Source organism: Argiope bruennichi, chromosome 2, assembly GCF_947563725.1.
Source record: "Argiope bruennichi chromosome 2, qqArgBrue1.1, whole genome shotgun sequence".
Classification (NCBI taxonomy): Eukaryota; Metazoa; Arthropoda; class Arachnida; order Araneae; family Araneidae; genus Argiope; species Argiope bruennichi.
In genome coordinates, this window is record NC_079152.1 from 65,126,499 (window position 1) to 65,241,460 (window position 114,962).

The 114,962-nt window shown below is 28.2% G+C and overlaps 2 protein-coding genes across 3 annotated transcripts; one reads left to right on the forward strand and one right to left on the reverse strand.

The window, feature by feature from the left end:
• Nucleotides 1-4,151: 4,151 nt before the first annotated feature.
• Nucleotides 4,152-28,523, forward strand: LOC129962074 (neuropilin and tolloid-like protein 1). The gene is made up of 5 exons (XM_056075786.1): nucleotides 4,152-4,340; nucleotides 21,781-21,980; nucleotides 22,846-23,017; nucleotides 25,020-25,133; nucleotides 27,829-28,523. Exons 1-5 carry the CDS (start codon nucleotides 4,247-4,249, stop codon nucleotides 28,323-28,325), a joined length of 1,077 nt encoding a protein of 358 aa, XP_055931761.1. The 5' UTR covers nucleotides 4,152-4,246; the 3' UTR covers nucleotides 28,326-28,523.
• An 8,201-nt stretch (nucleotides 28,524-36,724) lies between these two features.
• LOC129962047 (early growth response protein 1-like) lies at nucleotides 36,725-75,662 on the reverse strand. Of its 2 annotated transcripts, none has more exons than XM_056075739.1 (2): nucleotides 75,126-75,662; nucleotides 36,725-40,692 (listed from the first exon to the last, which is right to left on the reverse strand). In XM_056075739.1, the coding sequence occupies exons 1-2, from the start codon at nucleotides 75,328-75,330 to the stop codon at nucleotides 39,461-39,463; spliced, it is 1,437 nt and encodes a 478-aa protein (XP_055931714.1). In that variant the 5' UTR covers nucleotides 75,331-75,662; the 3' UTR covers nucleotides 36,725-39,460. The 2 variants fall into 2 exon arrangements, with proteins under 2 accessions (XP_055931714.1, XP_055931716.1); XM_056075741.1 differs by lacking the exon at nucleotides 75,126-75,662 and adding an exon at nucleotides 58,968-59,164.
• Nucleotides 75,663-114,962: the final 39,300 nt, after the last annotated feature.

The following is a 114,962-nucleotide window of genomic DNA, read 5'->3' on the forward strand; positions in this document are numbered from 1 at the left end:
TGAAAATATAATTACAAATACTTTTATACATTTTAACTATACTTTTGTTAATAATTGCCTGTATAACAGTGTAGCCAACCGACCAAAAATCAACGGGGAATTCCGGGAGGTCGGAAAAAGTCAGGGAAATTTTTTTATGAATCGATAATATTTATAGAACATGATAATTCGCTGGTATTTTTTCTTAAGTAGAATGAAACTTCTTTGCCAACTAACGAAAACCAAACTTTTACTGATAGTCTAAAACTATGGAAAAGAAAAATTAACCACCATATCTAATTTATTGCATATGTGTTGTTGTTTCTGATCCCAACCAAAGATCTCTAAAAAGTCCAAAAACAATAGCGGATCCCTGAGAATCTCAAAAATCGTAAAATTTAAACATTTAAGAATATGATTGGTGGAGGCCTGATCTGCCATGCACCAAGGACATTCAGCAAAGATCTGATAAAGGGAAGTGGGCAGCTTCCATAGGTCCGTGGACCTGGGGCACCGAAGTTGGAAGGTTGACTTAGCCCCGAATGCCTGCAGACCTTAGCTGAGCAAAATGGAACGTCCTTCACGCCTTGGGTGACCCTGCCAGGAGGAATACTCTCCCGACGTGCTTCGCCCGTTCCGCCCAGGAACACCCCCTCGCCGGCTACAATAGCACACAATGAGGCGGCTGCAGGACTTGAGGAAGAAATATTGTATAAATATATAGTATTTTCGCCAAAATTTTTTGTTTGGTCACCCCCCCCCCCCCTCCAGAACAAGTTATCGGCATAATGAGCGAAAATAGTTTTGAATACTTTAGGAAAAAGCAGCCTAACTAAAGCCCAACTCCTGTTATTGTTATAATTTTAAACTTTAATATGTCTCTTTTATTTGAAAAGATATATACGGAGCTATTCTCATCCCTCCCCCCCCCCCCTCCCCTTTTCTTCCTTCGAACGTCAAATCGGTCGTACTACGTGTTACGAGTATGAATTTTGGGTATTAATACTTAAAACTGTTTGTAAAATATTGATGCATTATTATAATTCCAAAACAATTTATTTTAAATAAGTATTTATTTTTCCCTCTTGGAGATCTTTTCGTTGAATTGGATATTATTGCTATTACTTTCGTAAAGCTTTTTTTTTGTTGTTTATTTTTAAACATTATGAATACGGATTACTAATTTCTTCATATGAATGGATGCTATGGACGTTATTTTTATTATTTTTTTTATTGTGTGTTTGTGTACCTTGAAATTTTCCCGGTACATTCATCAAAATGCTCTATAATTAAAAAAAATAAATTGAACACAAGAAATTAATTTGTTCGATACATTATAGGTACACGTACCTCTTGTAATTCTTTTTAAAGAGAAGGGCAGCATTTTTTTTATACGGTTTGATGTATATGAAACTGTTAGCTACAAAAACAAATTCATTCATACTATCTTCTTCAAAATTTATACCCCTAAAACATTTTTCTTTTTGTGCAATAAAGAAAAAAAAAATGATAAGAATTAATTTTCTACTTTTTTCTCTATTTTATGAGTTAAGCATTAAGCTAGCGTGCAAGCATTTTTTTATTTATAGTTCGTCAGCTAAGAATTAGTGTTATTCTGATGCAAAGATTTCATTTGTAAATGTTTTTTGTTGTTGTTGTTGTTTTTCTGTTAGTAAAATTGTTCAATTCTGGTTGGCGTGTGGATGAAAAGTATAGATAGGGGAGTCCCCACTGGAAGGAAATAATTCATTTTTAAGCACTCCGCCAATGTGCACTTTTGTGAGTAAATTTCAGAAACAGTTCGGATTGGTTGGATAAAAGTCGGTCTAGAAGGGCATATATCTTGCAATGTTGGTTAACCCTTTGCATTCTGAAAAGAAATCCAATGCATAATTATTCACTTAATTAGAAGGCTACGTTCATTGCTCCAAATATATATATATATATATATATATATATATATATATATATATATATATATATATATATAATTGTTTTAAGTCGAATTTCCCCGAAAAATTAATCTACGTCTTTTTACCATCCTATAAGCATTTTTAACTATTAAAATTGAAAAATATATAAATAAAGCGTCGAAATGATGCACCATCTTGAATGGTGCCTGAGAGGAGTCACCAGATTGCTAAGGATTAATAGAGTGGGGAAAAAGGGGAAAAGTTTTACATAATTGAAGCTTATTTGAAATTCAATAAGTGAAAGAGATGGGTTTTTTTCTGAGAATTAAATTTTATTTTACATTGATTTTAGTTTAAAAAGTAGAGCAATTTTTCAAATAAAGTTGGACATATTGTGCAGTAATTAAAGAGAGGAAAATAAAGCGACATCGTTCTAAAGATATTAGAAAAATCTCGGGAAAATTTCTTTAGAAACTTGGAAATGTCAGAGACATTCAAACAACAGAAATGCTGATCAACCAGTATAACTTATGTACTATTTAATTTTTATAAATAGTTTAATTAATTTCTTTGAATTTGTTCAGATGTATTGGCCAGTTAGGGGTAATAGTTCAAAAGTATTTTTTATATAATTATGTTGGCTTAACTTCAACTCCTTAACATAACATTTGAGAAGGGATATGAGGATTGTAGTTATAAAAGGAGAGGATAGATGGAGTGCTGCTCTGTTTTGGAGTTTGCTCAGAGCGCCATTTTATGTTGGTATGCATTTGATCATAATAAATATTCCCCAAATTAATTATATGATATTAATTAATCTGAAGTAAATTATTAATACATTAAATTTGTACTGAAATGTGAAATTGAATTGGCTGTCATATTAAAAGCTGGGTCTCACAAAGTGCACTGTCTAGAATCACAAAATGCTTAAATCTACCATTACCATTCGCATGTACAATTGTATATCATAATAAAACTCATTTTTCTCTAGCAGACTATTGCTTTCCTTCGATTGTCACTATCCCTATATATTTGAGGAGTGTATATGAAAGCTTTATAATGATCTTCAAGGTGCTAATTGTTAATAAATTGGTGAAGAATCCCCCCCCCTTCAACGACAACAAAAAAATTCCAATACTTCCAAGTGTGTTCAGAATAAATTTCAAGTCGTCGTGAAGATTGGTTCATAATTTACAACGTTACTGAATTGCTGCTTCAATTATAATAGTCCTTTATTTCTCTTTATTTTTTTTCAGTATTATTTTTAACTGCAGTACACTCCCGAGTATCCGGTTCGCCACTATCCGGCCTAGTTTTCTTTCATCGTAATTAAATGAGGAATGTAAGGTGTTGCATTGGCAGCATTGCCAAGGCATTAGAAGCGGACGTCTGCTATGATTCTCCTATGTGTCGTGTGCAAAATGCAAGTTGCGCCTGGCAAAGAGTAGCGTTCTATTCTCTATTCATTGTTTTGTCAGTGTATAACTAAAAACTGTAATTTTTTTATTCATATCTTAGGGTTACCTATCCATATCTGTATAATCATTTATCAGTGAAAAATAAAATCAGTTTGAGTCAATTTTCTTAAGAATTAGGCCTACGATTTATGTTAAGGTTTAGTTTATGTTTCCTACATTTAAGTTAGACATTACAGAATTTCAGTTAAAATGTTGAACAGTTTATATCCTTTAACTTACTTTTTATCTGATAAATTCTTGAAACGAGTAATACAGTATATTAACTACAAGTAGAGGGCCTTCTAATTTAACTCACTCGACACGTTTACCGGCTACTGCTTCTATAATGCACCAGACCACGGTCGCTCTCACATTCTACGTAGATAAAGGAAGCTTGAGAAAAAGTAGGCTTAGTACTCAATAAGTAGCGAGAAAATACGCATTTTTACACTAAGTTTTGGCATAAAAACTTTGTCTTCTAGTATTGGTGGGCAAAGAAATGAGGTAAAAGAACTCCGGCCTGATCTTCTGCCACTTTAGGCTGGGTATTCGGGATGTACTGTATTTTTACTTTTCTTAAAGAATATATCTTTTAATACCGTTATGCCTTCAGTCTGAAAAAGATATAACTTTTCTTGTTTCGATTTTCATGGGATTATACACAGCCTTTTATCATTTTTGGCGCGCTTCGGCAAACATTAATGGATCGAAATAAAAGATAAGTTCGAGGCCTTCGATTTGTTGGGAGGAGAGAGGGGGGGGGTCTTGGACTTCGGTCATGATAAAAAGAAAGATGTTGTTCACCTGTTTAAAACAGTTGTTTCGTCGTCTTTAAAAAGGAAGGATATTTTTAACATATATTAAATTAATTTTTTTTGGTTTAAGAAAAAGGGTAAAATGGTAAACGGGAAAACTAATCCGATTTTTGCATCGGTTTGTATGGTTCTAATGATGATGGTTCTTCATGATGTCAAGGCTGCACTACAAACAAGTGAGTAGTAAAGATTTGTTTGGTACTAAGACAGGTTTTAAAGTGATCAGTCGAAACTGAAGATATTATTCGATATAATTTATTTGCCGGAAAGTTGTGACGTTTTATGAAGAAACTTAATATCTACAATTTTGAAATGGAACTGCTATATTGCTAACATATTGTAATATGATTTAGAGTTATTACTTTCTCATTTAACATATTTATGTAACATATTCCAGATTATATTAATTAATAACTTCAGTTATTATCTTTTATAGGTTCATCATTATATAAAGGGATGTTAGCAGTCTTATAATGATGTAAAAAATTTCACGACTGTATATTCATTTATGTGCTATTTTTCGATCTTAAAAATAGTTATAAGTTTTTAAAAAAACCGAAATGAGATATTTGCTGTATAATTATCGTAAGATCGTTAAAATTTGATTACTGGTTTTTAAATAATGCACTAATTTTGTTGAAAATAAATGTTTTAAAAAATAAACGTCAAGACTGCTTTTAGCCTTTTAAAAGGTTTACATGTATTATAACTTTTTTCCAAAACAATTGATTCTCTTTACTGAATTTACCGTTGTATTAAGCTAAATCAGTTTTGGTTCTTACTGATCGGTTGACAGGGATATGGATAATGCTTACAAATTCAGCAAATAGATTTAATTAATTTGAATCTGGTATTTTTTTTAAATTCGTCTTTACTTCAAAGAAAGTGCCAAGAAAATTTAAAAATTAAATAGCATAATCAGCATTCATAAATTTACAGTAAATAATATTTTATATGATAGAATAAAAATATTTGTCTTTTACGGGGGGGGGGGGTATATTCAAAGAAGCAGCTTCCAGCAAACATTTAAAGATAGCACCTTCAACCTTTTCAGTCCCTCGAAACATAATTCCAAGAGATTATCTAGAATGATTAGTGATATAGGTTATGGAGTTATAAAATAGAAAATTCCAAAACAATTGGAAGAAATACAGCGAAAAATAATTAAAAAAAATATCTTGAATATATTTACTAAATATTTTTCTTGAGATTAATTCATTTGGAAGGATCATATTAGAGTGACCGTATTCTAGTAGTGAAAATTAACAAAGATATGTAGAAAAAAGGTAAAAAGTCTTCAAAATCTATTGCTTTAAAATTTAGTAACTTTTTCAAAAAATTAGTGTTAGCTATTTATATACAAATAAAAACCAATCCATTTTGTTCGAAATCATGATAAATTGTGAATATTTCTCAAGTTGGGAAATGCTATTGAAAATCCGGGCTGGTCCATTTAATCGAACACATTTGATTATTTAAGTATAATGGGTATTAAATTTAACACATTATCGACCAATTCACATCGTTTTCCCGTTCATGCAGATGTTTTGTAAAATATGTAGGGTTTGAGAGCATATGGTTTTAACGATATAACATATCATTGTTTTAATTGCAGGGTTTTTAACAAATGTTAATTTTTTTATTCTCAGCTTCTTAACATAAATAGCAAATTTTATTATCTTTATATTATAGCAACTTATATGCTCTGACATCAGCTCATGCTTCACTAATTGTTTAAAAATTATTTCCGACGGTGCAAAGTATAACAGTAACGAAATCTCTATAAATATGTTTCTTCTAGAATCAACATATTCTTATAGATCTTTTAATAAAAAAATATTTAAAAAAAAAACTTTATGGTTATATAGTTTTGTCCCTTTGTTCAAGAGAAAGACTCATTTTGCAGAGATGTATTTAGGAGAGAAAAGCTTTCGACAGGGCAGATAACGTTGAATTTACTTAGATGGATTTAAGAATTGATTAAATGATTCCAAGAAACTATTAAATGATGAACATAAAGAGAGGGAAAAAAACTGAAATATTTTTGCTGTTTTGTAGAAATTTCTTGCAAAGCAAAAATCTTGCATCTAGCGAATCGATAAATATAAAATTTAAAATTGCACAGGAACAGAATTACCATTATGTGTACATACAGAATCACCATTACGAAAAACTTATAAAGTATCTGTAGTGTACTTTCGCTGATTTGACCGTCGTAAAGAACATTTATTGTTCCTAATCTGACTAAACAACGATAGGCTGAAAGAGGCCAAAAAAATATTATATGTTACTTCATCTCATTCGCTCATTAAATACTGTACAGTTCACTGGAAAGTTTCCGGTTCGCGACTATCCGGCCTAGTTTTCTTTTATTGTAATTAAATGAGGAAGACAAAGTGTTGCATTGCCAAGACATTGAGAGCAGTCATCCTCCTATGTGTCGTGAGTAAATTACAAATAGTGATAGGAAAGGAGTAGCGTTCTGCTCGTTGTTCATTGGGTCGTCAGTGTGTTACAGATCTCAGTTGTTGCCACTGTTTCTGATTATAACTGCACAGTACATACAGTACAAGGAATTTTTAAGTGTATCTCAGTGAAGATTTCAAAATGGGTGATAAAGGGGAAAAAAGTTGCATATTGCATTTAAGTTAGACATTACGGATTTTATATTAAATGTGAACAGTTTATATCCTTTAACTTACATTTTCTCTAATAAATTCTTGAAACATACAGTTCAGTATATAAGCATTTATAAACTACCAGTACACAACTTTCTATTTTAATTCGACACATTATGGGCAACTGCTTCTATGATTCACCGGTCCGTGACCGCGTTCACATTCTATGTGGCTCGAGATAAATGGAGGGCTTAGTACTCAATAAGAAGTGAGGGGGAAAAAGTATTGTAACAATAAGTTTTAGTATAAAAACTTTGTCTTCTGGCAAAGAAATGAGTTCATAAAGCTCCAGGTTATTTGGCTTTTTTGTTATCCGGCTGCCCTTCTGCCACATTAGGGTACTGTAATTTTTTAAGTACTGTAATTTTCGAGTACTATCATGAAAATATATCAGCTTGAAGAATAATTAACGTAACAACTCTATCCAATCATTTGCTTTTATTTGGCATCATTCTTTTAATAATCGAACTTCCTTTTTCTTAATCAACAAATGGTCATCATTTGATATCATATTAAATTTTTTGTTCCTAAAAAGTAACATGATCTGGATACAAATGAATAATGAGTGAATAATTTTAACCAATAAAATCTGATGAAATGAATAATTTTAAACATGAAGTATTTCTGAATGGTTTTCGAATATTAAAAATAGTCATTCTGAAGTAAATGGAATGGAATAGTTAAGTAATAGTAATAAAGAACAAAACTCATTGTTTAATCATTTAAAACACTGCAATTTTATATAAAAATTATTTAAAAAATGAGCGCTGATGTGCAAAAACTAGCAGAGTATACTTTCTTTTATGCCATAAAAAGAAAAATTATGATTTTCAGCTCGAATTACAAAATAATGAAAATATTCTCCTTTTTCTTTTAGACAGTTAAAATCCTTTTTTGGAATATTCTAATATACGAAGGCTTGATATTTTAAAGGGAATTTTATTTTTCGAAATTTTCAACATAAGAAAACTACTATTTAAAAAAATCATTTTCCATCAAGATTTAATAGAGAAGAATAAGAACACACAGAAATTTCTCTTTTTTATATAATACTGCTTAAATTACACAAAAATCCAGAACATTAAATCAGTTCTTAAAATGAATGAAATTAATTTTTTGTAAAAAATTAATATTAAACTAGCAGTTTACTAACAATCAGTAAAATTTAAATTAATATTTTATAATATAATTTGATAGATATTAATTGATAATTGAAAAATATAGAATAAAGTACGTTTATAAAAATACTAATATCCGATATGACGGACTCATGAGCATTTTCTAATATTTAAAGAAATGAGTTTGACCAAATTTGAAAAAATATTTATAAATATGAAAATTTCTTCTATTAGTATTTTTTTTTCTGAAGGAAAGGGGGGGGGGGGGAGAGCAATGCAAAATTCTGTATCTATAAAAAAGAAAAATGAAAATTTCAAAGCGTCTTTTGTTATTACTTTTAACAAATGCTGAACGTTATGTAAAATACAAATTTTCATTTCACTGCCGCTACGTAATGCAATTAAACATTTATTTAAAAACAGATATTTTTTTAAACAGTTGTGAGATTTATTAATATTACATGTTTCATATGAAATTTTAATTCAATGAATAAAATTGAATTTGTAGATTTTTTCATGATCATAACAAAGAAAGAAATAACTTTCCCAAGTATTGTTTTGAAATGAAATAATTAATTAAATTAATTTAGGGAAATGAATTATTCTGAAACTGGATTATTTCTTCTACAGAATTATTTTTGCAATAATTTTAAGGGATAATAAAATAAAAAGACAGAATTTAAATAAGTTGCATTAATTCCCAGAATCTGCAAACGCATTAAATTCTAATGTTGGAAAGAAATTCTAGTGGAATGGATGCTAATAGAATGAATTTTATTTATCTAGACATTACTATTTGATCTAAACATATTTTCATATTTATAACTTAAAAGTTGAAATGATTTTATAATATCTTTAGTGAGTCTTTTCGTACCAATCATAGTAGTAGTTGTTAAGTATACAAGACTATCAATCCACATTGTAAAAAGATGAATGCAATTTCAAGAATAAAAACATCAAATAGGATATTCGCTTAAAATTCAGCCAGTTTTTTTTTTCCCTCCTATAAATTTACTAATATGCATGTCTCGATTGTGAAAAAATTCTGCAGAAGACAATATTACCACATGAGAACTTTTAATGCTGCTGTTAAAATAATATAAGTGAAATGATGATAATAGAATAAATTAAAAATTCTATTATAAATTTCTATTAAAAAACATTTAACAATGATATATTCTCAAACTATTTTTCTGAATGAAAGGTAATCATTTATAAAATAGACTGAAGCTGAGATTCCACTTCTTTGTACTTTTTTTTAGCAATTAGCATTAATGTATCTAACATGAAGATAAGAAAAATTCAAAGCTAATTGAAAATGAAGTTGTTACTAAGAGTGCCACCAATTTGCAATCCATCCTGCTAATTGAAAAAATATGTAACAATTTCTGCTTTACCTGATATCTTTAGTCTTATCATCCCATACAACTTTTGGCTAATGATTTCAAAACGCATATGTCAACCAAAAAGTTCAATTAGTGCTGTAAGGGTTACGAGGAAAATAAATTTAAATAGAGATAAATTTAAAGTAAAGTTTGCTGTTAAACATCAGACCTATATTCAGTCTAATTAAGTGTAATCTTTTCACTCAATCGTTAAATTATAATTTTTATTTTAGAAACTTGCTTATGTGAACCGTGATGTAAATTATAGAAAAACAATAATTGATGAAGGAATGTAATTACTGTGTAGTTTTTATCACCTCATAAGGGATAACTTATCCAAAATCTCATTATGGTAAGTTTTGAAAGATCAACTTATTTTTACATGCGTATGATGATGATGATGTCGTGTCCGCGTTACCACGGAAAGGGCTTGCAGTAGCTTCTGAGGGTAAAGACCCCTGAGTACCCGAGGGTAGAAGTCTGACTTCTAGCTCATGAAACTGACACACATTCGCTTGCACAAATCCGTTTTACAGGGGGGCACATTCACACACCTCACAGATGAAGAACAACCATGCCCGAACCGGGACTCGAACCCAGGACGCCCAGATCACGGGGAAGACGCGTTACTCCTATGCCAAGACGCCGACTTATATGCTTACACAACCACCTATTGTGACGAGTTTGTTCACTCATACCATTGACTTTAATGATTGTTATACTATTAATTTGGAATACATTAATTTAAAATTTCTTCTTGCTAAATAAGATTGAAAAAGGCACTTATACCAAATTTCTCCAAAGTAGGATCAAAACTGTAGATTTGAATAAGGACATACAATCATTCTTCTTTATATATATAAAGAAGAATGTATAATATAAGTAAGATATAATATTTATATACAGTCGAGTCATAATATTATGACTCCCACGCAAGTTGACGTAAACAAGATTGTGCCCAATCACGAATATAACTGAAAAACCCGTTTGGAGGACATATTAAAGTGGTTTCAGTGGAGTGGCATGTAAAAGTGTTCGCATAACAATAATTTTTATAATGGGTAAACCACAATCAATGTATGTCACAATTAGAAGAATAAAGAAGGTGTGTTAGGCGTGCAGACTGTAGGGTATCACGGGCCGTTAAAGACAGGTGAATGTCGCTTGCAACGCCTTTTTAAGAGTGATCGACGTGCTACCGTCGACACATTGACCGCCCAAATGAATCAACAGTGCACCAGAAAGCTGTACAGGACAATTGCTCAACGCACCTTATTGCATATTGGCCTTTTCAGCAGAGTCTGATTTTAGCACTCATCTTGACAAGTCTGCATTGCAAGAAACATCGTGCCTTTGCATTACAGTGGGAAAAGATTGTTTTCTCTTGTTCTACTACATTGTACCGATGGGTGCTTGCGTATTCGCCGCGAGACATCAGAAAACAACCTGCAAGAAATCATTGTTGGACACCTGCGAGATAGCGGAGACAATGTTGATGATGTGGAGGATATTTCCTTGGTATGCTTCATGCCTATACATTCTGTAAAAGGTACCTTCAATAGCTGTGAGACTCATTCATCGTTATCAAGCAAGTACATTCTTACATAGCAACTGTGTATCTTGCGAATGATGGCATGTTTCAACAGGATAATATTGTATGCCATGTATCCAAAATTATCGAGGTTCCAAATGATTCGACGAGCATGAGGAAGAGTTACAGTTACTACCCTGGATTCCTAATTTCCCATATCTTAATCGTTCTGAAAATCTGTGGAACACCTCGATTAACACATCAGACAAAAAAATCCTTCACCTTGGAATCTCCAGAGTTACATAATGCTCTACTGCTCTCATGGTCACAGATGCCTGTCACCACTGCCAAGCACCCATTGGGTAATTGTCCCGCTGCTTAATTGTTATTTTGGCTTCAAGAGAAGCCTATTCTGGATATTAGATAGGTGGTCATAATAATGGCTGATAAGACTGAATAATGTTAATTTAATAGGCAATGTGCTACAAATATGCCCGTGCAAATTAGAAAGTGCATGCCGTACGAAATGAAAATCCAAATTTGTAATTAATGTACTAAGAAAGCAAGTTTTTAATCGTAATTTTAATACCGGCAATAACAATCTAATTTTTATCTTTCTTTTAACAACGTAATTGAATAGTTTGATGAAGCAATGAAGTTAATTTGTTCATCATAACAATAAAAACATTGTACAGATTGTGTACCAAATTAAATTTTGGCATCGTTAAAAAGGTAATATTTTAAGTTATAAGACTATCACTTTGTGTGATAATATTTTCGTAAGGTAAAGCAGAAGTACGCCAAAAATGTATGTAATTTTTAATTAACATATTTAAATTAACTTTTGAATTTAAATCGTTCAAAAATTTGACAGTGGCGCATCTTGAAGTGCACACACAGCAGATTTCACTAAGACAGGAAAAAATCTAGATTTATATAACAGACGTATTGACAAACATTCATCTTTATGTACATATATATATATATATATATATATATATATATATATATATATATATATATATAACAAGCAGAAGCGACGAGGCACATCAACACAGAAAGCACAAAGAGAGAAAAGAGCGAATGAAATATTTATCCTCATGATTATACACGTGTCGATTTAGGTAAGGGAATAATAGGGATCTTTTAAAAGAGTGTGTTAGATCGACAAATTTTTATCCCTTCACTCGGAGTGTGGGAATTTGTCGATCTCAGCAATTTTACAGAGCTTCTGTTGCATTAATTAAACAGAAAAGGTGGAATTGGATCAGGAATTAAGAGAACATTTTAGAATGAAGTTAATATGGGCTGAATTAGGAAAAAAAGTTGGAAATTAATTAGAATTAATTTAAATGTTAATATACATGTGTGTGTGTGTGAGAGAGAGAGAGAGTGAGTGAGTTTTAATAAGCCTAAAAAAATATGACTCTTTAGAATGTGCTAGATGATCCTTTGACTAACTGCGTCTATATTAAATTGACGATAGCTTTTGTAATAAGTCATATTTTTCGATGTATTATCATGGAATGTAATGCATGTAAAGAATAAATTTGATGCCGTCAGTTTCATTGAATTGATCCCCCCCCCCCTTCCCTGAAAGCAGAGAATTCACCATATATCTCTAATGGTTTCTTTTATATTTGAGAACATTTAGCGAGGCTCTCTCTCTTCAAGTTTTAGTTATTGCAAAGACATATATCTTACCAACTGATAACCTTCATTTCTGTTTGTTTGAATAAAGATAAATGTTTGTACATCGAGTAATGTTTTACCAAACACGAAAGGATTGCAAGCCTTTATCTTTTGTAAGTGAATGGCTTTCGAAGTTCAGACCTCTTGCACTCCGTGCGGTTCATTCGACTATCAAATCGACTGATAAATGTCAAGTGGTCGACGAGAGTTTTCGTTGATTTCCATTTAAAATAGTTTTTAAATTAAGTATAGTTCTTAAATTGAAATTCTATACCGGATTTTGAAGAGTGTTGATTCAATGGACTCTGCTTCAACAAAAATATTGAATTTTATAAAATCTGTGAAGGTATTTATGATTATGGCATAAACTTTAATTTGATGGCAGTGAAAATTTTATGGAAAATAGGCTATAAAAAAAAAAAGGAAAGGTATGATTTTTAACAATGCAATTCATTTTTTCCCCTTTACACAACCCCCGGGGGGGCACCTCGAAATGAGGATGAGATACTTCCGGCATGGTGGTTGGATCTAGCCACCCTGGAGGGTACACTAATAGGTGGGGGGATCTGACTCCTCCCATCGATGACGGGACGTACTTCCTTCGGGGAGGGTTCTACCGTTGCCGGTGACGGCCCTTAGGACTCAACCACAGTTACCGCCAATGTTGCTGTTGCGGTGGTCCGGTCATTCAGTTTTATGGTTTAAATCCGTGTGCCTTCGTGGCGGGTCGGTTGACTTTAGATGGTTGACTTTTCCCTTTACACATTGATGCACATTTTTGACTCTTGTACATATTTTTCTATAGAGAAATTAACTGTTATTAATATGATTATTAGTTACACTTTTAGAATAATTTTTTTCGGTCAGTGAATTCAGACTGTGTTTTCAAAAAATAATCCTGATATGTATATGAAAATTTTATATTTTATTTCCCTCTGCTGAACTTAAACTAAAAAGGAATTGTAAACTGTTCGTAAAAGAAGAAAAAGAAAAATATTTTTCCAAATTTGCACTTAAAAAAAAATTTCCCCTTAATTAAAGTTTCTATCATAACTTTCTACAGAGTTCATTTTATAGGTCTTCTTAATATTTATAATTTTTTAATTTATGTTTTCCCTCTTAGATTAATAGCTTTTGGGTAAACGCGAGAAACCAGCGTTTCAGCTTTTTTATCTCTTTATTAGTAAATTTAGAGCTACTTTTTGGATAGCCAATTAAACAACTTGTTGCTGCGTTCAATAAAATTGCCGTTATATATATATTTTTTCCATGTTGAAGGGGATTTATTAGTCCGTTAAGTTAAATTTAAATGGACTAATAACGTAACAGCTTATTCAGAGAACATTTATTATTAATCATAAAATATATAAAAAAGTGAACAAATAAATAAAAAGCCAGGAGAAAAGTTACCATAAACATTGTGGCAATATCTATTAGTTTACCTATACAGGAGTTTACATTAGTTTACCTATATGCTTTAAAATTATTTTTTATAATTTAACTTGCTTATAAGTTATTTTACCAAAATGCTTGAAAAACATATTTTTCTGGTTTGCGCAAATACCGATTAAATTTTATTTTATATATCCGATATAAACCGAGCGAGTTATACAGACATAATGTTTTACCTATAATTTTTCTCTATTCTTAATTCAAAATATTTCTAAAATTTCTGCTCTTTCGATTTTACTGAACATCACATCTAATAGGTTTGTTGCCAGTCTGAAAGTTCCGTTGCACCGTTTTTGCTGATTTCTACTCAGCTAATTACGCGAAACAAAATTTATTTATAGTTTGCACACACACACGCACGCACGCACGCAAACACCACACACATACTTATGAAAATTGTCTTTTAAAATCAAACTGAATAACACTCCTAACTTGCTATAACAAATCCAGCTTGTTAATTTATCCTATCAAAAAAATCATGAATGGTCCATTACATTTGCAAAGGGTTATTAAATCAGTTCAATCGTTTATGGAACACATTTCGAAACCAGGTTTTAGTTTAGTTATATTAACGTTCCGTTTGAAGCAACACTAGGGCTATTTTGGGACAGACCTCGTAATTTTGAACCGCGGTCAGATGACGAGGACGACACCTGAAATGTCACCCTCTCTCAACACCACACCACACTACATCACCGGGCGGGCGTTTGGTCAGGACGGATTTAACGTGCAACTGACCCCTTTACATGACCGTTCTTCGGTGGCATCGGGTCTCGAACCTGAAACCCTCCGGTTCCAAGGCCGAGACCTTACCACCAGGCCACCGCGGCCCTTCCAAACCAGGAGAAATACAGGGTGTTTATTTAGTCCCGGACCCATTTTGATGTTTAATAACTCATAAAATAATAAAGATAGATTAAAATTAATAACATAAATGGTTAAATAGACTCAAAAAGTTTCATGACCCTTGTCAATGAACTTCCACGTGTGCCCCCTTCATCACACGGAGAATATCAAGTCGATAGTCAATTTCACGTCAGGTCGTGCATGTCGGCATCCACAAAGCCTATTGCGGTTGTAATTCTGGCTTTTAGATCATCAATGTTCGACACTCTCCTCCTGAAAACGTTGTCTTTTACAAACCCCCAAAGGAAAAAGTCCAGCGGCGTTATGTCAGGTGATCTGGGTGGCCAAGGAATTGGACCTCCTCGCCCAATCCATCTTCCTGGAAAATGGTCTCTTGTGGTGTATGCATTCTCCTTAATATCCGCTCGAATAAAACATCACATACAAAAGTACTACATAGAACAGACACATCAAAAGTAAACATAACATTGCAATTGTTGCCAAAAACAAAAGAGAGAAAAATGCAATTAATAAGCAGACGATATTTAGAAAAGTACAGATATTTAGACTGGAAAATGAAATTATCTGAAATTAACCACACGTGCAGACGATATTTACAAAAGTAAAAATATTCAAACCTGAAAAGGAAAATATATGAGTTATTCCATCAATAAATGCCATATGTTTGTTTATATCTTCATTATTTTATGAGTTATTAAACATCAAAATGGGTCCGGGACTTTATAAACACCCTGTATTTTGGGATACCTTGTATGATACTGCATAAGACATACTCAGTGCCTTGTAGCCTGACATCTCATCGGTATCACCTTTAAATGATCATTGTTTACTGCATTGTAGTTATTCAGTTCCTTTACTTTAATGATTTTACATGAATGCATCGAAGTCCTTTACTTCAATGCGAATTTTGTTTCCATTTAAAATTGAAGAATATATTTTACAGAAAATATCTATTTATATTAAAAAAGAATATTTCAGTATTCTAGATGTCTTAAGTCATATAAAAAAATAAATTTATAGTGAAACATAAGTGTATATAACGACTTAATTTGGGGGAAAAAATATATATAGCAAATTTTTTTTATTTTTATTTTAGGTTTCGAATAATTTATAAACATTAATTTAAATATTTTATGATGATACAGATACACATTTAAACACTTTATTTAAAAGTATTATTCTAATATATGGAACAGACTAAATAACATTAAAAAAGATATCGAATAAAAATATTATGAGCATCATCTTTGATATATATTCACTTATAATTGTATTTACCTGGACGTTGCATCAATTTAATGATACATCCAATAAATAGATCTGCTTATGTGCTATTACATTTGTTTATTTGTTCGTTAATTGAAAATAAAAAAAAAATGATCATTATTTAAAATTTAAAATGGTTAAAAAAACCTTTTCCCTTGAATAATATGTCCCTAAGTTGGGTCTAAAAGGGAAATTGTAACATTAGAAAGTGAAAGTGGCAAGCAATAAAAGCTTGTTTGGATGCTTTAAGATTATTTTATTAAAGAAGAGAATATCTATTATCTGCCCAATATTTCTTTAATCTGAATTGGAAATTCAGAAAAATATTCAAGTGAAGGGCAGATTGCACATTTATTATCATTTAAGGAGATAAATGCACTGGCAGTTTAAGAATCACTTTAATATTGGTGATAAGACTGTTTTTTTCACATCTTGAACATCCTTATATCAGTTGAAAGAAACAGGAGCCAGTGGAACACGCGTAATGTCCGAAGTCCAATTTTTTTCAATAAATTTTGCTCTTAATCTATAGTTGACAAATCTTTATAAAATCTACTACAATGCTTTGTATAATGATTTGAAAACGAATTCTTACTCATTGGAATAGATACAACTTTAACAAACATGTTAATTTTAAAATGTTTTTATTGAAAATAAGGTATGTTTTATTCAAAATTTCACTCTAACACTGCATAAATTTCTATAGCAAATATTTCATCACTCTAAAGTGATGAAATTTTGCTATAGAAATATTTGATATAATAAAGTGATGAAAAAAAACCAATTTTCCAATTTCATAATCTCAATGAGGTTCCAAAAATCAAAGAGAGAAAGAGACTAAATCGTGTAAATTTCATAAAAATTCTATACATTTCCATGCGTTTTAATAAAGCATTCATATTTTTACCAAACATGCAGAACAGGATGAAACAATCTAATCTTATTGTCTTAATTTTAACTTAAAATTTTTATTTTATATTTTATTTTTTTAAATTTATATTTTCAATTATTAGTAATTAATTTATATTTACCATAATTTATATTGATTAAGTTTTTAACTTATATTTACCAGAACAGAATGAAACAATCTCATCACATTGTCTTAATTCTAACTTAAAATTTTTATTTATTTTTATTTTTTTTAAATTTATATTTACCATGATTAGTAAAAGGCAGGACAGGATTATGAGATAGGAAAAGTAGATAACTGCCTTGACGTCTGCCCAGAGAGAAAAAATTGTGGGACAAGGACATTTTTATTTATTAATTTATTTTGAATTACAAGTGTACTAGAATATATTCTGATTCAAATCAGCATTTTTCTAAATTTCGGTATATCTTTTTGGGATTTATTTCAAGTTTCAAATTACCTGGTAGATCAGATTGTTGTTGACAGACTCAACAATTTTTTTTATATATATAAAATGAAGAAAAAAGACCTTTCCCTGCTGTCATAAACTAAGATGGAACAAATTTCTTAAACAGTTCGGGAACATAGAATTTACTACATTTGCAAAAAATGTATCAAGGTGAAAAGGGAGTGTCATTGACCTCCCTTGAACCCTATACAGAGTGATTGATATTGTGTTGAAGGGATCCCTGCGTATTATTCTCTGTCTTCATTTATTAAATCAATAGCTTGTATATCCAGTATTGCACGGAATTACAATACTTTCTCATTTAATATATTTGATGTACTTCAAAACTATTCCTTTCTAAGTATTCACAATACACAAAATCCCTTTATCATCTGAGGCGTTTTTAATTAAAATGAGAATGTTAACCGAATCAGATGATTTTAAAAATTACCAATAAAACACAGAAAAGGAGTGTAATAAAATTAATACCATATTTAAATTTTTGGTTGAATTTCAAAAAAAAAATAATAATAATAATAACACAGCGAAATTAAAGAAGCTACTCATAAAATTAAAAAAATTATTCAGAAGATATTTAATCTGAATTTGGCTATGACGTGTGCATTTTAAACATTTTTGCCACAATTTCTCAAAATAAATGAAGAAAAAATAATCCAAGTAATGGAATCTTATAAACTGATGCATGATAATATTTAAAATTAATTTTTTCAAATGTGATAAATGTGGTGAAAATTTACAGATACCTTATCTATACATAGTATAAAATAAAGTCTCCTGAAATCGTCTGTATGTTAAAACCCTAAAAACCCGAGAAATACTTAATTAATTTTAGAGATATTTGTACCATTTTGTAGGGCATTTATTGGGGAAGGTTTTAGTATATTGAAGTCATATCAAAATAAAAAAAGGAATTTTATAATTGCGATTTTAATTATTTTCCTACTACTATTCGCGCTTGCGTAAAGCAGCGGTAGCTGTGCTTTGAACTTATCCGCGCGTGAGCGGAAATATCAAACTTCGCACGTGTAAATAGCAAGAGCTGGGATATTCATATGCGATACATTTCTTTCTTTGCGTCTGATTTTAAATAGCGATTCAAATCTCATTATCCCCAAAAGAAGGAAATTCAACCTTGGCCGGAGCACATGAAATGCCAAAAGGCTTCGTTTGTTGCGCGATAAGGAAAATGTAGAGGAAAGAAATGTTAGGTTAGCGAATATCAGAGAAAGAATACCCACACTTTCTTCAAAGCAGAGTCTTCAGCTGAGAGAAGTAACCGTCTCTCTTTAAATCGCACTGCAATTGAATTGCAGAGACAAAATGAATTACGCCTGTCTACTGACAGAGAAAGACATTTAAATTTGAGACACATTAGAAGAAATGAAAGAACAAGCGTTTCTGATATTTGTACCGAAAAGGAGTTGAATTTCGGTCATTCTGAATTTCGATCCATGTGTGGATTACAGAAATGATGCCTCGGTTTCAATAAGAACAATATCTATAGTTTGTCCATATTATTCAGCTTTAGGAACAGCTTTGATATACAGTCATTTTCGCCAAAAAATAATTTATTGCCATATTTTAGCGAAATGGCCGAATGTGGCGAGAACGGCAGCAATAGGGTAACGGTAACAAAAGTGACACCGAAAAATTGCCAACCTCGCAAGTCACAAAATGACTGTATAGCAAAGCTTAGCCCAGCTTTAAAATGGAAAGATGAATCAAAAGGCATGTGTTGTTTACAAGGGAAAATTGGAGCCATTTTAACAGTCTAAATATGGAACAGCATTGAAATACAATCATTTTCACCCAAAAAGTTTATTGCCAAATTTTAGAGAAATGGCTGAATGTGGCGCGAACGGCAGCAATAGCGTTTCCAATCTAAAGGTTCCGAGGAACGCTGCAGCAAATTAACGGAAATATAGAATAAATAAAAGTTCATAAATGCAGTAAAATGAAATGCATGCAAAAAATTTAATCGAAAATAATGAAAGTAAGCAGAAGGAGTATGTGCAGCAGGAAAAAAATCAAGGGAAATGAACAGGAAAGATTCGAAATTCAGTAGCATACAGTAACATAAAAAAAATGGCGGCCCTGTAACTCCAAACAAAGCGCCACCGAAAAAATTGCCAACTTCGCAAGGCGCCAAATGACTGTATATCAAAGCTTAGCCCTAAATATTTCTAAATATGTGCTATAAAAAAATTGTTTTGTAGTTATTTTTTGATTTCTAAATATCTTTTTGATCCCGCATGACATTCCCATGCCATATCGGGTGGAGGCTAGACTTAAGTTTAAAGCCAATTTTTCCTCTTGGATGTTATGCCACGGGCAACGCTGTGCGGATACTGCTATTTCCTAATATAAGTGGTTAATGAAATTTTTCCGAAATTGAAGCTACAGAAAAATTGTTATGGATCGTTAACAAATCAAGAAAACTGTAATTCTCTAACTATTATGGACAATTAACAAGATTCTGATAAAATGGATTTTTAAGATATTTGATCAGAATTTGTATTAAAAGAAATAGAGGAAGGTAGGAGTATGAAATAGTGCATTAAATAATATAAACTTAAATATAAAATATGAATTGTTTTATAAATTAATACTGTTTTCTTTTTATTTTAAAAAGTACGTTAATTAAAGAGTACTTAGAATTTGTTAAAAGAGTTTTGATATTTTTTACTATTTAGCTTAAAAATAAATATTTTTTATTTAGATTTGATACAAAAAAGTTTTTATTGAACTCTTTGAAAAACTCTTTTATTAAAAAATAATTGATTAAATCAATAATTTTAAGTAATTGATTGAGTTAATCAAAAAATAAAATTTAAATTATTAATTATTAACTAATTTAAGTAGGATGATAATAGTTATTTAATTATTTATAACATACATTTTTATTAAAAAAAATATCATTTAAATATGAAATAAAATTTTAAAAAATCTATCTGTTTTTGAGAGTTAAGAAAGGGGGCCCCCGAAGATTTATTTACTCGTTGGCTCCTACAGGGCTTAATCGGTTCGTAATCAAAAAATTTTATTCAGTGTTCTATTATTTGTTTTCTTTGCGATTCTCTGTTACTGGATTAATACCATTTAATTCTATAAAAATAAAGTATATCTATGAAATAACAGCGCGTCTGAAAAGTGGTTATAAAATCATATTCCAGTTAATATCTCCAAATAATGTTCAAGTAAAAATAATATAAAAGTCAACAATAATTTTAAATATCTATATTACCGCCATTGATTCGGTAGACAGACGACAGTATGGTACAAAACTAAATACAATTAGAGCTTGATACTTAGCTTGTAAATAATTATAATTGCTTTTTTTAAGTCGTGTGAATGAACATATAATGCAAAACAGAAGATACATGCATAAATTTGTACGCTCAACGCAAGAACTCTTTCTATAAGGTAGACAGTGCCAACATGAAATTTGTCTTTAGTATTTTGGGGTATTTATTTTAATCAATTATACTATAATTAATTTTCAAAATTAATTATTTCCTAAGATATTTAATTAAATAATAAAAATTAAGCAACGAAGTATTTAAAATAATTTATGTACCATTTTAAAGGGCAAATAATAATTTTTTTAAATGATACCAAGTGTTTATTTCAAAGTCTTTGATTTTCAGAAAGTTAAAAGTTAACAGTGTGAAAAAAAAAGGGGGGGGGGAATGTTCGAAATTTTTACCAGTGAAAAAATCATACATTAAACACTTATAATATACCACTTATAACAGGATAAATTTTTTCTCACTTAAAAGGTTCTTGTGACTCTTTCTTTTAATAATTATGCTATCTGACGTTGTATAATTTGCGCTTTTTGAATAACAGAAGCGGATTTTCTTTACATATCAAGATTAATTGATAAGCATTTGAGGTAAGCTATGAAGTCAACTTTTATATTTTCTCCTCTTTTTGGAGGGGGGTGACAAAGAAAAGAACATTTAAACCTTTATACTCTTTGCAAGTTAAAGATTATAATATTTACTTCTCTACAAGATTTTTATCGTTTAATTATAAATATTAAAATAAAGATTCCTGTTTAAGTAATCTTCTTGACTCGTCCTAAAATCTAAATTCACTCAAAGTTGAGTTCTATTATTAGTAATTGAATTGATTTCTGATTAGTTTCTACCTAATAATAATCTTTTTTCCTTAATATTTGTAGGATATAATGATTAATGTTTATGAAGTAATGATATCTTCTAAAGATGAATTTTTGCCTTTCAGCCTTTATGGAAGACATCTGTTACAGCAAGAAAAGTGTTATCGTTGATCTTCGATATCAGCCCACTGGGATACTGATGTCCTTACCCCAGACAGAATCAGTGTATCCTTTCGAATGTGAAGTGATTCTGTCTGCACCAAGAGAGAGTTCAATTGTCGTGAGCATTTTCAGATATGATGTCAGTCCCTCTGATTTGCTGACCGTGAGTATTATAAGGTCATTCTACTTTATTAGCAAGTACATATAGACTGTTGATTTCAGAATCGAACCTAGTTGGAATAATTGTTGTATGCTGAAAGTAAAAATCAGTGAAATTTATTCCTAGTTCCATTGCAAATTAACAAATCTATTCTTTAACTACTAACACAAGAGACTTTAAATTAAGCTAAAAACTGCCTTAATTCTTAATAGATTCGTTGGTGAAAAAAACATTTTGGTACGCATATTTTTGAACTAATTGTGTTGTGCTGGATTGTCAACATAAATGACAGATCATTTTGGAGTTTCTCATAAAAAATTTGAAATATTTACAACACCATTTAACATAAAATATTACAGCGCAGCAAATTTTTTCAAAAAATCTAATGAAATACCTCTGAAAATAACAACAAATTGTTTTCAGTCTTACTTTAATTCTGATCAAAATGTCTTTTTTTATGGATTTTATAGGTTAAGTTTCAGTTTTAAAATATTTCTTTACTTTCATGCCACTTATTTTTATAATGTGAGTCATTATCATCTTTATTTACTGTAAATAAAAATATTTTTTAATATCGCCTCCTTAAATCAAAATTACTAGATTAATTAACATTCTGCACATAATTAGTACAGTATCTTTAAGCGATTTGTGTAAAAAGCTAAATGCACTTATAATGCTTTTTATAATTCTACCTAAATTTCTTGTAAATAGAAGAAAATATTTTGGTGTCATTAAAAAACACATAAAGAAAATAGCGTAAGTTAAAATTGCAGAGCTGATATTTCTATCTAAGTTTACTCAAACCTTTTCCTTTTAAGATACATATGTTTGAGATACAATTTTCTTTTCTCTCATTTCTTTTTTTTAGATCGAAGACTCCGATCGTTTTAAGATCTCTTTGACAGGCTACGGTAACTTTAAAGACGAGAAGAAGGCAATAATCTCCGAAGGGAGGACAGCCATCCATTATCGAAGGAATGTCAGCGAATTGTCCCATCCGAGACAAGGTTTCCAATTTACATTCACTGCTGTCAAAAAAAGTAAGTATTTGCTGCTGGCTCGTAAGTATTTGTAGTTTTTTCTGAAGATTTTTGTTGCTTATAGCACACACACACACATTAAGAGTATTTTAATTTGTTTAAAATTTTATGTCTAAATGCCTTTTTCTTTAATTATGATACGTGATTAACAAGGAAGATTTTCTAATTGTTATACAAAAAGGAAAAAAAAATTAAATATTATTTCATAAGTTTTCTTGTCCCTTATTTTCAGAGACGAATTATAATTATAATATTTGGTATATTTTATCTCTGTAATTTCTAACATTGTCTCGAATTTGATTTAACATGTTTTCTATTCTTAATCAAAACCATAGTACTGTTTAAAAGTTAGAATAATCAAATAATTCTAATAACAAAATTAATTTCAGTAATTAGTTATTCAACTAAGGGAGAAAAAAATGAAAATACAAAAAGAAAAAAAAAGAAAATACAAAAAGAAAAAAAAATGAAAATACAAAAAGAAAAAAAAGAAAAATACAAAAAGAAAAAAATGAAAATACAAAAAGAAAAAAAATGAAAATACAAAAAGAAAAAATTAAATCATGAAATTATCAGCATAATTTTACACTAGCAAAATGGCATCTAAATCGAAAAAAAATTCTTCTATTTGTAGTAATAAAAAATTATGAATAAAGAATATAATTTATAAAATCTGAATAAAGAATTATGTAATTAAAATGCCATCTACAATGAAATCAGTAAATATTCGATTTGCCTTTTTTAAAAAAAAAAATATTCTTCCAAATTTTTGCATTTCTTTCCAAAAACTTTATGCAATTATGAAATTTAATTCTTTTTGTTTAGTTTCAAGTATATGCTATTCATTTGAAAACATTCCTTTTAAATATATACTTCTTAACATTTCAAACAAAACATTTTTTTATTTCTGTCTTACATTTAATGGGTAATTAAATAGACAGATATTGAGTTAATTCTAAACTATTGCATTGATATAGCAATCATCTTTAGTCGAAAGGTATTTGACGAAGGAAATTTATCTTCAAATTAAAATGTTGCTTTTGTATATATATATAAATAATAGGAATTCTTTTTTATTGTCATAAACTTGTTTGAGTATATGATGTTAAAATCTCTTATTTAACATTTCTGAGTGAATTTCTGCATATAATACTATCAAGTAGAGAAAAAAAAAGAATGGTTTCTCTGTTTGTTCTATTTGTTTATATTTTTGCATGCATCAGTGAAATTTGGAATTCCTGTATTTATTACTGTCTTAATTACTCTATTGTTAAGTGTTTAGAACTAATATACCATCGAAAAACCTGCAAAAATTAAGTCTATCATTTTTTTTTCGAAGCATAAATTGCGTTGAACTTTTAGGAGAGCATTTTGTTAATGTTATTATTCAAAAAAATTCCTTTTTTTTTTTTTTTCTTTTTGAAACCTCTTCTTCCAAGACACTCTATTTTTATTTAATTACATTTGAGTAGAATGATTTTAAAGAAGCGGATTTTTTGAATATTTATCAGAAACAGTTTTTTCAAAAATAAAATCTTATTAAATGTTAGAGAGAATTGCTGGATAAAATAACTGACAAGACTTCTTAAAATTTTTCACAATTTTATGATTAAATCATTCAAATTTTAAGAAATATTACGAATTTTTATTTTAATTATCTGAGTAAGAGTTTTGTTTGGCATCAGCTTAAATTTTTTTAGACAATCCAAAAGAATATGAAATTAAAAAAATTAATTAATGATTTTAACATTCGTAACTAGAAAATTTACATAGAGTAATGAAATTTGATAACTACAAGATTAACCGAAGAAACTATGATAACGAAGAAAATATGTAATAAATTCAACTGTATTAATAATTTTCTGTAATAAATTCAGTTGCATTAATAATTTTCTGTAATAGATTCTAATGTGTAAGAACACATGAAGGAGACAAAGTAAATAATAATGATTTATATTTTAAATGGATTTATAATATTATAGTATTGTTTATTTCATCTTAGATGGCCCATGTTATGACAACGAATTTAAATGCAATAATGGCCTGTGCATATTGAAACAATACGTCTGCGATGGACATAATCATTGTGGTGATCGAAGCGATCAGAACTCATGCGGTAAGTCTGGATATTTCATAAAAATAATTACCTTGGTGATTCAATAATTTTTAAGGAATCTAGCAATATGAAAATGAATAAGTTTCTTTGACATGAAGAAAAGATGAGGGCCCGCAAGGTTGGGAAGTTTATTCAACTTACTGGATTAACATCCTATCTTGAAATAACATAGAGATTATTTGGAAAAATTGTAATTGTAACATTTTTTAGATTGCCGAGTCGATGTCCAACTTGATACTTTCTTTTGTTATCTAAAAAATTTCTTTTGGAAAAAAAAACAACTCTTAAACAATATTTAGAAGATTTTGGTTTGAGATGATTAAAAGGTATTTGTAAATATGTGCAATCATTTCAGAGAAAAATAGATCTGGACTCTCTAGCTTCAGAGATGTAATTCTATTATTAGGCCATGAAAATTTCCCCCTTTAGTGTTATATATTTAAAGAAAAAAAAGTAGTTCTGGCATTTTTGCTGTTATATTTACAACGATCTTTTACATAATAGAATTAACTCGGTAGTTCCTACTATCTGCATGTTGGAAATTTAATTAATTTCTATTCATTTGGGCATTCAAAACAAATTTCATTTAAAAGGAGAGGGGAAAAATTCCCTTTTTTATTAGATTGATTATTATACGTGCTTTTTTTCAATTTAAATCATTAGTATGGTAGAAAATATACATAATAACATCTCTGAAAATAACTGTAGAATTATGATATTGTGAAAAAAAATTGATTATAAATTTTCAGATCGCACTTTCCTCGGTTAATCAACAATTTTTTTATTGTTGCACATAACTCAATGGGAGACATTCAAGGTTATGCAAAAGATACTGCGCCTGATTCATGTTACTCATTTAGCTACGATTTACAGCATTGAGAAAGAGTACAATCTACCATCAACAGTTAAGATTTTATCATGTACAATCAATCGTGTACATCAAAATTTCATTAATTCATACAGTAGATGCAGAATTTTAATATTTATCGGAAGAGTATGAATCTTTGATATTTATTTTCCAGTTGCTGCTGATAAAATACACAAATGAAACCACATATTACGCTAGGTATGCCATTCAATATTTGGGGGCGTTGTCCTTCAATGAATACTCTCATCTCTTTGATTGTAACTACTGTTGACGTATAAATATCATGTTGCCTATATCTCCATAAAAAAACTCATTGAGATGTGACTAAAATAGCGTGTAATTTCGATATTCCGTCTCTGTTCTGCTTATATGCCCATCAGAATTTCTCAAAGATAGGTATTCGAAAGGCAGTGCTCATATGAAGGAGCTTCATCCAGCTGAAAGAACAATTTTTCATTCACAAGCGTCTCTTAAATACATGACACAACGCATTCCCATAGTACGTACAGATAAACGGCACCATTCTCTGTATTCTCAAAGATTAGGATACAGTTCAATCAATTGTGCAATTTATCTTGAAGTAATCAAACTACTTTACACAGTTAATACCTGATATATATACTTGGTATTGCAGATGATTTATCTTGATTAAATGTTTTCAGTCAACAAAGTTGCTCAATTAGATATAAATGAATGCAAATGAATGTTTCTTAGAATAAGTTACTTGTAGTGAAGAACTGTGATATTTCAATTTTTGAAACTGATGGAAAAAATATTCATAACATTAGCAGATAATAAATATTCAACATTTTTATTAATGACAATTTTTTAAGAAGCCGGGAATTCCAGTAAATTTGTTAGTACCTCAAATTGAATGGACAAAATTTAAAACTTTAAACGTCATTTATTTCATGATCTTATTTCATCGTCATGTATATATATATATATATATATATATATATATCATATTTCATTACATACCCTATTAAACGTTAAGATTTGAATTAAAAAGTGTAATGAATTAAGCATTATTTCATTGCCTTTTATTTCTTTCATATCAGTCCTCTACTGAATTTAGACTTGATTATTTATTACTGATCAATAACTTGAGTTAACAAACTTTTGATATAAAAATGAATTGCATTATTTTTTAATTTGTTGTACAGATTAAGGAATAGTTTGTTGTCCATTTGACGAATAAAAAATTGCGTGATTTTTATTGAAACACAGATTTTCATAGCTTGTTTATTTTCATCCGAATATTGTTGAATATTTATAAATGCTTATTTAAGGTATTTTTTTTGTCCTAATGATAATTAGAACCATATTGTTTGATACCCAAACTGTTAAGCAAAACAACAGTTTCATAATACAAACTCTCTAGGTACAATGTAAAAAATGCATCAATTTTCTCACAATTGAACATTTTGCAATGTTATAAAATTTTGCATGTATAAGTTTATGATCAAAGAGCTTTAAGGCATTAATAAAAAGTTAAAATAATCATTCTTATATCAACATGTCGTATGTCAAATTTGCCAAAAAATTTTACTGGCATAAAACACTTGAAAAGGTTGTAAGAAATATTAAACATCTGCTTATATATGGTTTTTGTATTATAGCGTCATAATTGCAGCGTCACTAATTGTTTCAGATCTTATATAAAAATTTTGTATGTTACGAGTGTGGCGTTTTATGTGCAACATTTTGATATAAAGCGTTGATCTATAAAATCGCGTATGTACAATATTTTCAATTTATAGTTTATTTAAAATTGTTATTTAAAATTTTTTATATGTTTATATTATTATTCTTACTGTTATTTAGTTCCGAAAAAGGAGACTGCCTCTAACACTTATCGGGATTCTTACCTAATTTATCCAAACTCAAACATCATTTGGATTTCTATTATTGGAGCAGCTGGCGTTGTTGTATTCATCATAGTTATAGTCTTCATTGTGGTCGTGGTTCGTATGAGAAAGGCAAAAGCAAGACCTGCTGAAAATAGCAATAACCAAAACAGCGGAGGGAATGCTACACTTCACTCTGTCTCATCTACAGTACCACAACAATCACCACCTGCTCCTACTACTGGTGCAGTGCCCTCTGCCCCACCTGCCCCAGAACATGAAAGTTTTTCATTCTACAACCGAGTTCGCCGATCCTTGCGAGGTATGAAGAATCCCAAAACTGAAGAACTATCAAAAAATATGGTCACTTCAGAAGTTTACCAAGTCCCGTCCATGTATCCCAATCTTGAGCAGACCGAACAAGCGGTCTCAGGAGGTGGAATTGAAAATCCAGAATTCAAAAGCGAGGAATGATGAATGAATTCACTTGTCTGTCTTTGTTCTAAATAAGAATGCATTTGTATACTTTCTTATATATTTTATCAGTCCAAATAGAATATGATAATTGAGCATGAATGTAATAACTGTGTAAAATATGACTGAGGGCCTATCTAGGGACCATCTAGATAAATGCAAGAAGTTTACTTTGAAATAAAATTTTATCAGTTTTTATTACATGTGTTCGTTTTATATATTTAAAAAAATGTTTTTTAATTTTATTGATTTTTGGTGTGAAGTACGTTTCTTGCAGCCAACTTATTAAAATTATTTTGTTTTGTTTAACAATGTAAAAAGGTTTAAAATTATTTGAAAATACATAAATATATCTTAATCAACTCAGAATTGTAACTATTACTGTTTTTAACCTTGGAATATTTTACTCCATCAGATAGGGTACTTTAACTCATCCGCAGAATATTAAAATTACAAATTGTTTATACGAAAAGAAAAACTCGATCAAATCAATAATAAAAGCGATTGCATTATTTATTAGTACCGTAGGTAAAAAGGCTATCATATCAAGGAAAAAAATAACCTTCCATTTGACATAACGTGATTTTCTTTTAAAATTTTAATTATATAAAAATTCAGTAGGATGTTTGCTTTTTTTAGCTATAACTCTTGAAAACATCATAATACAATAAATTTTTATGCCATCTTAGAATTAAACAAATGGCATTTTTATTTATTCTAATTTAGTTGCCCTGTAAAATTTTCTCTAGTTTTAATAACTTTTTAAAGTAGTCTTTAAGGATATTTTACAATAATAATTCTATATTTAAAAGTACCAAGTACCAAATTTCATTCATTTAACCCTCTGATTTTTGAAATTACCGTTCTATTTACAAAGCACAAGAACATATATACTTCATGTTGATGGTTTTGTCCAAAATTTGAAGGAAAACGCTACAATTTCAATGTTAAGACTGCATATCAAATTTAATTTTTTTGACATGTTTCATTTTTTAGATGTCGCATTCAGAGATGGACAAATATATATATAGACATAATTTCAAAATTAGTAATTTTTGACTTATAAAAATCTAAAATGTTGAAATTCACCAAAAACTCAAGCTCATTTTTTTTTTCTTTTTTTTAATTATTGTAATACTTTCTCTTTCTGTAGATTTATCTTTTTAGATATGCAAGCAATTATATATGCATCTATCCATTATGTATCTGAATTAGTTGCATCTTTTAAACAGTGAACTTCAATAATATTATTAATTAGTCTATTCCCCTTGACGCATATAAATCAGTATTTCACATATTTTTTTAAATATGTCAAGAACTGACAGGAACACTACCATACCGCTGGCATTGCAATCATTTGTTATTTTTTCTACTAATGTGACCGTTATTTCCCCCCAATAATTTGTTGATATTTCTCTTCCATTCTTTGTAACTCATGAGACAGACATTATTAGACTATTCCCATTTTTTTTAATCATATATTCCATTCAACAATTTGTCTTAACGTTATTTGTCGTCCAGATAGATTTTCTTCCTATTATTTTTTAATTTTAAACAGCATCTTACAAGAAAAAAAAATCATTATAATTTCACAAAATAAAAAAAAATGAATTAAACAAATTGCTTCTATGCGAAAAATGAGAAATAATACACAAGAATAAATTGAAAAGTTACAATTATTTTTCCCTTATACGCTCAAGAATCTCCAAATACTTATCTATTATTATACATGATAATGCTTATAGATTGACATGCTGTGTGTCTATCATGATGAAAAAGAAAAATCGTTCAAAGCTATTTATAAAGCAGGTCAATGGACAGAAAAAAAATGTCGAATTTGGTAAGTAGTTACATCTTTTGGAAGCAAGTGTTCACTAAGAAAGCATTTTTCAAAACATTAAATAGATTTTTAATTCAAAATTTTAAATTCTTGCGACAATATCTTCAGAACTTATTGAACAAAATCATTTTTACAAAATAAAAACTTAAAAATTTTTTTTCGCAATATTAATTTTCTTTCTTCGCAATTATTTTATTCGCTTATTTTTCTTTCCGCGCAAATTTTCTCCGTTTTAAAAAATCAAATTTAAAAATATTTTTAAAAATATATTTAAATTATTTTTAGTTATTGAATTTGAGTTGACTTTTTGTTATATATCTATACTACCGCCTTTGGCGGCCAGCTGGTTCGCCAATCTTAGTGTTGTTTAAATTTTAATAATTAAATATTTTACGCAATTCCTACTTTAATAGACTCTTCATCAAAATATTTTAAAACTTCAAACTTTGATAGTCATATAATTCACCCATAACATTATAAATATATTATAACATTATTACAAAATTTTCTCAGATTTATCATGAACAGATCGATTCATTAACAATGTTTAATTTTAAATGCATCAAACACTGAGAAAATAAAATGAATCGTTTAAAATAATCGGTCGAAAACAGGTTTAAAAAAACTACTTAAAAACGATGTACTTAAAACTATAAGCGTATACAAAAAAATATATAACTAACATAAATACAATTTAATTACAAAAGCATGCAATTAACCTAAAAATAATATAAATCAAGAATCATCCGTTGATAATATTGTCAACAATGAGAACATAATGCGCATGCGTGAATTTTCAACGTCAGTTACGGTAACGCAAATGCGTGACTTTTTCTATGCCAATTGGGGTAACGCTATGCAGATTAGAAATTTTTATTTTCCTTTATTAGGTGTTATTTTAATTCAAAAGTACTTCAGAATGAACCTGAAAGATCGATTGATTAACAATGTTTAATTTTAAATGCATAAAACATTTAAAAAAAAAAAAAAACGGAATCGTTTGAAATAATCGGCCGAGAAATGTTAACCTTAGCCTCATTACTGTTGGGGGAAAAAAACTGAAGCCTTATTCATTTGGCGTTGGGGAAAATGAAAATAATTTTTGGCGGGAAAGTTAGTTTTTAATTAATAATTAAAATTCTAATTAAAAATTCAAAAAAAGAGACCCCAGGTGCACATTCCCGACCTCTAAGATATACATGTACCAAATTTGGTAGCTGTTGGTCAAATGGTCTTTTCAGTAGAGCGCCAACACACACACACACACATTGAACTTTATATATATATATATTTTTAAAATTTGCTTTTAGTTTTAGTTATATAGAAGTGATAATATCTACACACACAGTGATATATCTGTGTGTGTAGATATTATCACTTCTATATAACTAAAACTAAAAGCAAATTTTAAAAATAAAATTTAAAAAAAAAGACGAAAATCAAGCCTGAAATCTTATCCTGCTATAATATTTCAGAATAAAGAATTGAATTTCTGTAAATTTTTTTCAAAATCCTGTATTAATTTTCCCTTGTACGATACATCATTATTTCTAGGAGCATAAGGGATGGGAATTGTTTTCTAATAAACATGACTAGAATCATCTTAATAATTCCTTTCTTTGTAAACTTTTTCGGTTATTTCCAAAAAATGATAAATTTTCAGATTCATGCAACTTTTATGAATACATAATAAAGAGTAACTCATTTGTGACAAATTGTTAACATTGAATATAACGTTCTTTTAAATTTATATTTGAAAAAAAGTACATTGCTAGGTATTATAACTCACTTAACTCAAACTAGTCAGATGAACATCTTTAGAAAGAATGAACTTTTCTTAGAATTTTGTGTAAATTGCTTGGAGAATCAATTTTGTTTTATAAAGAACATTTTTAAATTCTAGAAATAAATATTAGAATGTTCGGTATCTGTCGAGAGCGAATCAGAACATTGTACTTTTGTGGAATTTAACAAATAAAAAAAAATAGATGCACTGAATAATAATGTTTTAGTCTTCTATTTCTGTTTATAAATGTGTACTAATAACTTAATCCGTCGGTGAAAAAAAATCAGTAATACGAAAAATAATGAAAATGTTTTATTCATTACTGTTTTACCCTCAAGGAATTTTAAAATAGCGACACTTTTAATCCCTTTATCGATAATCGATTGCCCTTTTCATGTTCCCCACTTATATTGAGGTAGTAATACTTTATTCTAATATCATACTGATATGTTTTACCATACTGAAGATTCAACTGATTCACAAGAGATTCAATAATCTCCCTTTTTCTACAAAATCAGAGGATGTTAAGCATACTTTTCATCAAAGACAGTGCCAACTATAAGGAAACTATGCTGAATGTATTTTTTATTCCATCTACCTGCGGCTATTCTTTTGTACCCTCTATGAATTATTTCAAGTTTTTTAGAATTTGAAAGATTTATTAAAATGTTATTCTTAAATAGTAAACGTTATATACATTATTAAAAAAAAAAAAACAATTTTTTTTTCTTTTGCAGTATAATTTATCTTTTAAATTGAAATTTGTTAGTTATTATTTAAAAAAGGAACAGTGCTATTTAAAAATTATTATTATCTTAAACAACAGCTAAGACTGAATTAAATTTTACTGTACATTGTCTGAATTTGCTATTTTGGGAATAACAATTAGTTTGTCTCATAGTCACTAGATGGCAGCTTAAGATTATGCTTTTGTAACAGACTCGAGGTTCTCTCCAAGATACGTCATCCCACGAATTTTCGGATCGTGACGTACTTCTTCTACGTCATTTCAGCTACTGTTTGCGCTGGCTTTGTACCAACCTAAATCATCTCTCTTTTGTATTCTTGGTGATGCACAAATTTTCTTTCAGGAGCCTGAAAATAGAATTTGCTTGATCATACTGCATGTGTGCGGTACTGAGGAAATATAGCTGAACAAGCGTAGGTTAGATATATGGTAGGAATTCATAGCTCTGAATGACGTCAAAGCTTACTTTATTCACAATTGTAGATGTATAATAATTCTATAAAAACGCAAATTCTATATAGTACGCATAAAGTCATCAGCTGTATCTGTATTTTTTTACAGTATTACGCAAACCTGACTGTAGACGTAGAATACAATTAATAAAGAATTAGAAGAAAAAGAACAAAGATCGACAAATCGATTTGGAGTGGGCGAAAGAGAAAGTGAGGAGGGGGTTGGAGCTCAACAAGTAATTGACTGTTTAATCATGTTATTTTCAGCTTGATGAGGCATCGATATTTTAAGAAAAGAAATCAATAATTTAAGTATTTACTGTAATGCCTAATATCATTACAGATTAAACTATAATTCAGTATTTGCTGTTATCACATTGTACGATATCTCTATTACATGTAATTCGATATTTTAAATGCTGGAATATCGTAAATATATCGAAACAGTGTTGTTGGGCATTACAATAACAATGTACAATAATCATATGTTAATAAGAATGGTTAGTAGCATATTTTCCCTTGGAAGTTAGCTGGCTAGAAAATTGATTCTCGCAAAAAGAATGAAAATCTGATATGTTTTAGATTTTTCTCAATACTCGGAATGTATGCTATATCATTAAACCATTAAGAATTCATCTAACTCGAAGAATTAACCTATCTCTTCTAATCACTGTATTGATAGTTTTAATCCTTTGTTCTATCTACATCTATGATGTCTATGCAATGTTAAAGGGGGGGGGGATGAATAGGTATCTTCATAGCAGATTGCAATATACCACAGATCTTTAGGCATAAAAAGAAGCAAATTACTTTCTGTTTTGTTCCTTTACCGTTATTCCTATTCCAAATAATTTCAGATTTGTCTTTATAATCGAAAGATAAAATACGTTGCTGGTTAAACAGTTTGGCGCAGTGAATGGCAAGGAAGTTCAGGAGTGCGAGATTCAGCTCAAGTACGATCAGTAACATATTTCCGACTAACAGCCTACTGCTGCTGAGAAAGGCCATTAGAAGATCATTTAAAAAGTGCTGTTAGCCTTTTGCCAGATAATTAAATATATAAAAGATACAAATTATATAAATTATAATGTATTAGGATTACAAAAATATGCTTGCATTGAATAATTCAAATCATGATTAAATAAATTAAATAATAATTGAGTTCTTATTTGTAATACACTGGGCTATTAGTTATTCATTTAATTGGTTACTTCATATTCCTATTGATAGGTCTTGCAAAATCATAATTTTTAATGCTATATTTGTTTAAAGATTACTATTTACTAATAATCTATATTAATAGTTTAAGCCTTTATTTGGAAGTAAGGAAATTATTAATTGTTGATTATAGTTAATTTTTCAAAAGCTTTTTTTACAGTAGGCCTTTTTTTCATGATATGCATTTTTCATGATATGCAATTAATGAATGAAAAGAGTGTTTATTTTTACTAAGCTTCTCAAGTAAAAAAAAAAAAAACCATGATAAATTAGTAATATGCTAATTAATTAAAATTATTTTGAAATGCGAAATTAAATTCGCTAGTTTTTAAAAATAGGACCTCATGATATGAACAGCTTAGGGCTACAAAATGTTCTAAATCCACCAATGGTTATCATTCTCATCTTATTAATAGGTTTAAAATTATAAAATAACCCTTCTTATGATTTTGGAATCTGAGTTCATCAAATTAAGAGAAATTCTGAATTTTCGTTCGATGAATGAAAATTGTCGAATGTTATACTTGCAGTAAGGAGCAAGTTAGAATGTGCAATTAATATTACAGAAATTACGGGAAAACATGCAGTTTTTATGGTTAATAAAGTATAAATTTCAGATTAATAAAGTAATTTTATCTTTAAATTGAAAAAAAGGAAAATTTATACAAAAATTTGAGGATTTTTAAATTAGAAAGAAATTTAAAAAAAATATTTTCTTTAATATAATTTGTACATACATGTGTGTACGTGTTTGGAAAACACAACACAAAGACAAACAACATATTTATGAAATTAATTTTATTATTTTTAACATATTATTTACTCATTTTATACAGTTGGATTATACTTTGTTAAAATTTTATATTATATCTTACAATAGTTAATTATTTTCATGGGTAAGTCAAATATACATACAAGATAAAAATAATGCGTGGTTATAAGCTCAAAAATTCTTAATGTTAAGATTCCATTCTTTTTTCTCGATTCTTCCTAAAAAAGATGACAAGTAAACAATGTTGGAAAATACGTTGAACACTAAAATTATTTCATACAGAACTGATTAAATCTAAGAATATTCGAAGAAATTTTTATATATATAAACAGGTAAAAAAATGTCTAATTTTATTCCATATTTTTATAAAATTTGCTATAATTTATCAAAGATTTCAGAAGATTTATATTTAAAAGATATATCTTATTTTCCTCATTATCTCTACTTAATTTCTATCAAATGATATTGCACTTTTTGTTTAACTTAAGAGAGAAATGGATTTAATTTAAAAGTCTCTCCAATAACATGCAAATAACATTAACATTAAACAACATTAAACAATATTAAAGAAAAAATACATATAAACTAGTTAAAACTAAATCTAACAAAAGTTGACTAAGAAAATTAAAATCACAGAATAAAGTGTAAAAACCATGAATCACAAAAATAGCAGGTATTTGTAAAAATTCACAATATTAAAATAGCTTTTTAATGCACATTTCTTAATGCATTTAAGCTGCCAACATGCACTAATGCATATAAAATAAAAGTTTACAGTATCAAAAACAAATGCGGTTGTCAAAATTTCTGCTCTCTTTACAATTTACCATTGTTCTCAAATTTCAATGTAGATAATTTTTAAGAGTAAGATTTTATATTTTTGTTCAGAATGGATTCTTATATAAATTCTATAACTTTCATGCATTAAGCAATTCTACATACAGGTAAATAGGATCACAATAGTGCAATATATATTATATTAATATATACAATTTATATGTAAATATTTTCAAAAAAATTTATAAATTTTCTTCAAGTATAAAAGGAATTCAGTTTCTTAAGAAATGAGAAGTTAAAATCTCGATATTTCAATATGTCATATTATAGATTTTCTCAAAATTTATTTCCTATATTGACAGCAAAAAACATCTCTACCGTCAATACCTCTAATATAATAAATGCAAATAAAAAATAAAACACGGAATTTGTAAATTACTAATTTCAGTAGATATTACTTTTATCAATTTAAGCACTTTATAATAATTTTTAAAAAGTCAGGTATATTAAAACTTTTCTAATTCTAGCATCTTGTAAAAATTTTCAAAATGTTTTCGCAATTTCGTAGAAGCCTCATAATTAATTATTTAAACACAGCTCTCTTCCTTAGATATTGACAAATGGTCAATTTATTTCATCATTCAAGTAAATTCTTTTTATAATAAAAAAAAACTTGAAAATAATTCTCATATTTGGTTTTATTTCTAATTTTCTAATAAAAAGTATTTACACTTCTATTGAATATATCGAAGTGAAAATTGTATTTTGAAATTTTCTAGAAACAAATCATAAAAAGTCATAAGAAAGAATTTATTTTGTTTATATTTAAAGAGTTTGAAAATAATGTTCCGGAACAATGTTCTTATTTTTCTTTAAAACAATGTGCAGGAACAATTTTTATTTTGTTCTAATTCCAAGCGTTTGAATTATAGCAATTTATTGATTTCAAGACATTTTTTCAATAACTTTTCATTCAAGAGAATAAAATTCCTTTTTCATTCATACGTTACTTGAAATCAACATATACACTGTCATTGTTAAACTTAAATAACAAAAGCAAGAAAGAGTATCCAGTTTAAAAAAATTTCTGATTTGAAGAGAGATCTACAAAATTAATTTGACTAGTCGTTCTTAACCAAAGTCTACTAATCAGTGTTCATCTATTAATAGTTTGAACTCGTCGGTGTTGTTCTTTTGAGAGAACATGTTTTCTTTTTCAAAAATGAAAATTCCAAAATTGAAATGCATTGCATAAAAGTCAAATAGCGTTGTATTAAGGACTTAAAAACATTAGACATATAAATATTTGTAACATATGACTGACTATCAAGAAGTAAATATCGATTTTCAAATTTTTGGCAAGTATTATTTTTACGTATTACATCAAAGCACGGTTAGACAAGCAACAAATACAACTAGACTTCTAAACACATTCAGATTAAAATTATGACTTAGTTATGACATGTGAAATGGAAAATATCAGTAAGCATAAAATGTACATCTAGCACTGGACTACAGCTATTTCTGAAAACATCAATAAAAATGAAATGATTCTTATACACACATAAAGCATTATGCCATCAAGAGGAAATCAAAAACACTACATGACTTGTGCTTCGCTCACAGATGGGTTAAAACGATTAAGATGAAGAAGCCAGAAACGAGCCTTACCGATGTTTTTAAGTGTAAATAACATGTTAAATAAAACAACATAGTATATATATATATATATATTTAGCGAACAACAAATAACAGTTAAAACATCCATAGTTCAACAAAAAGAGATAAAACATTTGTTAACGATTTGTTACACACTTCAACGATTATATATCTTTGCATTTTATGGCACAGTTATGAACAAAATACGAAGAAAAAAATATATATCCATGGCACAACATTTACATTGACACAATTTTCGTTTCAGACGTATTTTCAAAAAATAGTCTCAATATATACATTCATATTATTTCTATAATATAATAGTAATCTGTAACTAGTGACGCCAGATCATCTGTTACTATATAAACATGCATATATGCGCATGCATGTATATACATATCCAAGTATACATGTGTGCGTATACACATGTAAACGCACATATGTATATATTCTTAAATGATAAAATAGGAATTTATAAAAATATCATTCCAAGTTATAGAGTTACGTAGTTTATGAAAAACACTTAATTAATAGATGGAACATTTAAATGCTGAAAGAATATATTTAAATTCGATAAAATCATCTTACTGCATGTTGAATTTCTTAATTTTCGATAATCTAATAGCTCCTTTACAAAAATGTAGATATACTTTGCTGAAGTGAGCTAAAGTACGAAACAAAATTTTGCTTTCAATAGTTCATAAGCCTTAGTTAAGGCAATTTATACATCATTATATTATTTTTAGAAATTATATTAATTCCTGCAAACCGAACTACAGCGCTGTGGTAAGTGATTATTCTTTTGTCTATTGTATTTCAACTATCTTCAACTAAGAAAATTTTAGGGTAAAATAATTTTTTTATATATGAAGTTCTATAGTATATTTCTAGAGTACTATTCATGCTCTATCGAATAATTTACCATTCAAGAAAATCCTGTTACAATTAATATATTTATTTATACTAACATGGAAGTGTGCTACAGACTAGTTTTAGATATAATTATAGTGTAATGAAAATATACATTTTAAAATTTCTTATTAAGTAATCAAAAATGTACTAAACAAAACAGAAGAAAAGATTTGGAATAATATATCTTGCAGGATTTCATATAAGTCCTATTTCACTACTTTAGATCCACAAAACGTTATCCTTCTTTAAGAAAAGAAGTAATTCATTTCTAAGCAAAGCCTTTATCACAGGTTTTATCACCGGTTTAATTACTATAAATGTATGAGCAATCGTGAAATGATTATTATCTGCCATCTGCAAAACCCATTATGACTTTCAGTGATATTTCTATTAATATGTTCAACCATTAAAATTCTCATTCTGTAGTAAGTGCTTTATCATTAGAGTGCAATTACGCACCAGATATATTATCAGTAAATTTTTGCTTGAAATATACTTCTTTTTCACGGTTACTCCCTGAATTAAAAGCAAAAATTAAGATAGATTATCTGATACTGCCCCCCCCCCCTCCAAAAAAAAAGAAGAAGAAGAAGGAATTATAAATAGAAAGCAAATTAAAGGGAAAGGGATTTATTCTAAACTATTTCAGCACGAAAATAGTAAAATTATTTTTCTAAAGTTTTATGAACTGTACTGAATTATAAATGTGCATCAGGTTTCGTATGCATCTAGAAATTCGGATGATTTAATTATTGAAAAGAATATATCACCAATTAGTGCCAAATATTGCCCAAAGTTGTATAATAATATACAGCAAATTTGCACTGCTTGGGTTAGGAATGAATATAGTATTGGCGCAAGGAAATTTTTTTTTTTCAAAATTTTTCTTTTGAAACAAATACATTGCCATGTTAAGCAACATTTGCAACTTAATAGTAATGCTATTCATTATAATCAACAATATGTACAAATCACTGGCAACTGGGTCCTTGTAGAGCAGCACAGCCGCCGGATCCGTCTAAGTTGCCATCATTGCCTGCAGAATTTCCAGATCTTCCATACTTCTTTGTCTTCTGTTTCAAATGAACTTTGGCATGCCGTTTCTTCTCATCACTCCTGGCGAATTTTCGACCGCATGTATCACAGGAAAATGGTTTTTCTCCAGTATGCGTTCGTATATGCGTAGTGAGATGGTCAGATCGACTGAAGGACCGCATGCAGACTCGGCATTGGAAAGGTTTCTGTCCAGTATGAATTCGAATGTGCCTTGTAAGCTCATCGCTGCGGGAAAACCTTCTATCACAGGGATCGATTGGGCAAGCGTAAGGTCTCTCATGGACTGGCGTTTTGCTGGGGCGGTTGGGGTACTTGCGAGGTTTTACAGGTAAGAGTTTGAGAGGTACAGGACTGTTTTGGAAAGTCTGGTTTAAGATTTCATGGCCCTTGCTTGTCGATTGATTGTACTCAGCGAGAGTAGCAGTAGCTTCAACGACGATCCCAAGCTCATTCTCTAACCTAGAGGACAGGGCCGATGTCGAGGGACCACCACTGTCCAATTGAGTGGTAGCACCGGCACCGGGTGGGCAGAACTCTGTGAGGGAACTCTGGAAATTTGTCCAGGGATATTTGGAGAAAGAATGTGTTTGGGATCTGTCGAAGAAATCATCGGCGGTGGGATTCAACATGGACTGAGCGGTTAAGCCGCCAGCGGCGAGCAATGCGTCAGGTGAGGTGATGGTATGACTGGAACAGGAACTATACACAGGTGGTTGTTTTACAATGAAAGAAGATGGGTCGAATTGCGATGCAACGCTCAAATGCAAGAGAAGCTCTTGTTGTGCGGGATCTGTAGTGCAGCCAAGGGCGAAGGCTGACTCGCTACCCGAGGGTTCGCCAGCCTCAAAAGAGGGACCAGCCTGAGAGACTGCATATTGTGAGGTAGATGGTGATTGTCCGAGGCTGGGAAGGGGGGAGCCAAGATCTGCAAGCCCTGGTACAGGCTGCTGGGGAAGGATGTTGAGGGAGAAGGCTTTCTCGGGATTGAACCAGGCATTCACCATGGAGGGGCTATCTGCCGAAGTCACGGGTCTTGTTGTTGTGGTGAAGGATCCTCTATAAGTGACACTTTGACTGGTATTTGACTGCTGAGGAATAGTGTTTGGAAACATTACTATCTCCGATTTATCTTCATCCAAGTCGTCGCCTGTAAAAAGAAAAGAAAAGGTGAGTACAGTCAGTTGGAAAAAATTAAACAACAATTATTAAACATTTTAAGCAATTGTGATTCACCTTTTAAATTTTTTTTAAAACTATTGCTTTAATTCGGCGATATCAAAGATTTGGTTGAACAAAGCATTTAGTTAAAGATTTCAAATATATAATTTAACCACAAGCATCTTATGATATTTCTGAAATGAATGTTTTACAATTATCAATAATATACGTAAAAAATCTTTTGATAATGTAGCATCTTGTAGCAAATTATGTGAGAAAGGGGGTGGATGGTCTATTTCAATTATTAGATTTTAATTTCTGTGAAAAAATGATCCTTTTCGTTGTTCGGAATATCTAACAGCTATGCATGAAATTTGTTTTGCTGAATTAGTTGCTTTAAATGCAGTACAACTCTAAGTTTTCTTGTGATCAGTCCCATTTATATTCTCATTGGGACTAATCTCTATAGTTATAAAGGAAATCAGTTAACGGAAAATTGAATCCTAACCCGAAACATCTGGCATGATGATGCTCGAATTCATTTTCCTTTATATTATTTTTAAAACTTTATTCTTAATTATAACAATATAACACGAACAATATATGCAATTAATATCATAAAAGCGCCCCTATGTAGAAAGGCAATAATTAAACTAAAGCTTAAAATTATTTGGAAAAAATTATTTCAATGAAAGAAAAAAAAATTGTACAAAAATAAAAATGATATTACTGAAAACCAATTAATTTTTTTTAACTGGTGTAAAAATAACTTTAATGCAGTAATATGCTTCAAAGTTGTTGGAAAATATATTAACATTCTGTTAATTCTTAGATTAAAATTTTGAAAACATTTTCTAATAAGCATCTGCTGCCCATGAGCCAACCCCATACTACATTTGATAGCTCTATGTCCTAAGATCTATCTGCCTTTTAAAGTGTTTTGAATGATTTTTATTTTGTCAGTTGATGAATATAGAATTTGAATGGAAGTGTTTATTAAGTTCTATTGGAAATAATAATTAAAAATTTTATAAGTTCATATTATCAACTTCATTTTTTGCATAGATCTAAATGGAAAAGAAAAAAGGTTTCGAATTTATTAATTATTTCATAACTTTTAAAAACAAATTTTCTATAAATGTGTGATAATCGTGTAATAAAAATAAAATAATCTTTATTGGTAAGACTTAGTAATAATCTATTGGTAATAATCTTTAATGGAATTTTTTTAATTAACATGAAACTGTCAACAATTTAATTTAGAATGATTGCTTCATTTTTTATAATCTAGTGTTAGTTTATAACTATCATCATTAAGGTTCTTCGTGTTATTTTACTACAGAAATGTAGAACGATAGACAAAAAAAAAGAATATAAAATCGAACTTAGCAAATTAAAATCGAATGCCTTAGCAAATTGGTAAGAGATTGATGTAGAGGCCACTTCAGTCTTACTTGTGTGGTTGGTGGTCATTTAATTGTATGTCCGTGATAAATTTCTTTCTGAACTATAGAAAAAAATCATTCAAATGGATTGAACTTGAATAAAAACCTGTACAGTAATTAACAGCTTTTTTTTTTCGCCTCGCAATTTATAGCGAAAGCATGCAAATAGGCCCTTTGGCCTCGTCCTTTGAGATCAATGAACTGAACCTCACCACGCAATACGAGTTCGCCTACAAAGCTATCTCCAAGTCTTGCTGATGACGTCCTTCGGAACCTTGAACTTCACAACAAATTTATGAAATGGTGCAGATGGTATAAGTTTCCGAGATAACCAATCACTCAATGATGTAACACAAACAATACTTTCATAAAAAAAGAAGAGACCAAAAGAAGAAATGACCGGAGACCTGAAAGGTGGTCTAAAATGCTTTGAAAGAAGCGCAAAAGACATAATAACATACGACGTATTATGATCCGTCTGTGGTTTTTAATTGCTTGATGATGTAACATAAAAAACATCTTGATGGAAAAATAGACATTAAACAAGAATTATCCATAGATCTAATTGTAGAATCAAAATACTTGTTAAGATAGGATATAACCAGATTTCACATATCATGATATTTTAAGGTGGAAGAAACCATTAGAAAAAGTTAAAAAATTAAAGATATTTATATAATAAATTGACGATAACAATTTAAGTTCACACATTTGATAAATGTTTAATGCAAGTTTAACATATAAATGGGTCCAAAATCATCAATTTGATATTATGAGCCAACAAATTCCAGTTTTTCTAATGAGTAATTAGCTTAAGTTTTGAAAATTCTTATTTTTGCACAATTTTACAATTATTGAATCATTTATTGTACCATCTGATATATAACTATCTTTAAATATTTGTCGTATGTAAGAGATATAAAAGTTATAGATTTTATTTTTATCTTTTTGGAAATTCGTAGATGAATCCGAAATTTGCTAAAATATTGATTATATTATTTGGAAATGAAGGATCTATGAATAACTATCCATCCTTCGCTAGTCATATCTAATCAGCTCTAAAAGATATAAGAGATGAATTTTCTTTGAAATTACGAAGATCGGCAATCATCAAGTAATCATTGTGCAAAAGCCAAGTTTTTTTGAAAAAAGAAATTTATTGAGGGAAGAGACAACAAATAGTCTTCAACCTAGTGCCTAAAATTAATTATCAAAAAGATTTACGATATTTAATTTTTGGATCTCTAATTGTGCAAGTCAAAATATTAAATATATCAGAGTGTTTTTTTTTAAAGATCCTAATAGAGTTGTAGTGGCTGAATTTGACTTACTTTTTTGAACATTTTTTTATTTTTATAATTTATTTTTCATGTTAATTTTGTTGGCAATATCTCTTCTTAAAAGGGAATTATAGAATCCTGTTCTTACTTGTGTTCTGATAATATTCCGTTGCGCAGTTAAGTTTTAAAATAAATATGATTTAAATTTTAGAGCATTAATAACAAGATAAACAATTTTTTATAAGATAAACAACTTTTTAATTGTTTCTATAAAGATCATGAAAAAGAATCCAACAAAGTTAATATATAATTACGCATCAAAACCATTGCATCAATTTAATTTTGAATTTATTGTCCATTTTTCACGTAGAAAAAGGTTTTGACGTTACAGCTTGGTTAAAGATACGTAATATCGTCTTTCACGGGACTGATAAGAATTGACTTTAATATATTTATTTTATTTACTAGATTGTATAACAGTTAATATAGATTAAGTATATACCATTGACATTTTAGAGGCATTATTGGCTACGGTATAGAAAATAGAAATACATTTTATTGGTTATGCTTGTAATTTAAAAGTCCAATAAAAAATTAATGCCCACAGGTGGTTTAATACAATAAAGGAGTAATTTAAACTTTGGTCATTAGAAATATTTGTTTCAATTAGAATCAATAAAAGGAATGATTTTAAACGCAAATGTATATAGTCAGAATGTTTTTATACTTTTGAGAACTTTTAAAGTAATTGGGTAATGAAAGTTATAAGTCTAATTCACGCATTAGTGCTAAAAGTTTATTCTAAAATATTTAAATAAATTATAGAGTAATATATTAAATGTCTTAATTAAAATATATAAACAAAATCCCGATCACACAACTGAGAATATTTTTTTTAAATTAAAAAATATAAAGATGTTTTAAAATTTCAATTCTTTTAAAGTGTTTCTATCAGAGTATCATGTACGTACGATTTGTTTTGATCTCCAAATTTTTGATAAAAAATATTTTAAATATATATTAACAAAAATATACTTAAAAATCTTTTAAAAACTTCTTTAAATCTCCTCTTTTTTTATTTTTATTAGTTATGTTCCATTTTCACAGATGGAACGTGAAAACGATGTCGAAGTATTTTTAAATGGTTGGTACTTGTACATATTACTAGTAATCAAATGAATTTGATACTAGTAACCAAATGCATTTGATACTAGTAACCATTAATACATTTGAAGCAAAATCAAAACATACAAATCAAATAAAAAGCACAAAAAATAATTCCTATGCTAATGATTTTTTAAAAATAATTACTTGGCTTAATATAGCTTATAGCTATGAGTTTCGAGTGAATTAAAGTCTTGATTCTAATTAAATATTGAATATTTGTAAAGCATAGTTAATAACTTATTGTGATAGTAAATAAAGAAAAAAAAGGCTGATCAAGGTTATTGTTTTCCATCCCTTAATTAATGACAACTGAAATCTAAATAATTATTTGGGTTGCATAAGATAAATAGCTAATTTAAGTTCAAAAGGCAAATTTCTGCATTTTTTTTCACCGATAACTATATCCAAAAGTATTTGATAAAATCTGTTGTGCTCCTTTATATAATTAAATACAATTTGGATATTGTATAACATACAAAAGTGATATATTCCCATGTACTTCAATTGTATGTTTTAGTAGGATTTCTTCCCATTGTACAGAAAATCCTTCTTCTCATTGTATCTTTACGTAAGTAAGTAATTACTAATGATTACTCTGGGAAAAAACTGAATAACTTTAACGTCTCGAAAGCATAGGCATAACTATGATTGAGCCCTAAAGTGCATTACCGATCACGACACAGCCCCACCCGTAAGACTCACGTCTCTTCGTCAGTAGAGGTAATCGGCAGCACATCATTTCTGTACCCATCATTGCAGTGAAAGCTAGCCACTATACTGGAAATTCTCATCCCTATATCTGAGATGACCACCCCCTGGTGGGAGAGTGGTCAGTAAGTAAATGACGAAAATGTTAAAAGCACAAAATTATTTGACAAATTATTGTAAGATAGTTTTCGTTCCAATATGATTTTATTCTAAGCTAGATGAAGCAAATGGATATTGCAATGAAACATTGAGGTTTAAGATGTGTTGTATAAACTAGTCATTTATATGCAGAGTTGAATTAATAGATTTAGGATCATGAAAAGTACAAATTTTCAAATCTTGAAAAGTACAAGTATTTACAAATTTTCATAAAGTCTATTAAATTTTTATTATGTTCTTTTTGTTTATTATACTTTAATTCTTCATTGCGTATTCCTTTTCTTCAACTGTATATTTGTGGTTGAACTATTTCAAGAAAAATAAATACAAAACAGTTTTGATCTTCTTAATTTTAAATGAGTTCATAAAAATTCATATTTTATATTCCTTCTTTTTACTGCTGTTATTGATATATTTTTGCGAACTGAAAGATGAAAATCTAACAGTAAATCAAATTATATCTTTTTAAAATACAAACGACTGGAATATTTTGATTTGAGGTTTTGCATCAAATTATAAAGATTCAATATTTTCGCTTCGTTTAGCATATCAACGAAACGAATTGCATGATTTAAAGAGTATTGCTTAGAAATGTCCGCTATTATATTGACCGAACAACTTAAATTCTAAGGACTTATTTACAAAGGAAGTTTATCAATATCAATTACAAGGGAAGTTTGTCAAAGAAACTTATTTTAAGGAAGTACAAATTTATGCTTTTGCTTAATGTTTTTTTTAGGACACTTCTTGTGTACAGCCGACCAGTCCGCCGCCAATGAACGCAGCAGGATCGACATGATTTGTAGCGGCTGACTGATATCTTTAGCTTTGTCCATCCATAACATTGACCGATTCATCAAACTGACATCCTTTTCGATGCAATTGGCCCCAAACCACAAACTGGTCAATTACTTAGCTTCCTCCTCATCTTCGTATTCACATATTTTCCTATTAAACAATTAACAGGACATTACTAAAAAAAATCCCCACGAAATTCTGAATATTTCTCAATTCTAGTTTCACAATAAGAGAAATCCAAATACTTCCAAACTTTCAAATAGTAAAAAACTGATAAAATGGTTTTTGCTGATAAAAAAACTGACAGTTTTTAACTTCATGTACATTTACAGAATTTTAAGATTATCTGGCACCATCAGAGGTATATAGGATTAAAATTACAATTACTAAAAAAATCCCCACGAAATTCTGAATATTTCTCCAAATTCTAGTTTCACAATAACAGAAATCCAAATACTTCCAAACTTTCAAATAGTAAAAAACTGGTAAAATGGTTTTTAATAAAAAAAAAAAACTGACAGTTTTTAACTTCATGTACATTTACAGAATTTTAAGATTATCTGGCACCATCAGTATTTTTGAGGACACTCTGAGGTATATAGGATTAAAATTGCAATTTGGGGCTAAATTAAAATGATATAAATTGGAGTTTCCAGCACACTGCTTTATCATGAGCCCTATATTTTCAAAAATATATAGAACATTTTACTGTTAATGGATCAATTTTTAAATTAGCAGGAGTGTATCCTATTCTATATTTGTGGGATTTTCTGAACATTAATATTTGGACTTAATTCTGAATTATATCACTATCCAGAATAATTTAGCCACTTAAAATTCCTCATAAAATATTTGACAGTCATAAGTCACAAGATTTATCAAGTCAAAATTCTGTTTGCACCTAAGAATAATTCAGCAAATGAGTTGAATATACCTTAAAACATAAATGAATGTGTGTTGTTGGAATGAATATAATGTAGAGAATAGTCAATAACTCTTGCATTCATAAATGGATATTTTGAGCTTTTATTTTCGATTTCTTAGAAAATTTCAAGAGAACAATTAATGAGAACAATGGAAATAATTGGAATAGAGTAGATAAGAACGATTTTACACCGATGTAGGACTTGATAAGATTTCGATGGATTTTAAAGCCATAGAAAAAGTGGCATAAAAATAAATAAATTTTCTTTTTAGCTAAGGTTTCCGTTACTCAGAAATCGATTATTGGTTGTTAAAATTGCGTTCTTCTGCAGCTTGTAAATCACTTTTAATAGTCAATAACTCTTGCATTCATAAATGGATATTTTGAGCTTTTATTTTCGATTTCTTCGAAAATTTCAAGAGACCAGTGAACGAAAACAATGGAAATAATTGGAATAGAGTAGATAAGAACGATTTTACACCGATGTAGGACTTAATAAGAGTTCGATGGATTTTAAAGCCATTGAAAAAGTGGCATAAAAATAAATATATTTTCTTTCTAGCTAAGGTTTCCGTTACTCAGAAAATCGATTATTGGTTTTTAAAATCGCATTCTTCTGCAGCTTGTAAATCACTTTTAAATATATTAGGATACCTCTTTCATTTTGCGTAAGAACCCATCATAAAGCTTTCACCATACTGTTTGTTTAAATTTTTACTATAACCAGAGGAAATGGTCTTCCGGAACTTTCTCGTATATTCTTTAATAAATGTATTCTCTAACAAACGTACTTCTGTATTATTAACCGCATGCCAATGGCGAACAATAGTTACGATAGAGCCTATTAGCGTACAATAATTGGAGATAATCGTTGGAATGCTATGCGGAACACGGAATGTGTATTTTTGACACATTTTTTTCCTACCGATTGAAATCAAAATTTGATATAGAACAACAATTGTAGACACAAAATTATATACGAAATCTCATATACTTAAATCATTGCGTTTTTGAATTACCGCGTTTACATGCTTATGAAAGTAGAGACCGACAGATTGTCAACCTCTAAATGGATTTGATTTCAAATTAGATAGGTATCTAGACTTCAGATGTTAAATCTGTATACCAAAATTTATTTACTGAACTCTTTTCTTTTTTGTAGTAATAATCTTAGTAGTATATTCGGAAAGCAAAAGAAAGACTAGCTTCCTCTGATTGGATTTCTATTAAAATTGGACAATTGGACAAAAAAAAAAAAAACTACAGATTGTTGTAAAGTCTATATACCAAATTCCTTAGTCTAACTCAAAGTGGTTTTGAATTATCGTGTTCACATATAGACAGATGGGCGGACAAACTGACAGTCATAATTTGAAAAATCTGTTCTTCGGCTCTAAATCATACAGATTAGTAAAACTCTCAAGTATGAACTTTTTTGTCTATTACATTACTTACTTATTTTTTTATACTTCCTATACGAAAAATAAATAATAATAAAAAAAAAAGATGTCAGATATAACAAGTCCCATCCTGGTACATGCGGAGAAACTTTTATTTCACCTCAATGACTCCCCAACAGCGAAGCAATATCTGGTGAAATTCAATGCGCTGGCACGTAAACAAACGTCCTCAAGTTTAAATTGGATAAAGATATTTTGCTTTTCTTGATTTTGTTTTACCTATTTCATTCCCTGAAGAGATATGTCCTCATATAATTCTTGCACTGCTTCAAAACAGAGCGTTAATCTATCAAATCAAACAAATCAATAATGTATTATGGGCTCCCTGACTTTTCAGATTTTAACACCAGGTCGTCTCAATATATAATTTGATCATATGTTACCATACAATGTTTCTAGAATACTCATATGTTATTGTTTTACTCAGTATATACATTGTATGGCCAAACCATACGGCCAAATTAAATATTAAGACGATCTGGTGATCAAATCTGAAAAGTCAGGGAAGGATCAAAGCTTCAAAACTGAGCATTTATCTACCAAATTAAAGAAATCAATAATGTATTACAGGTTTACTTACTTTTCAGGTTTGATAAGCAGACACCTTAATATTTAATTTGATCATATTTTACCAAACAATGTTTCTAGAATACTCATATGTTATTGTTATACATTGATGGTAGCATATGACCAAATTAAATATTAAGGAGATCTGGTGATCAAATCTAAAAATTCAGGAAAGGATCAAAGCTTCAAAACAGAGCATTTATCTACCAAATCAAACAAATCAATAATGTATTACAGGCTTACTGACTTTTAGGGTTTGATAACCAGACACCTTAATATTTAATTTGATCATATGTTACCATACAATTTTTCGCGAATACTCATATGTTCTACTCAGTTTCATTAATAATTGTTTACCTAATACGTAAGCTTAAACAACGCAAAATTGTGCTGCTACTTATAGTACTAGGAATTCATAATTTTTCACAATTATACTCCGAACTGTGCAGTACTGTATTCCTGTATTTTTAAAAAAAGCAGGCTGATTTTTTACTGTAACATAATTATAATCCAATAAGTTATAATTAAATTTTACTCTATGATTTTTTTTATTTTTATGAATTTGAAAATAAAAATAGATAACATAATTTTGATATTTTTCTCTTCAAAAACTGTTTTCATTATCTGTTTCAAATCAAGAAGGATTACTCAAAAATTAATTATTCTCAACAAGATGTCTATTTTGTGAATAATTTTCCTCAGAAATGCATAAAAACCAGCAATAAGGGTTCAAACACATATACATCAAAGAAACTTAAAAAAAAAGAAAAAGTGGTTAATCCTACGTTTCTTTTATGTCGTCGTTAAATCATAACTTTGTGTTGTACTGGATCCCGTCTGTGAAGCTTTGTGACACGCCTTTATTTAACATTTGTTTTACTTAATTATCATCCCACGTAATTGGCAACAGAAGCATGGAGCTGCTGTTAAATAGGCGATGTGTTTTTCATTTTAACAGGGCAAGTGCTTAAAATAATTGTTTTTCTTAAATCTCTTTTCATTTTGGACAGTGTCCCAAAAATCAACTATTAAAAGAAATTAAAAGAAGATAAAGATAATTAACAGAAACTTTTCGCAGTTTCTTCTTTGTTATGTTAGAAATAACTTGAAAAAGATTTTGAACTTAAAAAAATGAACAGAAATGATAAATATCTAATAATTTCTTCAAGACAAATAAATATATGTTTCTCATTATATAACACAATTGTTTTGCTATAAAGTTTCATTTTAAAAATGGAATGAGCCAAATTTTGTTTTTTCTTGGATTATTGTTTGAAAAAATCTAATATTTAACCTATCAGAATTTAAATCATTTAAATTAGAATCGTTCTGTATTACACAAAATAAAAAAGAATAACATTAAAATACAAATGTAAGGAAATTACTAATAAAGTCATTTTATATTCGCGATATACATATTAAATGCACGGAATTAATTTAACATTGAAACCCTTTGTATTTATTGTTTGTTGCTAGTGATACTGTATCCTAATAATATAGACGTTAATTGTATATGCATATATGCAATGGCATGTGTAGATTAAATTTGGCATAGTATTGTGGAGATACAAAAAAAAAATTCCATTAAAGATATTATGTACGCTTTTAAATATTCTGTTTTTTTTTTTTTCTAGTAGAATTTTTTTAAAGATAATCAGTTGATCTACAGTAAAAAATATTTTGAAATAATACATGAATACCCAATTTATTTTCCTCTTCATTTCTAGTTTGATAGAAATTAAGAATCTAGCAACATAAAATTAAAATGCTACTTCGATTTGTTGAAAAAAAATAATTAATTATGCTCTTTATTTCATAAATATAAAATAATATTCATTAATAAATACAAACATAAAATAATATTCATTAAATATAAAATATGAATCAAGAATTTGCAATCATACCTTCGTCTATTCAGAATAGTTTTCAAAGTAAATTTTTCTTGTAGAAGTAAAAAACAAAAGTTGAAGGCACCAATTCAGAGTAATCACTTGCATCTTAAGATATATTTTTTTTTACAAAGATATATATATATATTTTACATTGTACAAATTAATCATATTTTAAAAATTTATTTCTGCATAATTTTATTAATTCAATTAGAGGAAAATTAAAGAAGCAAGAAAAATTCATTATAAAGCAGAGCAATAAATAATATAATTTCTGAAGATGAATTAAAATAAAAAACTGATAATTTAGTCTAAAAATAATTTTTTGGAAGAGAAATTCTGCCATTTAATATTAGTTACAAATTTGCTATTTCTGATTTTATTTTCCGATGTTTATACGAATGAAAATATACAATATAAAAAATAATTAAAATTTTAATTCTTTGCGATCTCTTTATTCCATTAGACGAATTTTTTAGCAGTGTTTCGATGGTTTCTTCGATTTTCATATAAGATTAAAAGACTTCTATATTTTTATCTTCTGTTTCTACAGATGATTTAACGAAATCGGGCAAATGCTTAGTTTTGTAATCCACACATTAATAATCGAAATTCCTCATGCCATACGTCACATTTATATATACTTTGAAATATTTTATACTCGCGAATTATCCGAATATAGGTGATTATTTATAATTTCTATTCAATTCAATTAAAACGTAAAAGCTGATTAAAAACAAAAACAAAGTTAGGGTACAAGGTTGGAACTTAAATTAGGTAAACGTTTATTCTAATTAAAAAAAAAGTGTAAAATCGACATTCGCACGTCATATTTCGGTGGGGTTTTTTTCGGTGCTCATATTTTAACAGACACATACAAAAACACAACTTTATTGAATATTTGATGAATATTTATTAAATATTTAAAATGAAAGTGATTATTCCCACTAATTTGAAAGAATAAAATATGCAATTTAAACATTAAAATTTGATAGGAACCAATGATCTTTTACTTAGAGATTTCATTCTTTTAAAGAAGTATGCAGATATTTACATTAATTCACATAAAAAGTGCTTCAGACTATTATGTTCAAAAGTACATGCATTCCTTTATGTTTTTAATATTGCGATATTCTAGTGCTAATACATTCGATTTTACTAGTACTATAATTTCTACTTTATCTTAAAAAGCATTCACAATATATTGAGAAATATTTTAATTTCGAAAAATCATAATAAAAATTTTAAGAAATTTAAACCTTAACTAAAAATTCTAAAATTTTCAAATGAGTGAACTAGGCAAAATGGCAACAATCTATTGGAGAAATAACATAGATGCGTAATATAAGTCCTCCAAAAATGTCTGTATTCAATTCATTAAAATCTAAGTATACAACTTGATTTTTTTTTCTTTTTGCGTTTCGCAATTACTTTTGCATGATTTTCTAATTTTACCTGAAGTTTATTTGAATATTTGAAAAATCTTTTTGTTAATTAAAATGGGGAACGGTATATTTTAAATTTAATAATACCAATAAATGAAATAAATAACTTTAATGAAATTCTTATTTTAAAATTTCAATTTGCCATAGAGTTTTGGAAAACAAAAGGGATTCATATATATAGAACTTCAAAAATTTGTCCTCACACTTTTCTCAAACCTAAATTAGAAAATATAAGGATTTTTCAGTCTTAATATATTCTATGCGGGTGTATTTCGTCGCAGATTTACGCATGCAGCCGGCGTTAAATCTGTTCTATACGTACTTTTACGTGAATGGCGATCTAGTGACAAACTGCACAAAATGTAAAAGTACACTTTCCGAATGCAATGTGTTAAATAATTTTAAGCACATAAATGAATTACATTTTAATTTTTCACAAGGTTACAGATGAATATTGACAATTGCACCGATTCTCACAAAAATGTGAAAAATATAATAAATCTTCAAAAATTCGAACTTAAGTTGCCAGGACTAAAATCTCAAAAAGACTTTTAAGATGATTTAAAAATGTTAAATGCAAAAATTGTGTTTTATTATTTTTAAGCACAAACAAATAATTTGCAAAAAAAGTTACGTATCTCAACATGAAATTTTAAAATCTGAATGAATTTTTTTAATAATAATCACCATAAAAATTTATAAATAAAATATTTAGAAATGATGTTCCATGAAAACATTTTTAAAAAATCTGAATTAAAAAAATTAACACAACGGATGGAGTTTTGAATCAAATGCCATTATGGAATTTTACTTTACGAATCAATACATTGTAAATATTTAAAATTCCCCTTTCTTCAAATAGTCATTTTGTTTAAGCTGAAAATATTGCATTTTTAAATTATTTGCTGAAAAAAGAAAAATATAGCTTTTAACATGATCAATGAATTAAAAAAAAAAAGTTATTTATCTGAAATGATACTCCTACATTACAAGCTCGTGTTAAACTGTATAACAAATTACTTCTTTTCGTGCTGATAACTGAGACACGTTTTAGTTTAAAAGTGATTTATCATTCGATTCTCTTGTTATATGCACGCGACTTGCTTACATTTGTTTTACATACGTGTGCTTTACAGAAGAATTAAAATGCATTTCACATATACATTGGCAGGGTGCAATTTTCATTTACAGCGTGGGTGAGCAAATGAGATTTTCAGTTTGGGCTATTCAGTTTCGGTCAAACTTGTTTTTAAAAGACGATCTGAGTCATATGAACCAATCTTTTGAACGAAATATTGATTAGTATGTGATATGAATTATAATGACTTTGATATGCAATAAAGCCGAATTTACCTGAAATGTAAAATAAAAGAGTTTACGCGACAAATTTGGTTAATAAATTTATGAATTCGAAACACAACTTTTTCTTTGCAATTGATAAATAATGAAATACATTTTTTTAAAAATTAATAGTTGCATTTTGAAATATTTTTCATAATTTAATGATATGAATGGAACAATATTGAAATACTTTCCGAAAAGTAATGTGAAATTTTCAATAGTTTGGCTTTTACACAATTCGCTTATATAAAGACAAAATTAAAGAGGGAAATATTTCTTTTGTTGATAAAAAATAAACCGTATATTATTATATAACAGAAATTATTATATAAAGAAATTAACCGCATATTATTATATATTATTAAATAACAGAAATTATTACATAAAGAAATTAAAAATGTGAAATTTCATTTTGTATTATCTTGTATTCTACTCCTCAATTACTTATATTTGGGATTTTATTCAAAATCAAAACCTTATACCAATTTCAAAATTTTAATTATTATTACATTCGGTGAAGGTTTAATCCATCAACTCAACAATTCCATTAGAAATTAAAATTTTTATTTTATACTTATTCTAAAACATATTTTGTTATAAAATACTGTCTTGAGAAAATTTTTAGATTACAACTGCACATTAAATAATACTCCTTGTGCATACATATTAAATATCCCACTAAATATATGTTACAGCCGTAATAAAATTTAATCATCTGCTTTAAAATGAAGTGTAATGTTACTTTATATCATAGATATCTGTGGATATTTAAAGGATGTGAAAGGCAGTTTAGAATGGCTGGATCAAATATTATTTTATATTTTCCAATAAATTCTCATTTCTCTATTAAATTTTTTTAGTTGTGCCTTCATATAATAAATGAAAACTAATTATTAAATCGAATGATTAATAGCTATATATATATATATATATATATATATATATAGCTATGTATATATTAATAGCAAAATATAGGTCAATTTGTTTTATTCTAAAACGAATCTTAATAAATTTTTATTTATATTTCTATGCTTTATTTTATTTCAATTTGAATTTATTTCTTGTTCAATATAAATATCTTATTATAAGGAGAAGAACTTGGAAGAATAAGTTCTGGCTTTTTTTCCAAATAAAGTTTATCAGAGTAGAAAAAATATTTGAGTAAAATAAACAAGAGTTTTTAATTTTTCAATATTTTTATATCCATTTTTAATTAGACTGCCATAGTAAAATAGACAAAATTGATGAAAATAATATTATCGTTTAAAATAATTTTACAAAAATCTGTTATATATGTTTAATTTCAAAATGATAAATATGAAATCTGGAATAAAATCTCGGTAATAACTCTATCTAGAGAAAATCAAAAAAATCCTGAACTCTTTGGTTCTTATAGTTATATATAAGTAGTTTAAAAATATCTAGTCGAAATGAAAAAGTTTCTAAAAAACAATTCTTTTCTCTAAAAAAATATGTTAATTTATTTATTTTAAGTTTCTGAGCTAATAAATGTTTTTAAAGATAAATAGATAGCTTCAATCTTCAGTTGAGATTTTTTTGTTTTGAAAATCGCAACTAGCTGTGGAATTAAATTCTTTAGAATTTATTAAGTAACGAAACTGAGGAATAAAACAATATATAATTTAAATATATTCAAGCTTATTTTATTTTCAATTTTAAAAAAGCCAATACTACAATTTTTTCCAACTTATTTTGCTATTTTAAATTTAATAAATAAATAAGTTGTCATTAAAAATTTCTTCTAACGCATGAGCAATGAAAATATTAAAATAAAAATGTTTCAACCTCAGATAAGAGTGTTAACTAACATAATTTGGTAAAATAAAATTTTATCAAAAATGAAGAACTTAATAGGAAAAAAAGCGGAGCTTTCTTTCTAATAACCTCTCTTTATATATTTTATTATAACCATTCGCAGCCTTAGATTAATTTTAATAAAATCATTAGCACAATTCTGTGAATGAAAGATCAGATACATATTTTTAATAAATACTTCTGAAAGATTTCCCTTGAAAATTTATATTATCGATCTCTGCTAACTTTGCTTTTCATAATATCGTTTCTTTAGTTGCATGATGTATTCATTAATTATATATCGATGTAAACTTGAACTATATTTATAAGTTACGCTCATGTACGCATGTTACTTCTAAAAGTAAAACCTTCTTTTTAAAAAAAATGTTATGTTTTCGTTTCAGTTGTTTTATTGACAGCATTGCATTGGATCGGATTTGCTACAAGATTTATATGTCTTTAAATGCCCAAACTGTTTTATAATAAGATAAGTAGTTTGAAGTTTCGATGTCTTCATAGAAAAATTCTGTCTATAAATACGGTATATTCTTCATGATAATTATGTGTGCTTTTATCTTTCGTTTGTTAAAAAAAAGTTACTGATATGAGAAATTACTGTAGTATTTAATTAATAACGATATTTGAAATCAAACGATAAAAAATGAATTTCCTTTCGACCAAACATTGAACTTCGACTTCCGCTAACATAAATATTTATTATTTATTTATTCACTGCTTGTTTTTTAATTTTCCTGCGTGGAATCTTAATGTTCATATCAGTCTTTTGAAATAATTCCGTATTTTTTATTGGTTATTTTGTAAACTCATAATTCAAACTTTCATAGCACAATAAAATGTATTATGAATAAGATTGTAGAATTTTTTGAATTGTCACTGTATTTTTGGATCTGTTTTGATCAAAAGAACAAAGTTTATCAAATTTAATTTTTTTGAGGTCTTAAGGAGATTTCTTCTAATAAAAATCAAACTTTCGGTTCGAGAAACCTGAATTTATATTTAATCATATCTTCTATATTTCAGTTTCTCGATTAGGCACCTGATTTTTTTCTTGTTCTGTTTTATGCTTAGAATTAAAATTCATCATTATATGGAAAATAGTTTTGGTTTTGGTAATTGCGGATTGATTACATTTTTAAACCATTTGATGAACCATTCTTGTATAATAATCCATTACAATTTTTATGGATATATGTTTTTAGCAAACTGCAATTTTTTAATACCTTATATATATTTTTTATCAATATTGAGATTTTAATAGTTATTTCTTATCGCAGAACACATTATGAGAAAAGCAATTCTCCCCAATGTTTTTGATAAGTCTTTATAATGATATTCTCAAAACCTATCAGTTATAGAATTTTGCGATGACTTTAACATTAAACAAAATTATTTCTAAATTTTATGGTCTTTAAATCAATGCAAATTTGATTGAAATTCTAGAAAAACAAATCCGATTATGTTAAATTATCTTTAACTAACTATTTTATTTCTACGTCTTTTTATATAAATTCTATAGGGTTCTTTTTATATAATGTTATATAATTATGTTTATGTTATATAAATAAAAGTCTGTAAGTGAATGCTAAAAGAACTGAACATTTTAAAACCAAATTATTATTTGCGAATACAAGCAACAATTTATGAAATACGAATCGTTCTTCACAATTTTATACATTTCTAAATTTAATAAAATAATGTAATAGAAATTATGGAAACTATAAAATTAGAAATACATTAATATGTATATTTATATAACTACATATAAGCATATTTTATCAATTTGTATGGAACTATCATTGTTTATAAGGCGAATTTCGGATGAATTTGAACTTTTATTGGAGAAAAAGTATTAGACTGGAAAAAAAAAAAAAAAACGCATTTTAGCAATAATATTGAAACACGTAATTTCATAAAAGTAACATGTGTTAGTAGTAATTATCATCGAGTTAAAATATGTTACAAATAATTCGATCGGTGATTATAAGAATACTAAAGCAGAAGTATTCTAGTTTAGATTATATTTTTTCATAAATGTATGTTAATAAACGATATATTTGAAGAAATAAAAACATCTGCATCTAAATATTAATAAAATTTTAAAAAAATTCCAAGAATGTGTCTCATATAGACATAATGATATACATTATAGAATTTAAAAATATATGTATATAAATTTTGAGAGTATAAATAACTGTTTATTGAAAATTTCTTTAAATAATATAAATTTCTTGTTATTGAAAATAAAACTACAAGTTGGTTACGATAATATTGAGATAGCAACCATTTATATAAATTAGAAAGCAAAATATTGCCCACAGAATTTTGATAGAAGACGTAGTTTTGTATTTATTCACTTAAAACAATATTTTATGAAATTGATAAAAAAATTAAAATCTATCAAGGAATTTGCAAATATACAACTAGTTCTTTATATGAACAAATTTCAATACAAAGTATCTTTCAATTATATTTTTACGTATAATATACACTGCTTGCCGACTTCTAAAAGCCCAAACTAGTTCCGATTTTATAAAAACTTCATGAGTCACGAAGTGAGTTTTATTAAAGCATCGTGAGTGAAGTCATCCTTCTCTATGACTTCATATAAAATCACTTTGATTATTTTATTTAAATATTTGTTATTTTTGAAAATTCAAAATTAACAAATAGGCATCATTCCCCCCCTTTTTTTTTGCAGCTGCTCAACTGTTGTTTGGGGTAGCAGCTGTTTTTTCGTAACTGTCAAATAATGTATAATTTGCCGAGATATATTTATCCTGTAACGGTTTGTTTTGAGAAGAACGAAATAGTGTTTTTTTAAACATAATAAAAGTATTTAGTAATATTTTTAAAGGATATATAACGTTATTACAGATGCAACTTATGCCAGAAATAACATCATGCATAATATTCAATAATGCCGATTGTAACAAATGCAAGGTTTCAAACATCTTGAAATAAATTAAAATGTCACTTTTAAATGATATCATTTAATTTTTACTTAGATATTTTATAAACGATATTAAATTTCGTTATTTTAAAGAGAATCTGAGTTATTAAACATTAGCAGTCTAAAAATCTATGTAGCCATCAAACCCATGTATTTTTCAGGCCATATTTCCATCGTTAATAATATATATATATATATATGTATATGCTTTTATTGTGAATGTTTTGTTATTCGTTAGTCTCCAGAAAAAAATCCCGTACTGTTAATTGTTAGTGATTTCAGTCAACTTTTTACCATTATAGCGAGTTCCATAGTTGCTTCTGCTAGGAATATCCGGCGTCGAACTCCGAAAAACGTGAGACGGTATTGCAAAAGGCCGGACAATGACATCTATGCATCGCAACTTTCCATCAGTGGGCATCTTTCACTGACAGAAGGGGCCGGTGCTTTTGGGTTTTCTTCATGGATGCATAGTTTGCGTACTTGAATGCAAAACGAGAGGCATTTGTTTTCGGATTCGTTCAGCTCTTTTCGTCCGCTGCGCTCATTGGACGAGCTGACTACTTTACGTATGCCCTCTCATCCTAAATATGGCAAACGGCTGACTTCAGAGCGATCCGGTTTAATGGAAGTGCGTGGTTGTTGTCTTTGCACTGCCCACATTGGAAATTGAGGAACACATCGGATCAAGAAAGTGCAAAAAATGGCAGTCAACAAATGAAATTGTTTTTCCGGAAACAAAGAAAAGATTGTTTATGGTACATCGATCACACTTCCTGGATAAAATAAAAGAGATGGACTCAAAGTAAATTGAATGTAGTAATATAGTGCAAAGCCAGCTCAAAAATGAGTATTTATGACAAAACAGTTTTTGTAAAATAATATCAGAAAAAAAATTCTAATGCCGTATTTATCACTGATCAGTACTGATTTCGGTCAAAGTCGGTTCAATTTTGGATATCAAATCGCAACAATCTAGGCTCATTTTATAGTGGCGAATTAGAAATCCATAATAAAATTTTGTTGAATCCCATTTACATAATTAATTTATATTGATTTTATAATTATATGAAAGGCGATAAAAATTTTCGAAATTTTTTCAAATTCAAATTGTTAGTTAGACCTTACTTTATTATTCTAATTTCCTTTTTAAATCAATTTGAAAAAAAAATGAAATTAAAAAAATTGAACAGCTTTTAAAATTGAACAATGGACACCAGTTCAATTATTTCAACAGTCAATAATAGATTTATAATTCATTTTTTTCATTTGTTTCGAATCCTATATTGAAAAAGGAAAATATTTAAATTCAGGTAAACTTAAAAAAATATACTTACTTATTTTTTAAAAAACTAATATGTGCGAAATTTTGAATGATCCGACAATCCACATGACAATTCACGGAATTTTATATTTAAAATGTTATTTAATGTCCCAATAAAAATTCACACAAAAAATTGGAATACAGAAATAAACGCATTTTCTAATAAGATTCAAGTGGCCTTCAGAAAATACAAGCAGAAGTAGTTCAATGTCAATAATTTTTACAATGGCAGTAGAGATAATAAACACCTTATGAATCTTTGGTTCCGAGTTCAAATTAATCAAAGAATAAAAAATTATAGAATAATTTTTCATAATTTTAAATTTGATTCTTACTATGTTAAAATGAAAAAGCCTAGTTATTAATACACATCTTCTCCAAGAATGTCATTAAAGAAAAATACATCAGGAGTTTTTCTGTGTAAGAATTTATGAAAAGATGAATAAACAACGGAATATTATAAAGATTGTACATGAAGAAATGATATAAATTTCAGCGTAATAAGAAATCAACAAAGCAGATAAATATTCTAAAAAGAAAAGAAAAAAAAAAAAGAAAACAATTAATAAAAATTTGATGATATTTACTGAGTGATTATCTTGGATGCTGCATTTTCTGAGATATAACGTGCTTTATATAATTCCGTTAAAAAATAATTTAAAGAATTTCAAATGGATCAAACAAAATTTACTTTGATAACGCTTTTTATTCTACAAATTAGTCTAAGTAATATAAAGTCTGCAAAAGATTATAAATTCTTTTTAGAACATTTTAAGTTATGTTTGTTCATTATTTTCAATTAAGAGAAAGGCTTAGTATAATCCATTGAGATAATTTATTGTGTAATTTATGCAGAAATGTTTGAAAACTATTGAAAATTCTGAAGCATCATTCTGATTATTCAAGAATTTTTGTAATTCACAAGAAAGAAAATATTCCAGATAAGAATTTATTTTAAAGAAATTAACCAAAATGGAATCTTACATGTCTAAATAGGAGAGATTTGATATACCTCTACTGGATTTATCGAGAAATTCCATTTAGCATTTTAAATGTTGATAAAAACTACTATGTTTACCGCTGTAAATCCAGTTTTTCAACCGTCAACTGACGAAACTACCTGTGAGTAAGCCATGTTTTTAAAAAAAGGAAAAAAAAAAAAAAAAAAAAAAAGGATATGATTAAGTAAGTAAAACGCTACGTGAATCAAAACATTGTCTAAAATTGGAAAAACAAGTAGTTTTATATGATATTCAAAAAAGGATTATGAAAAATTATTAGCGTCACTTCAGAAATGCCTTAAAATTTGAGATGGTTTAAAAAGCAATTATCTATGGAGCTTTAAAACAATGGGGCGAATTTTTTTTATTCTAATCAAAATTTATTTTCCATGATATTCTGAAACGGTAATCAGTTTCAAGTCTTTTGTTGGAAAACCTAAATATATATCTATTTCGTTGTCATATATAAAATTCCTAATTAAAACCCAGATGCATTTAGATTTAAATTGCTTTCTTTCATAAAACTATGTGTGTTTTGCTAAAATTAATTTAAAATTCAATTTTTCTAGCGAAGAAAACGATTACAATAGGCAAATATTGACATTTTGCAAATATTTTTGCTACGGAAAAATATTACTGTTTTAAAAATGTGTAAAAAATGTAATTATATGTAGACACTTATAATTCAATGGATTCAGTTCATGTGACGTAATAAACACATGACAAGAGTGATTGCGCATGTTATCTGACTTCTAAATCTTCGCCTTCGTACGCTGTAATGTAATGTTATACACATTTTCCTTTTTCAAGTAGCACAGTAGATCTGAAATTCAAATCAATATTATGAATTTTATATGTATCATATGATTATGAACTGACTTTTTTCTGAATGAAATAATGGTGATAAATTGAAACGCAAATTAAGTCTTTAGAGATACTCTTAGTTACATAGCACAAATAGAACCTTGATTAGGTAAGTTTTTCTAAGTATTTCTTTCTACTTTATAAATTTTGAGAATAACTTTTTTTTTAAATTTAGTAATTGCGTCTTATTTAACTTGCAAAAAAAGTTAATTCATAATAATTTGACAAGTTTATCATGTATCATTTTTTAGGGAAGTAAATTACATAATGCAAAAGGTTTTCTTATTTATACTGTAAAACTTGTGCCTTTAAAAACCAGCTGGTTTATTGGAAAATATTGATTGAATTTTTTTTCAATTAAATATCCTTTGTACATAATTTGATGCTCACGATTCTAAAAACAAGCATTTTTAAACGTGAAATTGTGATAGGCATAAAAGCAGTGTTATTTTAACAGCCCTACATCTTTTCTATCTACTATTTACACGATCCTAAAGTCAAATAATATCGCAGTGCCAATGAAAAATAGTCCTCCAATTAATAAAAAATCTAATTTACTTTATCTTTCTGGGTAACGCATTTCACTTTCTTGTTATACAAACAGCGGAAATAAATAGATAAATCTTTTCTTTTTTTTTCCCTTTGCTTTCGGCAATAGGAGAAGATCATATAATTAATTATCTGATGAAACCATGAAAATAATTTGAATTTCATTGATACAAAAAATCTTGTTTGAAAACTAAAGAAAGTATTAAAAAAATTGTGAAAGTTCAGAAAAATATTTTTTAAACAATTCTCAATTATTAGTATCTTCAATTTTTGGAAATTTAAAATGGTGAAAAAAATCAGTTTCGTGTAATCATATTTTTGAAAATTATCAAGAATAAAAGCGGAAATTTCATTTAGTTTTTAAATTATTAAAATTCTAATTTTTAAGTTACTAAAATTCTAAATAATTAGAAGTTCTTCAAAGGATACACATTTCCACCTTCAGCGAATATTTGTGCCAAATTCAGTAATTCAAGGGCAAACGGTATGGCTATAGATTGCCAACATACATACATATAAATATAATTCTACTTTATTATTAGCAAAAAAAAAAAAAGTGTTTTAGCTTTACTTAAAGCAAACAATTCGTTTAGCTAAAAACTTTTTTTTTTTTTTTTGTTAATTGTTTAAATTTTCCCTGAAATTCATGAATAAATTTTTGAACAAATCTCTTTTTAACTAAAATAGCTCATTCGCCCAGTATTGATTCCTGAGAAAAATAAAAGGTCAGTAAAGTTATTAATTCAATGGAATGTAAAAGCTGTATAAGTGAGTACGGAAGTGAGCCGACTTGCCATTTGCGAAACTGCATATCGTATAATCTCTACTTATTAACTATTTCACAGCTTTTGTATAGCCACACACCTTCTATTCTATTTCTATTGTAAATTAGATGAATAACAGGCAAACAAAACTGCTACTCTTTTTTAAAAAAATTCTTTTTTAATCGCAAATAAAAGAATTAGAAAGGAATATTTCTACCCCCCCTCAAGCTCTTCCATTCCTCGTTTTCTAAAAAGAGGTATGAATACGAGAGTTTTGTGAGAAACCTCCCCCGCCAGAACGAATAAGTCTCGTGTGACCTTTAAAGTTTGCCATAATCTCTCTTAAATATCATAGTTAGGAGATTTTAATTTTCTTACAGGTTCAACACCAACGCAAAGTTTCGAAGTGTTCGTTGTAATTGATTCATGGAAATGTTAGCTCCGAGAAAGCTACATTCCTCTCGCTCAAATTGAAGTAAAGAAAAATAAGAAAATATTCAAAAGAAAATGAGAGAGAAAAAATCATTGCAAATATTTGAAAATCCTCTAAGCAAAAATAGTTTAATTTATTTGGCAAATAAATACATTCATATTTGTTTTCAGATAGTAAAAAAAAATTCCTTCCAAATAAGACATTCATTTTACTACGAAATGAATAATAATAATAATAATAATAAAAAAGATGCGTTTATATGCATGAGAAAAACATAATTAATTTGCATAAAAAATAATTATACATGAAATTTGCCATGAATGCTCACACATTCAATAAATAAATACCGAAATCAAATATTTCTTTCAATTTTCCCGTACAAAGTTTAAAATTTAAGGTCATAAAGTAAATATAAAGAATGATTTGAAGATTAAATAATGAAATGCAAACTTAGTTTAATCTATACTTATATAAAGCTCAATGTGTGTGTGTGTTGGCGCTCTACAGACCAGACCGTTTGACCTACAGCTACCACATTTGGTACATGTATACCTTGGAGGTTGGGAATGTGCACCTGGGGTTTTTTTTTGAATTTTTAATTAGAATTTTAATTATTAATTAAAAACTAACTTTCCCGAGAAAAAAATATCCATTTTTTCCCACCGCCAAATAAGTTAGGCTTCAGTTATTTTTCCCACGCTAATACGGTTAGGCTTAAGATTTTTCGGCTGATTTTTTCAAACGATTCTATTTATTTTCTTAATGTTTGATGCATTTAAAATTAAATACTGTTAAATAATCGACCTTTCAGATTCATTCTCAAGTACTTTTGAATTAAAATAAAACAGAATAAAGGAAATTAAAAACTTCTAATCTGCATAGCGTTATCCCAACTGGCGTAGAAAAATTCTCGCATTTGCGTTACCATAACTGGCGTTGAAAATTCACGCATGCTTATTGTATTCTGATTATTGACAACTATTTCCAACGGATGCGGACTTGGTTTAAATTATTTTTAGGTTAGTTGTATACTTTTGCAATTAAATTGTATTTATGTTAGTTATATATTTTTCGTATATGCTTATAGTTTTAAGGACATCGTTTTTTAAGTAGCTTTTTTTAAACCTGTTTTCAACCGATTATTTTAAACGATTCTGTTTATTTTCTCAGTGTTTTATGCATTTAAAATTAAACAATGTTAATTAATCGATCTTCTCATGCTGAATCTGAGAAAATTTTGTGGACGAATTCTTGAGATATTAAATAAATTAAGAAAGATATTCTTTAGTGCCCATAAAATTTAAACGCTCATCGACTGTTTCAGTGACTCTGACTGTGAGTCTCTATTCAGTAATCATATTATTAAAAAAATGCTTTGTTTCAATAAAAAATATTATTATATTAATTGCAGATTAATCCTTTTCTCTTTAATTTAAAGCATAAATTCTACGGGAGCTAACAGAAAATAAGAGAGATACATATTACGTTATGACTGAAGACCCTTATAATATTATAAGTGAATTATATGACTATCAAAATTTGAAGTTTTAAAATATTTTGATGAAAAAGCTATTAAAGTAGGAATTACATAGAATATTTAATTATTAAAATTTTAATGAGCATTAAGATTGGCGAACTGGCTGGTCGCGACTAGTGATGAAATAAATGGGTGAAATTCAGCTTTTGTCTTTACAAAAAATATTCTAGTTTTCTATCAAATGTTGTGCTGAAATCAAAAACAGGACGATTTTTTTTTTCTAGAGAACAAATGCCATATTACTGATAAAAGAAATAATACCGATATAGCTACAGAAATGAATTCCATTTTTTTTTCAGAGGATGGAAAAGAAAAAAAAGGTTTTCCTAACCATAAAAGATAAATTCGGAATATTTTACTGAGAGAATTTTTACTTGGGTTTTTTTTTTTTTTTTTTTTTCACTTTTAGAGGAGAAACTTTTCTTCGATCTCAAAATTAAAAAAATAAGGCATTAACTATTCGCAATAGAAAAGAAATTAAATGAAAAATAGCTGTTTTTTCTGATTTTAATAAAAATTCTTTCAAATTGGTTCTCGTAATTATTTTTCTTATAAATGTAGTATTATCTAAAAAAAACATAGACTATGTATTTTTTGCGTCCCCCTGTTTCTTTATATGACTCCATTTGGCGTATCGAAACATTAAAGTAATAATATGCTTTTTTTTTCTATCACAGAAAGATTATTTTTTCATAAGAAATTATAAAACTCATTTTCAAAATCGCTTCCTCAAATTCTTAAATAAACATGATTTTATAGTTTCTTGTAATTATATGTTCAGTAAAATATCTTTATGTTTTTCAATAACTTAGTAAAGGAGATTGGCAAATGTCATAATATGGCAACACATTACAGGATTTTCAAATTGTCTGATTATTTGAAGCAGACTTTAGAAAAAAAAATCACGAAGCCAGTATGCACCTGACATATCTGCCTCTGAAAAATATTAGATAAAAACTTGTTCCTTGTGTCTGTATTCTTTGCGAAAGCAGTGAAGGATATAAAAATAGAAATGACAACCATAAAGGTTATTGTTGGTATGTGATTCGCAGCATAATAAGTCAACCGATGCTTTGTTTTGAGATCTTTTTTTTCTTTTGTTTGACTTGTGAATTTGTGAATTTTCATTGTTGCACACTTTTAACATTCGGCATCAAAACCGAAGAATTAAAAGCTTGGTTGATTCAAATATGCTTTGCAAAACCATTTGCGTCTGTTGAAAATAATCTCAAAAATCTAAAAGTTTTGTAAGTAAAATATATTATTTTCTAAATTCTGCTCAACATCTACTTTTTTATAAGTTCCTTCAAAATTTTAAGACACTGTTTTCTATGAATTATTATTCGATTATGTTCGAATTTAATTCATTGTTTTAAATAAGTTCTCATTCCAGATTTAAATTAATACTAATGAAATAAATGATTTTTGACACAGATTGGTGAAAAAATATATATTTGTGTATACATATAAATATATAATGCTTTAAATAATACAAAATTGTTCTAACATTTCATATTTGTTCCCTATAAATTAATATATTTGAGATTTTCTTGCTCAGTAGCATTACTATAGAGTAAACGGTAAAATATATATTGATATATTTATTATGATTCTGCATAATAAATTGAAAAGGCCTCGACGCCAAGTATTGCAATTACATAGGTGCATAGGCACTGCTGCCATTTCTTGGAGTTTAATTTGACAAGAACAATTCCTAAATGGTCAAACAATCTAGTTACGCCATTGTTAAATATCTTATTCTTTAATTCGAATTAGGTGAAACAGCAATAGGAATTATAAAATGATCCAGCAATGTTTCACTATTTCATGATGAAAACAAAATTGAAAAAATTGAACAAAATTAAATATTTTTTTCTTAAAATTTAGAGAAAAATTTAACATTGATAAAAAAAGCAAATATTTTAATTTGATTATCATAACAAATAAAATATTTATTAGCTCATATTTACAGAAATTTAAAAAAAATTAAAATCTGTAATTAACATTTTACATGTAATTAACAGTTTTTAAATTATTTAAAATTTAATTTAATAATTTTGATACTGAATCGAATGGATTGCCAAAATAATTCTTTAACCATTATGCACAAAATTAATTTTCATTAAAACTGAAAATTACATAACTGATCTTCTTTCGTTTTTACAATTCAGTAATCAAATTTTTTTACAAATTAATTTAAATTATATCAACATATAAATATAATTTTCTTCAGAAATTTTACAAATAACAAATAGGCCAATACATATACAGAACTTTTTCTGTTGGATTATACATGAAATAATATTCTTCAGCCTATTGAAATAGTTAAAAATGATTACTGTGAGTTCTGATTTTGTGGAAATAATTTAAAGATAGTTTATAATATATATATACTTTTTGGATTCCTAGATTCAAATTGGTTAAATTATGATGACAAATTTCGATTCTTTTTTTCCTCCTGAATGTAATAGTAAATAAAATTCTGTAATTTGTCCCTGGTAACAACATTTTATCTCCATATTTGTCTATAATTAATTATTCAAAATCATACTTATAGAATTATAAAATTCTTATAGACTTATTTTAGTTATTTAATATGATGAAGAGGTATTTTAGTAATTTAAACTTTAATTATTTGATTTTAGTTATTTATTTTTAAAATAACTAAACACTTTCTTTATTTTAGATTATTTAAATTTTTGATTATTATTTAAATTTTTACATTTTCAAGTTGATTAAGAGGTATCTAATCTATTTCAGAAGTGATTAGAGATGAAATTAAATTTTATAATAAAAAAAACATGGTATTTAAAAGAAAAATTACGAGATGAGAATTTCAAAAGTTAAAGAGGGAATTTGACTAAAGCAACAAGTGATAGTTTATGTATATTCTTAAATAGAAAAAATAAAAAATTTAAACAATTGAATGAAGATATAAAATAATAAAACCTTAAATTAAATGTTTCATTAAAATATTTCTTATATTGAATGTGAAACAAGACTTGCAAAAATTCCTGAAAAATTCCTTTGAATATACAATGTAGATAGTTCAATATTAAAATATCTTCCTATCTACATTCCGAGACTCTTATCCTTAATGTTCGTCGGTTAAAGGTATGTGGTCGTTCTTAGAAAATTCGATCGATTTTAAGCAAACATTTTCTTAGTCACTTCACCTGATTTGTTTACATATCATCTTTTAAGACGTCATTAGATTAAAACCTTTCGCTCATCATCTCCATGGTTACTGAAGCTCTTACAATATTTTTAGAATGAACAGGCTTGCTATGTAAGCATATTTCGAATTCCTTGAACGGCTAAAAATATATTTCGAAACATGTCAGTAATTCGAACTCTCTGCATTGTGGTAAAATCGTACACAAAGCTTTTCTAAATAAATATTTTACTCAAGGAATAGCCATCAGAAAATGCCAAACAATCAACTGTGTGTTTTAATTTAGAATATTTTATGGTGCCGTATTTTAATTTTTTTTTAATTTCTAAATATTCTTAAGACTATAAAAATTGGGAGCGAATAGAATTATTTTACGAAGATAAATTATCTTAAATCTTAACAACAATATGAAATTTGCCTAATATGGATTATATATATATATATTTTACAGTGATAAGAACGGAATAAAAATAAACTTTTTCATGAAATAAAGCGATTTTCATGGTTTTTTTTATGATTAGGTAGCTTTTCTTTTAAGAAAAATAATATACATAAAACAATACATGTAATACATAAAGATACATGCATAAAATATATAAAGACATAAAAAATACATGTAAATTTATGACTACTTTTAAAAAATAAAATTAGAGTAATTTATTTTAAATCCAAGCCATGTAAATTTATGAAATACATTTTTTTAAAGAAAATTTCGGTAGCATTGAAATTCTGAAATGTTTATTTTATTATTACTTTTTCAAAATTACTAAAGAATAGAGGTAAAGAGGAAAAATAATAAACAACAACAACGAAAAAATAGGTTGTTAAAAAGCTATCTATTTTTAATGCTAGCTCTTTTAACTAATTTCTTCCTTTTTACCTATGATTTATAATTCGTTTTTATAATTATTATAATTTAAAATATTTTTATTATAATATAAAATAATTATTTTATTATAATAATAATTAATATTAAATTTTATTACAATAATTATTTTTTATTATTATAATCATTTTATATTTTTAAATGATTTTTTCTTCTTCAAATTCAATACCAGATGGCACCATGCGAATAGAATGGAAATTTAAACAAGGTAATTGATTCACTGATAATTAAGTTATAAGATATTAAAATTGATAAAATTATAGAGAATACACAGTATGCAAAATTTAAAATCTCTTAAGCAAAAAAAAAAAAAAAAAAAAAAAAACATTGATTACAAAATTCCATGAGTTTAACCATGAAAGAAGTCAAGTTAAATGAATATATGTAAACATTTATAAAAGTATAGATGATCAAAATTGCGTGAGTTGGAAATATCTTACTTCGAAAACATTTTCATAACATTTCTAATAAATCGATGTTATGAAAATGTTTTTTAATATTTAAAAAATTTAGAAATTTTTAAAATTTTTAAAATGTTAGCAAATTTTTTCTAACATTTTTTATAAAGATATTCAAAATTTAAAATTTTTTATTCAGTTCAAGATGATTAAATTACCTATATTTAAAATACATAGTCACAGAATGTGTTAAAATTTTAAACATATCTTAATAAATTTTCAAAAGTCTGCATTGCCAAAGAGAGAATGAAATAAGAATCAGTGGTATCACTCTTATATTTAGGAAAATATACTTAATTTCTGTATAAATACAATAAAAAAAAACCAAGCGAAGATTTCATTTCAAAACAAATACACTCAATATTCTGAACAATTTTCATCAAACAATTTTCTGAATGTTCGATTAATAGAATTTGTTATAATTGCTAAACTTTCACACTGATATTCAATAGATAATAACGCTAATATTAAGATCTCTCAATTAAAGATACAATGTTTTAAAATTGTATTTCTATGAATCTATAGTTTTTTTTATTTTAAGAAAATGCATTTCAAGTACCTCTATTATAGTTTATTCATTTGTATAGAAATAAAGTTGCCATTATCACAAAGCTAATCTTTTACATCTTAAAGTGACGGATATATTGAAATTCTGTAATTTCTTCAAACTCTAACATCTTCTTTCATGTAATTAATTTTTAAATATGTTTTATAGAGTATATCAGTGTTTATATGAATATTAAATAGCTGTGATAAGTTTCATTCAGCTTCTTTCCAAACTTTCTTAAAATTTCGAAAGCCTTATTTTATACATTGCGTGTATTTATAAAAATTAATATTAAGCGCTCATACTGATATTCATTTGCGAATTTCGTCCAAAAAAATCTAAAGAAGATTTTGATCATTAGTCTGATACATCATAGCATGATAGTGCTTAATTCGTCCATTTTTATTTTTAAAAAATGTGTTCTTAATTACGAAAGCATTTATAAGCCTATACTGAAAATGTATTAAATACAATCGCAGCGCGCGTGTGTAATGTCCATTAACTAAAACGATCATTTACGATGAAATGAGTTGAAAAAACATATTTGAAGAGAAGAAAATTATAAGGAAATGAAATGATATCAGTTTTTTTTAATAAAATTTTAAAGTGATATAAAATGATTTTTGTGCATTGATATTTTCTGAAACTATTCAGGAAAAACATATATTTGAATTTTAGGTGTGAAGGGTTCAAACGATTTCTTATTTTCAAGCATGTGATATCACGCTTGATGCAATTTAGTATCCAGCATCCAGCCTGTAAACATAATTATGCAAGAAAAAAAAACTATTTTTTATTAAACTAATTAAAATTATTTTAAACTAATTAAAATTAATTGATAAATGAGCATTAAATGCTTTTATACTTTTACATAAATTTAAATTGTTGTTTCTGGTACCTGGCAGCAGTGGTTTAACTATGGAAGACAATAGGGTTATAAATGAACAGAGTGACAGTCATAAAAAGCAATCTGAAGACAAAATATTACATATACTTAATATTTACTATTTTTAATAGGCAAATATTTCATATAATTAATATATAAATACACATGCAAAATATTTCATACTTTTAATAATTATTTATGTCACATTAAAATTTGAAAAGGGTGAGAAGTAAATTTTCCCTCCAACGCTTTTGCCTTGCACAGTTAAAAACAAGTTTATGAAAAAATTATTAAAAATGCGATTGAATATCTCTGTAAAAATAATAATTATGAAACGCTTATTCTGAGAATTAATTAATTGCGTCCAGGGAACGAGTCGCATCATAAAAATGCCATTCTCCTCCCCGTCGATGGGAATGGCTGCAGCCTGCTTCGCGCTTCTTTGTCCGTGAAAAGTGATCTTCACAGATGTTAGCATCATCGACCTTTCTGTCATGGAACTTTCCCCCCTCCTCCACAAACACATGACGTTGACAAGAGTTTGAAGAGGAATTAAATAGATTCCTGCTTTTCAAACACACATATCAAACATGTGGCATAAAAATCGTGATTTCCGTTTCCAGCTTGCAGATCAAAACGACCGACGTCAGAACCAGGTCGAGCTCGCTTTCGTTTAAGTTCGCCGTCTTTATAAGAAGCTAGCTAGTTTGACCTCATTGGAAACGAAATCTAACTTCGATAATCTTAACTTGGAACTCTTTAATTGGTTTTTTTCCCCCTTCAAATAAAGTAGAATCTTAACTGAGTTCAATTATACTATTTAAAAAGCTAACAAAGTTAACCATTTCTTAATCTATCAGTTTTTGCAAAATATAATAAAAAACTTCAAAAGATATATTGAAGCAAAGTAATTATTCAACTTTCAGTTTGTTGATTAACGGACTAGAGCTATTGTACTTGGTAGACCAAGCTGTACACACTTGAGTACAGTTTATAATTGTTAATCGGACATCATCCAATTGACTTGTTCCTATCTGTGTATACAGGATCCATTTTATTTCATCATTTTAAAATGAATTTAAAAAATAACGAAGTAGTTTTGCCTAAACAGTAAATATTGAGGAATATATTTATGAATAAATTAAAAACCAGCTGTCAGTTTCATTTACAATCGGTAAGAATTGTTCTGAAACTGACTCTGAACACATGCTTTCTGTTTATTTATTCATTCTGTGTGGGTGTTTTTTTTTTTTCCTCGAATATTTAAATATACTTTCCTTTCTTGTAGCAAATTACTGTATATTATCATTCTATGTTAAATTCTCAAAATACAAGCAAATTAAATTTCAATGTCTATGCATAGCAATAAATGAGTTATGAGTTATGCAAATTTCGAGTTGAAGAAATTTATTTTTCATTTTACTTTTCAAATTAAACGTTGAGCAATGCTTCTTTGAATGTTAATAAAGTATTAAAAAATATGAATTGCAGAAAAAAATAATAATATAAATTAATAAATATTAAATTATTAGTAGATTTTAAAATGCTAAAAACAAGCATAGAATATATCACAATAAATATTATAGACAAACTGAGCAAATTATTTTCAAAATTACATTTCGAAAATGATAAGACCAAACAATTAATATATTAAATTAAACATACAATTGTTGTTTTTGATGTAATTTATTTTCATATAATATTGTTAATCTATTGATTTTGAAAATTAATATTAACGTAATGCCTTTTTTCGAATGTATGTTACGTAAATGAATTGTGTCACTGCATCAAACTGCATGAAATGCTTCATACGTGAGAAAAAAAAAGACATTTGAACTGAATATCAATTAAATATGAAATATTGAAACAATTATTCGATGGTCATAAATTTTTATTCATTTTCACTCATTCATAAATCAATTTTATAGACTAGTGTTTCTTTTAAATAACTCATTGACATTTTGAATACAACATTTGATAACCTTAAGCATTAATTAAATTAATTATTTATTTTATTTCAAAGCATTGGTCTACATTGAAGATGATTATGTTAATTACAATCGAAAAACTTTCAATTTATTAATACACACACACACACACACACACACGCACGCACACAAACACACACGCACACACACACACACACACACACACACACACACACACACACACACACACACACACACACACACACGTTTCAGGTGTAATCTAAACATTTTTTTATGCAAATTTTTATAATGAAACTGTCATTTTAATCTAGTTTTCAATTTTAGTTTTTCTCAGAAATATTTTGAAGTTAATAATTAACAATAAAATATTCATAAATATTAATTATTAATTTATAAATATTAAAAATTTATCACTAATGCCTTTCTTTATTTTATTATAGCTCATGCATTGGAAGATAAATAGATTAAAGTAAAAGTATTTACATTTAAGAATGAACTAAAGTTGGATTTAAGAAAAAAATATTTAATAAGAAAAGAATATTTAAAAAAGTTTTTTTTTCTATGTAAAATTTTAGAATTCATTAAGAATTTCAAGAAAAAATTTATAATTTTTACGTAAACAATTAAAAAATTAAATTTTACAAAAAAAATCTTAAAAGCATTTTTCCCGCATGAAACACACACACACACACATGGAAAATTAAAAGAATAAAAATAATAAGATTTCCATCTGTAGGTATTCCTAGATATAATCATATTATTTTTAGATATAATAGAATTATATCGAAAAATTTATTATGCCATACAAATTAGAAAAAGATTTTAATATAACATAAATATAATTATTCATGTTTTACTTAAAAATTTAAATGATTTTCAATGGATTATTTTTTATTAAGATAACAACATTTGAAATTTTAGTTATACGTAAAGTTATACTGCAAATCAAACGCTAAAAATATTCGCAATGAAATTGCAATTGCAGATAAATATGTAAGCATGTATTAAGTGATTAAAACTTTATCGGAAATTGTAAACAATGAAATTTGAATAATGTAACATTAACAACTTTTATATACAAATAAAACCTTAATATGATATTTTACACCTGAAAAACACACACATTTTTTAATATTTCTTTTCATCAAGCAAAAAAAAAAAAAAAAAGATATATTTCTTTTTTTTTTATGGAGAAATAAATACAGTGTATGTGTATGCAGTTTGTATAGTATGTTTGTTAATGTATGTACGGTGAAATAAATATATTCGATGCAATTTTTAAAATTGCTAACAAATTAGCTTTCAGTTAACATAATAAAAGAATTCAAAAGTCATTTCCAGTCTGTTTTTAATACTTATGTTTAAAATGAAAGACGACAGGAAGATATATATCTTTTTTGGAGATATAATTTTTACGATTATCAGATTTTCTTAGTTTGAAAATAATACATTTTTAAAAATATTACTGCATGGAAACAAGCAATGAATTTTTGATGAATAAATAATCTTTTTATTTTTGGGATACAATATAGCAAAATAATTTAACATAATGGAATGCAGACTTTTTACCTCGAAATTTATTCCATGAAAATAAATATTCACTAAAATGTATAATAAAATATAAATTAAAATAATATAATAAAATATTATAAGAATTAATTAGCAAAATATTTCTTATTTAGAAAATATATTTTTTTGATTTTGCAAAAACAGAAATTCGCAGATATGTTTTTCATTTTTTTTTTTGCTCATAATTTTTTTTTATAAAATTGTATTAATAGATTATTAAATGTATTTGCAAAACAAAATATTACATTTCTCATTCACTTTATAGACACCTTTAAAAGTTCTTACAATTATATAGAAAGTCAAAGTAAAAAAACAAACAATAAACATTGATGCAAAGTTTTTACATTGCAAAATTATGTCCAAAAAAAAAAACAGTGTGAGAAAATATTTGAGGTTTGTGTGTAGAAGTGTGTCATTAGTATTCAATGTTTACATATGTTCTATACAACTGTGTTTTTATTTTCTGTTCTTAGTGTTTTTTTCGTGTTGAGGAAGTACTGTCGTACCTACCTGATTTAAGGTCGATACTAGGATCGCTGAAAAAATCCAGCAGTGTCGAGGTGTCGTCCCCACTTGTGATATCCGTGCAAGAGGGGACCGAACACCTGTGGTCACTCGTGGTTTCAGATGACAGGGCACTCTTGATGAAATCGAACTCAAATGCAACTTGTGGATCAATAAAGCGAGAAAAAGATTCGACATCGTCCATAACCATCCTAAATAATTTTAAGAGAATACAAGCACACCGTCAAGGAATACTTGCAGCACTTTACTGTTTGTTTAGAATGATAATTTTCGAAATTTCTAAGAAATTATTATCCAAATGTATGGTTATGACAGCATATTTGGAAGCTGATCACCGATTAATGGTCGATAACAATATGAAAGGTAATTCTTTCGATTATTATGCTCAAACAGGTTGATACATTGAATAATTTACACTGATATCTTGCAAACATTATCACACTTCACAACATTTATGAACTTGACAGTGGTACAACGATCAGCTGTGCTCCCTATCCATCCAACTTTTACACAACTCAATTCATGAATGAATGTCTCAAGAAGCTGACTTTCCATATTTGGAACGATAGTCTGGAGGTGGCAGCCAATGAGGATCGAGAATCAGGAAGATGTGTACGCTAGAATCTGACGTCAAAGTGACGTAGAGAAAACGTGGTCCCTCGTCTCTGGAACACTTCGGAACATTCTTATTTTTGTTCCTTCAAGCTCTACATATCGATGGTTTACTCTATGGATGCTCTATTCCTAGAGAATATAAAGTACCGAACGTATTGAGATTTGTTTCATTTACCTGACGATTACTTTAAAAGTTTAAAATAATGATATTTGAGCCTAAAATTGCATTAAAAAGCACTCGGGTTTTATGTGACCTTATATGGTTAACGAGAAGATCCGAAGAAAGCCGAGTAGAAAACGTCACTCGTGACGAAATGAATAATGCGAGGGCTGGCGATCAATTTTGGGTTTAGCGGCATGGATGTATATGTGTGTGTTTATTTTTGATTTTTAAAAATTTAGGAGCGGCGCGACGTGGAACTTGATTTGCAGAGGCGCAGGCGTGGGCGACAGAAGGGTTCGCCAACAAAATGTAGATGTATTATTTCTCGTCACGTGGCAGGGCAGAAAGAGTTATGGCTGTTAAAATTACGTAGGGCCATCAGTTTCATGGGACTCTTCTAAATAATGTAGCAACATTGTAGTGGGGGAGTAGAGTGTGGTTTTATTGCTTTTTGTTTCGAAAACCGAACGATTCTAAAATCGTGGTTTCTTTCGGCCTTGTCATTTAGACTCGGTCTTTATTTGATTACGCGACTGGAAGGAACTGTTTTTTGATTTGTGGGTTTGTTTTGTGTTTGCTTTATTTGAGAATCTGTTTATCATGAGTCGATGTTTCCCTCGCGTATAATTTGTATTTGAAAATGATAAACGATTTTGCTTTATTCTTTATTATTTCGCTTAAAATAATATTGCTTGATTTTAATTTAACACTAGAATTACCGATTTTAAGTATATAATTAATTTTACCACACCAGTCAAATTGACGAGTTTTTGATCATCATAGCTTTTATTGTAATTGTTTGGCTTAGTTTATGTAAATAAAAGAATATAATTTAACAAAAACAATATTTGATATAATAATTCGCCAACTGGTTATAACAAAACCGAGGGAAACAGTTTATATTTGCATTTTTAGGATATCCAGTTAGATCTAAACCGAATCATAGTGGGTATAAAATAAATCCCATTATAACGGCTGCCAAACACTTTGGATCAATCAGTATAATTTCATATGAATAATATAATACAAATTTCCCCAGAAAATATCTGAAAGCGATGTATAAATGAAATGTAAACACGTATTAAACTCCATCATTGCATAGATGATCCATAAAATATAATAAACTTTGAAACTGCAAAGGTCGTTATTTTGACGGGCCTTGGTATAAATATGTATTGGTCCTACGGATTATGAAGTTAAAATCGCTGAGTGGAAATTAAATAAGAATATGTAATTTTTCTTATATTTCTTTAAAAGTCATCATGAAGTTCTAGAATAATACATATATTATATCAAAATTTTTAAGCGTGAAATTTGAAAACCGTGAAAATGACGGTCTTGTTAGTTCTAGTGTTAAAGTTTCGTATATAGTTTGTAGGTTTTGGAATTTTTTTCAGAATGATAATAGTCAAACCTAGCAGCAATTTTTATATATTTCTTCGACAAATACCTGTCACTAAATAATAATAAAGATGACAGCTATTATGGAAGCAATCATTGCGCGACACGACCTATTGTATATTCTTTTGTATATGAACCAATTATTTTTATGCACAATATACTTACAGCTATGGTGAAGGGAATGAACTAGAATCAAAGAAGTATGTGCATTTTCAAAAAACTTATAGCCTATCGAATATTTCTGTATTGAGAATTTGATAAAATTCGTTGTTGAAAATTACATTAAGCAGTTCTAAAACAAAAAGTACTCAGTTCAAAGTTATATCTCTAATTCGTTGCCTTTATAATACTTAAGGTAACATATATGCAAAATTCCATGGTAATATATTAATAAGTTTTTAAGAAATGAAAATTTGTATGCATATGAAATTTTTTACGAACTCCAAGTTTTTCGAATAATTCATTTAAAGTTTTCATTTGTCTTTGTACACATAAATAATATTCAAAAGCAGATGTAATTGTCAATCCTTTCGGCATAAAAACTACTCAAAGCGTATTCTAATACTCGTGGCTTGCTGTTAGAACATGTTATAAAATAAATTATAGTTCAGAGAGGCGTGTGTTTGATTAAATGTCGGAAAACATTCAACTTCCTTTTGGTACTTTCGGTTTCGTTTTCAGCTGCAATGGTTTATAAAAAATCACATATCTCGGTTTCTATTTATCGTAGAATTAAAACAAACACAGATTTGGAAACCCAAATAAATGGGTTTTAAAATAAAACAATATATATATATATATTGTGAAATTGACCAAAACTGCCTTTTAACGTAGTCTGATATCTTAAAATGATTGAAAATTCATGCAATCCTGCCATCATAATACATGCATGTTTAAAAGAAGGACAAAAAAAAAAAAAAAAAAAAAAAAACAGGAAGAGAATATAAGTCTTCAAATAAGCATCTTTAAAAGTGCCTTTTTAATTATTAGGAGTACAAACTTGCTTCCTCTGTTTTTTGATAAATGACTGCAGTGGTATGTTGTTGTTACTTATGCTACTTTACAAGCCCGCTGACAGATCTGTCAGCGATTTAAGCCGAGTGAGCGTTTCTATTTTTTCAGTAGAGCCAGCTAGACTCAAGGGTACGACTTAGCTACTTCATGCGTCTCATTCACTTGCACAACCCATTTTTACAGGGGGGCACATTCACACACCTCACAACCATGCCTGAACCGAGGCGCCCAGATCACGGGGAAGACGCGTTACCCCTATGCTTGCTGGTCGGAACAGACACATCAAAAATGTCATGCAGTAAGCTTGGACATCTGTCAAAGCAACGACAGCACATTTATGAATTTGTAAATCATAAATGTGCCATAAACATAAATCCAAGACCAAATGTAAACCAAGGCCATGAATATCAAGGCCATTACAGATATTTGGCATGAATTTAGCATTTTTAATGAATCTATTTTGAGAATGCGTGTTTTTGGACGCTTTTTTTCAGGCCGATTCACACCAAAATTTGACACGAAACTACATTGTAGCGACAAACTGTATAACGAATTTCATTTATTTAAATCATTATGTTTATGAATTATCGGGTTTACAGGCATGAGAATGTACGAACCGAAAGATGGTCAAACGGTTGAGAGATTTGGCTCAAAATTTCGTACGAATATCTATTTGAAATGGTAAGTCATATCACTGATTCTCCGACCCGCCCGAAGGCACACGGATAAAAATACTGAATGCAACACTGGCGGGAACTGTGGTTGAGTCCTAAGGGCCATCACCGGCCACGGTATAACCCTTCTCGAAGGAAGTATCTGTCTATCATCGATGGAAGGAGCCAGATCCCCTACCTTTTTGTGTAACCTCAAGGGTGGCGAGATCCAACCACCATACCGGAAGCATCTCATCTTCATTTCGAGGTGCCCGTCCCCGGGGTTTATTTTAGATGGTAAAGCCGAGTACCAAATTTCATTTACATAGCTCTTTGCATTTTGTACTTACTGAGTCCATTTGTATTTAAACAGCGAGACAGACTTCCTCTGAATTGCCCAGCATTTGATAGAAATCTACTAATTTGATGGAAAAACCGTATGCGAAATTTCATTTTCTATCTCAAAGCTTTTTTGAGTCACTGACAGACACACTGACTGACAGGCAGCCGTAATGCCAAAAATATATTTTAAGGATTCAAGGAAGACCGAAACGAAGTTTAAAACTCCAGTTTGAAGTTTTTGACAATTACAACACTTTCTCCATACGTCGTTTACGATAAATTAAAAATGAAGAATTATATATTGAAGAAAACATAGGTAATGATTATATTGCTATTGAACAATTCAGTACTTATTTCAAAATAAATAATTCCAAAATACAAATAGTATAAAAAATAATATACAAATCTAGGCTTGTAACAAATCGTATAAAAGCGTTGAAGTTTCTAGAAAGCGCCAAAATTTTGTATTAGTCAGCAAGAACTAAAAAAATAATCTGTGTATTTTAAATCTATTTAAAGAAATTAACTATCGTTTGCAAATATTCTCCTTTCAATTAATTGCAAACAACAAAGTTTAATAACAGAAAGTACGAATTTATCGTTTGATTTTTTATTTATATTGGAGGGGAAAAAATCGTCTGCTTTTCTTAATATTCTTGCTAAGATTTTATCTGTTGTGCATTTAAATATTTCAATTACAACTATTAAATGGATTGAAAGGAAATTTACCATCAGGTTCATAAAAAATTATTCTTTGGCACTTGTGTATTAATTGCCGGCCATTGGCAATTTTAGGCTTAATCACATGTCATAAGCGAACATCAAACCAAAGGATCATCAAATTAATAAAAGCTCCAAAATAATGAGATTTATTAATATATATACAGTGGCTCAAATAAATGAGAGTATACCTTACTTTTACTTAATAAATCCGACTTTCAATGTAAATAACACATTACCGGGAAATACAAACATGTTTTTATTTTTGCATATAACAAATGGTTTAATTTAAACTAAAAATAAAGAACAATCAACGGAAAAATTCTAAATTGAAAAGTTTCAGAAACATTTTAAATAAACATAACGGAGATTTTTGCATCAAAAAATTGAGAATACACCAATGATTTTTTTTGTAATATCTTGCATAGAAAGAAAGTGTGAATATTTAGTTGCGTGTCTTTTAGCTTTTATAATGGCTTTTAAACGTCATGGTACCGATTGGTGGTACCTGAAGATATTTTACTCCGTTCTTCTTGCAACACTTGTTTTAAATGGGTTTTGTTTCTAATTTTTTTTAACCACTATTTCGAGTGTGGCCCACAGATATTCAATGGCATTGAGACCAGGGCACTGTGGTGGTGGTGTGTAACTGCTGTTTTCAATGAAAAAGACACCACAATTTTGACGTTATGTGCAGTGTGTTTGAGGTTGTTGTCCTGCTGAAAAATTAAATTTCCATCTAAACCCGAATTTTTAGCACTTTCCTTTAGATTGCTCCGAAATATATCCAAGTAAATCATATGGTTCATAATGCTATCCATAAAAACTAAATTTCCTATCCCGGATGAAGGCATACAGCCACAATTCATGACGGAGTCACCACCATGTTTAACTGTAGGACATAATTTTTTTGGATCCAAAGCAGTTTTAGGCTTTCTTCATACGTACGGCTGTCACTGACAAAGATGTTGAGTTTTCTTTCATCACTAAATATAACTTTCTTCAAAAGTTATTGGTCTTCTTCAGTTGATGAGTTTTTGCAGATTTCAAGAGTTTTTTCTGAATCTGCAAGCTGATGAATGGTTTCTCCCTAACAATTAGACTTTTATATCCAGCTTGTCTAATTACATTTCGCACAGTTTCAGCACTTCCACTTCTACCCATGATTCGAGAAATTGCTGCAGCAAGTTGTATGGACCATATGGTAGAAGCAATCTAAAGGAAAATGCTAAAAATTTGGGATTAGACAGAAACATCACTTTCTTGCAGGATAACGACCCCAAATGCACTGCACATAACGTCAAAATGCGGTGTCTTTTTCATTATAAACAGCAGTTACACACAACACCACAGTGCCCCTATCTCAATACCATTGAATGTCTGTGGGCAACACTCGAAATAGTGGTTTCAAAAACATAAAATTAGAAACAAAACAAATTTAAAACAGGTGCTATAAGAAGAACAGTAAAATATCTTCGGATACCACCAAAAATTAGAATCGGTACCACGACATTTAAAGGCCATTATAAAAGCCAAAAGATATGCAACTAAATATTAACACTTTCTTTTGTGCTAGATATTATAAAAAATTTCATTGATGTATTCTCAAATTTTTGAGGCAAAAATCTCCGTTATATTTATTTAAAATGCTTCTGAAACTTTTCATTTTAGAAGTTTTTCGTTGATTGTTCTTTATTTTTACTTTAAATTAAACCATTTGTTACGTGTAAAAAGGAATTATGTTTGCAACTATGGAAATAAAAGAAAAGTAGAAATTTTCTTCCTTTTTTTTTTTTTTCAAAACTACAAACATAAATTTTTTGATATTAGAAATTACATTAATTAATAATTTTTATTATATTTATGCGATCATAATATTTTTCTTTTGTTTTTTATAAACCATACTCTAACAAAAAGAGTATAGGACAGTAAACGTAGGATGTTTAGTAATGTGTGAGTACAAGTACAGAAACAATTCGATAGAGCATTGCTCGATATGGAATGCTTTCTTTACTTACTAGTCAAATATTCTGCAGTAATTCTTTCATAGCTCTTATATTGATTGCCTTTTTGTTTGTTTTTCTTTAATTTATTGTTTTTCTTTTAATTATTTTTTTTTCATCTAAAGTAGCAATTTTTAAAAATTTATTTATCTATACTTATAATAAAGTTCGATGTGTGTGTGTGTGTGTTGGCGCTCTACAGGCCAGGTCATTTGACATACAGCTATCAAATTTGGTACATGTATACCTTAGAGGTCGGGAATGTGCACCTGGGGTCCCTTTTTTTGAAATTTTAATTAGAATTTTAATTATTAATTAAAAACTAACTTTCCCGCCAAAAGAATCTTCCATTTTCCCCACCGCCAACTTTTCCGCCAAAAAAATCTTCCATTTTCCCCACCGCCAAATAAGTAAGGCATCAGTTGTTTTTTTCTCCCAATAGTAATGAGGCTAGGGTTAAAATTTTTCGACGGATTATTCTGACGATTCTGTTTATTTTCTTAATGTTTTATGCATTTAAAATTAAACATTGTTAATTAATCCATGTTTCAGATTCATTCTGAAGTACTTTTGAATTAAAATAACACAGAATAAAGGAAATTAAAAATGTCTAATCTGCATAGCGTTACCCCAACTGGTGTAGAAAAATTTACGCATTTGCGTTAATGTAATTGGCGAAGAAAATCCACGCATGCGCATTGTTCTGATTGTTGGCATGACAACCAACGGACGATTTAAATTATTTTTAGGTTAGTTGCATGCTTTTGTAAGTAAAATGTATTTATGTTAGTTATATATTTTTTGTATATGCTTATAGTTTTAAGTACATCGTTTTTTAAGTAGTTTTTTTTAAACCTGTTTTCGACCGATTACTTTAAACGATTCATTTTATTTTCTTAGTGTTTGATGCATTTAAAATTAAACATTGTTAATGAATCGATCTGTTCATGATGAATCTGAGAAATTTTTGTTGACAAATTCTTGAGATATTACATAAATTAAGAAAGATATTCTTTAGTGACCATAAAGTTTAAACGCTCAGTGACTCTATTATCAGTAATCATATTATTAAAAAAATGCTTTGTTTCAGTAAAAAATATTATTATATTAATTGCAGATTAATCATTTACAATTTAATTTAAAGCATAATTTCTACGAGGGGTAACAGAACATTAGAGAGATACATATCACGTTATGACTGAAGGCCTTTATAATATTATGAGTGAATTATATGACTATCAAAATTTGAAGTTTTAAAATATTTTGCTGAATAATCTATTAAAGTTGGAATTGCGTAAAATATTTAATGGTACGACCGGAGTTTAACCTCCTGCTTGCGCAATTTTTAAAAATCGCCAACAACGGCCTTGCGAAATGTTCAAAAGCAAAGGAGCAGATGTTCAATTATAGTGCATAATAAAGATTGCCAGCTTTGGGTCGTTATCGCAACTTGGCGAAGAAGGGGGTTAAACTCCGGTTCAACCTATTTAATTATTAAAATTTAAACGAGCATTAAGATTGGCGAACCGGCTGGTCGCCAAAGGCGGCTAGTTTTCAATAAAGCAGATTACGTGTGGAGCTGAAAATAATTCATTTTCTCCCCCTTTCCTCCTTATTTTGTTCACTATTATTATTTGTCTAATACTATTTTTTATTCAGATTCATTTCTTATTTATCTGTTACTAAACGCTTTTGACGACAATCTGATTCGCACGGAATTTTGGCTGCGTTTACTTTCAACTAAATCTTATACGCATTTCTTATTAGTCATGATCGAATCAAGAAATATTTTTAAGCTTCACTTTGCGACATTTATTAAAACTATGTTATTTTAATAGTATTAGATGAGTTTTTTTTTTTGTTTCTTTACTATTTGGTGTGACAATGAAAGCAGTTTGAATTTTAAGGCGACAACATAATATATTATTAAAAATTAGATAAAAAAAAGTGCTATTAAAAATTTTAAGAAATTTTAAGAAACACTTTGCACGCGTATTAAATTTTTATCCTTAAAAAAAATTTTTTTTTTGAATTTTAAATTGGTAAAAAAAAAATTGCATTTATGTTGTAATTATTTTGGGAGATACCGAGGGAAAATGCCAAGGTTTTGCTTAGTTTTTAATTAATTGCATTTTAAAAAACAGGTGGTAATAATGTGTAGTTTTAATTCGAATAATAATCGAATACTTCTTCGATGACCATCTGCGTTTCCGGGAATATTCGTTGTATTTATTACTATTGAATCTCTTAAATATAACAAAGACGTTCAGGATTCTGTCAAAAAAGTATTTCTAGCCATCTAACTGGGATGAGGATGTTGTGCTAGTTTAATAGCATTATATTTGCTCATTTGATTGTGTAAGTAGACCCGCCTGATGGAACACAGTCAAGAGTCATATCATAGTGTCATTAAAAAGTAATTGTCGGATAAATTAATCTTTCAAGTACACGCCGTCTTTTCGTTGTAAATACATTTTCATATTTCTTGCATCAACTGCTCATATTATTAACAGAACATTTCTTTAGTTTTTAATAACATAAAAAATTCCCACAGGATTATATATTTGATAAAACAATGAAAGCGAAATCATTGCAACAATAAAATATAGGGTTACAAATTTTGCAATAATAATAATAATAGATTGTCGAATTTTTGACGACAAATAAATTAATGCTGTTAAAAATATCATTTCTTTAAATTATAAATTGGTATAAAAATCAATTTTGTGTGCAATACTTTTGGGAATTATCGGAGAAGAAACGTTAAAATTGTGCTTAATTTTTAATTAATATAGAATTATAATTAAAATTTTAAAAAACCATCCTGAGGTGTACATTCGCATTTTCCAAAGTATATATGTGCTATGGTTGGTAGCTCTAGATTAAGTGCTGTATTCTTCAGAGTATCGCACACTGGCATGCAGTATCCTTTATCATTGGTAGAGAAGATTATATATTAAATGATAATGTTATTAAAGATAAGTTAGATAATAGGGGAATTTCGATCAATTTCTACAAAATTATTTGAAATGTAATTTCAATTTTAAACAAAGATTTGAACTTGCACTCAGTTATGACATCTCTACTCAGAATCCCAATGAAATCGAAAAAAATGTAAATCTACCAGAATTTTTAGTCTAAAGAGGGGAGACAAATTTATGAATTTTTGAAATGAGAAGATATTCTTTTTTATTATTTAATAGCCGCCTTTGGCGACCAGCCGGTTCGCCAATCTTAATGTTCGTTTAAATTTTAATAATTAAATATTTTACACAATTCCTACTTTAATAGATTCTTTATCAAAATATTTTAAAACTTCAAATTTTGATAGTCATATAATTCACTCATAATATTATAAAGGCCTTCAGTCATAACGTAATATGTATCTCTCTAATTTTCTGTTAGCTCTCGTAGACTTTATGCTTTAAATTAAAGTGGAAAGAATTAATCTGCAATTAATATAATAATATTTTTTACTGAAACAAAGCCTTTTTTTTATAATATGATTACTGATATCTCTATTTCAAAGTGCAAAATGAGATTACCTTAAAAAGTATTTTATCAGAAATAGAATGATGATTCAATTGTTATAATTTATTTAAAAGAAGTTTATTAAGTTTTTTTTTTTTAATAAATCTGATAAAGAGCAATCTTATTCTATCTCAAACGTTCAGTGCAAAACTAAGCAGAATTGATGAGATTACAATAAAAAAGTTTTTTTATCAGAAATAGAATGATGATTCAATTGTTATAATTTATTTAAAAGAAGTTTATTATGTTTTTTTTTAATAAATCTGATAAAGAACAATCTTATTCTATCTCAAACGTTCAGTGCAAAACTAAGCAGAATTGATGAGATTACAATAAAAAAGTTTTTTTTATCAGAAATAGAATGATGATTCAATTGTTACAATTTATTTAAAAGAAGTTTATTAAGTTTTTTTTAATAAATCTGATAAAGAACAATCTTATTCTATCTCAAACGTTCAGTGCAAAACTAAGCAGAATTGATGAGATTACAATAAAAAAGTTTTTTTTTTATCAGAAATAGAATGTGATTTAATTGTTATAATTTATTTAAAAGAAGTTTATTATGTTTTTTTTTAATAAAACTGATAAAGAACAATTTTATTCTATCTCAAATGTTCAGTGCAAAACTAAGCAGAATTGATGACATTGCAATAAAAAAGTTTTTTTTATCAGAAATAGAATGATGATTCAATTGTTACAATTTATTTAAAAGAAGTTTATTATGTTTTTTTTTAATAAATCTGATAAAGAACAATCTTATTCTATCTCAAACGTTCAGTGCAAAACTAAGCAGAATTGATGAGATTACAATAAAAAAGTGTTTTTTATCAGAAATAGAATGATGATTCAATTGTTACAATTTATTTAAAAGAAGTTTATTAAGTTTTTTTTAATAAATCTGATAAAGAACAATCTTATTCTATCTCAAACGTTCAGTGCAAAACTAAGCAGAATTGATGAGATTACAATAAAAAAGTTTTTTTTTTTTTATCAGAAATAGAATGTGATTCAATTGTTATAATTTATTTAAAAGAAGTTTATTATGTTTTTTTTTAAATAAAACTGATAAAGAACAATTTTATTCTATCTCAAATGTTCAGTGCAAAACTAAGCAGAATTGATGACATTGCAATAAAAAAGTTTTTTTTTATCAGAAATAGAATGATGATTCAATTGTTACAATTTATTTAAAAGAAGTTTATTAAGTTTTTTTTAATAAATCTGATAAAAAACAATCTTATTCTATCTCAAACGTTCAGTGCAAAACTAAGCAGAATTGATGAGATTACAATAAAAAAGTTTTTTTTTTTTATCAGAAATAGAATGTGATTCAATTGTTATAATTTATTTAAAAGAAGTTTATTATGTTTTTTTTTTAATAAAACTGATAAAGAACAATTTTATTCTATCTCAAATGTTCAGTGCAAAACTAAGCAGAATTGATGACATTGCAATAAAAAAGTTTTTTTTTTATCAGAAATAGAATGATGATTCAATTGTTATAATTTATTTAAAAGAAGTTTATTATGTTTTTTTAATATGACAAAAAACAATCTTAAGGGGGGGGGTGAGGTTTTAGTTCAACCTTTCAGTTGCAAAACTGAGCAGAATTGATGAAATTACCATAAAAAAGTATTTTATCAGAATAGAATGATGATTCAACTACTGCAATTTAGTTAGAAGAAATTTATTATGTTTTTTTAATAAATCTGATGAAAAAAACCAATTTTATTCCGTTTCAAATTTTCAGTGTCAAAACTAAGCAGGATATTATATAAAAAATCTTTCTTCTAACATTTATACTATTAGTAAAATAGTAATTTCTTTTGTCACATTGCCAAAAAAAAAAAAAATCAATAGCGGACTGGTGTAGTTTAAATGGGCGGGACATCAAACCGGCTGTTCAACTGAAAAATCACCCAAAGCCTTTTTTGCACCGAAACTCTTTAAACAACAAATAATGAGGCTACAAAAGACGTGGGCAGATGTACAATAATTGCTGGCTCAAACGATAGCAACATTTCCGAAACAATTCCACCATCCTTTCGGACCTTGGCATGGCAACGAGGTTACTTTTTTCACAACTTCTGAAGTGTGTGGTTGTCGGGAAGGTAAGTGTCAAGGCTTTCTCTTGTGGAAGCATGAATGAACATAAGAAGTGCATATGTTTACTATTTTCTTTTTGGAAAGAATATGAAATATACTATGAATCACATTAACAAAAAAGAAGCTTTTTTCTGTATAAAAAGGTTTGGAGTTGTTTGGATAATAATGGGAGGATCATTTATTTGAAATCTAGACAATGAAGATTTAACATGAAGTCCGACTTTTATTATTAAGTAAGCATTACCCAAGTGACTGTCGCAGGAACACTAGGAACATCATAGTGACAAGGTATTTACAGATCAAACACCAATACTTCATTTAAAGAACGGCAGGGAAAATTATTTTCATGATAAATTTAAATTTGTAGCAGTTGCATTATTCTGTCTTCTTTTTTGGATAATAGATGGCGATGGCTGATTAGGTACGCCTCCCATAGTGCATTGCGTTTATAATTATAATGAGATGATATGCTATTCTGTTAAGGTGCGCGCGCTGATGTCTCGCTTTGTCTTCCGTGTTTGTGTTTGTGTTTGTGTGTGTGAAATGTGATCATTAAAGAAATGTTCCTCTTGCACATGGGTCCTTTTGTTTCCACTGCACGGATCATAATGATCTTCATTCCACCATAAATTGCAATTTTATCTTTAATTGTAAATGTTGTATTAAATATATTAATGAGTTACTACGATTTAAAATATCAACTTGAAAATTGTAGAATTTTTTTCAATGGAATCAAACCATTGACTATACTGTTTATATTATTTAAAAATAATGCATCATTCGTTCAATGTCAGATTTGTTTACCGAATAGAATAGTGGCTGATTTATTGGCTGTATTTTGCGATCCTTGACAGTGAACACTAAGATACCACTATTTTAATAAATCAAGAAATTTATTTTCACATATGAAAATGCGTCTTTTTATTTATAATTAAGAACTCAGTCCTGAGCTTGTAACTAAGTAATGACAGTGTAAGATCAAGGAACTATCCTTTATAAAATATTAAAATGTAATATTATATGAAATATTTTTAAATTCATGGAAATTATGTTTTTTACATAAATTTTTTATAAATTTATTTACTTGGTAATTAGTTTAATAACATCATTTTAATTGACTAGCCTACTACGCCTTTCTTAGCACTATTACCTGCCTAATTGGAAATCCGCCACTACATTTGAATATGTTTTAATGAAAAGAACATAAATTTTTGTGTGCCTTCGTGCACCAAATACTTTTACTCAGGAATTATGTGCTCATAAACGAGACAGACGCAGTATATTGGATTCCACCAGTCTGACTTAATCACATTGGTGTGACAGGTTTGGTTAAAGTACCGGCTTTGCATCTGACTAATATTAGAATAAATAATGTCTTTTAAATATTCTAGCTGTTTAACAGCTAAAGTTATGAAGCGTTCGATATATCGTCAAGAATGAAGTTCAGATTTAATTTTTTAAACGGTTAAATTGCAAATCTTTAGGGCATTAAAACGACACAGTATCCAAAAAAACCCCCATTAAAATGCAATTTATTTATTAGCTCATATAATAAAATGAATCATTCTAAATGTGCTTGTGAAATATTAGATCTGTATCGGTAGTTTTTATTTATTAAAGAAGTATACGACAGAAAAGTAAACAATGTTGCCACGCCCACTTTTCCGATCGTCTGCTAGAATAAAACCAGATAAAAAAAAAAGAATTATCTTTTTCTACCACTTCCAAATATATCGTTAAATGAAATGAAGTAAGTCAGTTTTGTTTACACGAGATATTCCTTATAAGAATGAACATTGTATGAAGCGGTCGAATGGCAAGCATAAATCTCAAAGCACCACTGAACTGATGCAAGTTTTAAATTAGAGATTCTTTAGTTTTGTTTTTGCTCCCTTACAATTTTCGATACACCTAAGCTTTTAAAATAAAGAAAATAAAAGTATTTCTTTTTGTATCTAATATGTTGTTAATTTATGTTTGTAGCAAAAATATGCGTTTAATCAATTCTGCGAAATGTATTTATTTTTTTTAACTTAATGATTAAGATTTAAGAAATATTGATCATTTGTAGATTTTTCTTTAGACATTCAGTACACAGTCGTAATATTTTATTTCAATAAATTTTTGCATTTTTTTTTATTTTAAAGAATTAAAATAAGTTGATTAACATTTTATAAATGTTATTAGCATATTGTATGGATTTTAAATCATGGTATTGATGAATGAAAATTTTAAATTCATTTTTCTCCATGTTGTGTTTTTGCTTATATACTATTTTTCCAAACCTTAATGCTTTTTGAAAAATTGAAATAAAGATATGAAATTTTTTCGGAAATATTTTGAGATATGTTTTTTACGGAACTTGCAACAGAATCAGCTCGAAGATGTACAGTATTTTTTTTTTAAAAAAGGGTTCTAAATCGAAAGTAATGCATTTTTCAGAATTTTTTTAGTGTATTTTTTGAGTGTATGTATTTGAGTGTATAAAGAAATAAATATCATTAGAAGAAGGAAATCCGCAGCAAGTTTTATGTAGTATATTAGTAGCTAGCAACTTGGAAAAATTTTTTATAGTATATTTTACATATTTAAAAAATACTTAGAAATTTAAAAATGTTTAAAATTTGTTTTAAAAATGTTTAAAATTTTAAATTTTACAAAAACTTTAGAAATAATTCGAATTTTTTTTGAAAAACTAGTTATAAAGTAATATTTTACATGAAATACAATTGAAATATAAAACCAAACGTTAAAATTTAAAAAAAATGCTTGGATGGTATTGTGACACTCTAATAATATTTTCATTTCTTTCAAAGAGATTATCTAGTATAATATTTTTGCCAAAATGACGGACGAGATGATAGATGGAAATTTGGACGTAGTTTAAAAAGAAGTTTTTCACATCTTAGAAATCACAGTTTAACTATTTTTTGCTTTCTATTTCCATAAAAATTGCTGAAGTCACTGATCGGCTAGTAATTTTGGTAAAAAATTATTCAACACTGTTCCATTTAGCTGAACTCTAATAAATTCAATAACTGTTATATGTCATCTCATTTTTCCACTCAAAACAAATTTAAAGAAATAGAACTATACAAATAAACGTATTTTAAACTGAACTGGCCTTTGGGCACTATCAGCATTTCACTAGTTTTCCATCCTGGAAAAGTTGACCATTCTGAGGTCACATATGTCTATTAGTTGTTTTAAACACATCTGTCTCTTCGTCTATTGTTGGAAAACTTCATCTTCTATCAAGTTGACACATAGTATCAATTAATCAAAGATAAATTTTATTTTGACATCGCTCGTTTTATTCTGTATGAAAACTGGCAGCATATATTCATGATTTCATGAAGTGTGATGGTTTGCAGTTGAATAAAAGTTGTTGGAAACTTACAATTTATTTTTACCGATGGCTATTAATTTGTCGCCAGCACACGGCGGAACAAAGCGGCGTCTTTCAAAGAGATCGGGAAGGACACAGTGACCTAGTGGTAAGGTATCAGCTTTGAGACCGAAGTTTAGATATTCGATTCCACTAAAAGATCCACCATATCATGGAGCACGTCAAATCGAAAATTCTTCTTTTGATGTGGTATGGTCAGAGAAGGGCCAGGATCTTAGGTGCTTGCTCGTCAGCTGAACACGTTTCTGCATCTATTTGGGACGAACTTATATAATAAGTTTGTCCCAAAATAAATGTCGCATTTCTACAAAGCAGGATCTTAATACAATGAAATTGAACATTTTTTATAGTATATTTTATATATTTAAAAAAGACTTAGAAATTTAAAAAAGCTCAAAAAATGTTTAAAAATTTAAATTTTACAAAAAATTTTAGAAATAATTCGAAATGTTTTTAAACGTAAATGCTTTGACTTTAGTGTTGCGATATAGATAAAAGAAATCTAATAGTCAAAATTGTTTACCGAAAATAATGTAAAACGTTCTAAGGATGGTGTAAAAAAAAATATGTAGTTATTAAAAAATGTATATTAACTGTGCATTCCATTTAATGCATTTATAATAAACTCTTTTAGTACACAATTTCAATTTCCGCTAAAGTATGTTTCAGTTTTTTTATCATAAAAACAATATATTTAAAAAAAAAAGAATTTCGTGCAAAATGGGCTGATCTAAAGTAGGTTGACATATTTATCCCAAATAAACATTGGCGATATAGAATAAATCTTGTCGAAGAAATATTTATGTCATTAAAAAAAATGAACAAAAATGGCAATTTATTTATGCTATATTCTTTGTTTCATACAAAAAATTTCCGGCGTCCTGGCCTAGGGGTAGCGCGTCTTCCCCGTGATCTAGACGTTCCGGGGTAGAGTCATGGTTCGGACATGGTTGTTCTCTTCCTTGTGTTCCCTCTGTGAGGTGCGTGAATGAGCCCCCCCTGTAAAAAGGGGTTGTGCAAGTGTGTGTGCTATCTTCATTTGAGCTAAAAGTCAGACTTCTACCCTCGGGTGCTCAGGGCTCTTTACTCTCAGAAGCTACTGCGCAAAAATTTGACTTAAAAACTGTCACATGACAAAAAAAAAATGACAAGTTAAGAGGCTTTCTGCAAATTGAAGCAAAAAAGGGTTCCAGATTTTTTTTTTTTTTTTAAATTAAGTTTTTTGTTACGAAAACATTTAAAAACCTCAAATGCATGCATTTATTTATTACTTGCTGATATACTTGAACTAAAATTCTGTCATGTCTAATATTTTAAATGAAAAAAGCTATTATTTTAATAAAATATTAAAAAAAAACTATTTTATCAAAACAACCTTTAAACAAAAGCCTAATAAAAGAAGCATTTTATCATTGAAATGTTGTTTTTTTTTTAAATAAAGATGAGAATATCAATTGAATTAGACGATTTTTATAAACCATCAATTGCAAAATTTTCTCTACAGATTAAAAATAATTTTTATATTAGTACTTTAAATTTGCTTACAAATACTGAAGTATAAGAAAAATTCTAATGACGTTTTCAGAAAATTAATTAGTCAACTTTTCATTAGTAAAAAATATGAAAATAAACCACTTTTAATATTTTTTTAATGTTTTATATCTGATTCACTTTTAAAAATAATTTTACACCTCAAAAATGGGAAACAAAAACAAGACTACTCAGTTTTTTAAATTATTCGGAATTTATTTTTACTCTGAATCAGTTATTAAATAATGCAAATAGTTTTTTCAACCGATTTTAGTTTATTAGAATACAATCGTAAAAGCAAACGACTTTATTAAAATATTAAACTGCGCATATTTAATTTTATTAACGCAAACAATATTGCTTATTTTCATCATACGTTCTGACAATAAAATTTGTATTATTCTTTTGATAAAAAGTATTCTTTATTCTTTGTTGCTGAATTGTGTTATTTTGTTTCTTTTATTTTTGCTGCAAATATTTATTGATTCAAGTTATTTCTGTTTCAACACCGCTTGCAGTTATTTAATTATTTATTAAACTATGGAAATATTAATAGAAAGTGAAATAATTGTACTTAGCTAAAATTGGTTATCATTGATAATATGTATTTCTATACAAAATATATAGTAAATTGAGTGTCTTTAAAAACTGATTTCAACCCATTTATTATTCTTATCCTTTTTATTATACTGTATGTTCATTCATTTATATAGGATGGCATATTAATTGCTTTTCTAAGAATCATTTTTGATAAATGTCTTTTTGTGGCCTGGAAATATAGCTTTGCAAACAAATTAATGCTTTACTAAAAAGACAACCTGTTAAACAACTGTCTTATAAATGCAAAAAAATTAAATAGGGGAATATTTTTTGGAAAGTTTAAAATGATTTTATTAAGAGTAATAATTAAAATTAATACAAATATATAAATATTTGGTTAGATAAAATTTCAGTCAAGTTTTGGTCATAAATACCATGAAAAAATTCTTATTACGTCCCTGAAACATTGAACATTGAATTTGAAAGAAACAAATGTTATACTTTGATAAATATTGATTTTCTCGTGGGTTAATAAGGCTAATTAATAGGTGCGAGAGTAAAACCAAATCTCCTTTCTTAATAATTTTTGTATTCCAAATTATAGTTTAAAAATTAAACAAAATATTCATTTTAATCCAAATCCGGCATATTTCTGCGTCATGAAAATAAGCCATTTGAAAATAAAATATAAAAAAAATATAAACGATGAAGCAAAGCTCTCAAATTTGACATAAGACTAACCACAATAGCATAATTCTATTATTTATATTTTCTTTTTCTCATTATAGATAAAGGCCACGGCAGTTCATTGGTGATGTTCCAGCTTTGGAACTGGAGACCTCCCAAGTCGAAACCTGGCTCCATTAAAAATCTAACGTATATGTGAACCTAATTGCTAGCATAATCAAAAATTTAAAAAAAAAAAAAAACTGCTCCAACTCAGATGGCGTTTTCGCTTCCTAATCAAGGATTAAAATTAAATAGCGAATTAAAAAATTAAAACTTTAAACTAACTAAACTAAATAAAGCATTACGAATCTTGAGGAATGTAATAATAATACAACAAAGTGTTTAAAAAAACAGCCTAAATAATAAACACACAAAACAGCATCAGAATCATTACTAAAAATTGTAATCAGAAAGTTTAGCCTTAAAAACTGAAAGAAGCTCGCGTTTTTTAATGACTTTTGTTATCGGTTATCTTAATAAAAAGGCCTGAAATATGCCTAACAACTCAAAGAAATCGCTTTGTTTTAAAATAATAATAATAATAATAATCTTCTACTGCTAAAATAACCAAAATTTGGTAAAAATTTTTTATTATAAAATATTTAAACATCAGATGTTTTTCTTAAATAAGATTGTTAAAGTGATATCTTATATATCGGCTGGGGATTCAGCCGTTTGATATTAGAGTACTGCAGTGAAAATGATGACAAATAAAAAGTCTCCAAAGATTGGGTCCGACAAATGGAAAGGTTTAATGTAAACCCGATTTATTAAGAGGAAATAAAATTAAACACATGATGAACTATTTACAGATATGATGGAAAAACTTATGAATACACAGACGGTCATTACAGGACCAGAACCAAACCACATTACAAACATAATGACACGTATTTATATCATGTCTTAATTCTTATATTTGCATATTAGCTGCGGTTACCGTGTTAAATAAATGTCAAATATGATACCGATTAAATAGCTATATGGTTAATGTCAAGTGAAGTGATTTACTCAACTAAGGACGCACGGACGCACAATAGCAGGTTCAAAATGCATTGCATCATTTTAGAATAAAATACGGGAGACAAAATAATTTGGAATTTAGAACCTTAATGCCGAAATTTCCAAACAAAGATATTAAATAATTTTCATCACCGCGCAAATTATTTATTCTATAAAAAATGTTCAATGATCTTTTTTTTAAGCTTTGCAAGAACAAAGCCATTTGAGACCATTAGCACTATCTCACTAGATAGTAAAATCTCATTATATGATAAATCTTCAAATTCATTCGAACTTGTTGAATCTGAGACTATTTACAAGACCTCATCTTTTCTTGTTCCCTTCTACTTTTATAGATTTATTTCAGAGACCATTTAAAATATTCTAACGTATTTCTTGCTGCTGTTTTTGTTTTTAAATCTTTGCTTCCATTCTTCCAGTTCTGATCTTTTGCTTCATGCATATTTTACAGCCTTATTTTTTGGAGTAGCAATTTAAATTCTCGATTTTCAACGATCTCTTCTCTTCTTCTGCACAAAATTTCTGGCAAAGACTTTCAAATTAAGATGAGATGTTAAATATTGGTGATGAAGTATAGGCGGGATGAGATGAAATGTTGAAAATTGATGTGTGTTGAAGGTGCTTATATATCGTTCCTGCTTCTAATTCGTTTTTGACAGTTGAAATAGATTTATTTATAAATAATGTGCAGCCAATTATTCTGTTTAATGTAGGTCTCTTTCTTTTTAATAATTTCTCATCATTTTAACATAAAAGGAAAAAAAAAACGTATTTGATTAAGTCATATAGGAGTTTCAGCTTTTGAGTTCTATTTACCCGCAGCTCTTCTGATAGATAATCTATTCTCAACCACTAAGAGACCACAGAATTGGTAATATTCTGATTAACGTAGGTCGCTTTCTTTTTAATATTTTCTCATCATTTTAACTTAAAAGAAAAAGAAACGTATTTGATTAATGTAGATAGGAAACATAGATACACATAATTAAGCCCCTTAGGCAATTATTTGAATTTGCATCAAGATGTCATTCTATTTAAAACCCCTGGTCGTACATAACCAACATTAAATACTTCAAAATTTAAAACAATCTTGAAAATGATTTTTTTCTTACCTTTAGAGCACATTTCTTCTCTAGAATACATAATAGTTGAAGAAATCGCACAATACAATCCTGGAATCGAAATCACTTTGACGAGGACGCCCAAAAGCTGCTTACGGTTGGCCTTTTGTTCGTCAAATAACTGTTCACTTAATATGACTGAAAAACATTCCATGACCAGAAAGAAATCTACAAAAATTTCTCTTATACTAGGTTTCACTGAAACAAAATACTTTTCGAGCACAGGTGAATTTTTAGCCGGAATTTTCTATTTCAATAGATACAAATAAGTTCCATCGAAGAAAAACGAAAATCCCAGGGATTTATTTTAAGTATAAGTTTGAGTTTCTCAGTCAAGTAATTATTTTTTAACCATATCAGATTATTTCATTTGGATATATTTGGAATTTTCTAATTTATTTCAAGATGTTTGCTATTTATAAAAGTGAGAACAGCATTCGACAATAATTGCATTTGATATTTGAATTGTTGTTCAGATCATGCAAGAGAAATAAGAAAGGTCATGTCAGAGAAATAAGAAAAAGTATTAATAAATCGCGCATTTTTATCATACTACAAAAAGGTTGTTTTTCACAGTATTGCATCAAGTTCATTTCCTCTTTAAGTGAATGTAATTTATTATATTTGTAGTATATTTATAATTTCAGTCTGAAATTCTTTTAATATATTCCAGAATATTTATTATGTGTTTAACGTTTATAATATATTAATTACGTTGACAAAATTACATGCCTTTCTTATAAAAATTGATAATTAGTATTGTAATTTAAAAATGTACCAATAAAAAAAAAAGTGCTTTTTTTTTTGTATTTTTGATTCTGGTTTTCCCTTAAAATTTTTAAATATCATAGACACGGTAAGTTTTTTATGAAGTTCTTTTTAACATCATCACTTTATGGCTGAAAGTGATCAAATCGACAGAGGAAATCAGGAGAAAATGAATTGAAGCGTTCAGTTAATAGGAAAAGTCTATCTCTAATAGAAAAAAAAAATGCATATATCAGTATATGTGCAAAATTTATTATACACTGATGACATTATAATGCATGATTTATCTTATCATCATACAGATATTTTCCAAAAATTTGAACAATTTAATTATTATTTCTTTTTACTTGGTCATTTTGAATTTTGTGTCGAAGCTACAACGGTAAAAAATTAATAAACATAGAACATTTTAAAAAAATCACATAATGTTTCAAACGAATATCTCCAATCAAAATTTTCTTTCTGCATTTAATAAGAACCTTTCTAGAATCGGCCAGAATAGCCTGGTTGGTAGGGAGTTGGACTCGCATCCCTTAGGTTGTCAGTTCGAACTCCCCGGCCGAAGTCTCTCCGTGTGTGTGCTGGTTGGCTCACATATAAATCTGTTGTGGGCACAAAGTCCTCCATGTAGAGAGTAATACTACTGGGGATACTAAATCAGAGGTGATCGTTCTCTGATTCAGGTCTAAATTGCGATCTGTGGGTGAGTGAATGAAATGCATGAATGAAGTCCGCCCTGTGGAAAGGGTTGTAACGCGTGAGTAGTTAAGTCGTACTCTTGGTCCTAGTTGGCGCTATTGAGAAAACAAGACACGCTCACTCGGCTTAAATCGCTGGCAGATAACTGTCAGCGGGTTTGTAAAGTGTCATAAGTCACAACTTACTTACTTATAATAGATATCTATTTTTTATCTAATCTGATTTGAAAATAGTAATTTTTTTTGTTAAAGTGTAATAAAAAATTTTTATTTCTAAATCTAATTGAACATATTTCTTCTTCATTCTCTTCTTAGAATTTTTTTTTCTTCTTCTTTTAGACTAAATAGTCCCCTTACTATAAATATTTCTGTCCCAGATTATATGCAACAACAGCCTTTCTTAATCAATTTAAACTCCAAAAATCTAAAGAATATTTTAAGCATTAAAAATGAAGACACAAAAATTATTTTATCCATTTTATGCAAAATGAATGCGCCGAATATTGTCCGATGCTGTACATGGAAGGGTGCTGATGATCGTATCCTTTGCCTAAAAACAATAAAAAATTTAGACAAAATATTTTCAATGATAATAAATAAAGTCATGCTTTACATAAAACTGAAATTTTTATATAAACTTTTTTAATTGGATTTAAATTAAAATCCCTTAGGTTTTATAATTTCTTTTCTTTCTGAAATGAAATTTCAAAATACTTTGAAAATAATAAAAACATACCTTAATCAATTGAAACAAATGAAATGCAAAAGTACTTAATGTGTTCATTAATAATTAATTCATTAATGTTTTTGGATTTCGAATTTGCATATAACCATCAAAAATGTGTTTTAAAAATCTTTTTTATGAATTTCGAATCTAATCAAGCGCTAGATAAACTTACGCATTTTTTAAAGCAATTTTTATTAAATTACGAATTTTACGTCTGCTGTTTTATATTTTTAGAAACGAGAGTGGCAACTGCTTCATTTTTTTATTTTACTGAATGTAAAAGAATTTAGTGAAATTAATTATTAAATATTTTCAAATGTTTCTTCGAAATATGATAATAATAGAGATTTGAAAAACTGTTTTCAAATCTTTGCATAGTTTTTTTTTTATTTCTTCTCCAAGTAAAAAAATAAAATGACGTAAAGAATAATTCTAATTATCCAGGCTTTCATTTATTCAAATTTATATGTAATCTAATTTACTCTAATAAGAATTTTATTTACTCTAATTACATGTACGAAGAAAATGACGTAAAATGTTTTCTTCATTTCCGGTTTTTTTCAGCTCATTTTAATTATTATTAATTTGTAAAAGAAACGATGATATCTGGAATAAAATTAATTTGTTTGATACCAGAAAGTAAATAACCTTAATTCTCATTTTAAAATGTATATTATGAAATTTATATGCAAAAAACCTACTGTGTTTAGCTTTGAAAATAAAAAAATAAAAAAGGGAAACAGAGACTCTTTTCTACATTATTTGTAAAACAATCTTCTTTGAGGATTCTACTAAAGATAAAAATAAATGTATGTCACCCTGTCTTTTTTGTGTTCTACAAGCAAACTATTAACTTAAAATTCCAAAATAGCCCACAAATATACTTTGGAGTGTGGAAATGTGTATTTTGAAGAGATTTTTGTAAAATTTTAAGATTTGATTTAAAATTTTATGAATAAAAAAAATGTGAAATAATTGATGTTTTCTGTGATAAATTATTAAAATATTATCTCACAAAAGAATTAGAATAGCACTTAGAATTCGAAATATTATACCTTCAGTGGTGCCAAATTAGTCGTCATCTAATTCCCTCCCCAATATTAACATTTTTATCACTGTTTTTATATATAAAATTCGATTACATTTCAATATCTCAACGAAATTCAAATGCTGTCACCTTTAATACATATATTTAATTATATATTTCTTCTTCATTGTCGGAAATTAATGAATAAAGATGCAATTTATTTTTTAACATCCTTCGGTGATTTCATAATTATTTTTACTTTCTTTTTTATTTCATCAAATGTTTTATTCTGTCTGTGAATAAACTCCTCTAAGATATTAAGCAGATTAGAAAATATATTTAGTAAGCTAAATGATTATAATTGCTGGTTTAAAATTATTTTTCTTATTTGTTCTAATCTCTAATTGATGTAATCAGGGATTTTTATATACACAATAAGCAAAATAAGTGCAAAGTTACTGATATAACTTAAATGCCCATGAACTTTGAAAATACTGTTACAAATCTGTAATGTTGCTCCCAGCATAGTTGGTTCAATAACTGGAAGGATTGTTTCACGGTGAAATCTGAAGGACGCTGATCGGATGCCGAATCAGTGATCTCGGGGCTTGGCGACCATTTGACGACTTGACGACGAATTTCGCGACAAAATAGATAATACTGGAATCTTCTAGAAATTTGGTGATAGAGCCAATAGGAACCGAGATATGTCTGATTGTTCCAGAACCTTCTCTGCCCGGCAGTCTCGGCCGCAGTCAGTCTGGAAACGAGTCATGTATAAAGTCGTCGTTCGTTACTAAAGGGCTGTTTCTTCATTGATCGACAAATCAAAAGACAACTCCGGAATTTTCGTAACAATACTTTGTTCAAGGAACTATGAATATCAAATTATGTTTAAAAGACATAACAGAAATGAAACCGTCATTTCATTACTTTACTCTACTTTTCTATCTCTATTAAAAATAAAGGAAAATATGTTATGTTTGCTATCCTTCTACAGTCTGGATCATTTGACCTACAGCAACAAAATTTGGTTCAAATATATTAAGAAAAAATTGAATGTGCATCTCAGAGCTGTGATTGTTTTTGTAGATTTTAGTTGAAGTTTTAATTAATTAGATAATAACTGAAGTTTGAAATTTATTTCCTCGGTAACTTCCAAAAATAATTACCTAAAAGATGAAACACCATTATAAATTCAAAAATGCTCTTTTTAATGATACTCTTTAGGTGTGCGTCAGCTACATTTTCTGAAATTTAGAAATCTTTAAAAATATTTTTCTATAAATTTTCAATTGCACATTGTTGTCGACAAAATGCAAACTATTTACATTGTTTCATCAAACCTTTAATCACATGATTTTCTTCCATTGTTGTAAACTCTAGAAGAAAGATTCTGTTTAGTTTCTGCGCAGTTTGCATGAGGAATGAAAAAGTGAAATAGAATATTATGAAAGACGGCACGTAATTAAAGGATAGAATATCTTAATAGCTATGTTTTTAATGAATACTACGATATTATAAGATTTGAACTATTTTAGGAATATTCATGCACAAAATATACTGAATAGATCCAAGGCTATTTAAATGACATGCTCCTTTGATGCTCCCAAGTTTCCCTATTTCTCTTAAGATTTCTCCCTATTTTTCCTTATCATTTTTCCATAAAATTTTCCCTATTTATCTTTAAAAGTTTTCCCTTATCTTCCGTATGTTACCTTAATATTTCTCCCCATTTTCCCCTAAAATTTTCACTATTTTTTTTTCCCTGATCCTAACTTTTCTCTCCCAAAGATTTATATGTTATGTTTAAAAATATTTTATAATGAAAATCATGAACGGCTTTTAAGCTTAAATCGCTTATACTTAAGTTTTAATTATATACTTAAGTTGTACATAAGTTAACATACAAGCTATATTTCAAACGAACTAGCTAATCACTAAAAGCAACTAGTACTAAATATTTTCACTATGTAAATATTTCATTAACATTTTTTGCACCTGTTATAAGGTGCCGGAAAGTATACTAGACACTTTATTTTGAATGTGAATGTTTATTTTCTCATATGTGCAGTAAAACTTATATATAAATGAATCTCCAATAAATTTACTTTGCTTATTAATTTTTAAAATTCATCTTGAAATGTTATTTTGTTTAATTTAAATATAATAATTATCCTGGTAATAATTTTTTTAAAAGTCATATATTGAGAAAATTATACACAATAAAAATTGAAAACACTTATAGATTAATTCTAAATACATGAATTAATTCTATCCATTTGTAGAAAAAAAAATTGAAATAAGCTAAATGAATATAATTTTCCTCCTGAAGTTTATTTTAAAAGAAAATAAGTATTTGTTCTTTATGAATGTAAAATAAAACGTGTTCGTGTTAGGTATAATGGTTTATAAGCTGTAAATTATCTTAATAAATGATTTCAGCATCGATAAAAATAATATTAGTGTTGAACTGAACTTGCAAACTATTTTAATTATTTTTGGTTTCTTTTTTTTTTTTTTTTTCGATCAAACGAAAACTATATCTATCTTATATGTTAGCAGAAGTAAAGGATGAACATCTTTCTAATTACTAATCTCCAGAAATAAAATAACAATGCATTAAAAATATAAATTAAAAGTACAAATAAAATTTCAGTAGATATAAGGCTTATTATTAGCATTTCTCACAATACTTGCTTAAAGTAGCAATAATTTAAATTTTTGAATTATTGCGAAATAGAAATATGAAATCGACTGGATATAAAATCGCACGTATACTTATTGCTGTGACAAAACATGTTTTTAATATTTTTTTAAATATTTCAGCGAAAGTTAAATGAATTAAAATAGAATTAATTTAGATTTTTAAATTTAAAAACTACAGCGATAGACTAGAGTTAAACTTTTTCTTATATAAAGTTTTAAAAGATTTTCTTTCTGTTGTGGATTTTTTGCAAAAACTTCTCCTTTATTCAAGTCTTTTATTATGATGATAAAACCTTACAGCAATATTTCTTAAAATAAAGAATATAAAGTAGCTAATTGCTGGAAGTAGTTAATTGTAATAAAAATAAATCTTATATTTCGTACTAATTATTCAAATTTCTTTAAACTTTTAACACAAACAAATAATCCCTAATTTGAATTTGCTCATTAGACTTAAATTATATTTTAGTCTTTTTGCATCTTACTCATAGAATAAATATAATCTGCCGGCGTCCTGGCATAAGGGTAGCGCGTCTTCCCCGTGATCTGGGCGTCCTGGGTTCGAATCCCGGTTTGGGCATGGTTGTTCTATCTGTGAGATGTGTGAATGTGCCCTCCTGCAAAAATGGGTTGTGCAAACGAATGAGTGATGCGTGATAAGTCAATTCGTACTCTTGGCCCTAGTTGGCGCTACTATAAAAACAAGAGACGCTCCCCTACGAGTATCGCTTCACTTAAAATCGCTGTCTTCGAGCAGCGGGCTTGTCCATGGCAAGTGCCATAAGAAACAACAATAAATATAAACTGCATAATTCATTAATTTTTTATTTTTAAGTGAAGATGTAAAAAGGAATTTTTGAGATTTCATTCATGAATTGATGGCTTCAGTATCAAGCAAAATCAATTAATAAATAACTATTCATTTTGATACTTCTTTCTTTTGGAAATTTTTGTGATTAGTGTCCAAATTGATAATATGTAATTAAGTTGAATTTTAAATTTTGCCATTCTAAACCGCATTCACTGAGAAACATTAATGTTCTTTAACATATGCAAGCGCACTTCGCACTTAGGCAGTTCGTTGTTACTGGATCTAAGACTAAACCAATCCAATTTCGTTTGAATTGCTAAGCGAATCTTTTTTAAAATGTCAAAATTCATCTATTGAATTGATCTGTCAAGTATCCATGTTTAAAATTTATTGGACATCTCTAAGAAGTTCTTGCTAGAACAAATACATATCCTTCTCCAATAGACATTTAGGAGTGAAAGTAATTTATTGGACATGTCTAAGAAGTTCTTGCTAGAACAAATACATATCCTTCTCCGATAGACATTTAGGAGTGAAAGTTGAACTGTTGCTAAAATCGAATTAATTGCTAATCGGGATTCAGTTAGAAATTAAACTAATCCTTTTAATACAGAAGTATTACACGATGTTTTTACTATGCCATTCGATATTGTAAATACTCCAAAAATCTCCAACATCGTGAAGATGTCGTTGCCACATTGTAGAATCTCTTAGGTCATCGGGAGTCAGGTCGATATGAAAGGGAGTAGGGAGTAATCATACTTTATAATAAAGTCGTGTTCGATCTTGTTCAATGAATTTGTTGATATCGTAATATTATATTGTATCATTTTTTTTCTCTTTTAAAACTAATTTCAAATATGCGTACAAATTTTGTCAATTTTAAGTACAAATATGCCAATTTAATATAAAATTCAGTACTCTAGTATTCATCCTAAATTTAACACATATTCATGCTTAATATGTTCCATTCGAAATTCAGGAATTCGACAGTTTTTGAAAAGTAGTTGCATATTTAAGAGTTTCAAAAATGTCATGTAGGTTACAAACAAAACCTGCATTCTAAAAAGTAAAAGTTATTATCAATTTTTTTTACTTGAAATGATGTATGCGAGCTTGAAATTTTTTAAATACTAGTTTATAGATTATATCACAAAAATCTTTTGTTTCGAAAAACAATTTTAAAATTACATAGTGTTTAATTGCTTCGATTTAATAAATTCAAAACTAATAAATTAAGAAAGCACTTGCATATTTCATTTCTCCGATCAGAAATGTTTATTTGTTTATAAATAGAAAAGCAACTTGAAAAATCTATCAATAAAAGTAATTCAGCATTTGAAATATTTCTTTTCACCCTTTTGGCAGGCAGGCAACAATTAGTCGTTTGAGTTTAATCAAATGAGTAAATATCGCCTTCATAAAATAAACTAAAATGTGCAATGTGTCTCCAACGTTAATTGGTCTTGATGTCGCACTTAATTTTCAAAAGTAATTGGTGGCGCCACTGCTGTTACGAAATGTCTTCAAAGTCCACGGATGCTAATTGAAGAAGTATTCGTACTCTCATTTTTTAACACATGAAATATGGTTTTAAAAGGTTATTTAAAACTAGCTTACTTGATTAGAAAGCAGCACTACTAAAAAAAAGGAATAAGAAAAATTCTTTACTCAGATTGGAATACTTTTTTAAAAATCCAAAACTTTTGTTTTAAAAAAGCATTTTGGAATGTCTTGTTTATTAATTCTATAATCGCCATGTCAGTAAGTCATACGGGCATCGAATTTTTTAATTTATAAGTTGATATTAAATTATCCAAAGATACTATAATTCGATGTAAGCACATAACTTTTTTAACACCTTAAGTAATCTATGGATTCTTAATTGGATGAATGAAACGCCCATTCCCGAAACGGAAGGTATCATATTAGATAATGAAAAAAAAATCAATGTAGTTATGATGTTAAATAAATAAATAAATTTATGTATTTCTTTTTATACAAATCAAGTAATATGGGTTTGATTGAATACTTGCCCGCTTTGGTGATCAATGAATTCACAGGGAATATTGGCTATGCTCATTTTCAAATAAATCTCTTATACATAACTTAGCATTCTTAAATTTTCCACCACAAATGTATATTTGAAGCATTAAAGCGGTGTAACATATAATGACAACCTTTTGATCCATTGTGTATATAAACTAACCAAAAAAAGTCAAATCCCATGACATCATAGTGCTATTAAAAATATGTTATATTGTTCTATCTACTCGATTTCACGATACTGTAAATGTACTTTTTTTATTCTTTATTTTATTTGTATGTTCGACAGTTAAGAATTTTTATATTTTTCTATTGGGAACGGACATATTTAATTTCTGATAGAGGAAGAATTAATTGTTCTTATTTATTTTTCGAAAGAGAAAAATATTATATTTATAAATAATAATGCAATAAAACAATATTAAACTATTAAGAATTTTCAATAATAAAAAATCGAATATATCGATACCGCTGAGTGAAAAGTATGTTACGAAGACGAAATAATTCTTTAATTTTTCGAACAGCGTAATTTAAGATTTGAATTATATCCGAAGATAAAATTCATTGCTTTCTAACGTTTAAATAATAATAATAATAAAAAAGACATTCGTTCAGTTCGAAACACAAACTTTGTAATTTTACACCCATACCATGAAACTATGGCATCCTAAATCAAATAAAATGATTTTATTTGATAGCTCTCCAACATAAAAGACAAAAAACATCACTCCATACCCCTGCATCTGAAGACAGCATGAAACGAATATGAGAACTACTAAAAAAGAACATCGATTTTAAATGCAGTTAAATGAGGAAGGACATTTGAAACTTCATATTATTTCTTGTATTTCCTGGTCTTATTTGATTAGAACATTTTCTACATCATCTGATCCATTTTACAAAGCATTCGATATATGCTTCAGATCTTGAATGGAATCATATAGAGAAGACACGGTCTTTTAGGCATGAAATCAAATAACTTTTTACACTTGATAAAAGTGCGAAACTCTTCTTTTTTCTCAGCTGAAAAGGGATCAATTAATTTTTTTATACTTTCTTTCAGCATTTTGAAAAAAGAATTTCATTTTTATGCAAATGATATATTTATCTATAAATTTCTTTAGTTTATGAAAATAGAAACATCTTTCTATTTTCTCATGTTATATTTTATTTACCTATTTCATTTTAAATATACCACAAAAATTTAATTTCCTTTAAAGAATTATAGCAATACTGAAATAATTTCAATAGGTTTTAGTCATTGAAACCATCCTTACATTTAGAAAGAGATCATGAATCTGTTTTTAAGCGCCTGGATCTGAACTAGAAAATTCTGTAGCAAGTTATGTGAGCATTTAAGTGAAGACTTGCGTAGGCGACGTTGATGACTGCCTACAGCTTTATGACAAAAGAACATTAGAAGATATGAAGAATAAACAGATGACTCAAAAAATAAAACGGGAGAAAAAGATAATATTAGCTAAAACAGATAGAGATAGCTGTGTGGATCAGTTTGTACTGTAATAATATAAACTCTGCATGGACATTGATTTCATGACGTTATATTATACTGCCTGATAGAAGATTATGATAGAAACCTGACAGATGGTTATGATAGAAAAGTTCAGCTAAGGGTAAAAGGAAAAAAAATATTTTGAATTCCCATACAATATAATAATATACTAATCAAAGGTCATATGAATCATACATGTTTACAAGTTAAATCAACTTAAACATATTGCACGAAACCTATTATGCACGAAGAAATCGCCCTTGATGGCAGTCTGATCTTAGAAATACGACATCAAGCATGTTCTGACAATGAACTATTTAATGATGTTAATAAAAAATGAAAAACTGAAGACTTGTATGAGGAATTTTTCAAAATAAATATTTTCAATACACATAGACGTTTTTCCTTTTTGCTGGATTTTTATGATCACTTCTGATGCGTTTAAAGTTTCTCTTTTGTTATTTAATTAATTCTACAGCAGCTTAATGATTTCATAGATATGTAACTATATATAAAAAGAAAATGATGTGAGGAGATTGTGAATATGCGATCATAAAGTAAGCGTTTAATTGTCAAATGAAGCTTTGATTAAATCCTTTTTTTTTAAGAAATGGGAAGCAATGGAAATTTGTTTAATCATTTTGTTTTCTGGAATGGTTACTTGCTATAAAAAAATCAGTTCTTAGCTAACATTTAAGAACTAGGATTTTTGTGATAATTATGTGCATAAACCACTTTTTTAATATTTAAATTCAAACAAAAAATATTCTATCGTTAAATGCTAGAAACGAGAAACGGGGGATGGAGGCGATAAGAATGAAAGTTTGTAACGTAAAACTGTATAACTGCTTCATTCAGTAAAGGCATTCAGTAAAAAAGAAGTATATAAAGCCACGTCTTAAAAAAAGTATTGAAGACAGAAAATGCTTTTTGTCTGGAATAAAATTCCCTCTGAGACAAAAAAAAAAAAAAAAAAAAAAAAAAAATTGATAATGATATCACTAATTATAAACTTATTTCCTTATTAAACTATAATAAGAGATGTCAGATGCCAAAAATATGGCTTGAAATTAAACTACAATATGTCTTTCGACCAAAACTTCTTTTTACTTTCTCGTATGTGAAATATAAAGGAATATTATAATTGTCAAAAAATTAGAATTCGGGAGTTTGACGAATCTTCAAAGATCCTGAGTCGAAAAATCCCATTTTTGGCATTATGTTTGTCATGATGACTCAATAATAATACGATAATAACTGTATGTCTTTGGACACGATAACTCAAAAACGCTTGAAGCTAGATGACTGAAATTTCTTATATTCAGTCATTCAGCTTCAAGGCCAAATTTGTTATTTTCTACAAAATTTTGAGCGAAATCCATTCATAGAGAATCTGTATAGCTGTTCAAGTGTAAGTGGACTCGGAAACTACAAAACGGAAAGTGTTAGGTAAATAAAATTTGGTATACAGGTTTATAATGTAATATATAGATATAAATTTTTAATACAAATCCGTCAGATCGTTGACCGTCTGTTTATCTGTACTTTTAAATGCACGTAAACGCCATAACTACTTAAATCAATAATATTCGGTTTACTTTCTTGTGACTATGACTATAATTTTATATAAAATTTAGGTGTTAATAAGTTGGCAAAAAATGTTAGATATATGCTACAATCCGCGAATTTTCGTAAGTATCGTTCACCAAACCCATGCAACTTATTTGCAGGTTTACCCTAAGTCCTCAATTTTATGAGGCTTAGTGGGCTAACAAGGGAAGGGAATTCGGGATTGGATTTGGTATGATGGTAGTTATGCTTTTAGAATATTCCTTCAGTAAAATTTTAAAGCTCAATAGCCAGCCACTTCAGAGAAAATTATCCTCAAACTTTGAGCATAGCTTATATGATTGTGATTTGCAGCTGTCGCTGGAAGTCCTGACTACGCAATCGGAAAACCATCCGTTCTGCGTCCGCGCGACCAGAGTTCAACCCGCGATATATGTATACATTTTTTCTTTTCATTTTCTTCCAAAGATATTTCATAATTTACAAATAATTTTAATCAATATGCTTTTAATTTTTCATGCATATAAAATGTTCATTCTCTTAATTCTCGAACTATAATTTAATTTTTGAAAGAAAAATAATTTTAAATTTAGCTGTGTTTTTTTAATAGAAAAAATAGTTAAATTGAATTAATAACTTACAGATATTTCAATTTAATATATAACTTATTTTAATATTATTTATTTTAATTTGATATATTATTAATTTTGCATATAAGAGCTTTAATTTAATTGAAATAATTTTCAATTTGACATGTTACTAATTTTTATGCAAAATTACTTTAATTTACATGGTTCTGGAATTGGAATTATAATTAAATTTTTAAAAGTTAAAATATAAATATAGCTTTAAAGATGATAAAAAAATGTAAATAATTATTATAATCTCAAAATATAAAAAGATCTAATTTTTTTTTATTTCAATAAAATTAAATTGTTTGTTCTATCTCAACGAAACCGAATTTATAATTAAAATTAAAGGGAACAGCTGATAATTCATTAAATAAATATGACAGCAAACGTTTTCCCAATTTTCAAATCGAAAAGATAAAGAAAGCAGATGTTAAGTTATTGAATGTAAATGCAGATGGCTCAAAATTTTTAATAACATAATACAGAATGTCTAGGTACATTGCCCAACTTTATGACGAAAAACAAAAATGTTTTAATGTAAAAGAAACCTGTTTTTCTATAGATATATTTAATATTGTTCTTCCGAACAATCATTAATTAACAATTGTGCAAAATGTTAAAATATATTCTGTTTCCATTGATTCTATGATAAATACCATTTTGGTTCTTTTATGTCTTTGAAAATAATAAATTCCTTAAAATATTGGGTAGAATTTTTTTTTAAAAAAAAAAAGCTTTTTCCTGTGAAAAAAACACATCTAAATTATACTTCAAGAATGAAGAGAATGAATGCTTTATATGCATGAAAAATAAAAAGCACATTGATAAACTTATTTGTAAGTCGTGAAATATTTTTGGAAAGAAATGGAAAGAAAAAATAAGTCCAAGATCGAACCCTGGTCTCGCGGACACGGAGCGGATGCGCCATCAGGACATCCAGCAACGGCTGCAAATTACATCCTCATAAGTTATGCTCAAAGTTCAAGTGCCATTTTATCGGAAGTGTCTGGCTATTGGGTTGCAAAATTTTACTGAAAGAAAAGTATACTATTGTCATACAAAATCCCATTCCAAATTGAATTTTCCAGTTCATGCCATTCCCTTGTAATACCTTTATTGGATAGTATGCGAGAAAGTTTCGGGAAGACTGCTCCCACTGATTCAATTTATTTCTCTTTTGACTTATTTCTTTACAATATACAATAACATTAAGAAACTTCCGCTATCATTAAAAAATACAAATCGAAATTTCCCATGATTTTTGACATTTAAAATCTTTGAGTTTCTTCGAAAACATTTTTAGATTTGTTTTGGCGTCCAATTCCCTCAAGTGCACTTCAAAAAAAAAAAAAAAAAAAAAAAAAATGGGAATGCATATATTTCTTACTCCTCAAAATTTGCATTAAGTTATGATCCAAATTTTCCAACGAAAGAGATCTGAAGAAGCTTTTGGTCTAAATATATGTTCAAGTTTTCTTCTTATGTAAAACTGAATAAAAAAAGGAGTGTGTGTGGCAAAATTTATCATTATGACTTTTTTATTATTTGAATACTTATGAGATTATAATTTAATGAAATATGCGTTGAGAAATTTTTGCATACAAAGTTGTGTACATATACAGTTGTATACAAAACGACATTGTTGTAGAGTAAACTTTTTAACGATGAAATTACTTTGTACAAGATTATTATTTTGTAACATTGAAAAGAGAAGATGCAAAATGATGTAATATATTCGATAATTAATCATTAAAAAACACATTTTATAATGAATTTGTGCTAAAAAAGTAATTTATTTTAATAAAAGGGAAAATATCTTGGAAAAGGCTTTTTTTTTCATTAATTAATTCAATCAGTTTTTTTTTTCCTTTCCAGATTTTCTAACTGGTTTACAAGAATATTTAATCGTCTTATCAATAAGTCACAATATTTTGTAACTTATTTATAGCAAATAACCTTTTTTTAAATTTCTTTACCCAAAATATTAAACCATTCGATAACGTAATCGAGAAAATATGAATATTTTGTCTAATATTTCAAAATTTGGAAGTGAAATGTATCGTCCTTCAAATTAAGAATTAATTAGAATACTAAGAATAATAAACAACAATTAAGTAATAATTCATAAAGAATAATTCACTTATTCATTTAAAGAAATTGATATTTTGTAGCCATTTTAAATATTGTTTATTATTTTCTAAAGTTAAATATTTACTGTTTTCTTTAAAATAATAATTTCGGTAATTTGTATAAATTTTATAAAAATCTGTAGAATGTATATTCTCATAGAAGTCAAACCATATATGGAAAATTTAAAAAAATCTATAAAGCATAATTTATGTGAAGTTTTATGTTTTCAATTTCCTTTTAAAGCCATTTCAAATAGAGACGAAAACAATCACGCGTTTTACGCCTACTTTTTCGAACAGATCATTGAAATAAGAATACTCTGCAACAGATACGAAGTTCATGCAAACTTGATTAGAAAAGAGTGGGTGTGAAGTTTTGCATAATCCTTACGTGAATATAATACCATTACTTTTGCATACCTATCGGAAGGAGACTTTTCTATAGTAAAAAATTCTACTTTTTTCTAAAGGATAAATTTTACGAATATTTTACTTGTCTACATTTACATAGTTGTGCACTTGCCATTGAATAGTACACTCGTGTTGCTAAATTGTTACATAATTATATAAATGTTTTTAAAAAACAAGATACTAAAAATGACTTAAAAATATTATTAGAGGTTTCCCATGAACTCTTCTTTTTTCCAATGAACTAAAATTTCCAGTCGTACTTTGATGAGTTCAAATTTGAAAATTTAATCCTGTTTAATATATATTAATGTCGCATTTTGAAGCTACGCTTGTGAACTTTGGGATGGATCTCCTAATTCTGCGCTGTGATCAGAAGACGAGGATGATACCTGACCTGGCACTCTGCTAAAAAAACTGATGCATCGCACCATCGGATAGTCGTTTGACGTTCGAAGAACTTAACGTGTAACTGGCCATTTATACAGCAGTTCGTTCATGAAATCGGATATCGAACTCTTAATCCTCCGGTATCGAGATGAAATTCTATTGCGAGGCTATCCCAACTTGCAAGTGCTGCACTTGGAATTTGAATACTATCTATATCTAGAAAAGTATAAATTCATTGAATAAGCTTGAGATATCCTTGAGATATGTGTAAGATAATATCTTATGGTTTTGTATTAGAACAGAAACAATTTGACTTCCAACTAACATTTTTTTCTTTTATAATGCTTACAAATTAGCAACTATCCATTAGTTGCGTCATGCAATATGAATTATGCGAAAATTGTTCAAACTCGTCTACATGATAGAACTTTGGATTTAGAGTAATGTTGGATAACTGGAGTTGTAGTTTGGATAGTAACAAAATTGTAGGTCACAACTAGATCATGTTACAAAAATTGGACTGTAGATAGTCGGTGGAATAATGTAAAACGACACTTTATTCCATAAATATTCCAAAAAATACAGAGTACAGGTAAAAAAGAAAAGGATAGCTAAGAGATGAATAAAGAGCAGCACTTGTTGACATTAAAAATGGAAGCAGACAACAAATCGGTAAATAGAAAATAGTAACAGCATTCAACTCAAACAACTGAAGAGCTAACTCTGACTTCAACATTCAGAAGAAAATCACTTCGATTCAATCTCTCTAGATAAAAGCAATATAATTTCCTTACAAAAAGTGATGGAGATTCATCTAGATGCGGAATTCTCTAAATGGATTTACAGATGTCGATTTTTAATAGAGGTCATAATTTGAGATTTTCCTGGAACTTTCATTTTTATTGCTCAAGTTGTTGCCGAGCCACCAAATGGTCACTTTGTTACCAAAGTTGAAGTCATTGACCTAACATGCATTCAGTGTCTATTTATAACCTTTAGAAATATCTCTTTCCAGTGATAATAACTGGTAAAGAAGTGCTGTTACAGATTCATTACGATATACAGTGGCTCAAAAAATTGAGAGTACACTTTACTTTTACTTGATAAATCCGACTTTCAATGTAAATAACTTATTACCGGAAAGTGCAAATATGTTTTTATTTTTACACATAACAAATGGTTTAATTTAGAGTAAAAATAAAGAAAAATCAACGAAATACTTATAAATTGAAAAATTTCAGAAGCATTTTCAATAAATATACGTAGAATTTTGCCTCACAAAATTGAGAATACACCAATAAAAGTTTTGCTATATCAAGGATATAAACAATATCAAGGATAAATATCTTTTGGCTCTTAAAATGGCCTCTAAACATCATGGTACTGATTCGACAAATTTTTGTGGTATCTGAAGATATTTTACCCCATTCATCTTGCAGCGTTTGTTTTAAATGGGTTTTGTTTCTAATTTTGTGTTTTTGGAATACTGCTTCGAATGTGTTTCACAGATATTCAGTGGTATTGATGATGGGGTACTGTGGTGGTGTGCGTAACTGCTGTTTACAATGAAAAAGACGCCATATTTTGACGTTACTTGCATTCTGTTTGGGGTCATTGTCCTACTGGAAAATGAAACTTCCATCTAAACCCAAATTTTTAGCACTTTCCTTTAGATTGCTGCAAAGTATATCAAAGAAAACTCTATAGTTTATAATGCCATCTATAAAAATTAAATTTCCTACCCCGGATGAAGTCATGTAACCTCAAATCATGACGGAGTCATCATTATGTTTAACTGTTGGATCCAAAGTAGTATTAGGCTTTCTTCGTACAATACGATGGCTGTAACTACCAAAAATGTCGTTTTCTTTTATTGCTAAATATTGCTTTCTTCCAAAGGTTATTGGTCTTCAATTGATGAGTTTTTGCAACCTTCAAATGTTTTTTCTGAATTTTCAAACTGATGAATGGTTTCTCTGTAACAATGCGACTTTTATATCCAGCTGACATTTCGTACAGTTTCAGCACCTACAATTCTGCTTATGATTTGAAAAGTGTCTGCAACAAGTTGGATGAACCATATAGTCGTAGCAATCTAAACGAAAGTGTTAAAAATTTGGGTTTAGATGTAAATTCCATTTTCCAGCAGGACAACGACCCCAAGAAGAATGTACGTAACGTCAAAATATAATGTTTTTTTTTTTTTTTTTTTTTTTTTTTTTTTTTGTAAACTTCAGTTACACACACCACCACAGTACCCCGACATCAATACTATTGAATATCTGTGGAACACACTCGAAGCAGTGGTCCATAAATACAAAATTAGAAACAAACTCCATTTATAACAAGTGTTGCAAGAAGAATGGGGCAAAATATCTCCAGATACCACCAAAAATTTGTCGAATCAGTACCATGATGTTTAGAGGCCATTTTAAGAGCCAAAAAATATGCAACTAAATAGTGACACTTTGTTTCTATGCGTGATATTACAAAAATTTCATTGGTGTATTCTCAATTTTTTGAGGCAAAAATCTGCGTATGTTTATTTAAAATGCTTCTGAAACTTTTCAATTTAGAAGTTTTTCTTTAAATTTTCTTTATTTTTACTCTAAATTGAAGCATTTGTTATGTGTTAAAATAAAAACATGTTTGCACTTCCCGGTAATGTGTTATTTATATTGAAAGTCGTATTTATCAAGTAAAAATAAGCTTACTTAGTGAGTATTCTCAATTTTTTGAGCCACTGTATATCTATCGATAGCACCACGGTGGCAAATTCGGAACCGGAGGGTTTCAGGTTCAAGAGCCGATTTCACAAAAGAATCACCGCGTGAGTGAGTCTGGTGCACACTAAATCTGTCGGGGCCAAATGTCCTCTTGCTGGTGTGGTGCGGAAATTTGGAGAGGGAGTGGCAGCTCAGGTGTCGTCTTCGTCACCTGACCGCGATTCAAAAGTACGAGGTCCGTCCCAAAATAGCCCTAGTGTTGCTTTAAAAAGGGACGTTAATATAACTAAACTAAACCAAACCAAATATTTCTATAATTTTTTTTAATGTAATGGGGATATAAAATCTTTGTCAAGCGATACGTTATAAATACTTTTTATGTAATTACATTTGATAATAAATCTTTCATTTGATTATAAAATCACTTTTGGCTAGAAAATGGGTCATTTGCATCGAACGTAATTACTCCTTGGTCTCTAAAAGAGAATAAATACTTATATTTTAATTAGATTTTTAATTAATTAAAATTAATTCATATTTTTAAAGATTTCTCCCTCAATATTTGAAGCTTCTCCTCAATATTGGAATTCAATGTGAATATTTTAACACTTCTACAGAGATTAAGTAAAAATAAAGGTTAGATTTTTCAGTTTATTACTCATTTATGCTTTAACATGCACTTCAAAATGCAATATTGGATGCTGTTACAGCATAATGATGGTTGGCAGTCTTTCTATAATTTGTGTGATGCAAAAATTGCAATGATTCT

What these genes read in the sequence shown, in the direction of transcription:
- LOC129962047 (XM_056075739.1), bottom strand. Translation starts at nt 75,330, where the DNA reads ATGGTTATGGACGATGTCGAATCTTTTTCTCGCTTTATTGATCCACAA. An exon ending in TAGTATCGACCTTAAATCAG is followed by an intron (nt 40,693 to 75,125) that starts GTAGGTACGACA and finishes TTCTTTTTACAG; the next exon opens with GCGACGACTTGGATGAAGAT.
- LOC129962074 (XM_056075786.1), top strand. Translation starts at nt 4,247, where the DNA reads ATGGTAAACGGGAAAACTAATCCGATTTTTGCATCGGTTTGTATGGTT. An exon ending in CAAGGCTGCACTACAAACAA is followed by an intron (nt 4,341 to 21,780) that starts GTGAGTAGTAAA and finishes TTTGCCTTTCAG; the next exon opens with CCTTTATGGAAGACATCTGT. An exon ending in ATTCACTGCTGTCAAAAAAA is followed by an intron (nt 23,018 to 25,019) that starts GTAAGTATTTGC and finishes ATTTCATCTTAG; the next exon opens with ATGGCCCATGTTATGACAAC.